The sequence below is a fragment of the Phragmites australis genome, chromosome 5 (genome assembly GCF_958298935.1).
Source record: "Phragmites australis chromosome 5, lpPhrAust1.1, whole genome shotgun sequence".
NCBI lineage: Eukaryota > Viridiplantae > Streptophyta > Magnoliopsida > Poales > Poaceae > Phragmites > Phragmites australis.
The window spans coordinates 10,072,518-10,213,766 of NC_084925.1; the positions used below are offsets into that span (position 1 = coordinate 10,072,518).

The 141,249-nt window shown below is 44.7% G+C and overlaps 4 protein-coding genes, 1 long non-coding RNA gene and 1 pseudogene across 5 annotated transcripts; 5 read left to right on the plus strand and 1 right to left on the minus strand.

The window, feature by feature from the left end:
* Nucleotides 1-19,677: 19,677 nt before the first annotated feature.
* LOC133918728 (prefoldin subunit 6-like) lies at nt 19,678-23,836 on the plus strand. The gene is made up of 5 exons (XM_062362750.1): nt 19,678-19,854; nt 19,942-20,012; nt 20,126-20,250; nt 20,352-20,412; nt 23,426-23,836. Exons 1-5 carry the CDS (start codon nt 19,767-19,769, stop codon nt 23,480-23,482), a joined length of 402 nt encoding a protein of 133 aa, XP_062218734.1. The 5' UTR covers nt 19,678-19,766; the 3' UTR covers nt 23,483-23,836.
* A 153-nt stretch (nt 23,837-23,989) lies between these two features.
* On the plus strand, nt 23,990-25,330 carry LOC133917429 (uncharacterized). The gene is made up of 2 exons (XR_009909672.1): nt 23,990-24,646; nt 24,728-25,330. It is a non-coding gene; the product is annotated as an uncharacterized LOC133917429 (long non-coding RNA).
* A 42,439-nt stretch (nt 25,331-67,769) lies between these two features.
* LOC133918729 (putative callose synthase 8) lies at nt 67,770-99,843 on the plus strand. Its single transcript, XM_062362751.1, has 42 exons — nt 67,770-68,317; nt 74,034-74,134; nt 74,347-74,417; nt 74,539-74,620; nt 74,699-74,806; nt 79,432-79,548; nt 79,652-79,744; nt 79,816-79,907; nt 80,028-80,154; nt 81,608-81,745; nt 81,834-81,910; nt 81,979-82,063; nt 85,438-85,617; nt 86,028-86,153; nt 86,257-86,374; nt 86,520-86,848; nt 87,075-87,127; nt 87,208-87,268; nt 87,441-87,522; nt 87,641-87,690; nt 87,780-87,866; nt 87,949-88,083; nt 88,192-88,289; nt 88,356-88,440; nt 88,917-89,077; nt 89,192-89,315; nt 92,075-92,169; nt 92,238-92,385; nt 92,467-92,618; nt 93,231-93,337; nt 93,483-93,581; nt 93,680-93,748; nt 93,932-94,118; nt 94,202-94,313; nt 94,541-94,660; nt 94,737-94,852; nt 94,933-95,016; nt 97,467-97,579; nt 97,664-97,893; nt 98,068-98,916; nt 99,032-99,217; nt 99,302-99,843. The coding sequence occupies exons 1-42, from the start codon at nt 68,062-68,064 to the stop codon at nt 99,530-99,532; spliced, it is 5,934 nt and encodes a 1,977-aa protein (XP_062218735.1). The 5' UTR covers nt 67,770-68,061; the 3' UTR covers nt 99,533-99,843.
* A 5,213-nt stretch (nt 99,844-105,056) lies between these two features.
* Nucleotides 105,057-107,483, plus strand: LOC133917430 (basic leucine zipper 19-like). The gene is made up of 4 exons (XM_062361332.1): nt 105,057-105,610; nt 106,182-106,272; nt 106,553-106,679; nt 107,017-107,483. Exons 1-4 carry the CDS (start codon nt 105,228-105,230, stop codon nt 107,172-107,174), a joined length of 759 nt encoding a protein of 252 aa, XP_062217316.1. The 5' UTR covers nt 105,057-105,227; the 3' UTR covers nt 107,175-107,483.
* A 1,409-nt stretch (nt 107,484-108,892) lies between these two features.
* Nucleotides 108,893-114,245, plus strand: LOC133918730 (sodium/calcium exchanger NCL2-like). The gene is made up of 7 exons (XM_062362752.1): nt 108,893-109,383; nt 110,158-110,346; nt 111,206-111,387; nt 111,772-111,917; nt 111,996-112,263; nt 112,349-112,651; nt 113,705-114,245. Exons 1-7 carry the CDS (start codon nt 109,023-109,025, stop codon nt 113,951-113,953), a joined length of 1,698 nt encoding a protein of 565 aa, XP_062218736.1. The 5' UTR covers nt 108,893-109,022; the 3' UTR covers nt 113,954-114,245.
* A 730-nt stretch (nt 114,246-114,975) lies between these two features.
* Nucleotides 114,976-116,136, minus strand: LOC133917809 (uncharacterized; annotated as a pseudogene).
* Between the last annotated feature and the right edge of the window lie 25,113 nt (nt 116,137-141,249).

The window sequence follows — 141,249 nt, forward strand, 5'->3', positions numbered from 1 at the left end:
CCTGCTCGGGCTCCTCCTCGGGCCTCTGTGCCCGCGAGGGCCTCGACACCGGCTAGGGCGTCAGCTCCAGCAAGAGCCCCGGCCCCTGGCCGAGCTCCTATTCCAGCGAGGGTCCCCGCTCCCGCGGGGCCCGAGCCAGGTAAATGGTGTCCCATACACCTGACCAGATGGCACGACCTCACGGAGTGTCGTACGGTCAAAGGACTCGTGGAGCAGCGCCAGAGGGAGCGCGACGAGTCCCACGGAGGAGGCGATGCCGAGGTCGTCCCCAACAACACCGAGCTCGGCTTCCAGGAGCCGGAGCATGCGGTTGCCTTCATCAACGGGGGCGCTTACACACCCTGCTCGCGCCGTGGCATCAAGGTCATGCGGCGCGAAGTGTGCTCGGCAACCCCGAGCGAGGAGGCCACAAGACCCCTGAGGTGGTCGGATGCTCCGATCACGTTCAGCATGGCAGATCACCCCGTCAGTACTGCAGCCGTGGGACGGCTACCTCTGGTTGTGTCTCCCACTATCTGCAATGTTAAGGTCGGCAGAGTGCTGATCGACGGTGGTGCCGGCCTCAACCTCCTCTCCAAGGAGGCTTTTGAGAAGCTGCAAGTATCTTCCCGACGCCTAAAGCCGTCACTCCCTTTCTGTGGAGTAACTCCCGGGCACTCCCTACCCCTCGGGCAGGTTGAGTTGCCTGTCACATTTGGGAGCCGGGACAACTTCCGCACGGAGTGCGTCCTCTTCGATGTTGCGGAGCTCCCTCTCCCCTACAACGCCATCCTCGGGCGTCCGGCGCTTGCCAAGTTCATGATGGCCGTGCATTATGCATACCTTACGGTTAAGATGCCCGGCCCCGCAGGCTCTATCTCCGTGGTCGCCGACTCCCGCGGCGCCGTCTCCTGCGCCGAACAATCATACATGGCTCTGGTCTCAGCACAGGCCGAGGTTGATGGCTCTTCAGGGGGCCCGGGACCCTCTTCATCCAGACCCCGACTCGCCGCCGACACCTCTGTTCCAACGAAGGAGGTCGAGGTGGGCGAAGGTGCTACCCAGGTTGTCCGAATCGGCAGCGACCTGGGCAGCAAATAGGAAAGCGCGCTCGTCGCCTTCCTCCGGGCTAACGTGGACGTGTTTGCCTGGCAACCGTCCGACATGCCCGGGATCCCTAGGGAGGTGATCGAGCATCACTTGGCTGTGCGTCCGGACGCCCGCCCGGTGAAGCAGAAGGTCCGGCGGCAGGCGCCAGAGCGCCAGGAGTTTATCCGCGAGCAGGTCCGCAAGCTCCTCGACGCCGGATTCATCCGAGAAGTCCTCCACCCCGACTGGCTAGCAAATCCGGTCATCGTCCCGAAGGCCAACGGCAAGCTTCGCATGTGCGTGGACTACACCGACCTTAACAAGGCTTGTCCTAAAGATCCCTTCCCCTTACCTCGCATTGATCAAATCGTAGATTCAACTGCGGGATGTGATCTTTTGTGCTTCCTAGATGCAAACTCTGGGTATCACCAGATTCGCATGGCCGTAGGGGACGAGGAAAAAACTGCTTTTACTACCCCGGTGGGGACTTATTGCTACATGTCAATGCCTTTCGGCCTGCGCAACGCTGGATCATCCTTCCAGCGCGCCATTCGTATCACTCTTAACTCGCAGGTTGGCCGCAACGTCGAGGCCTACATCGACGATCTCGTGGTCAAAACCCGAGACCGCGCCACCCTGCTCGAGGACCTTGCCGAGACTTTCAATAGTCTCCGCTCTACCCACCTCAAGCTCAACCCGGAGAAATGTGTCTTCGGGGTCCCGGCGGGCAAGCTCCTTGGTTTCTTGGTCTCTGGCCGAGGAATCGAGGTCAATCCGGAGAAGATCCGGGCCATCGAGCAGATGCGACCCCCGGTTCGACTCAAGGAGGTCCAGCGCCTCGCCGGCTGCATGGCCGCCCTCGGGCGCTTCATCTCCAAGCTCGGGGAGCGAGGGCTCCCCCTTTTCAAGCTTCTGAAAAAATCCGGTCATTTTGACTGGACGCCGGAGGCCGAGCAGGCCTTCCGCAACTTAAAGAAGTACCTTACTTCGCCACCCGTGTTGGTGGCTCCTTCTCAAGGTGAGCCCCTGCTGCTTTACGTTTCAGCCACTCCTCAGGTTGTGAGCGTAGTATTGGTGGTGGAGCGAGACGAGTGTTCAGGGCCGGGTGCTGGGTCCCAGCTCCCAGAGGCCCCTGACCACTCACCTGTCCTCATGGCTCCCCCGGAGCGAGGGGTCGAGCCCGAGCACACTGCTCTTCCCAGCCAAGGAATCGAGCTCGAATGCCCGGCCAACCCCGACCATACCGCCGACCCTGGGGGCTGTGGCAGCCCCCCGGGTGGGGCCACCATCCGGGCCCGCCGGGTACAGCGACCGGTGTACTTCGTCAGCGAGGTCCTCCGGGAGGCCAAGACAAGGTATCCCCAAGCTCAGAAGCTGCTCTATGCCGTGCTCATCGCCTCCCGGAAGCTGCGCCACTACTTCCAGGCGCACAAAGTCTCGGTGATTACCACTTATCCACTGGGACCCATTCTCCGGAACCGGGAAGGCACCGGGCGCGTTGTCAAATGGGCAGTAGAGCTGGCGGAGTTCGACCTACACTTCGTCAGTCGCCAGGCGATTAAAAGCCAGGCACTCTCCGACTTCTTGGCAGAGTGGACGCCCGTCCCCGGCGTCGTCCCAGAAGAGGTTTCTGCCTATCCCGGGCACGACGCGCCCGGGTACTGGGTCATGCACTTCGACGGCTCCCTCTCGCTGAAAGGCGCAGGGGCCGGAGTGGTTCTCACCTCCCCAACGGGTGAAGAGCTCTGGTACGTCGTACAGTTGCAATTCCGCGCATCCAACAACATGGCGGAGTATGAAGGTCTCATCGCCGGCCTCCGGGCTGCGGGGGGGCTCGGGATTCGTCGCCTCCTGGTCAAAGGGGACTCCCAACTGGTCGTCAACCAGGTGTCCAAGGAGTACCAGTGCACGGATCCTCAAATGGCGGCGTACGTGGCTGCAGTCAGAAAGCTCGAGAGACGCTTCGACGGCCTCGAATTGCGGCATATCTCTTGCCGCGACAATGCTCCGACCGACGAGCTCTCTCGCCTGGCCTCATCACGTGCGCGCGTCCCTGCCGGAGTCTTCGAAGAAAGACTCGCACGGCCTTCCGTCCTGCCTGCCGAACAGGATGAAGGGGAAACCTCGAACTCAATTCAGGAGACCCCGGCGGTGCCCTCAGTGGGAAGCCCCGTCAGGGCGCCGCCGTCCGACGAGTGCGCTGTGCTCGCCGAATGTTCTCAAGATGCCTCATGGATGTCTGACATCCGAGGGTACTTGAAAGAAAAGTTCCTACCCGAGGATGAGGCGTCTGCCGAAAGGGTTGCTCGGCAGTCCAAACGCTATGCCATTGTGGATGGGGATCTCTACCGACGTAGCGCAGGAGGTATCCTCCTGAAATGCATCTCTCGGGCAGAAGGCGGCGATCTTCTCGCTGAGGTCCACGAGGGCGAGTGCGGTGGCCATTCATCGTTCTGCACGCTGGTCGGGAAAGCCTTCCGGCAAGGTTTCTACTGGCCTACAGCTCTCCAGGATGCTTCCGAGCTGGTTCGGCGCTGCAGGGCATGCCAGTTCCATGCAAAGCAGATTCACCAGCCAGCTCAGGCTCTCCATACCATTCCCCTGTCATGGCCTTTCGCGGTCTGGGGTTTGGACATTCTGGGTCCATTCCCCCGAGCAGTCGGGGGCTATGCATACCTATATGTCGCTATCGACAAATTCACTAAGTGGCCGGAGGCGGTCCCAGTCATCAAGGTGACCAAAAACACGGCGCTCCAGTTTATCCGCGGCATCACTAGCCGCTTTGGTGTCCCCAATCGGATCATCACCGACAACGGCACCCAGTTCACAAGTGCCTTGTTCGGGGACTATTGCGAAGATCTCGGCATCAAGCTCTGCTTCGCTTCCGTCGCTCATCCTCGGAGTAACGGGCAGGTCGAGCGCGCCAACGCGGAGATACTAAAGGGCCTCAAAACCCGGACCTATAACGTGCTCGCTAAGCACGGGAAGGGATGGGTGGACGAGCTGCCAGCCGTGCTATGGGCCAATCGGACTACGCCAAGCCGCGCTACCGGGGAGACTCCTTTCTTCCTCGTCTACGGCGCCGAAGCAGTCCTCCCCTCCGAGCTCACTCTGGGCTCCCCTCGAGTGCATGCATACTCTGAGGGTGAGCAGGAGCATCAAAGGCGCGACGACGTAGACTACCTGGAGGAGCGCCGGCGGCGTGCTGCTGTCCGGGCGGCTCGGTACCAGCAGAGTCTGCGGTGTTATCATCTGCGCCATGTCCGGGCCCGGTCTCTCGAGGTGGGGGACCTAGTTCTCCGACGCATCCAGTCGCGCGAAGGAATGAATAAGTTGTCCCCTGTGTGGGAAGGTCCCTTCACCGTGATCGCGGTCCCCCAGGCAGGTTCTTTCAGGTTGGCGACGGAGGAAGGACAGCCACTCCCGAATCCGTGGAACATCGAGCATCTTCGACGCTTCTACCCGTAGATGGTCGTGCTCGCGGTTCAGGTTAGTAAGGCCGGGGGCTTCTCCCCGCCCGAGCAGTCTGAAGGCTTCGCCCCGTGGGGTAAGTCGATGTCACCCAACCTTGTAAATATTGCACATTAAGTTTTTCAATAAGCAATCGCTATATCAAAATACTTTTTCTGGATTCCGTATGTTTAATATGTCTGGTGAGGAGCTCGGTTGTGCGAGAAAAAGTTCGCTCTCTCTTTTTTCCCGCTGACAAAAGAATCCCGATCGGTATGCATGCGAGCAGTCGCCGCTGACCTACGTCCGGCATGGTAGGCTGTGGTGTTCGGTGTCATGGCAGGCTCCCGGGCACTACCAAGTTTCGGGGTGCTCTGGGTAATCCAATCGCTCGAGCTGCTCGAGTAGTCCGGAGCTCGGGCCCTCGGAGCGGGCTGTCGGTGCTCGGTCTGGTCTGTCATACCCGGACGCCACCGAACCATAGGACCTCTAGGTTATGCCTCTGTCCGCTCTTGTTCGCCGGTTTGGGTATTCGAGAGGTCTCGGGTCAAAAACGAGAACAGTCTATAGCAAGTACCGCACTAACAGAGCGCACCAGACAAAGAAATTCTATATTCTCTCTCAAGTCACAGGCTGGCAATCACAAGCAGTTCGGCCGCAAGGGCTTCAATGCCCCGGTCTCTGGTCGGCCCCAAGGGTCTTCGGGTGGTCCTACCACTTAGGCTTGGGTGGTCGAGGCCACCCGACCCTAGGAGCCTCGTATGCCTCTGGGCCCTCGGGCGCTCCGTTGAAAGAATCAAGTCCCCGGGCCCCCGAGCTCGGAAGCACACCCCTCCTGGATCGGTTGGCCGGAAGGCCGACAGCTGTCCGGTGAGTGGTTATATTCAGACAAGTCTGCTTTTAGTAAATTTATGTTCCCGAGTTATTCTCGGGGGCTCTCGCGCTTTAATCTGTTCGGCGAGGTGGTCTCCTTGCACGCAAAAACCCTGCCGCGTGTCTACTTTTTTCCAGAACGACATAGCGGTTTGTAGAAAGGAGTACTGTGCTTGCGATAATGTCTGACCGAAGCCCTTCGTGGTCGTCGTGGTGGTCGGTCTGCTTTTATGGACCCCGAGCACTACCGAGTCCTCGGGTACCCTGGGTAATCCTATCGCTCGAGCTACTCGGGTAGTCCGGAGCTCAGGTCTCGGGGGCAGGCTGTCAGTGCTCGGTCCGGCCCGTTTCAAGCCCGGGCACCACCGGACCGCGAGGACTCTTGGTCGCATTCTCGCCCGCACACGTCTCCCTTCTACTAACTGAGTGGTCGCAAAGTGAAAAAGTGTTCATTAGGCACGGCGTGTTCCGAGCAGGATCGATCTATCTCCCGGGCAAGGGAGTCTGTGTCTTCGTTTCTTAACCTAGGCAGTGCGGACTCGCGAGAGCTTGAGGGCTGGCTGCGCCAACGCCAGCGACCGGAACAACTTCATTTCTCGGGGATGGGAAGGTCGGGAACGGCCCGACTAAGTACTCCCCGGGACTTCCAGGCAGAGCACCAGAAGAAACATCAAACACACAGAGAAATTGGAGTTGCGAGCCCAAGGAAAAGCTGCCATTATATTCACAAGACATATACAAGGCGTTTTCTAAGGGTTCACTCCTAATATTCACTCCTACATCTACAACAAAAGAAAAGAGGGCACAGAAGGCCTAGTCGGCGGCAGAGGCGTCGGCTGAATCCTCCGAGTCGTCCCCGGGGGCGGGCGGGCGGCGGTACCTCTCGCCTGAAGCCGGCCGCCACCACGGAGGCGGTACTCCTAACCGCTGCCCGGGCGGCCTCCTCCTCAGCCTCGACTACTCCCTCCCGCGCCGGCTCCAATGGGAAGTTCGGGTCCCTGCTTCGGTAGCAGGCCAGGACGTGCTCGGCCACGGCACGTGCCAAGCCACGTCCCTCCCGGGCGGCAAGTTCCTGAACTGCCCAGGACAGGGTCTCGAGGCGCTCGCAGACCTGCTGCAGCCCCAACACTTGTCGTGCGGGGCCGTCGCCCTTCTTGTCATCGACAAGCCGTCCGAGACCACCCTTCTCCACGGCCCGTCGCATCCGCCGGAGGATGTCCTCCAGCATATGCTCAAGGTTGACCCGCGAGACAAAGGCGGTCTCGAGCTTCTCCTTGGCGGCCCGCAGCTGTGCCTCGAGTCCCTGGTCCCTGGCCGGACCAGAAGAACCGCCGGCTGCGGCGGGGACGGCATCCTGCTTCGCCTTGGCCACCATCTCGGACAAGGCGCGCTCACGGGCGGCCAGTTCCGCCTCGTGCTTCGCATTCTCTTCCGCCCTGGTAGCCGCGGCGGCCACCGCAGCAGCAGCTTCGCCCTCTCGGTGACTCAGTTCGCCTTCTCGGCGACTCAGTTCGCCTTCTCGGCGACTCAGCTCATTCTCCCGCCGGGCCAGCACATCCTCCTGCTGGACCACCGAATCCTCCCGGGCTCCGAGATCCGACGCTGATAGCTCGTTGTCTACTTCCCGGACGGAGACGTCCTCTTCCCAGCGCTTGATTTCTTCCCTGATCTTCCGGAGGTCGTCTTCCTAGCGCTGGAGGTCGGCGCGCGTCTTCTCGTCCGCGCCCTCCCGGCGGGCCATCTCGGCTTGCCGCTCCTCCGCAGCCTCCTCCCGGGCTGCGACTGCCGCCTCCCTCTCCTGCGCCTGCCCCATCCTGGCAAGGGCCTCGGCAGCTTGTTGCCTCGACGCCTCAGCCAAGCGAGCGGCGTCTTCTCGTTCCCGCGCGGCCTCTGCCCGCGCGGTCTTCAAAGTTTCTCGTTCCCGCGCGGCTTCCGCGCGGATGTCTTCTAGGAGTTTCTGCTCCCGCGCGGCTGCCGCACGGGCCTCCTCCTGGGCGCCCGCCAGCTGCGCCTTCTCCAGTGCCAGGCGGGCGCACTCGGCTTCGAGCTCCCCCTCCTTGGCCTTCACCACTGCGCCCAGTTGCCCGACTGCTGCTTGGACGCCTTTAATGGCGGCCAGGAAGGGATCGGCAGGCCGGCCGGGCACTGCGGGCGCCCAGGCTTCTCCGCACGATGCCTCCAGGGTGGCCGAGCTCTCCGCCGGGCCTTGCGCCGCCATCCGCCCCGGGCTCTGCCTGCCCGGGGTAGGCTCCGCCGGAGCCAAGGTCTCGGACGGCGACCGCGTTCCCGCATCGGCCGCCCTGTCCACCGGCCCCGGCAGAACATCCGCCTCCACCGTTATCCGCCCCGGGCTCTCCGCGCCCGGGGTAGGTTCCGCCGGCACCCTTCTTTCGGCTGCCACCTCCGCCTCTCTCCCAGGGGCCGCCACGTCGATTGGCACCTCCGCCGATCCTATGCCGGCCTCCGCCGTCGCAGCGGGCAGGCTCGGCTCTGGCTCCGGCGCCTGCTCTCTCTCCGTCACAGCAGCGCCTGCAGCTGGCCTGCGGGAGACAAGTGAAAGTTGTCAAAACTTAGTTCGGGCCGAAAATGCCCATGGAAAAGCAAGAAAGAAGACTCACCGATACCGCCATTTGGCCGCTGGGAGTCTGATGTCCGGGTCCGGTGCCGTCGGTCCGGACTCCTCCCGCCGCCTCTTCCGCTGGGGGCTCGGCTGAGCCACTACGCAGGCCACGGGCACCATCGTGCGAACCTCGGGTGCCGCCGGACGGGTCTCGGTCTCCGCCGTACAGGTCGCAGGCGTCGATGCAGGCCCCATCCGCACCAGGCGCGGCTCCAGCACCGGAAATGCCGCCGCTGCCGTCGGCGACGGCGGAGAATCCGGCACTAGGATCAAGGCCCGGGGTCGTTTTCCCCGGTCTCCCGGCGCCAACTCTTCAACAACTTCAGTGGCGCCCTCCTCTCCGGCACGGCGGCTGCTGCTTGCGGCGGCCCCGTCGCCAGCCCGCGCCGAACTACCAGCGACCTCCTCGCCAAGAAGTTCCTCCAGGCCGGGGAGGTCGGAGGCCTCGGGACTCCGGCTTCGTGGCCGGTCCACGGGCCCCTGGGCATCGAACTCCGGCAGCCCCGCCATGATGGCCACCCGGTTGAGATTGGCGCAGAGCGCCATCTCCGGCCACGGGAGCTCCGCCCGGCTCATGTCCTCCGTCCCGGTGATCACTCGGGTCATCCCTCGCAGCTCCGCCTGCCCCAGATCCCAGCTCGCGCCAATCTGGGTCCTGGTGATGTCCTCCGGCCCGGTGTAGAACCAGCTTGGTCGGGCCCGCTCTCGCAAGGGTGCCAACCGACGACGCAGAAAGTCCACAACCACCATGACTGAGGTCAGCCCGGACTCGCGCAGCTCCAAGATGCGCTCTAGCACCGGCTTCAGCCTCGCGTCTTCTGGCGGCGGCGCCTCCCACGTCGATCGCCGAGGTTCCGCCGCCCTCTCTGGCAATTCGAGGCGCTCGTGGGGGTCGATGTCGACGAAGAACCAGTCCCGCCGCCACTCCTCCCACTTGCTGCGCAGAACCTGGGGAATATAATGATCCCCCAGGCCTTCCCGGAGCCGAAGGTTGCAGCACCCCGCGACGTCCGCCGTGGAGTGCCCCCTCTTCTTCCCCACCGGCCGGAGAACGAAGAAATGGCGAAGCAGCGACGCCGACGGCATCACCCCCACGAACATTTCGCAGAGATGCGCGAAGACCGCCAACGCCACGACGGAATTGGGGCTTAGGTGCGCCATTTGTATGCCGTACGTCTCCAAAACTTGCAGAAAGAAGGCGGAGAACGGCGGCACTAGCCCCGCCGCCACGAAAGAGGTGAAGAGAATGGTCCGCCCAGGGACGGTCGTCGCCGGCGTCAGAGTCGCCGGCCTCACCACCACGGCACCTTCCTGACCCACCGGTACCAACAGCTTCCTAATCTTCTCCGCCGCCTCCTCGTTCCTCAGACGAGACTCCGGCAAGATGCTGTCCGAAGTCCTATCCCGGCGTCCTCCTCCAACCCTCGTCATCTCAACAGGGTGGAAGGTGTTTTTTGGTGGAGAAGTGGGAGAAGAGAGAATGCTCCGGTCGCCTGGGATTTTCCAGAGGGCTTCGGAGCACCAAGAAGGCAGGAGCGCAAGTGCAAGAGAGCGTAAAAAGGGGAAACGGACCGATCCGTTCCCCCTTTTATATCTCAAAATTCGAAAACTGCCGCCCCAGACGGTTCGCTCGGCGAAGCGTCGCCTCGATCGACGCAACTGTCAGACGAATCTCCCGACGATCGCACGATGTCAGCGGTTGCCAGGCGTATTTTCCTCGATCTGCGCGGCGACCGCGCGTGCCGCCCGTATGGTTATCATACCCTTCGGAAGTTGTGTGGACACGCGTCCACTCATTTTCCCGTTGGAACGTACTTGAGGTCTAGGTCCGCAAGGGCCACCTCTCGAAAGCTTGCCATATGGCGTCCGCGCTAGCCTTGGCCTCGGTCGCGATGAAGGGCCCATTCGCAGTCTCCGTCCCATCGCCTACCAACGGGCCCGGGGGCTACTGTCGGTGTATTCAGAACCAGGGGTCCCTAAGTCCCGAGGCCAGGCCGGCTATCCACCACATGTCACCGCCCTGCGAGGTAAGAAAAAGCTAAAGTCCCGGGAGAAGGTGCTCGGGGCCGCCGCCTCTGGTTCCCGAGCACCCTAGTTCCCCGATGATCTGCAGGGTCCAAATACTAAGACCGAAGTGCTCGGGAGAGAGTGCTCGGGGCTGCACGTGGCAGCCCCCGAGGACTCGGTGCCCCGAAGGTCCCACCGAAGTGCTCGGGGGAGAGTGCTCGGGGCTGCACGTGGCAGCCCCCGAGGACTCGGTGCCCCGAAGGTCCCACCGAAGTGCTCGGGAGAGAGTGCTCGGGGCTGCACGTGGCAGCCCCCGAGGACTCGGTGCCCCGAAGGTCCCACCGAAGTGCTCGGGGGAGAGTGCTCGGGGCTGCACGTGGCAGCCCCCGAGGACTCGGTGCCCCGAAGGTCCCACCGAAGTGCTCGGGAGAGAGTGCTCGGGGCTGCACGTGGCAGCCCCCGAGGACTCGGTGCCCCGAAGGTCCCACCGCAGTACTCGGGAGAGAGTGTTCGGGGCTGCACGTGGCAGCCCCCGAGGACTCGGTGACCCGGAGGTTCGCGCAAGATCATTCAACAACCCGAAGGGTCCCGTCGTCAGGGTGTCATCCAGTCAAAGGCCCAATGCCGCATTTAATAGGCACGCGCGGTCTGACATCCTGACATCCTGACATTCTCAAGCTGCCCACGCCCCAGTGTCAGACCCTGCCATGCACTAGCAGGGGGCCGTGGGTCCATTAAATGCACGGGTCCCATCCCGTTTCATCCAGGTGCCTCGGGATAACGTTGCCAGAATCGAAGCACTCCGCCTGCCACCCTGCCCTGGCAGAAGAACAAGACAGGGTGGGCACACTGGGCACCTCTGAGGCTGACCGGTGGGCCCCTTTTAGGGCGCCCCGAGGCTTCCGCAGCGGCTGGTGGTCGAATGCGCGCCGCATTTCTCCACCGCCCCTGTCACTTCGCCAAAATGAAATGATTACGCCTTTCTCCGTGGCACCTTGGCATTCGCGTCCCCTCTTTCCCATTCAGGATATGTTGAGGTCGGCGCGCCTATAAAAGGAAAGGATGGAGAACACTAAAAAAGAAGAAAAAAAAAGGCCTTCGACCACCAGACGACCAACAATCTCCGACGAACCAGGCCAAAGATAGATCGACAGACACTCGAACCAGCTCAAGTTAAGCTAGAACATAAGAGCCTCAAGCTCTTTGTAAACAGCTCTCCCCTTAGAACCAGATACCTCCTTGAAGAATTCCCTTCAAGGATAAATATAGTGTTCATACAGGAGTAGGGTGTTACGCCTCCGTGCGGCCTGAACCTGTCTAAAACCCGGCGTACCCACTTTTTCTTGCATTAGGGTGATCGTCTCCCGCCAGCCATCGCATTTATTTCCGTTCCCGCTTATTTCCCAAACAAGCTTTTCCAGGATCATCCCCCCGGCCGAATCTCTAAAAAGGGGTCTCTCGGGATCCCTGCGACAGGAGTTCACTCTCCGACAGCAGCCCCCGGCCAACTTAGGCGGGGGGACCCCCGGTCTGGTTGGCCCGAGCACAAACATGTCTGCCTAGGGATAGAATTTGCACAGATGCTCGATGTTCCACGTGTTTGGGAGCGGCTTCCCATCCTCCGCAGCCAGCCGAAATGAGCCTTGTCGCGGGACACCAACCACGGTGAATGGGCCTTCCCACATAGGGGACAGTTTATTCTTTCCTTCGCGCGATTGAGCGCGTTGGAGAACTAGATCCCCCACCTCGAGTGACCGGGCCTGGATGTGACGCTGATGATAACGCCGCAGGCTCTGCTGGTATCTGGCTGCTCGGACGGTGGCTCATCGCCGGCACTCCTCCAAGTGGTCGACGTCGTCGCGTCTTCGCTATTCCTGTTCGCCTTCTGAGTAGGCATTCACCCGAGGGGAGCCAAGAGTGAGCTCGGAGGGGAGGACCGCCTCGGTGCCGTACACAAGGAAGAAATGAGTGTTCCTGGTGGCGCGGCTTGGCGTGGTCCGGTTGGCCCATAACACAGCAGACAGCTCGTCGATCCACCCTTTCTTGTGCTTTGCGTGTACGTCGTAGGTCCGGGTTTTGAGAATTCAATATCTCAAAATTTGCACGCTCGACCTGCCCATTGCTCCAAGGATGAGCGACAGAGGCAAAGCAGAGCTTGATGTCGAGGTCTTCACAGTAGTCCCCAAACAGGACACTTGTGAACTGGATGCCATTGTCGGTGATGATCCTGTTCGGGACGCCGAAGCGACTTGTGATACCGTGGATGAATTGAAGCGCCGTGTTCTTGGTAACCTTGATAACTGGGACCGCCTCAGGCTAATTGGTGAACTTGTCGATGGCGACGTAGAGGTACTCATAGCCCCCGATTGCTCGGGGGAATGGACCCAGGATATCTAGCCCCCAGACCGCGAAGGGCCATGACAGGGGGATGGTATGGAGAGCCTGAGCTGGCTGGTGAAACTGCTTTGCGTGGAACTGGCACACCCTACAGCGCCGAACCAGCTCGAAAGCGTCCTGGAGAGCTGTAGGCCAGTAGAAACCTTACCGAAAGGCCTTCCCGACCAACGTGCGGAACGATGCATGGCCACCGCACTCACCCTCGTGGATCTCAGTGAGGAGCTCACCGCCTTCTACCCGGGTGATGCATTTCAGGAGGACACCGTCCGTGCCACACCGATAGAGATCCCCATCTACTATGGCATAGCGTTTGGACTGCCGTGCAATCCTCTCGGCAGAGGCATCATCCCCAAGAAGGATATTTTCTTTAAAGTACCCTCGGATCTCATCGATCCACGAGGCATCTTGAGAACCACTGTCAAGCGCAGCGCACTCACTGGGCGGCGGCACCCTGATGGGACTTCCCACTGAGGGCGCCACCTGGGTTCCCTCAACAAGGCTCGAGGGTTCCCCTTCGCCCTGGTCGGCAGGTAGGACGGATGGCCGTGTGAGCTTTTCTTCAAAGGCTCCGGCTGGGACGAGCACCCGGGAAGAGGCCAAGCGAGAGATGTCATCGGCCAGAGCGTTATCGCGGTGAGATATGTACCGCAGCTCCAGGCCGTCGAAGTGCCTCTCCAGCCTCCTGACTTTCGCCATGTACGTCGCCATTTGAGGATCCGTGCACTGGTATTCTTTGGACACCTGGTTGACCACCAGTTGGGAGTCTCCTTTGACTAGCAAGCGACGAATCCCAAGGCCCACTGTGGCTTGAAGGCCAGTGATGAGGCACTCATACTTCGCCATGTTGTTGGTTGCTCAGAAATGTAGCTGCACGACGTACCGGAGTACTTCACCCATTGGGGAGGTGAGAACCACTCCAACCCCAGCGCCTTTCAGCTTGAGGGAGCCGTCGAAGTGTATAACCCAGTACCCGGGCCCATCTTGCCCAGGGTACGCGGAGATCTCTTCATGGTCGATCTCGGGGACCGGCGTCCACTCCGCCACAAAGTTAGACAGGGCCTAGCTCTTGATTGCCTGGCGACTCACGAAGTGCAGATTGAACTCCGCCAGCTCCACTGCCCACTTGACGATGCGCCCAGTGCCTTCTCGGTTCCGGAGGATCAGCCCCAATGGATATGTAGTTACCACCGAGACCCTTTGCGCCTAGAAGTAGTGGCGCAGCTTCCGGGAAGCAACGAGCACGGCATAAAGCATTTTCTGGCCTTGGGGATACCTTGTTTTGGCGTCTCGGAGGACTTCACTGACGTATTACACCGGTTGTTGTACACGGCGGGCCCAGACAATGGCTTCACCCGAGGGCTTGTCACAGCCCCCGAGCTCGGCACAGTGGTCGGGGCCGGCCGAGTGCTCGAGCTCGACTGCCTGGTCGGGAGGAGCCATGGTCTCGGGCTCGACCCAGCACCTTGCCCCAAGCACTCGCCACGCTCCACCACCAGCACCATGCTCATGACCTGAGGAGTGGCCTAGACGTAGAGCAATAAAGGTTCACCCTCGGAGGGGGCCACTAGTACGGGTGGTGAGGTAAGGTACGTCTTCAAGTCTTGGAAGGCCTGCTCGGCCTCTGGTGTCCAGTCAAAGTGACCGGTCTTCTTCAGGAGTTTGAAGAGAGGGAGCCCTTGCTCCCCAAGCTTGGAGATAAAGCGCCCCAGGGCCGCCATGCAGCCAGCGAGACACTGAACCTCCTTAAGTCGAGCCGGGGGACGCATCTGTTCGATGGTCCGGATCTTCTCTAGATTGGCCTCGATTCCTCGGCTGGAGACCAAGAAACCGAGGAGCTTGCCCGCAGGCACCCCGAAGACGCACTTCTCGGGGTTGAGCTTCAAGCGGGTAGTGCGGAGACTGTTGAAAGTTTCGGCTAAGTTCTCCAGCAGGGTGGCGCGGTCTCGGGAATTGACCACGAGATTGTCGATATAAGCCTCGACATTGCGACCAACCTGCAAATCAAGGGTAATGCGCACGACCCGCTGGAAAGATGACCCAGCATTGCACAAACCAAAAGGCATTGAGACATAACAATAGGTCCCCACTGGGGTAGTAAAAGAAGTTTTTTCCTCGTCCTGTTTGGCCATGCGGATTTGGTGATAACCCGAATTTGCATCCAAAAAATACAAAAGATCGCACCCCGCAATGGCATCTACGATTTGATCTATGCGGGGTAAAGGAAAAGGATCTTTTGGACAAGCCTTGTTTAAGTTGGTGTAGTCGACACACATGCGAAGCTTTCCATTGGCCTTCGGGATGATGACTGAGTTTGCCAGCCACTCTGGGTGGAGGACCTCTCGGATGAAGCCGGTGTCAAGGAGCTTGCTGACTTGCTCCCGGATGAATTCCTGGCGCTCGGGCGCCTGCCGTCGGACCTTCTGCCTCACCGGCCGTGCGTCGGAGCGCATAGCAAGGTGGTGCTCGATCACCTCCCTAGGGATCCCGGGCATATCGGACGTTTGCCATGCAAACACATCGACGTTAGCCCGAAGGAAGGCGACGAGCGCGCTTTCCTATTTGCCGCCCAGGTCACCGCCGATCCAGATGACCTAGGAGGAGTCTTCACCCACCACGACCTTCTTCGTGGGAACGGAGGCATCGGCGACGAGTCGGGGTTTGGATGAAGAGGGTCCCGGGCCCCCTGGGTGACCTTCAACCTCGGCCCGAGTAGAGACCAAGGCCGAGTAGAGCTGCTCGACGCAGGAGACGGCGCTGTCGGTCTCGGCGGGCACGGAGATGGGGCCTACGGGGCCCGGCATCTTGACCGTGAGATAGGCATAGTGCGTGACCACCATGAACCGAGCGAGCGCCGGGCGCCCGAGTATGGTGTTGTAGGGGAGAGGGACTTCCGCGACATTGAAGATGACGTTCTCCGTCTGGAAATTGTCCCAACTCCCGAATGTTACGGGCAGCTCGACCTGCCCGAGGGGCAGAGTGTGCCCCGGCGTCACCCCGTAGAAGGGGAGCGACGGCTTTAGGCGTCTGGAAGGCACCTGCAGCTTCTCGAAGGCCTCCTGGGAGAGGAGGTTTACGCCGGCACCCCCATCGATCAGCACTCTGCTGACCTTTACATTGCAAATGGTGGGGGATACTACTAGGGGTAGTCGCCCCACTCCTGCAGTACTCGCGGGATGGTCTGCCAGGCTGAACGTGATCAGAGTGTCAGACCACTTCAGGGGCCTCGCGGCCTCAGTGCTCGGGGTCACCGAGCACACCTCGCGCCGCATGGTTTTGACATAGCGGTGGGAGGAGGGCATGTACGCACCTCCATCGATGAAGGCGACGGTGTGCTCGGGCTCCTAGAACTCGAGCTCTTGGTTCTCGGGGGTGGCTCTGTCGTCACCGCCCCTGCGGCTCTCCTCGCGCTCCTTCTGGCACCGCTCGATGAGGCCTTTGATCGACCGGCACTATGTGAGGTCGTGCCACTCAGTCTGGTGGATCTCGCACCACTTTCCCGGCTTGAGCTTCGCGGGAGCGGGAGCCCTTGGGGGAGCAGGAGCCCTCGCGGGAGCGGGTCTTCTGTCGGCAGCCGCCCGGCGTGCTGGCCTGCGGTCAGGGCCCTCTGCCGACCTAGGGGTAGGGCCCTCTGCCGGTACAACCGGGGCAGCATCGCGCCTTTTTCTCTTTTTCTTTTCCCGCCTATCGAAGTGGTAAGAACCTGGTTGGTCGGCAATGGGTTGCTCAGGGCGCGGGACATGCCACGCCCGAGCCTCCGCCGCCTTCGCGCACTTGTCGGCCAACGCGAAGAGCTCCGCAGTGGTTTCGACCTCGTGCGTACCTAGCTTCTCGAGCATCCACTTGTCGCGGACACCCTACCGGAATGCGACGATGATGGCGTGGGGGGTTATCCGCGGGATGGTATTGCGGACCTGATTGAAGCGCTGTATGAAGCGCCGCAGCGTCTCCCCCTCCTGCTGCTTCACGGCGTGGAGGTCGCACTCCAAACCGGGGCACGCGAAGGTGCCCTAAAAGTTGGCCACGAACTGGTGACAGAGATCATCCCAGGAACTAATAGATCCCAAGGGTAAGTTCATAAGTTAGGAACGGGCGGAGCCCCTCAAGGCTACATGGAAGTAATTGGCCATAACCTTTTCACAACCGCCCGCTGTTTGGATGGTGGTGGTGTAGATCTGGAGGAACTCGATGGGGTCGATGGACCCATCGTACTTCTCCGGTAGTTCTGGCCTGAACTTCATGGGCCAGTTGACCCGACGGAGCTTGCTGGTGAAGGCGCGGCAGCCTGTGCCGTATCCCGCAGCGCGGGTAGCGCCCTTGGGTGGTGAACGCCGGCGAGCCAGGGAACCCCAACGGTCATAGGCCGGCATAGAGGAGGCCTGGTCCTCTGCCTCGGCCTCATGCCGGGATTCTCGATGGCGCTCGAGGGTGACACGCACATCTTTGGCAGCCCTGCGCTCGTTTAGGTAGAAGCGGAGGTCCTGAGCTCCGGTTGTGGCCAGGGGGGCGGCACTCCTCCTAGAGGCCTCCCGGCCAGTTCGGCCGCCACCTAAGGATGGACCGGCCTTGGTTGCGCCGCGGTGGGAGGTGGCACGGGAGCTTTCGGCCAGCACCTGCCGATGAGCTATGCCCACCAGGGCGGCCACCTCCTGAAGCCAACGGCCTTCTGGGGTTTCCCCTGCTGCCTGGACAGGCGGGTGCCTGAGGAGTGCTTGCACCGCAAGCAACGCACTCCCAGGGCTGGCATCACCGAAGGTGAGCCTGCGCCGTAACAGTGCCCGGCGCTATCCGGACGTAGATCTCATGGCAGGAGTCTCTGCCGCTTGCTGAGGGTTAGGCGGCCCGCCTGCAACGGCGGTGGCGGCCCTGCTGGGCCCAGCGCCATTGTCCCCATGAGAGGGGAGCGCCGTACGGGCGGACTGTTGCTGCTGCTGCTGAGGAGCAGTAGAAACTGGGGCCTCCTGAGCGATGGGTTCCACTTCTTCGCTGGAGCTGGAGCCGGTGCGTTGGAGGCGATGTCCACCTGCCATCTTTTTTGCAGAGAACAAAATGGATTCAGGGATGCAACCCCCCTACCTGGCGCGCCAGCTGTCAGAGGGTGAACTCCTCAAGCGGGGATCCGGAGGGACCCCCTTTGAGATTCGGCCGGGGGGATGATTCTGAATCCGCCTCGTACATGAAATAAATGGGAGTAAATGAGATGCAGGTGGGGTGGAATGATCGGATGCAGGAGGAAGTAAATGCTCAGGGGATTTTTAGACAGGTTTGGGCCGCTCTGAGCGTACCACCCTACTCCTGTGTGTATGCTATAAATGCTCTGAAAATGTCTCTCTGAGGATCTGCTGTGTTACAAGAATATTTGTCTAAGTCTAGAACTTCGTGCTTCTATCGTCATCGATCGGAGTTCGTCCGACGTGTTCTTGTGTCTTCGGTCGATCCAAGTCTCGGTCCGCCCCTTCTACAGGGAGCCCGCCCTGCTTATATACCTATCGGGGCGGTTGCGTGCCCAGAAACGATGGCACAAGTTCCAAGGCGCCATAAATGGAAAGCAATCATCATGGGCTGCAGCTCGAGGTGACAAGGAGGGTTGAAAACGCACCCCCGTTCGGTCTTGTTCGTCATCATTCTGCTTTTCGACGAGTACTGCGGGGAGGGCCCACCGGGCAGCCACCGAGCAACCCCGCGTGCCCGCCCGGTCAGAGCAGGCCTGACACAACAAGACGACAGGTGGTGCGCCTCGAGCCCTGCGACGTTATCCCGAGGCGCGCCGAATGACGTGCGATGGGACCCGCGCATTAAATATCCCCACGCCTCCCTACCAGACCGTGGCAGGGATTGACAGCAAGCATGGGGGGAGGGGCTGGAAGTGACAGGCCACACGCTCTCTTAAATGCAGCATCGGGCCTCTCAACAGTTGAAAACTCACCGCTGAGCCCCTGTGGGGACCACCAGCGAAGGACTTCTCAGGCCCTCGGGGAATTGTGGGTGCTCGGGGATTACTGTTCACAGCGCTGAGCACTCTCTCCCAGATATGCCCTCTCTTGGTCCTCGGGGAACCAGGTGCTCGGCGGCCACTTTTCACGGCCCCGAGCACGCTCTCTCGGAACTTGATTGCTCAGGTCCTCGGGGAACTCGAGTGCTCAGGGGCCACTGTTCACGGCCCCGAGCACTCTATCCCGAAACTGACTTTTCTTGTCATCGGGGAACTCGGGTGCTCGGGGGGGCACTGTTCACGGCCCTGAGCACCCTCTCCCGGAACTTGGTCTTCTTGGATCATCGGAGAACTCGGATACTCGGGGATCACTGTTCATGACCCCGAGCACCCTCTCCCGGAACTTGGTATTCTCGGACCTCGGGGAGATAACCCCTGAGGGAGGGCGTCATGTGGCACTCTGCTGTTCTGGCCTCGGGACTTGGGGACCCCTGGTTCCCATATCACCGACAGAAGCCTTATGTAAACACACATCAATCTCTCTTAATAGTACATCATTTATCATATAAATCCTGTTAATTTTCTTCTCTAAACTCCTTTGACCAGCAAAATATAACGCCCTATAATATATCTTTGCCTTGAGATAGGCTTTTTCATGCTTTCCACTCATACATTTTCTAGCTTCATAACATCTTTGTAACTAATCTTTTTATAACTCAACGAAACAAGTTAGTCCATAAAGATATATTGTCATTAATTAACAAAACACGAATTAGGGACCTAGATGCTTTCACTTCCTGTCCTCTCTTTCTTTCTCTTTCTCTTTCTTCCTCTCTCTCACATTTTGTGGCGCTTGGGAACAAATGACCAGTGCATTGAGTGGGAGGCTACACGCTTCCTTATATAGGAAAAGTTATCACCCACCCAACAGACGACAGCTTTCCAATGGATCTCAGGTGGCGCAGAGGTGGTTGTCGCCATTCAGAAGGGTGACAGATGGGTGGCATCCAACGTGAATGCCACCGTGGCCGATTCCCTCAAGCGGAGGGCTCGAACGCATATATGTGGCCTGTTCAACGAGCCAACGGGCGACAAGAGTACACATTTGCAACACTTATGCAAATTTTAAAAACGGAAGCATATATTTGCAAATTTCAGATTTAAAAAAAAAATCCAGGGAGTGACAAAAGTTCATGGGCCGAAAAATCCAATCCACATGGCCCCATCTTCTCTTTGGGGGGAGAGAGAGAACCCAAAACAACAAGCTCTTTCTCGACCCATTAGGTTAGTATCCCGACCCAACTAAAGAAGTTTGGAAAGCGAGCCAATAGACGGACGTAGAAGGAAAGCCCAAACCCGCATCCACGTCCCACTCCCACTACCCGAAGCCGGCGGCGGCGGCGGAGGCAGCAGCGTCAGGCCATGGCGTCGTCGTCAACTCCGGCGGCCATCCGCGATATGCAGAAGGACCTCGAGGTCCAGGCCAACGCCCTCAGCAAGATCCAGAAAGGCATGCCGGCTCTCCCCACTCCCAAACCCCTCCCTCGCCGCTTCCAAACCCTATCTCTCCTCTGACTTCCGCTGCTCCTTTTCGCAGACATCTCCAAGAACCACCAGGTCCGCAAGCAGTACACCATCCAGGTCGGCGAGAACGAGCTCGTCCTCAAGGCACGGACCCGACCTGCCCTTCCTCCCTCGCTTCAGCTCCGATGAAACGGTTGGTGATTTTTTGGCGTCAGTGTCTGATTCGATCTGGCCTGGGTTGCGCGGCGTGTGCGCAGGAGCTGGAGCTGCTGAGTGACGGGGCGAACGTGTACAAGCTGATCGGGCCGGTGCTGGTCAAGCAGGACCTCGCGGAGGCCAAGGCCAACGTCAAGAAACGCATCGAGTACATCTCGGCCGAGCTGTGAGTCGCATTGAGGATTTAGCTGATCTGGTTTGTGCTCTTGTCGGTCTGCGTTGCCGTCATGTTGTTGTGTTGAGGGTGCGCGATTGACTATTTTGCAGGAAGCGGATGGATCGGGCGCTCAAGGACTTGGAGGAAAAGCAGAACAGCAAGAAGGAATCGGTGTGTTTTTTTACTTCCTCATTGCTATTGTTTAACTATTAGTACGCTATGCGATATTTTGGAAGTTGGTTGGAGTCCAGGAGTAGAAAAGCAAGTTATGCTGTGCCATCTTTGTGATTCTATGATCAGTATAGCTAAAATGCGTTCTTGAACTTTTAGAATTAGCTAGGTTTGTATTCCAGTCTTGAGCCAAATAACATGACTAAACTCTTCGCTTCAGAGTAAAATTGCACTGATTATCATTAAAATTTTATCCTGTCTCCTGCCCACAAACTTTTGTTTGGAAGATCTGTTTATTCAGAATGTTCCAGATGTGCACACTAGAAGAATCATAGTTATCAGTACCATTCCCATTTACCCCGTTGGTGCGGGAAGTTTCAGTACTATGCTACACCATTGTGCTATCAGGTGGAATAAAAATGCACATTAAATTTAGACAAATGTTTATTATGTACACAAACAAGTCTAGCAAGTGAATAGTTCAACGTGGTAGATTTAGGTATAGTGCATCATTAGTATAAAGTACTAGAGTTAATTGAATCTCCATTTTCTACACAATACTGGTAAGTCCCACTCGCAGGCCATATATGGCCCCTGAGTTGAAACAAGGGGAGTAGCGTTTATCTCCAATTAGACTAGTTGCTTGATAGCTTACTTATTCATTTAGTTTGAAATTCCACCTTATGTCCAATTTGGTTTTAGATTCCATTTTATCTCTAGTACATTTTATTAGGGCCAAATTTAGTTATTTACTTAAGAGAGATCTGAATGGGATTTTACGACTTTGTGTCCGTGTGGTAATGCTGGATATGGGGAGATGAAGAGCACACGAAGTGGAGAGGCGTATGTTAGGGAGTGAATGAGAGAGGGAGCTAGGAAGGATAGTTCTTATTCTTTCTCAGTTCAAGCGAAGACTGCCATCTTTCTTAAATTGATATTTGCTCGCTTACAAATTGGACCGGAGATAAAAGAATCTAAACCATGCTAGAGATAAGATAGAATCTGAACTGCCCCCTCAATTTTCTGATCTAAGTCCACTTTCTTGCAAATGACTGGCATTCATCAGTGAGGGAGTGGGAGAGGGAGGTAGGGAGCATAGTTCTTATTCTATACTCAAATAACATCTTTCGTAACTTGAGGTTTATCCAATTACGAATTGGACAAGAGATAAAAGTGTCTAAACCATAGTCACAGGGAACAGGGTTTCGCTTTCCCCGACCCTGGGACGTCGTCTCGAATCGAGGGTCGGGGACGTACACGGTCGACTGCCCCATTCTAACAGTTTCATCGCCTTGTTGCCACCGGGACATTGAGAAGACTGCACCCCGACGATTCGTGGCGGAGAGGGTGTCGGCAGAGGTGACGGCAGCGGATCCTGCTTCAATACTCTTCCAAAGGGTTACCTGTCACCTCGGAGCTGAACTGTGGCTCGGGCTTGCCCTCGAGGATGTTCTTGAGCTTGGTGATTCCCTTCTGCAGCGCGGCGTCGAGGCTGAGAGGCGAGAGTAGAGAACGGGGAGAGGCGGGGAGATGGAGGAGGGCAGGGGATGTGGCTGCACAGAGATCTGCTCGATCTAGATCTGGGCTTCACGTGTCAGAGGCACACATGAGACATGACAAGGCTCCCTAGCGGCAGCTCTGACATGTGAGAGAACTAGAGAAGAGAGAAGCAATGAGAGGGAAACAGAGCAGCGTTGCCTTGCTGTGTACTGAGAAGTGGAGTCGGGGGCTAGGGCTGACTGACTGACTGGGCTAGCAAATGGCATACTAACTGACTGGGCTAGCAAATGGCAGACTAACTGACTGGGCTAGCAAATGGCAGACCAATAGCATATCCCTTTCTTTATTATTTCCCCTTTTATTTATTTTTACTTTTTTTCCTTTTAAACCTGTGATGCACCTGGTCGTGGATTGGTCACATATGATCATATAGATCAGTCTAAATAATGTGATACAATAATAAATTGTTGCACATATATTTTTTACTCTGAATTTCTATTCTATAATCTATAAAATTTATATTTCTATTCTATATTTTATATCCATAGTGTCGTGACCCTCGACCTCAAGCTTTGTCCTGGGGTCATCGACTCGGAATCCTTGGGGTAACGTACCATGTCGCGAATTGTCGCCCCGAAGAAGTATACCCCCTTCGTACCACACTTTTGACAGGTGTCGACCCGCGTCTTGCGACCCTGTTTCTCGACCCGGTCGACCCGAATTTTTAGTGACTATGATCTAAACTATACTAGAGATAAGGTACAATCAGAACCAATCCCTCTGTTTCCCAGTCCAAGTCCAAGTCCATTTCCTTGCGACGAAGAGGCAGCAGCAACATGACAGAACACACAATGGCCTCAGTTCAGGATGCAGCTTGAAGTACCACTAAGCACAATGGCCAGATCTATTTCCATGAAAGCAGATAATCTGGCTCTGGAGAACACCAGCAGCAATAAGCCGAGCAATGATAGGCTAGCAATTGGCTAAGTAGCATGCAATTGGCCACACAGTTCCAGTAGCACTATGACAGCACAACACAATTGGGCAGCATTACCGAGGCACTAAGTTCAATTGCCCCCAGTACTGTTCTACCTCAGCAACCAGCAAATATGTCCTCAAGCCCAATACGAATAAGCAGCTCCTTGTTAGTTCGCGACTTTGTATATTTGGCATCTCTAGCACCCACGAAAGAATATTGGGCTGATTTCTTTGATGTTGAGCCCTGGAAAACTGCACAAATGAATTTTGATTAATGCCTATAGGTTCCTGCATTTTGACTACGTCGTGCTAGTGAAGTTTAGATATTGGAGCGATTCACACTTATGTTCAATTTTCTTGGTGCATATTTGGTAGTAGGACCAATTCACTCTTCACAACACTAGGCACGAGACTATGCATTTACGTACAGCAGTTGAATGTAGATCCAGTTAAGCCATATTGAGCAGTATTATTTGTTATATATTTATGAGATTTCTCTGATCTCTCTTTTTAAATTTTTTTGTTTGCTATGCAGATATTCAAGTTGCAACAGAGGATGCAGGTTGTACAAGCTGGACAAGCAAAGGCGTAGCCATCTGTTTGCTTGTTTGTTTGTTGCAACTAGTCCCAAGGGCATCCGGGATTCAATTCAAATACCCTCCTGTTTTTCATGTAGAATTAGGTACCTGGCATTCTCTTCTCTAAATATGAAAGAAATGTTTGTGTTCTGAGATTGAGAGGTTCTTAAGGTCCGCCTCGTGATGGATCATGGATGTACTTCTGGTCGCTCTGATGTAAAAGTCTGGCACTCGATAGAAGACGTAGGACAAGCTTTGTATTGGCATCCTTGGGTGTCTTACTGTGTATCATTCCATTTGTGCTATCGTTCCAGCCTCAACTTGATGCTTCTGAAAGGGGAACGTTGCACAATTTTGTTTCAAATTAAGTTCAGCTGGCACAGCATGTTGATTTATGACCGAGTTCATCTAACAATCTAAACACCGTCGCATTCGTGTGTTCTGGGCATGTCCACATTGATCTTTTTATGCGAGCTGTCTAATTGTGATACCAGCTGCTCACGGTCGGTCGATCTGGGCTGTTTGCCATGCACCATCTCGCACTCCTTCCCGATTCTTCTCCGTCTCTCCCAACGCAATCCCCTCCACCTTCTTCATGTGGCTGCCCCACTCCCCGCCACCGTCACGCATTAGATAGCGTCCTGGGCGCTGTCGCTCCCACGTCCTTGCTCAACACCCCCCCGCCAGCGCGGACACCCGCGAGCTCGGCGTGCCCCTCCTCCTGAGCACGACGGCCGCTGCCTCCACCACACGCACCACCTCTCTCGCCCAAGTCAGCTGGCTTCGACGGCGCCGTCACCTTCTCCTCGCACGTCTCAGCCCTCTTCCCTTCTTCCCTGCACGCGGTTGCTGCCTGGCGACCGACCCATCCAAACCCTCGCACGCGGCGTGCGACCTGCAGACAGTAGATGGAGGAGGAGGAAGAGTCCCCGCCCTCGCCTCTGCCACAGCAACCCGCTCGAGCGGGGGTGTCCTCCGCGAGGGAGCTCGCGGCGCAGACGATCCAAGCACACTTCCGTCGGTTCCTGGCGCGGCGCTCCCGGACGCTGCGCTAACTCAAAGAGCTTGTTGTGCTCCGGTCCAAGGCCCCGGCGATCCAGGGTTCCCTCTCCGGCCGACGTGGGGGCGTCGACCCCGCGGCCGCCATGGGCCTTCTACTCCGGCTCAACGCTATCTAGGTGATGCAAATTGTGCCATGATCTTGATCAATTTGATCCATTTTCCATTAGTGCTGGGTTTTGAGGTGGGTTTTGGATCAGGGAGGGGACCCGATGATTCGTGAGGGGAAGCGTGCGGTGAGCCGAGAACTCACCCGGATCTTGGAGTTCGTTGACAAGGTGCTACTCAAAGAGCACGAGCAGATGGATGAGTGATGCATTGGACACTAACGAGCACCATGAAGGTTGCAATGCTTCATTCATGGCAGATCGACCAGCTGTGATCAAGAAGGTGAGTTTCTCTAGTAATGGTCAGGTTCACGAGCTTAATGGAGAGAGAGAATGGAAATGAGGTTGATGAGGGCTCTGAAAGCTCGAACTCTGCTGACTCTGATGAGATGAAGGGTATGCCCTCCAAGAAGAGCACGAATGGAAAGCCCGGGCTTACGACACCAATGCCTGTGCACATGGAGACGAGGAAGATTGTTAGGGAAAGGAGATAACTTGTGTTATGCACCTTGTAATGCAACCTCAGGTTTCGAGTCCTGTTGTTTCTACATTACTACTGTTATTTTTCCAATGATGTTTTATGAGGAAAGATTGAACTCATAAGATGGTAGAGTTTGCACAACAGTGAACTTTAGAACTAGGGCTGTTGTATGCTCAGATTACCTCTTTGTTAATTGCAATTTTTTGCTGGATTGTTCTACTGTACTACTATCAGTTTTAGTCATGGGGATTTCTAGCTTGGATTGTTTCGTTGCATGTTTACCTTCATAGAGTAGTTTCTTAGGATTGGCTATAGATTACAAACCTTTGAACGGTAGATTAGACATACTAGATGAGAGCACATTAGGTAGAAATTGGTATATGTTTATCTTGTGAAGTTTTTGGAGCCAATTAATTTTAAGTGTCTTAATCCACCCCCTCCCTTCTTAGGAAGTCATTGATCTTTTCAAATAGATTTAAAGAAATGTATTTTTGAATATCAATATATATGGTAAGCTCCCGCTAAAAGTGTGCATTGCTAAAAATTTGTTTTTGAGAAACAAATGTACATTTTAAAGAGATTTTCATGAGAGCTCCCCCTATATCTTGGAATTCATGGGGTGCATAACAAATATGAATCATGAATAAGATATGATTGCGAAAATGACATGGCATAGCATGGGGCACACATTAAGCATAACATTAAGCATAAGCACTAAGCACTCATACAAAGAGTTGATAATTAAAGGTAGCACACACCACAATATTAAACTTACAAGAATTTGATTTGACAAGTTAAGGTTCACACACAAATTAAAATAAAAGATAGACGGACGGAGGACTAAGATTTTGAAACAGGACAACTTAGCTTTTCTCTCCACCTTTAGCATCAAGACACCAAAAATAAAGAGAAAGAAGCTTAGTATTAAACTAGTCGCTCTCCTCCTCGCTTTCTTCTTCTTCTTCTAAAGAACATGGAGGTTGGATGTTTTAGGTGTCTGTGAATCTCCTTTACTCTAGAAGTCAGCTTTTTCCTTACAGCCCTCTCTTTTTTAACACGCTGAGAGGTGTTCTTGCACATGCAAAAGATAGCTTTGAGAACATTCCAAGTAGATGAGGAATGACCTGACTAAGGAGGACTATCCCAGTTTACTGGAGGAGTAGCACTTGCTTTATACCTTCTTTCCTTAAAGAGGTGAATCTGCAAGCCGGTGTGCCTCATTTCCTTATAAAAGTTCCACTTGGTCACTTTCTCAATCATACACAAAATATAAGGAGCATATCCACATCCTCTATTTGGATCTTCATATATGAGCCTTATCTCCTCCCAAATGAAATCAAACACATCAAAAGTCCTTTGATTCTCCATCATCTGATGCAAAAGATTTCTTGTATAATAGTTGATGTTGTAGAATCTCCATCCTTGGGAGAAAGAGACTTTCTAAATAGCCTGTTGAAGTAGAAGTACAAAGGAAGGAGTTCGGTGGTTTTACCTAGCTTATAAGGCTTGTTTAGATCATACATGTACTCCATATCAACAGTAGCGATAACTGGCTCATCATGGATCCTTAATTTGTTGTGCAGATCACCACTTGTGAAACCCAAGCATGCAGCAAAACATTTTTACTTCACCTTGTACTAATTGCCATTTGTCATCCAATGCTTGGTCCTTGCCGCATTTGTATCCACATACAAAGTAGCATAGGACAGATAATGTCATTGCACCACGGATACTCAAATGACATGATTCTCTTAATGTTTTGGTGCATACAAGAAGTAATGACTTCATTGAAAATAGGATTGTCAAGACTCTCTATGTAATCACAATCAATCCACTGCATCAGAGAAACAGGTGACTTCCTAGGAAGGATAACACTCATAGAAATCATGTTGAAAAAGAGACCAGAAGCGAGGATATGTAGCCATCCTGTCATAATCATGAGTATTTTCTTTTCTTTCTTTCCTAACTGCACTTGTTCTCTCTTTGTAGCTGATAACACGCCTATGATGATTGGCCACTCTCAAGGGCCTAGATAGGTAGAAGGGTCCAAGTTCATTTGGTTCACCTTGATCATTATCAGCTTGAGCACCACCTTGTGCACTTGAGCCTGCAGTAGCATCTCTAGATCTCCTAGGTGGTAGCTGACCACCCTAAGAAACATGGCGGTCAGAGCGCCTTTGCTAGAGTCACTTTGAGGTATTGGATTTGGATTCCTAGTTCTCCCAGCTAGCCTCTTTCCCTTTCTGATTGCTTGTTTGTCAACTTCAGTATTTGGATATATCATTTGCTTTGTCCTTCTCTCATTGTGTTGCATGATTGGTTCATCATCTGAGCTTTCAAATGGATGATCATACCAATATCCATCTAGATGCAAATAGCAATGAGCATCATCACCACCTCTAGACATACTAATGGATCCTGGACAGATAGATATATATGTTACGATTGATCGATGAAAAAAGGAAACAAAATTGTGCACAAAGCAAGGCTTACTGGCTGAAACTAGTGAACATTAGTTGTTCTGATCCATATCGAATGTTCCGAACCACCAGATCGGATGTTCCGATTTTCATAATTTTAGCCCTAAAAACTCACTTTTCTTGCGGATCGATCGGTGAACTTCTAGGAAAAGATGTCTGATGAAGAACAACACTATGATCGTAGGGATTTGAGATTCTTCCATGAAAAGATGAAGGGGACAAGACGGATCTTGAGGATACCTTGATCCCATAAAGGGGCGTGGTTCGAGGAAGATTGGAGGTCTCGATGCGATGCTCTCCCAACCTCCGATGTGGATCAGAGGTTTCAAGTCTTCAAAGGATCCGGTCGCTAAAGAGGGGGCGAGAACATGAGAGGGAGAGGCATTGGGTGGAGAAAAAAGGTGAATGGGTAAGATGAAATTGTCCATGGGGGTTAAAAGATTGTTGAAAACTGAACATTGGATGTTCCGATAAGTGGAAATTGAAAGAAAGATTTTGGTAGGAGTGAAAACTGAACATTGGATGTTCTGATAAGGGAATCGGATGTTCCGATATGCGTAGAATACTAGAACTTTGGATGTTCTGATCAGTTAAAACTTCCAGATTTTCATAGAGACTTAAGAGATGAAATTTGAATTTTGAACAAGATTTTGACAAACGATATTGAGGAGATACTTGAGATGTTCTCTCCACTTATGATTAGCAACCACTCAACCACATATAATAATGATCATAAGTGAATTAACATGATCCGAAGATCAAAATAAAAGAATTGGCGAGAAAATTGCCAATAAATCTGAACAATAAGTATAAGAGACCAAATGAACCAAAGATGGTGATTTATCCAAGATTTCAGACTTGTATGAATTCATTTATTGTACTAGGATCAAAATTCACTTAGAATGAGATCCTTAAGCACTTGAATTCACTTTTAGCGCATAATTCATTCGAAGAGTTTCTTAATTGCTAAAATATCAATTTATTCACACCTTGTGGTTTGTGAGTGCTCATTGAGAGAGCAGCACTTTACTAAGATATGTTCCCCATCTTTAGCTCAAAACATCTAGCCAAAATTAAACAAGGTATGCAAGGAGTTAAGCCACGTTCCGAGAATCTAAGATATTAAGCTCATTCCTTAACTCGCAAAACCTATGCTCATCTAGGGGTTTGGTGAAGATATCCGCTAACTGTTTTTCAATCTTTACGTGGCATGATCTGTAAGAAAATAATGTCAGATATCTATGTGCTTGGTTCGAGAGTGTTGGATGGGGTTGTTGGCTATTTTGATGGTGCTCTCATTATCACATAAAAGAGACACATGATTCATATGTAGTCCATAATCTTTTAAGGTTTTCCTCATCCAAAGTAATTGAGCGCAACAACTACTCGTCAAGTCATATTTTTCTTTGGGGGTGGATAGGGCTACGAAGTTCTGTTTCTTGGATGACCACGAGACTAATGACCTACCCAAGAATTTACATATACCTGATGTACTCTTCCTATTTACTTTACAACCCGCATAATTGGCATCCAAATAACCTATATGATCAAAGCTCGAACCATTAGGATACCAAAGCCCTAAGTTTGGGGTATGAAGAAGATATTTAAGAATCCTCTTAACGGCCACTAAGTGGCACTCCTTAGAACTGGCTTGAAATATTGCATACATGCACACATTTAATATGATATCTGGCCTAGATGCAAAAAGATAAAGCAATGAGCTAATCATGGAATGGTATACCTTTTGGTCAACGGCTTTACCATCATCATTGTGGTCGAGGTGGCCATTTGATTGAATTGGGGTGCGGATGGGTTTGGCGTTCTTCATATCAAACCTCTTGAGCATGTCCTTAATGTACTTTGTTTGACATATAAAAGTCTCATCCTTGAGTTGCTTTATTTGAAATCCTAAGAAGAATTGCAACTCTCCCATCATAGGCATCTCGAATCTCTTAGTCATCATCCTACTAAACTCTTCACTAGAAGTTTTGTTAGTAGAGCCAAATATAATATCATTAACATATATTTGACACACAAATAAATCATTATCAAGCTTTTTAGTGAAGAGAGTAGTATTGACTTTCCTAATTTTGAAACCATTCTTGACTAGAAAATCCTTAAGACACACATACCATGCTTAGAAGCTTGTTTAAGCTGATAGAGTGTCTTATGGAGTTTATAGACATGAGATGGGAATTTAGAATCTTCAAAACCTAGGGGTTGTTCAACATATACCAATCCCGAGATAGGTCCATTTAGGAATGCGCTCTTCACGTCCATTTTATATAGCTTGAAGTCATGGTGAGTAGCGAAAGCAAGTAATATTTGAATTGACTCTAATCTAGCAGTAGGAGCATAAGTCTCACCAAAATCCAAACCTTCGATTTGAGAGAAACATTGCGCCACCAATCTTGCCTTGTTCCTCGTGACTATTTCATTTTCATCTTGCTTGTTCTGAAACACCAACTTGTGCCAATTACATTTTGGTCGGGTCTTTTCACCAAAGAACATACCTCATTGCGGGTGAAGTTATTTAACTCTTCTTGCATTGCTATTACCAAGTCCGGATCTTTGAGTGCTTCTTCTACCTTTAAAGGTTCCAAGGAAGATACAAAGGAGTAATGTTCACAAAAATTAGCAACTCGAGATCTAGTAGAGACTCTCCTATTTATGTCACCAAGTATGTCGTCGGAAGGCTGATCTCTTTCTACACTTTGTACTCTTGGGTGTGGCACTTGAGATTTAGGTTCAACTTTCTCTTCTTCATCTTTATCTAGAAATATGTTGGAGATATCTCGATTTTGAGTAGAAGTGGGTAGCTCCACTTGTATTGATGAAGAGGAGGGAGTGGGAGCTATTTCGAGTTCTTGTGGCCTAACTTCTCCAATTGTCATTTTTTTAATTGCTTCACTTGGAATTTCCTCATCACCTAACATATTAGGATCAACTTGTTCTACTTGAGAGCCATTAGTTTCATCAAATGTTACATCACGTGCAATTTCAACAATACCGGAGGTCTTGTTGAAAACACGGTATGCGTATGCATTTGATCCATGTCCAAGCAAAAATCCTTCAACAACTTTAGAAGCAAATTTAGAGGTTTTAGGCTTTTTATTTAGAATGAAACACTTACTCCTAAATACCCGAAAGTATGACACTTTTGGCTTGTTACCAGTGAGGAGTTCATATGGATTCTTCTTCAAGAGTCGATGAAGATATAACCGGTTCACCGTGTGACAAGCGGTGTTGACAGCTTCCACCCAAAAACAGACAAAGGTCTTGTAGTCATCTAGCATTGTTCTTGCCATCTCAATAAGTGTCCGGTTCTTCCTTTTCGGCCACGCCATTTTGTTGAGTAGAAGGTGCAGAGAATTCATGCTTGATCCCCTCCTCATGAAGAAATTCTTCAATTTACGTGTTCTTGATCTCACTCCTATGATCACTCCTAATATTCTTGATCTTTAACTTGAACTCATTTTGGGCTCTTCTTAAAAATTTCTTGAATGTTCTTTAAGTTTCTCCTTTATCATGCAAAACAAATACCCATGTGAAACCAAAAAATCATCAACAATTACAAAACCATATTTATTACTGCCAATGCTTATATAAGCAATAGGATCAAATAAATCTATGTGAAGTAATTCCAAAGGTCATATCATCGTCATGATGTTCTTAGTGGGATGTGGCACTCCAACTTGTTTGCTCACTTGACAAGCGCTACAAACTCTATCCTTGTCAAAGTAACGCCCGTTAGTCCCAAAATGTGATCGTCTTTTAGAAGTTTATTAAGATTCCTCATACCAACGTGGGTTAGTCTACGGTGCCATAATCAACCCAAGCCAGACTTAGCCATCAAGCAAGTATCAAGGTTAGCTTTATCTGATAAACAATCAACAAGATAAAGTTTTCATTTCATATGACCTTTGAAGATTAAGGAGGAATCATCCCTTCTAAAGATTGTCACATCAACATTTGTAAATAAACAATTATATTCTATTTCACAAAGTTGAGAGACTCATAAAACATTATAATTCAAGGATTTAACAAGTAAAACATTTTATATGGAAAGATCATTTGAGATAGCCACTTTACCTAATCTCATTACCTTTCTTTTGCTATTGTCTCCAAAAACAATGGACTCATGTGGCAATCCACTTGGGTCAAAATATGAAAACATGGACTTTTCTCTGGTCTTGTGATTTGTGCAACCGCTATCGATCACCCACCTTCTTCCACCAGAGGTATATTCCTATAAAAGAAATTATGCCCTATTCTTTGGTACCCATATTTTCTTGGGTCCTTTTATGTTAGTCACAAGAACTTTAGGCACCCAAATGGATTTCTCAACATGAATGTTTCTATTCCTAATGCGAACATATTTAGCAAAGATTCTACCAAAGCAATCTTTTCTAAAAACATATGATGAATGAAAAATACCATGAGAAACATTATTAAGCTTTTGGATACTTTGTGCTTTCACAAACTTGGTGTGATGTTGACTCCGTTGCACCCAAGTCTTCCCCTTCTCCCTTTTGGGTGGGGTGTATCCAATGGCATTTTAGAAAGCCATTTTGAAGAAGTCCCTTGAGCCTCTCATTTTTACTTGATAATGCTTGCAAAGACTTAGAGTTAGTAGCACAAGCATCAATATCAATATCTTTACATCTAGAACAATCAATTTTATTTGAGATATTAGGGGGGAAATTTGCATCATTTGAGAGGGTGATACTACTCTTGAGAGTTTCAACTTCCACTTCAAGAGACTTCTTTGCTTTGTTCAAGCAGTCAAAATTTTCTTGAAGTGACTTGTTTGATCTCTCAAGTTTAGTATTTGAAACTTTAGCTAACTCAAATAATTTGAACAAATTATCGTATTTCACCTTCTCTTTAGCTAGGGCACTCTAATTCAAGGTTCCTCTCTTTTTCAAAGATGAGCAATTCTTCTTGTTTTTCGAGAGTGTCCTCTTGCCCCTCTTCATGTCTCAAGTAAATCACACATGCTAGGTAAAGATGATTTATCTAGATGATCTAGCAAGTCATCATCACTATTACTATCATGCTCGCTAGTTAGATCAACATTTGAAAGCTTGATTGGTAGTAATACCTTACACCCTTTTGCCAAGAGGCAAATGGGTGACTCGTCATCGCTTGAATCTTGATTTGTGGTGAAGTGGCAAGAGTAATTGTAGCGACACCTTCTTCTTCGTCAAAGTTGGTGTCACAAGTGTTTGAGTCTCACTTTTGACCAAGATGAGCTTGACCCTTGTAGCTCTTCTTGTGGTGTTTGCTTTTGTATTTCTTGTGGTACTTGTCCTTGTTGTACCCTTTCTTCTCACCTTAGTCCTTGCTCTTCTTGTTGGAGCAATCGGTGATAAAATGACTCAGTTCGCCGCACTCATACCATGTTCTTGTTGAGTGTCTTGCTCTTAACTTGCTTATACTACATTCGTTCTTTTTTACTTATCGTTTAAGATAATAATATGGTATCTAATATATGTCTTTATGTCTTTAACTATTACTTTTTTCTAAGTATTTATTATTCCAAGTTTATTGAAAATATAATTATATGAAAGTATTTTTCATTAAAAAATCTACTAATATCAGTTGTAGCATGTGACAAATCTTAATACATTTTGTGTATATTAATAATCAAAGTTTCTGTAGACTCATTGCATGTATACCTAAATGTCATCTATCTTGAAACCAAGCGAGTAACTAAATCCGATGGGAACAGGATCACCGGACGGCAAGTAAGGTACATAATTCGGTGCTCACGTAGCCTGAAACGTTTATACGAGCATAAAATAGCAATAATGCTGGTCATGCCGGATCTTGTCCACCGTTTGCTGCTCCCTTTGCTTTTGCCCCACCGATCACCATCAGTTTCTCCTACGAGACCTGCCAGGGCCGCCCGTTTTGCTTATCTGGAAAACCAGTACGGCCGCCTCCTCTTGGCTACCCAAAACCAACAATGACATTGTTAAGCATCCAATTATTAGTCTAATCACCCAATGGCTGTGCTGCACAAGTATACAGCCCCTTTTGGGAATGATTGGACAAAAAAGTGTAAAATAGTTTTCCTTTTGTTTTGAGAGAGAGAAAAGTGTATATGTGGTTTTTAGAAGAGACACGAGAAGCCAAAAATCCAAGATGATGTATTTTCCTTGAAGAAGTTGCATATAGTTAATCGTTTCAAAAAGAAAACAACGATCGGTTTCCTTCACTTAAGCTTATTGTCATGATTTAAATTTCTTAAGTTGGTTAGTTTTTCCTCAGTTTGAAATATTGAATACTCCCTTCCTTCTCAAAAAGATGATGTTTAGGGATGCAAGTAGTCAAACTTTAGAAGCTTTAACCATTAATATACACAAAAGTATTTGATTTATTATATGCAAATGATATTAGTGGATTTGTAATGGAAATTACTTTCAAATGATTATATTTACAATAACCTAGGATAACAAATACTTAGAAAAAGCAACGAGCAAAGACATGCATTGGAGACTGTTGGGGGAAATAGATCAGCATGTGGATAATGGTTAAGGATTGCTATCAAAGGTCCCTTCGGAGCCTTCAGTCTCTGGAGTCTCAGCAAAAGGTCTAGCCTCCGGAGGCTGTGGACCCCTTCGGGCCCACCCCTCCAGCGCCTATGTGGCCTTCTCGAAGCTCGAAGATGCAGCAGGTCTCCACAGAGATAATATCAGGGAAGAAATGACACCCCCTCTAACCGACCTGACATAAAGTGATGGGCAATTAATGCCGGTGCAAGTGATACTTATCCTAACACACCAGTGCAATGGAGGTCATCCTGACACCCCTGGTAGTGTGGCGTCAGGCCACAATTGGCGACCAGCTTACCCCCTAGGGTTCCTTGTACCGCAATAGTTGCTATAATAGATATTTATCTTCTATGTAGGGTTAAAAATAGTTATCCAGGATAAGACCATATAATTCGGCTAGATCCTAGATATTTGTACATGGTGATAACTTATACACCAAGCTACATAAATAGGGGCCATGGTCCCCTGGGGGAAGGAGACAGATACACACAAACACAAAGACACATACTGATACTCCCCCTAGACTAATCTTTCTACTATCAATACATTTCCGGGTGTCCCTTTCTCTCAAACTTCATCTCCAAGCTCGAGTCTCCTCCTTAGAAGAAACTATCGCCGTACTTATTAGCGCAAGACAATCTCTTGCTCCAACAACACGTCGTTTGTGGGGATCTCGAATATAGAAGTGCTAGAAGAGGTTAGGACACCACCAGAAAAACCACCAAAGCGCTAGCTCCAGCAGCCATATTCACCGTTGCAACCACGCAACCACATGCATGGTTGCCACAACCAGGCACACCGTGTGCACCCGCCAGCCCCGCAACTATGTGGGACGGTGTTCCTCGGGCCTCAAGATGGTAAGGAGGCTCAACCCAGAACCTTGGGTCGGTAAGGAGGCTCAAGACGGCGCGGAGGCCTTCCAGCATCTACACGGTGAAGACCTCATCATGCTAGGAGAGGTCGCAGCCAAGGCCGTAGCAAGCAGGCTGCCTTCCAGTGGTTCTGGGTGGTCGAACAAATGGGTGTTCCCACCTGGGCTTGGTCCTAAAGTATCTCTTTTGACAGCACCCGGGATGCCCCGGGTGAGCCAACATCTTCAGAGGGTCTGTCCGCCCAACGTCCTCCTCGGGCCCCTCAGGCGAAAGAGGGTTCCGAGGAGGCGTAGGGCTCTGGAGTGCGCAGAACCCACCAGCACCCCCGACGCAGCCCTCATGATGCCAACCGAGTATAGGGAACTCCAAGTCCACCCGTCCAGGGAGGCATAGTCGAAGTCACTCCGGCTCCGAGAGTCGGTTCACCGGACGGCCTCTTCGTTCTCCCCAAGGGGAAAGAGGCCCCGGGGAAACCACGGGCTCCGGGGCACACAACCCTTGGCAACGACCTCGACGATAACTGCAAGCTACGGTACCGCCCAAGGCATATAGGTGCATCCTTCACAAGCCAGGGCGTGGCCACAATACCGACGACTGCTTAACCCTCACAATCTTCCTGGAGGAATACCTCGAAAGACAAGCAGGATACCTGTCCTTAGAGGGAGCCAGCGAAAGATGGCACCAGGGTTGTAAACCTAAGGCAAGCTCCCGGGCAAATCTCTAGCCCTCTGACCCCGCTTCGTCGCCACCAACTCCGCCACCGATGGTACAATATCCCAACAACAAGGACTCTGTCAGAGAATGTCGTTGCCAGGCTCCGGACTGTGAGATCATGTGATGAAAAATTGGTTTGATTGATGAAATTGGCATAGCAAAGTGATTTAGCATAATGACATTTGGTTGATGTCCATGAGTTGCTAATATATGCTTGGATAGCATAGTTGGTTTGATGCATTATTATTAGTTGGATATGCTTATGTTAGCGTGGTCATTTTGCTTGGAGTTTGCGTGGTGTTGCGTGAACTGATTTTGAGTCAAGTCGGGAAGGACTTGTTCTCATACTCGATTGTTGTTTGATTAATTTGTATGTGTTTCTCGAAGGCGAATGTGGTCGATGACAGATCGACGAACTAAGTTCAGGGAGGAACTGAGGTTCGGTAACTAGGTTCAGGAGGAATTAAGGTTGTGGTGATCGAGGATGTCATGCGGGACGTTCGAGCTGACAAAATAATGCATATGGAGACAATGCTTCGTGACGGACGTAGGAGGCGATCTGATCGTGAGAGGACGTGAAGACTAATTCGTGTTCAAATTGGAGCAGGCACGAGGGAGTCATGTGGTGGCTGGACTTGAGACAAGAGTTAGTGTCGGAGACGGACTCTGAGTTGGTTATGTATATGCATGTGTGCATGGGAGATGTGCATGCATGATTATGTAAGAGTAGTTAGCTAATTAGATTAATTAGCGGAAGTTGTTTGTCCTCTTGTGATTAGAGGAGGATAGAGACCAGATTGAATACGACAGGGAGTTGTAGTTCGATTCAATCATGTTTGTGCATGTGGCTACCCTATAAATAGAGAGGTCTGTTGTATTGGGGAAGTGCGCGCATAGCGCAGCAGAGAGATAGAAAAACTTGAGAGAGAGTGGTTTTGGGATTTCGTGAAAATCCTTGTTGGATGCTTTGGAGAGGCATCTCGTAAACTCATCTATACAATAAAAATCAAGTTTCATAAGTTGATGAGTTGCTCATTCAGAATTTTCTATCTGTTTTATATTCTTCATGCTCGGTTTTGGTTTTCAGTTAATTTCATGTGTCTATGAAGTTTCATCTTGGTTTAATTCATCAAAAACCTTACTAGAATATCTAGTATTTGATCTGAGAAAATTTTGAGTGGATTTGGTTTGTTCTCAAGTAACTTTTTGTCAACTCGACTAAGTTATGATCTACTCGATAATGGTCGACACAGTCTGCTTCGACCAAAATTAACTTCTGATCCACATATCCAATTTACTCGATAAATATTGGGTTAGTTTCGTATTTGCATCTACTTTCTTCTGACCAAATTTGAGAGCAATCTGACCAGCGGATCTTTCTCTACATCATTTTTACTAGAGCTTGTGCATTCTATTTCGAGTGGAATACCGAGTTTAATTGTGTTTTGATTTGGGTGAGTTAATCTTTGAATTTGGTTTCCGCAATCATTCACCCCCCCCCTCTGATTCGGTATTTTGTGCATATTCAATCCTACAATTAGTATTAGAGCCTTAATCCTTTCTCATTGATCTTAATCGGTAATTAGAAACATAGGTTGAAAAGGCTACAATGGATGTGTATGGTGCTTGGATGAAACAGGGGGGCTATGGCTGAAGAATTGCAAGAAAATGGTCTACATGGGCCACCGTGGGTTTCTGCACCCAGATCACCCGTACCATAGGAATAAAAGAGATTTTGACAGGACAGTGGAGACTCATCGAGCTCCGAAGGTTCACACTTGGGAGCATCTATATAAGATGGTAAAGATTCTTAGAGTTATCCTTGGAAAGGGGAAATGCAGTACAAAATTTCTATCTGGAAAACTCGCTCCTATGTTTATAAGAGATCAATTTTTTCGAACCTACCTTATTGGAAGCACTTGATGGTCCGATACACAATCGATGCCATGCATGTGGAGAAGAACATGTCTGATAGCTTGATTGGTACCCTACTAGACATACCTAGCAAAACAAAATATACACTCAATGCACGGTTGGCCCTCAAAGATATGAAGCTAAGAAAAATTCTGCATCCTAAAATCCTAGGCAATAGGGCAAATGAGCTTCCCACGGCTTGCTACACCCTGAGCAAGGAAAAGAAGATCAGCCTGTGTAGTTGCTTGCATGGAATAAAAGTTCTGACCAGTTACTCCTCCAACATAAAGAGATTAGTGAACATAAAAATTTTGAGGTTAGTTGGCATGAGGTCTCATGATTGTCACATGATAATGATACAGTTGCTTTCTGTTGCAATTAGAGGTATTTTGCAGGATATGGTTCGAGACCTAATCATAAAGTTGTGTTCGTTTTCCAACACAATTTCATAGAAGGTCATCAATCCGAGCAAACTAATAAAGTTGCAGAAAGACATGGTCCATGCTATATGCCAAGTTGAGAGTATTTTTCCTCCATTATTTTTTGACATAATCCACCATCTCATTGTTCACATCATGCATGAAATAAAGTATCTTGGCCCCATATTTCTGCATCAGTTGTATCCTTTCAAAAGGTTCATGACAGTTCTAAAGAAATATGTTCTTCTTCTGTTTATGAAAAACTACATATCAAAAGCAAGTAGTGTACCCTTAGTGCCGTAGATAACCGAGGTCAGCCGGAAGTTTGTATGGCCCAAGGCTGCGGAACGGAGGAGGACGTTGAGTTTGCCGTCAACTGCATGGATCTAAAAGCAATTGGTAAGACTGTATCTCACCATGAGGGAATGCTTAAGGGGAAAGGGACACTAGGTCATAATACAGTCTGTTCCAACAATTATGTTTCATTCACCCAAGTATTTCCTAGTTTTGCAACAATCAATTGTAGTGGACCCGTATGTCAATAAGCATGTGCAAATGCTATGGTCCATAAATCCAACAAAGTCAGAGGATTGGATTGCAAGAGAGCACATAAATAATTTTAGCAGTTGTTTACGTAGACACATGATGGATAAAGATACATATGATGCACTATTGGAAATGCTGGCTAATGGGCTGTCAACTACGATTTATACATACGAAGTATATGGCATTAATGGCTATACATTTTATACGAGAGCACAAGACAACAAGAGCACTAACCAAAATAGTAGTGTCTATATTGATGCCTACGATCACGATGGCAACAAGGAGACCTACATAGTGGAGATTTGGGACCTTCAATATGAGAACAGTTGAAGATCACCCTATTCTGGTGCCAATGGGTCAGACTCCCGGGTGGAGTTAATACCGTCAAGTATGGTATCACTACCGTCAACCTCAAACTCATCAGATATAGAGAACAACCATTTGTGCTTGCCAAAGATGTTACTCAAGTCTTCTATGTAAAGGACATGGACCTAGTTAACAAGGAGGAACGCCATGTGGTTCTTCAAGGAAAAAGAAAGATTGTCGGTGTTGAGGATGTCGTTGATGAGGAAGACTATAATCAATTCAATGACCTACCTCCTTTCAGAGAGAATGTCGACCTGCCTCTCATTGACGACACTGAGGAACCTACCTACATACGTCGCGATTATAACAAAGCTATAATTGTTAAATGAAAGCAGCTTTGATGTAATAATTAATTCGGGATTCGCTGTAATTTGTATGTATCAAGGACATGTATTAATTAAGAATATTCTTTATTTTGTATTAAGTAAAAGTTTATAGCTATCATTTATGCTTTAATTAGTACAAATAAAGCTATAGTATGACAGTTATAGATCTAATTCATATCTACTAAGAATACACCTTAATTTCTATTCAGTAAAAAGATTTTGTTGTGCTTTAATTACATATAATGAAGATGTACTACATAAATTATAAATCTAATATAAAATAAATTGCCTAATATACAATAAATTACAGACCTAGATATACAACAAAATGTTTTGTCAGACAAAAGGAAAACAATGTCAGTGCTGATTATAAGAAAAAACTAGAACTAATAGCCCTAGCATTAGTGTCAGTTGTAGACCACAGCCCTCACTAATACTCTACACGCCAGATGGTCCGGCGTGTAGATCGGATGCTCCAAGGTGACTATACACACTGGATGGTCCAGCGTCTAAAATTTTCTACACAGTAGATGCTTTGCTGATTACAGTGGCTATGGATGACACACTGGATGGTCTGACATTTGGAGTATGTGTATGCTAGATCATCTAGCGTTCACTGCCTCCCTGACGCTGTATCAATGCCGACTTGATTTTACAACCGGCATAATAGTCCAAGCATCAGTGTCGGTTGGGTTATACAGCTGGCATTGATGCTTGTATCAGTGCCAGTTGTAGACCAGAGCAGGCACTAATATTCTATCTCTATATAAGCCAAACTTAGCCGCAGCCTCTCCATTCCTCCTTTGCACGCCCTCCGATTCCCGTTGTCTCCCTAACGTGGCTATTCCTGGAGCCCCGTCGTCCCCGTCCTCATCCTCATCACCGATGCTGCCTCTCTACCATCTTAATCCCCATCACCGACGCCGCCCCCCCACCATCCTTGTCCCCGTCCCGATGTTGTCTCCCCGCCGTCCCTGTCCCTGTCCCCGATGCCACCATCTGTGGAGAACCGATGCCTCCCCAACGCTGTCGTCCTCAGAGCTAATGTCGTCCTCGCCCTCGTCCTCGTCACCGACACCATCTCCCCATTGTACCCATCCCCATCCCCAACTTTGCCTCCCCGCCTTCCCCATCCCCATCCCCGATGCCGCCATCTACGGAGGTCCACTGCCTCCCCAACATCGCTATCCCTGAAGACGTCCACGGAGCCGACGTCGTCCCTATCACTGTCCCCGGAGTCAACATCGTCCATGAAGCTGACGCCATCCTTGTCGCCCACGGAGCCAACGCCATCCTAGGGTTTGGTAATTAGCTTATGTTAGTGTTGTGGGTCAACTAGTTGATTCCATTTTAGAATTTTTCATCTAACCTAATAAAATGGTAACTATCTTCAAGTTCAGTTGCTAGATGCCTTCGGGTCCTCACCTTATGTGGGAATGTGTACACATATTTAGGTTGCAATGTTGTTGTTTTATGTTGCAAATTGGGCCTTTCTATCGAAGAAAATGCTTGTAGACTAATATTGTCGAAGGATTAACTCCTGTCGCAGGGATCCCGAGAGACCCCTTTTTAGAGATTTGGCCGGGGGGATGATCCTGAATAAGTTCATCGGAGAAATAAATGGAAGTGGATGTAAATGCAACGGCCGGTGGTGGGGGATGATCGACCTAGTGCAAAGAGAAATAAATGCACCGGAGTTTAGACAGGTTCGGGCCGCACGGGGGCGCAATACCCTACTCCTGTATGGATGCAATAACGGTCCCGAGGGAGATCCCTCGAGGATCTATCTGGTTACAAGAATATCGTGTCTAACTAAGAGCTTGAGATTCCTTATTCTTGGGTAGGGACTGCGGTTTGGTTCTTGGTGCTTCTGTTGATTGCTCGATGCCTGCGGTCTCTTGCTTGAGTGATCCTTTTTCCTCCTTTTCTCTTTTTTGTGTGCCGACCCTTTTATGCACTCGCCGGCGGCGATATGCTTCGAACGGGAAGGAGGGGGCACAAGTTCCAAGACACCGCGGCTGAGAAAGGCGTCATCATTTTCTCTGGGCGAAGTGACTGGGGCGGTGGAAAAACGCGGCGCGCGTCCGGTCACTCGTCACTGTGGACGTCCTGGCAACGGGCGCCGTTGAGAGGGCCCACCGGGCAGCCACAGAGCCACCCGGCGTGCCCGCCTTGTCTTGCTCCTCTGCCACGGCAGGGCGGCAGGCGAAACGCCTTGATCCTGGCAATGTTATCCCGAGACACACCAGATGATACGGGACGGGACCCGTGCAATTAATAGCCCCACGCCCCTCTGCCAAAGCATGCCAGGAACTGACGCTGCGGCGGGAGCAGTTGGATATGTCAAGCCACGCGCGCTCATTTAATGCGGCCTTGGACCTCTGACGGGCGGACACCTCATCGGTGGGCCCCTTGGGGGCCTCTCTGGGTCGTCAGGGAGCCGAGTGCTCGGGGGTTCCGTTCACCTCCCCGAGCACTCTCTCCCGGGAATGCCTATCCTCGTCTTTGGGGTACCGGGTGCTCGGGGGTACTGTTTACCTCCCCGAGCACTCTCTCCCGGGAATGCTTATCCCTGTATGAACCTTCGGGGAACCGAGAGCCCGGGGGGCTGCCACGAGCAACCCCGAGCACTCTCTCCTGAGCACTTTTCGCACAGGTCTTTCGGGGAACTGAGAGCCCGGGGGGCTGCCACGTGCAGCCCCGAGCACTCTCTCCCGAGCACTTTCGCACTGCCCTTCGGGGAACCGTGCACTCGGGGACTGCTGCGCGTAGTCCCCGAGCGCTCTCTCGGAACTTAGCCCTTCTGATCATCGGGGGACTAGGGTGCTCGGGGGTGACCGGGCACCTCCCCGAGTACTTTCTTCCCGGTACTTAGATTCTACGGGTCATCGGGGAATTGGGGTGCTCGGGGACCAGAGACTGTGGCCCCGAACACCTTTCTCCCGTAACTTGGACTTTCCTCATCCCGCAGGAGGGACCTCGCGGGATGGTGACACGTGGCGGACGGCTGGCCTAGCCTCGGGACTCAGGGACCCCCAGTTCCTGATACACCGACAAATATGCTTATGAGTTTTACAAAGTTGCTTATGGGTTTTGATTTTTGTTGTAGAATAAAGCTTTATTTGCATCACTGCATCTTGTTAATTTGGGGCATTTGGAGAAAAAAAATATAACTAGATATGTGTCTTACTTGGTTTGTTACGTTGTAGCAGAAAAGGAGTACCTTTCTTGCTTAACTAAGGTAAATACCTGATAAGTGATGGGTTGTTAGAGGATGAGTTTTATTTGCCTCTGTGCATTTCTTTCTGGGTGGTCATTTTATTTGTACAATTAGCTTCTCCTCAAGTCACTAAGATATTGTTCAGTAGCAACTGGGCTATGTGCACTCTTGCAATTTTTGTTAGGCTTGGATGATATGGTTCTGGATCAGTATCCATTATCTAAATTTGTTAGCTATTGTTTGTCCGTTGTTGTATGATTTATCCTGGTCAATGAAACACAATGCTATGTTGAATAAAATGGTAATTTTGGATAAAAGTGTCTTGATATACTATTATTTTATTTACTTTATAAAGTTATTTATGTTGTTTTCCTATAAGATTCGGACAAAACATGCTTCTTTTGGATGGTCCAGTATTCCCTGGTCCAGTGTTCCTAGGGCTCTTTCCCGGCAGACAGAGAGAACGATGAGCTAACTGTGTCACTGGGAAATAAGGAGTACACTGGTCGCACACGCGACAAGGGTTTGAGGCCTTGGAAAGTCAGGTTCAAACAAAACGCTAACACTTACAAGAAATGAAAAAAAGAAAATATGTCAGAAATGTTAGCCTTTCTAAAAGAACGTACAGAGGAGAGCCGGATGCCATACACCAAAATAGAAGCAGCTATGCAGCAAGCCAGGCAGCAAGCAAGGTAGGAGCTGTTAGTCGTCGCAAATAATGCTTTGATGCTGAGCCCTGGTGGTCCCCAGAGCAGTTGCGCATCCATGGGCTTTCCAGAAGAACCCTTAATCCACACCCCATGGACGACATCACAGAAAGCACACTATGCAAGCTTGTCGTGCCAGTCTTGGTTGTTCCCACCACGGTGGCTAGGGGTCTAGCTGAGCAATGGGTGGAAGGGACCCTCTTCAATGGTCGTCTAATACCACAATGATATGTCACGGTACATGTGGAAAGTGTAATACATAAGTACCATAAAAGCAAGCTGGATTACCCTAGAGAGGCGGGGGAAACGAGGCTCTCAAAAAATGTAGGTCATTATGTCCTGTGGCACAAGCACAACATATTATTTGGCAAAGACATAGATGTGTCTAGGTCTAGTTCAAAGTCATCGGTTGTCATGTGGCGCAAGCACAACATATTGTTTGGTGCAAGCACAACATATTCTTCAGACTTTGAAAAGACTTGTGAACCCACCACTAAAATCTATCTATGCGTGCATCATGAGTAAGAAACTATTAAGGAAGGTGTCAATCGATAAGGTAAAAACAAAGAGTGCTAGAACAACAGGAACAATTAGAAAGAAATTTTATAATTGATGCCACAATGACAAAAGAAGCACTTTATGATGAATCTAAGGTTGAAAAGGCACAAACTACATGACAATTTAAGCTTGGCGAACCACTAGTCCAGTCTATGTCAGAGCTAACAACCCAAATGCAGAGATTCTATACCTGATACTTGGAACAGTCGAAGGCCAGTAGAGAAATGTTCGCGCTCTAATACAGACATTGTGATTTCCTCCACGAAGATGGTGAAGTATGGATTCATTTCAACAAAATGTATCAACTTTACCACCAATATGCCCTCGATGTTCAACTCATAAGTTTGTGGACTCTGTAAGTGTCTTACAGTATAATTCACTTTATAAATTCTTGTATCATTTGATTAAATGTCTTAACTTCTTATGTATGTAGAATGGATATACATACATGCGGTCAAAAGGGCATCACCGAAGTAGGATTCCTCAACCCAATGAAAATAAACCAGACGATGGTCGCCACCCTGCCACAGGCAATGAGGATTATGCACTTGAATTTATTCAAATGTAACAATTAAGAAATACATACTTTTACCTTACAACTTTAGGTATGTGCTTCCCTCCGTGTTTGTACTAGTCTTTTTAAGCATCACGACGTTAGGACTTAGGACTAATAACCTACGGTGACATATGTGCAGATTTTACTGGGCCCTCTTTGTCATCCAGAATGACTATAGCAGTATCATTGTCCTCGACGGGGAAAGAAATCCAATAGCTGAATACCAACCCATCATAGACTTGCTACAAAGGAAACTAATCATTTCATTAATGCTTTAGTAAACTTTGAATTGATTGAATCTAAGTCTAGTTACAGTCAATAATCATACACGTACATGGTGTACGTTCGCTACATCAAGAGAAAACGACGTCACTATTCGTTCTAGAAGGAATGGAAAATCGTAATAGACTTTCCTTGTAGGCTTCAAGATTAGGACAATAATTTATGTGGCTACTATGTATTTGACTTCATGCATGGATGGATAGAAACAATTATAGTATCATTACCATAGCTGAGGTAAGTGGTATACATATTGATGATTAATTTTTAGTTCCTACTCGTGTTCAAGTAGATTGATTTCTTCAATTCTGGTAATTACAGAACCTCAAGCTGGAAACAGGTATCCTCATACCGTAGAGAATCAATGCAATTTAGGAACAACTCTGTGGGTTCATCAATGACCAAGTCATTCCAGAGTCTAGGTGATACCATATTTTCAAATGGTGTTGTTCACATGCCGTAACTTTAATTAGCCTATGGAGTTTGTTACCTGATTCTTCTCAAGGAAAAATGTGTTGTTCAGGGTTTTTGGTCAACAAGAACAATTGAATGGCATCACTTCTTACCCTTTTGTTGCATACTTATGTTAATTACGAACTTTTGTTGCAAACTTTTATTAGTTATGATCTCTAGTAAATGACATATGAAATAACATGGTTGCGTATGCATGGATGAGATGAGATGTGAATGAATTATGTATGTGTGTGATATTGTATGTGCTGAGATAATTATATGTGCATATAAAACTTGAATGCATGTTTATCTTGCTGTTTGTGACATTATTTATGTTGTTGTCAGCAACAGCTAGATTCTGTACAGGAGGGGAGGGGCCATCAGTGCTGGCTCATGATAAAAAAACAGCACTGATACGAAGACTATCAATGCCAGCTTGTAAAAAAACCATCACTGATAGTTGAGTATCAATACTGGTTACTTGTTATGAACCGGTACTGATAGTCTCAGTATCAGGACCGGTGTTTTTTCATGAGCCGAAAATGATACTTATTATCAGTGTTAGTTAATAAACTGGTACTAATAGTGCTGAGTAATCAATACCGGTTTAAAAACCATCGCTGATGGCGTTTTGAGCCGCCACTTATGACCATTTCTGTAATAGTGAGTTGTGCCAATAAAACAAGTCAACTGGCAACCAAAGGTGAAAAACAAGCATGACGTGTTGATTTTTTTTCACACTTCCCAAATCTTGGTCAGTTGAGAAGAAATTGTAGATCATATCACAAGACCTTGTTTGAAAGCGTTGAAATTTCCTGATTCCTGGAAAAAAAATGAAATGTTTCACTTAAATTTTCAATGTTCAAATAGGCCAAAAAATAATCATGCTGTCGTTGGTCTCTCAAAGCTGCCTAACTTTGAGTGTGGTAAAGTTTCGCTCGGAACCAAACATGCCCTTAGCCCATTTGTTGACCTCCCAATTTTGAGCCAAGATTTGCCACTTAGTGAACGTTAGGGAAACTTATTGCCATTGAAATACATGATGGAATTTGAAGAGTAGCTTAAACGATTGATAGTAAGTAAAATATGAAATGCTAGTCAAATTCGCACGATCATAACTTATATAATTTATAAGGCAATACAATTTTTTAAAAGGAGACCATCTAGGATGAACTAAGTGATTTGATTTAAGAGGACTCAAACCTAATGAGGACTCAAACCTAGGTAATGGACTTGACGGGTTTCGGCATGTACCTCCGATTGCTTGGCAGAGCTGGATATGGGTGTGCTGGGGAGTTGTCTGAGGAAGTGGGCGTGACAAGTTGCCAACGAGGCAAACCATGAGATTTGATTGCTCTTAAATACAGAGAGCATCCTCTAAAAATGGAGTTGCATCAGATCGATCGATTGAAGAACAAAATCTGGTGGGAACACGATCACCGGACAGCAGGTACATAATCCGGTGCGCATGCAGCATGAAACGTTGATAGGAGCATAGAATAGCAATAATGCCGGTCCTGCCCGATCTTGTCCACCGCTGGCCGTTCCATTCACCCCACCAGTCACCATTCTTTCTCTCTCTTAAGAAACCTACCAGTCCGGCTATCCCTTTTGCTTATCTGGAAAACTGGTACAGCCGCCTCCACTAGCCACCCATAACCAATAACCACACCGTCTTAAGCAACCATTAGTATCCTAATCATCCAATCAAGTTGCACATTGGAAGGCACCTGGTGCCTGATTAATTAATCATCAATGCCAGGCCTCTCACTATATGTAAGCACTCAAACCCATCTTGCTTTTGCAGTCAGCTCCATCTTCCTTCTTAAAAAAAACACTTTCAATTGTGTGCATTGCTCCATTTTGCTATCTTGGCTGGCCTGGCTAAGTTGCACACATGTATGGCTCAGATGTGGAACCCGAGAGAGGGTGGTGCCTATGCCATGGAAAAGTGCTACCACGTCGACCTCAATCGGTCAATGGACCCTTCCAAGGTCGACAGGGAGCTCCTGATGGAGTTGATGGAGAGGACTTGCCGCCCTCTAACATGGTAGACGGCGACCAGAGGTGAATCTAGAGCATAGTCCACACTGATGCATCACTCAACATACATTGAATGGAACATGCACTTGCGGGAGCAAAAGGATGGTGCCTGATGAAGGCAAGGGATGCACAAAGGCAAGTAAAAAAATTAGGTCCTGGTGCCAGTGCACCAGGTCACCAGGTAGCCCCATTAGGCTTCGCCCCTTACGGTGACGTTAACCGGCTAAGCCAAGTCATCCGGTCACTTGAGGCTGAGATCATCGATGGTGGCGGCGTGACGATGGCGATGGTTGACAGCAAGGGCATGATTGGAGTGCCGAATGCCGACGCTGGGAAGCTTGAGGACATGTTGTCGGACCTCGACGACTATGAAGGTGAATCGTTTGGGTACTGGCCCGAGGTGCCCTTGGTGGCGAATGAGGCAGAGGGTTGGTATTTGTACTTACACGGACGGGTGTTAGGGTAGCGTGGTTGGGTATCAGGTGATAGATCACCAGTATTATAGCACCGGGGGCTCTGTTGAGCAAGTGTACAGCCCCTTGTGGGAATGATGGAAAAAAGAGAAGTGTAGATGAAAGAAAAAGGTGTCGAAATAGTTAGTAGAAGAAATGCGAGAAGCCACGAATCCAAGATGAAATATATATTTCCTTAAGCAGTTGCATATAGCTGCATTTGTTTCAAAAAGGAGACCGCAAATGGTTCGCTTCTCTTAGGAAACCGCAAATGGTGTGGCTGCCGCTCAGTCCGTAGGGGCTTCTGCGTCTCGATCTGTGGGGGGAGCGGCCTGCTTGATCTGCCCATCATCTTCAACCGACGAGGCCCAGGTTTCACCGCCGACGGCAGTTGCTTCACCGGCTGTCTCTGCAGCACCTTCTCCTCGGCCGAGATCATGGTCGACGGGCCACTTGGGGGCTGCGGCCGGTCAGAAAACGTGGGCAGTCAGCTTGCCTTTGGTCGGCGGTTCGGCAAATGATGATGTTGCTGAGCAACCAGCAGTTTGTGATGATGTTGCTGCTTGCACCTTGGATGTTGGTGCTGCAGTCGGCCACAAGCAACCAGCAGCTGTGACTCCACCCACGTCGACCAAGCCGTCCACACCATCTAGGAAAAATACCTTCCTGCAGATTCCTCTGGTCTCGCCACCGACTGCAGACAATATTCCATGGACTAACCAAGACCGTCGCCGAAGCACTCGTCTCCAAGAGCTCCCGACTGAAGATGGTACAGCGGCAACAGACGTCGACTCCATGTCTAAAGCAATAAAGCGTGTGGCGACAAAGAACCTAGCTACACCAGCAAAAGCGCCCACAATAACCGTTACATCCATACCAGGTACACCTCACAATTCATCCCCTTCTATTTCCTCTAAAATTAGCTCTATTGGTATATCTTTAGGCACAAATGAGAAAGAGATTGATCTTTCAATAAAAACGTTAAAACATATGGTGGTTGATAGGGTGAAGGTTCAACATAAAAACCCAACACATATCAATAAAAATGAAACAGTTGTTGATTATCTTGTCTCAAGCGAAGATGAGATGGAGGATGTGTGGGACGATCCTCTTTTATCTCACCTAGTGAATGAGATCATGGAGGTAGACACGAATGCAACTTTAAAGCTACCCTCGAAAATCCAGGTCAAACTCCTCCAAGAAAAAAGGTCGCACGAACAGGCCTAAAGCTAAGAGCTATAAATCCAAAAAAGTAACAAGTGTCAAATGAAAAGGATATTCTGGAACAGGAAAGATCTTAATGACTTGACTAAATTCCTGATCATCAATGAAACTGCTACGGACCATGCATTATACTTCATTGCCCTGCTAGAAACATGGAATAAAGAGGCAAAAGTCGGGCATGTAAACCGCTTATCTTGCGGTTTAGACCTGTATTGACTTCGCCTTACCCCACGAGGAAGACTGGGTGGCATCTTGCTTGGGATAAATAAATCTACATTCCACATTGATGAAATTCCGGTTGGGGAATTTTTAGTGAAATGCCATCTCCAAAATAAGTTAGATGCATTTGTATGGACTCTTGTAATAATATACGGTCCAGCCCAAACGGAACACAAATCCAGTTTCCTTGAAGAACTGGTTAACCTATGTCGTGATAATCCACACATGGTATTGATAGGCGGGGACTTTAACATCTTAAGGTTTAGTCAGGAGAAAAATAATGATAGGTCTAATCGGTGGCCTTTCTTGTCAATGCTATCATTGATAGCTTGGACTTAAGAGAGATCGAACTTTCGGGGCGAAGGTACACCTGGTCAAACAACCTTGATACCCCACCTTTGAAAAACTCGATAAGGTCTTAATGACAGTAGAGTGGGAATTAAAATACCCATTGGTTACTATCTAGGCCCTCGAGCGGATGTCATTGTCAGACCATACTTCGATTATGGTAGATACTAGTTACTCGACTCCAAATGGAGGACAAAGACCTTTCAAGTTCGAGCTAGGTTGGCTGGCTCACGAGGGGTTTGCAAACCGAGTTATGGAATAAGCCATTAGGAGGACGAACCTCCACACAAAGGTGGACAAATAAACTTAGCTCACTAAGGCGGCACCATAAAGGATGGGCCACGCACACTAGTAGGACATACAAACAAGAAAAGAAAGACCTCCTGGCGATAATCAACGAGCTGGACAAAAAGTCTGAGTTGCATTGTCTGACAAAAAGTAAAATCAACAGAAAGAACCAATCGAATGAAAAGTTGGTTAAACTACTCTGAGAAGAGGAGACTAAATAGTACCAACATACCAAAATCAATGATATCCTCCAAGGAGACAACAATAGTCGCTATTTCCAAATGATTGCAAATGGCAAACATAGAAAACAACACAATTTCTTCCTAGAGCAAGAAGAAGGAAAAATTGAAGGACAAGATCAGTTAAAAACATAGATAACCAAATATTAAAAAGATTTATTTGGGTCAACTATGAACAGTCATTTCTCCATTACCGAGTCATGGACAGATGACATCACTCAGGTGATGAACGTCAAAAATGACATTCTTAAATCTCCTTTCTTGGAAAAGGAAGTAAAAGACGCCATATTCCAAATGGAACGTAATAAAGCATCGGGTCCGGATGGTTATCGGGCCGAATTCTACCAGACTTTCTAGGATATCATCAAAGTTGACATGATGGAAATGTTTAATGATATGCATGTCAGGAACCTCTCGATACATAGCCTAAATTTTTGAGCGATTACCCTCCTATCAAAAAATAAAAGAAGCTTGTCGCATTTAGTAGTATAGAGCAATCTGCTTGCTAAATGTCAGCTTCAAGATTTTCACCTAGGTGGTCACCAACCGAATCAATAGTGTCGCGAATCGTATAATCCGTCCAACATAAACGGCATTCATGGGTGGAAGAAATATCCTAGAAGAAGTGGTAATTTTACATGAGACTTTACACAAACTCCTTCGAAAAAACATGAGTAGTGTAATCCTCAAAATTGACGTTGAGAAGGCCTACGACAAAGTAAAACGGTCTTTCTTATTACAGTCTCTTTGGATGAAATGTTTTTTTTCCTAAATGGTGCAAATGGATCAAAAGCTTCATTTTTTGGGGTAGCGTAGATATAAAAGTCAATTAAAAAACTGGCCATTACTTCCAAACAAAAAAGGATCTACGTCAAGGTGATCTGCTCTCTCCAATTCTATTTAATATTATCACAGATATGTTAGCAATACTAATAGAGAGTGATAAAAATGTTGGCCAAGTCAAAAGAGTTGTACCCCACTTGGTAGAAAGTGGGTTATCAATCCTCTAATATGCCGACGCCACGATCATATTCATGGATGATGAATTAGAAAAGGTAAAGAACATAAAACTTTTGCTTTGTGCATTCGAGCATCTTTCAGGGTGTAACACCCTAAATTTCCAAGTTTTTGAATAGTAATAAATTTTCTTTTTCTTACATTTAGGGTGTTAACCTTTGTTTGAAAACCCCAAGAGAAAATTTTAATTTCTAAATTAAATAATTAATTAGGTTTTTTAATGTGTTGCATTCATGCTAAGTAGCAGGCGTACTGTTTAAATTTTGAAAAAAAAGCTTGAAAATGCTTCCATAAAAAAAATTCCATTTTTCCTCCTTAGGCCAAATCTCCCTTCCTTTTCCCTTTTTCTTCCTTATCACTGCGGCTCATATCTCCTTCCTCTTCTTGGGCTGAGCATGTTTCTTCCTCTTCTCACCGTCACCTCCCCACCTAGGCTGGACCAACAGCCGCCCGGCTACCTCCTTCGTCGCCTCAGCCCTCACCCAGCCGCCATGCCAAAACCGCCTCGTCCTCACCGATTGGACCTCCAGCTTCGTAAGCATGAAAGAAAGCTTGCTGGCTTGATCTTGACGCCCATCAGTCGTCGGAAGGTCTCCTTCGCCGCTCACTGATCTTCTTTGCTGTTGTGCATCGTGGTCAAGCCCGGGTGGGCATATGTAATGTCCATATCTCCCTCAAATGGGTTTGTTAGTGCCTTGGCATCATCCTCGGTCGCTCACTGTCATTTGTCGTGTCCAATGACGAGCTCTGTTCATGCACCAATGAGACCGCCGCCGCGCGTTTCCCCTCCTGCCACCGCCACAATCAGCCGACCAGCTCCCGAGCGTTGTAGTCATTAGATCTGAGATGAACAACCTAGATTAGATATAGCGAACACCTTTGGTAACATTAAATATCCGCCATCCATTCGAAATCCGAAGGTCCATATTAGATCTGGAGCCTCCCGGTTGGTATCCACGTCAGCAGCCGGCAGCAACGCTAGCGGCCATGTCAGCTAATGTCATGACATGCCAAACCTCATCAGCCGTCACATCAGCAACTACACTAATGTGTCAAGCCTAATCAGCCAGATTAATTTTTTTAATTTGGGAAAATAGGCAAATGTGCACTTAAGTCCCTAAACATTTTTGTATTTACAAAAAGGTCCCTCTACTTTTACAAATAGGCCTAGCTCCTTTCCATTTTATTAAAAATAAGTCCTTTTCTTTTTCAGATTTAACCCTAAACTTGTTTTTAGTGTAACTTTCTCGTTCTAGCTCTGATTTAGGCAATTTTTGCGCTCTCGCATTTGTAGTGACGTGTACTATCTTTTAGTATATTTTTTCTAGATGTTAGCCATTATTTTGTGTACTGTTCTTAGTTAGCATTGTTGTGTGTTTTTCTAGTGTATTTTGAGAGCAGACAAGGAGCGGTTCAAGAATCTCCAGAACCAAGTATTTGAAGAGTCTGAGCAACAAGTTGGTAGAGGCAAGTGACCTTGAACATTCTAATCCTAGATTTTAAAATGTGATCTTTATTTCAATTATACATGATGTAAATTCTTAATCTCATTTACTTTAGTACCATGTTCCATATTTTTCTTGTGACCCTAGTTGCCAGTAGTGGTTATGTTGGCTAGTTTATACTTAGCTTCACGTAAGGGTATGGTTAGGATGTTGTTAAACATGACTAATGGTCTATGCAACTATGAGTTGGGAATTCTAGTAATTGTTGTAGCAACATGAAATATAGGGATGTCGAGCAGAAGGTTGATTGATGATGGTGCAGGAATGCACAGGTGCGCGGAAGCACTACGGTTGGTGGTAGTGTCGACTCGATATCCTAAGGACTGGTTCATAGAACAGGTAACCTCGATTAATAGTTCAACCATGAGGCATATATGGGTATGATCTGACCAATTAATTAACATATCTTAACATAGTATAAGTCAATGGTCGTGTAGTAAGAAAAGAGTGATTCTTTCTGGAGCTATATGGCATAAGAGGGGGCTTCTGGGTGGTGCAATACCATTTTGATGGTGGTGAAACCTCAATAGTCTTATTCTCAATGGGAGGATGCTTTGTAACGGCCTTGTAGTGAAAGCTAGCCACACACCTCGGGAGTGTGTAAGTGTTGTGATGGCACGGGCATACAGAAATCATGACTCGTGGATAAAGTTGGACGATCTCTGTAGAGTCAAAACTGATATATCAGTCATGCTCACAGTTAAGAGCGGTGTAGTACGTTCACATGATTATTTTGGTTTGGTTGGTAGGTTGTTACCTATGATGGGTAGCAATTTGATGGTTGGTTACCTGTGATGGGTAATAGTAATGGATGGTTCTTGGTTACCTGTGATGGATATCAGGTCGGTTAGTTTGGGAACCTGATGCGGGTTTTAGGTAGTTAGGGAGACATGTGGAGATATTTCTAAAAATTATAAGTTTAATGATGATTCACATAGTTAAATAGGATGCTTTTATAACTCATATGTTAGCATAGTTGGTATTTATGCAAATTAAACTTGTTATAGCATGTTCCTTTATTTAAGCTTGCGTGCCATTTATTTTCCACACTTGTGGAGTATGACATGTACTGACACTTGCTATTTTCATACAAATATACATCAAAATGCTGCTCAGACAATGAAGGAGAATCATACTACTTCTCAGACGAAGATAAGACTGCTAGGCTGGTTGGCCCCCAGTTGATTGTCTATAGAAGATGGAAGCTTCACTGTGTTTTGCTAGTGTGTTTTGGTTAAGACCTTGAGTTCCTTTCTATTTATTAAAGTTAAACATTGTAATATTGGCACTGTGTGTGATGCACTAATGAAGTCGTTGTATGTATGAAACTTGATCTTGGTATACATATAGTTTACATCTGATTTTATTCCTTTATAAAACCAGGTGTGACACAGGGTTAAAGATAAACTTTCATAAAAGTGAATTGTTTTGCTTTGGGGTGGCTCAAGACAACGCCAATCAAGATGCGAAAATGTTTGGATCTGCAATGGGTGAGTTACCTATTTGTTACCTAGGTACCCCAATTCACTATCGAAAACTCAAAAACTCGGATTGGACAGGAGTAGAGGAAAGAATTGAAAAGAGACTAAGTAGTTGGAGGGCCAAGTACTTAACTACGAGCGGCAAATTGGTACTTCTAGACTTAGTTCTTAGTATCCTACCCACTTATATGATGTTCTTTTTCCAAATCTCACACGGGGTTTAAAAAAGATTGATTATTTTTTATCAAGGTTTATTGGCAAAACGACAACCACAAAAAGAAGTATCGCCTAGCAAAATAGAAAGTCCTATGTAAACCTAGAGACCTGGATGGATTAGGGACCAAGGACATGGATATCCAAAATGCCTCTCTTCTATGTAAGTGGCTTTACAAATTATTAATGGAAGAGGGGACTTTGCATGATCTGCTTCGAAACAAATACATTGGGACAAAAACAATTTCACAAGTTGAAGGAAAACCAGGTGACTCACATTTCTGGGCTGGTCTAATGAAAGTGAAAAGTATCCTATTTCGATATGGTACTTTTAACATAAAGCACGGCTCTTAAATTAGATTCTGGGAGTATATTTGGTTAGGCAACTCACTGATGTGAGTCCAATTTCCTTCATTATATAACATCATGCGAAATAAACAAGTCTCGGTAGCTAAGGACCGATTGATCCGATTAGACTTCCCGCGGGGTAGCACGGGGAACTTGCTGAATCAACTCCTTGGAATCGGAGGCCTGACTGAGGGTCAATCCTATGGTAACCTCAACCTAAGAATGCCTGTTTCACTTCCTTGACAGAGCCAACTGAGATGCTCTGTCTTGATGTTGACCTAACATGGATTGATTAGAAATTCTGAAGGGTCTCATCCTAATCTCAATGGAATAATTCCCCACAAATATCTCTTTCAGGCGGGACCTGACTGGCTCTAAATTGGTGGCGTGAAATATATTGACGGCACATCTTACCAAAATCACTTTGACAGGAACCGAGATGAGTTTAAATGGAGTTTAAACTAATCTGGAAGGTTCACGGTTAGTTCCTTGTATAGGGCCCTAGTGCAAGGAGATGAACCAATCCAGAATAGTCAAATATGGAAAATAAAAATACATTTGAAAATTAAGATCTTCCTTCGGTATATGAACAAGGGTGTGATATTAACAAAGGATAACCTAAGCAAAAGACAATGTCATGGTAATCAGTGTTTCCTTTACCACAAACCCAAGACAATTAAGCACCTCTTATTTGATTGCCGTTCCGCACACTCTATATGGCTAATAGTCTAGATAGCATCAAACCTTTACCAACCGCAAAGTGTTCAAAACATGTTTGTGAATTGGCTTCAGGGTCTTAGTAAAATTTTGAAAGGCTACTTACGGGTGGCGGCGGTGGCCATATTTTGTTGGTCTCTATGGCTATGTAGGAACGAAATTGTCTTTAACAAGATGAACTTTTTTTCTCCTTTACAGATTATTTTTACTTGTACATACTTGCTCCGTACGTGGTCTGTACTGCATCAGCATGAGCATCGCGAGATGGTTACTACGGCATGTACTCGACTAGAGCGGGCAGACAGGGAGCTCTTTACCCGGTTTGGATGGCAGTCTAGACTCCGCATCTAAACGTAAGCAGAATAACCTCAGTTGAGGATATGTAATTCTATCTTGTTAGACATTTGCTTTGTGTGGACCTTATGCATTGGGTTGATATTTGTTAGATTATGATTGTGTGCATCATAGTGATATAGAGGCTAGGAGTAAACTCTATTGCAGTTGTATCAGCATGATGTGATGATGAGAGTTAATAAAGCTCCCTATTAAAAAATGCACATGGTTTCTCTTATCGTGCTTTAAGTGTCTTATGTTTGTCCATTTTCCTCAGTGAAAAATATTGAACAGTCACCAATGAAGAACCATATGGGCGACCTACTTAGTTAATTTAGTGATAAAACATAAGGCTATGATGACTGAATTTCCAGTTGCGCAAGCACAATAAGTAGGTCATACTGCATATCCAACATTAATATTGAGTTTTATACACTAATCAGTTTATCTAGAGTTGAGGAAAGATAAATAGCATACTCATACTGCTCCAATACCCCCCTTCCTCCTCCTCAGTCTAGATTTTATCATAGGTATGCCATAGACCAAGGTGGGTTGCTAATTTCTTCTAAAAGCGTGGCAGCTCGGTCTCAAAGAATAAAATTCTGACTCTGATGCTATATGGTGGAGTTTCATGCACTAACAAACTCAGTTGAAAGCTTAAGTTGTTGAGCAAATAATCAAAGCACATGAGGAATTTGTATTGATATACGGACAGCTCGGTAACAAAAGTATACTTCAATTCCCAGTTCCCTTCGAAAAAACAGAGTATTAGACATTAGCCAATGGCCATGATAGAAAGCTGGGGCCCATCTCGACGCTCACTACAATAGGGCCGAAGATGGGATATAAGTTGTTCCGTAACAAAAGTTGCACGAGCAAAATCAGTAGAGAAAATTAGCAACGATGGAACATTCGGTTTCCTCAATGTTCAAAGAGCAAACTTGCACTACCAGAAACACATCTGTACTAATCGATGTTTATGTGATTTTCTTACAAGAAACACAATCTAAATAAAATCATACACATGCATGATGCTAACAGAACTAATCACTTTCAGGAAACCAACCTAACTGCATGCCTTGGTCTTATCGGATTTCGCCTTCTGAGAAGATTAGGACACTATTTGTAAATTAGGCTGACGTGTTTAGGCCAAAGAAAGGCAAGAAGCTATCGGCAACATTGTTTTTAAATTAGGCTAAAGCTGAGCTGACATTTTTTCAAATATATTTATTTTAATTAATATTACAAAATTATACCTGCATTTGTAAATTTGACACATATAGACTTGTTTCGCCCAACCATAGGGCAACAAGGAAAAAAATCAGAAAAAAATCACATTCTTTTGCTCAGACTTTCAAAATACCATAAAAATAGTCACGAACAATTCTGAAAAGGCAGGGTAGAGCATACTATCTTCAAATGCTCCACAAAATTTCAGCTCAAGCAATAAATTGTACAACGAGAAACAAAAAAAAGGACATTTTTTGTTTCTCGTTGTACAAGCCGTTGGTTGTGCTGAAATTTTGTGGCGAACTTTAACATAGAATCCTCTACACTTCCTAAATGTTTCAGATTTTTTGTGACTTTTTGGATGGTGTTTTGAAGATTGAGAGCAAAAGAACATAATATTTTGTGAATTTTGCAAATGATGCCTAAAAAAGGGCAATTTTTGCAAAATTCTCCCATTGGTGAGGCAATTAGGCCTTGTCAATTGTTGGTTGGGTGATAAGGGTATATTTCTAATAAATTTATAAATGAAGGCCTAATTTTATAATATTAATAAAAAATAAATATAATGTAGAAAAAATCTTCTAGTTTATGTATATTGGGACGTACCGGATAAGCCCACAATGGGATCTGTGTGAATTGGTTACATTTCTTCATTTCATTACCTCCTATAAGAAATAACAAACAATCACTCCATTTCCTTCCAAGCTCAGCATGGATGTCTCCATTTCCTTCCAAGCTCAGCATATGGGATAGAGTACATGGACTTACATAAACTCTCCACTTCTAATCTCTAAATTATTTGTATCAATTATTATTAACTCATTTAGACAATTCAAGGTGTACGTATTTTATTCAAGGTGTACGTATTTTATCTTTTTTAACAAATAGGTAGAAGTTCTAACTATTATATTAAAAAGGAGAAGTTAAACCTAAACGGGTAGTAAATCACCCTCGAAGGGTGAAAAGGACCACACACAACACCACCCTAAGAAACACCTCTGGGGAAGAACACCGAATAATAACTAGACCGCTGAAAGGACCGGATACACGAAACTACAACAAGCTACAGCCACTAGGCAACACAAACCTCCTGAAAGAATCAGAGGCCTAAGAAACCGCCAAAGAAAAAAATTTAGCAACATGATCCCAAAAGACGCAACCATCCAAACCCGCAAGGGGTCTAAGGACATTTTGTTGAAGCAACTCCTTAAGGAGATCCGTATAGCCCTCTAATGCATCTTCATTCAGTTCTCCATCCTTCCCTATGATGCCTAAACTCTTCAGCACCTTTAAATCAGACTTCCTCATCCTAGATCTGGCTAGACGAGCAATTTTGCACGGGATGATCTTCTTGGATGATGGATTGATTCATGGGGACTCTAGCTCAAGAGAGTGATAGCCCACCACAATGGTACCATCAGCCTTGCTGATCTTGTCCAAACAGAGTCCATGATCAACCAATAATGTAGAAGGCATCTGGGAAGCATCCTTAAGGACTTCTAGTCCGCCTGCACAAAGATTTTTAGGGAAGGTCCCAGATTGCATATTTGGTGGTTGCTCGGAAGAAAGCTCCATTTGCTGAAGGTCTCCAGCTAGCTCCTCTAATATATGTGCATCAACGGCCACAAGAGCCTCATCTATATCAGCCTCAATGGGAGCCTCCAGCGATAGAGCATCTACCTAGAGATTATGATGACTAGAGGTGAAACTGGCTCTGAAAGTTGGTTGGATGAAGAAACTATCAAGTGACCCTCTTAAGGCGACGGTGTAACATTGTTCATATTGATAATGGCATGTGGTGACTCCTTGATCCACTCAGTAGTCTCCACTAAGGACAAGGACCTCAGTACAGAGGGATCAACAACACTTTCCTTTAAGGTTTGGCTTGCAAATACCTCCACCATAAGATCGCCTGGTGGGATATGAAGCTTGTAACAAATTGCATGAGTGACTACATCCATAGGGATTGATGAGCTAAGTCTATCAAAGAACAGAAGCACCAAGAATCACTTGAGAGAGGATACCATTGTCCTTGAGAGAGCACCATTCCAACAGTTCAAAGCAAGAACATACATGTCTTGCTTTAGGGGGAGGAAAAGAAGTTTCGTTTGGAGACGATGGTGGTAAAGTGCAAGGTAATGCTGATGGAGAAGCACTTGGAGATAGGGCATTGCACTGGGAGCATGGGGAAGCACAATGATAATCACCCCGAGGACAGCCACGGGCATAGTGACCAAATCCTCAACAGTGAAGACAATGAAGTGGATTTCGACAAGTTTCCACTTTGTGTGCTATGGAGAAGAAATTGAAGCACTTACATAGGAGCGGCGAAGGAGGCCTTTAGGAAGGTGTCAAAGGGACTGTCAAGTGCTTCATCGCCCCTTCCTACAAACTTGAATCCACCCACTATCATCCTCATACAACATTCCTCCCTTGTTGCGCATGAGTCTAGGACAACTCTTTGGTGGCGGTTGGACTGATGTGGAGGAGGTGGTGCAGCGACGGTGAGAAAGCCCATCGGTGACTCCTCTAGCTGTTCGGGCCACTTCTTCCTAGACTATAAGAGGAGGTGGGTGCTTGGGTGTCGACGAACCATGATGAAGGCGGCGGGGAGACTCTAGTCGCCCTAGTGGTCGTCTATGCACTCAACGCTCTATATCGGAACCAACTTTCATGCAGACAAGGCGTGAGCACAGACTAGCAGATCTGTGTTTTGGTGGTTGTGTTCGGCTAAATCGTGTTGCCTGGATCAGATCACATTGGTGAGGCCACAGTCAGGGAGGACCATACAAATTAGGGTGGCATAGGTCAGATCTAAACATCCATGGCCAAAGGCGTGTGGGGCAGCGGGAGGGCGAACAGTGGATGGCTCCCGGCAACTACTCCAGGGGCAATGGCGACCTCCTCTTGTAGATCTACATCGGCCCAGGGTAGGGAGAACCTTGGGGATAAGGTAAGGGCGCATGGCGGCACAGCTCCAGAGGAGCAGCAACCCACCGACATGGAGAAGCCAACGGTGGCTCCTCAAGCAGATCTGCAACCGTAGAGAGTGAATGTGGAGATGAACCCATGAAGAAGAGCAAATCTGCAACCACTGGGAGTGAAAGTGGCACTGGATCTGCAGCTCAGGGAAGAATGGCAGCACCAAAGAGAAGCTCTGGGCAACAGCATCTCGAGGGACGGCATGGTCTCAAGGGGCGGCGACGTCTCAAGCAGATCCAATGGCACCCTAGATCCAGACGTCCCGAGTAAATCCGGTAGCGCTAGTAGCAGAGGATCTTATGGATCTTGTTGTGGAGTTGATTTAAGATAATGACCTTGCTGCGGCGGCAACGAAGGCCGTCGACGGATGGCCGGTCTACTGCAGGGATTGTTACTACCGGGTGCTCGGCGGCAGGAAGTACTGAGGTACATGTTTTATCAATTTAATACATGCTAGGATTTTATTGAAAATGAGATAGTGTCGAGAAAGTTAAAAAGTTTTTCAGGGAAAGAGCAGAAGGCTAGCTAATTTTAATTTCATTAGAGGAGGACATTGTACATGAAATGAAAAACTCAAAATCCAACAAATCGCCCAAATCTTTTCACTACTCTGGTCGGTGAACAAAACCAAACAGATTACAATTTATCATGAAAAATTATACGAACATCAAATGGTCATCGTTTCCCTGATGAGCTTGCTAGCTTCTTCCTTTTTTTATTTGAGATGAAGCTAGCTTCGTCCCTCCTTTTATGTTCTTAAGGGGGCTATGGGCTTTTCGCGCAAGTCGTGTGCATAGCCGTTGGGCCTCCATCTTCATTTTTATTCTTCTTTATTTTCTTCTCTATATTGGGCCCCTGCCAGGTACACCCACAGTTGATTCTATGTTCAACAATTTCAAGGCCACATTTCTTGATCTTTATCACCTCATCATTTCATTACTTCCAGTATAAAAACACAAAACCATTCCATTTACATCTAAGTTCGGTTTTGGAATCAATGTCTGAGTTACTGTCTAGCACAAACCTACCAAAGTTTAGTGATCCAGACCATGGGTCTACTACATCTACAAGTGCAGTGGTCATTTTACATAGTAGCAAACTAGCAGTCAACCAAGAAGCTCACATTGCAGACCAGTGGTCATCTGAAAAGGCTCGTTGCAGTAGCAGTACAAGTGGCGCGCATGGCTCATCTTCATCTCCCGGTCAGGCAGCTTTTCGCCTTTTGCTAGTGGATCGTCAGGTATGCATGCACGGACGTGACAGGAATCTGCGTGCATTGTATTGCTGCTGTTATTTTATCTGTAAAAACGAAGATGCATCCTGTATATGCAGATGGATCTGTGCAATCTTAAAGCAGGCCTAGGGGCAGCCAGTGACAGTGAGGCATGTGCGCAGACACAGAGACTGCACATCTTCTTTTTTGCTCGTGACCTGTGGCGTGCTAATCTAGTTATGTTTCACTCTGTAGTACACGTGCCAAGATCTAATGTTTGTTTTTAGTTTCCATTCTCTTTTGTGAAGCCATTAGATCAACAAATTACACATTTGTTAATGTAACTTTAGGCTAATTAAACAATAATATGCAATTTCAGGCGACTGAGGGATAAGAAATCTTCAGACGACTGAGGAATAGTGTTTTCTTTTTCTTTTCTTTTCTTTTTTAAAGAAATATGGTGGTCATGTACTGAGTCAACTTAGTCTCATAGAATAACCTAGTGTTATTTATTGTCCCTATGATGTTGCATACCGGTATATTTGTAGGTCCCTTGCAAAATAAATTTCACAATTCCAACTAGTCGCAGCCTACTAACACCTTTTATGACCCAGTTGTATACCTCAACAAAGTTTGTGGTCATAATTTTATACCTTCCTCCCTTGGTATCATAGAGTAGAGCTCAGTTCTCATTTGACTCATTCTCGATCCACTTGGAGAATATCCTTATAGATGATTTGGTCATCATCGTTATTTCTAAGGATCCAAAGAGGTGCTACTAGGATCAACAGGGTTGACCCCTATCCCCTCACTGGCCTCTGTGCAACACCAGCTTTGCAAATCTTGCTAGATAGGTCACATTCTACATTCAGCTGAACCATTCTACAGGACCATGATCACCTTCAAAATCCTACATGACGGTCATGAATAAGGCAAACATCCGGTCAACCCCCCACAACAAACATCCTAACACGATGCATGAACAAATACCAGTTGTCTACGTTCTTACTCTTGACAAAAGGCGAAGACCACTGGAAGTACTTAGTTGTTTCCATCAACACCAAGTGCAGTTAGTATCTGACCCTTGTACTTGCTAGTAAGAAATGTCCCATTGATGCAAAAAAATAGGGTGACAATGCTGGAAAGCAACATAGGTGGATAACCTCTCTTCGTTGATCGTTCCAGGTACCTCCTTCAAACCTAGGTATCAGTAAGCTGGGACACATTCCAGTAAACACCTTCAGGTTCATGGTCAACTACAACACTAATGGTCAGCTCTTGTTGCTCAGGATCTGTTCTATAACACCACATTAACGAGTCATGAAATCCCACAAAAGTCTTCTCCATTGGTCTAAGTATACCCTTCTCCACTAAGTCAAAATCCGACAGATCTACCCTTGCCAACCATTAACAATGCCCCCTTCCTCATAAAAAATCTTGAATTGCCACTTATCCGACATATCTATGCACAATCGACACAAAACTATACTTGTATACCCTGCTCCACTAAGTCAAAAATCCGATGGATCTACCCTTGCGGACCATAAACAATGCCCCTACCTCATAAAAAATCTTGAACTACTACTTATCCGACATATCTGTCCATAATCGACACAAAACTATACTTTTATTTCAACTAACAGTAAGTATATGTGCCTACAAAAAATATAACATATTATAATAAAACTTATAGGGTTCCTAAAAAATATTAGATCTTATATCTAACCTATATCGAAAACTAGATCTGATGGCTAGCCTAACTGGTTTGTAAAAAAATAACTAAGTTAAGAGTCTTTACCTTTACCAAAGGTGGATTATAGCAGGGCTTCACCACTCTCCTCTCCTCTCCTCTCTATTTGTGCTGGTGGAAAACCACTAAAATGAGCATTATGCTTGGTGGAAGGGCTGATGCGCCCCTTAAATACGAACACATGTTGCCCATTGGAAGGACGACTACATATCGCCATTCCAATGGGCAACAAGTAGGTGGCATCCGACGTGGATCCCACCATGGACTTGCCGGCCGTTTTAAGGGCGCTAACATCACCCCCTTCCAATGAGCATTGTGAGCCTATACTTATAATTTTTTTAAACGGACGCATGTATTCACAAATATTTGATTTAAAAAATAAAAAATAGTTGATTCTATGTTCAACAATTTCAAGGCCACGTTTCTTGCTCCATATCACCTCATCATTTCGTTACTTCTAGTACAAAAACACAAAACCATTCCATTTACTTCTAAGTTCATTTTTAGAATCAGTGTCTTACTGTCTAGCAAAAACCTACCAAAGTTTAGTGATCCAGACCTTGGGTCTACTACATCTATGAGTGCAGTTCTATGAAACACCAATGCTCCATATTGGTGCCATATCCGATACAAATACAGCTAAGATACAACACCGATATGTATTTGTGAAGTATAAAAAAATCACAAAAATTGGGATACATCCATGATACTTATCTAATACTTCTTCCATATGGCGTGTGTAAGGAACCGTTCAAATAATATTCTAATTAATTATCAGGAGGATCATTATTTATAATCACAACCTCGATGATAAACCAGAATATCATTCCGGTAGTCCTGGCACGTGTTTTGTGCCCAAGATCGGAATACATGCCCTTCCAACATGTACATTACAACAAAGCTTAAGAAAGAGCGAGTAATTAACATTATATTACAAGTTCTTAAGCATGCAACAAGTTATCACAATTTACAGCAAAAGAGAATTAGGATGAGACTAAAACCTACTCAACTCCTAACCAGTAAAAGAACTAAGCAGCGGAAGACTAAAAGCTATACAATAAAAAGATATGGAGCCACATGCCCTTGGGCTCCAAACCAAGAGCACTGAGTTCGGAGTAGAGTATGCTACTCCTGCCCGCCACCCTGATCGGCAGGCACAAAGTAGCCAAACACCGCCTCTTCCTCAACAACAGGAGTACCTGAAAGCGCAGGCATGAGTACGAAGGTACTCGCAAGACTTAAACCATATAGAGCACATATACATAGCTTGACTCCAAGGATTATGCATTGATCATTAGCAAGGATGAACCACAGGTTAAGTAAAACATATGCACTAAGCATCCTAGACATATGTGTGAGCGATGTCTATGTGTGAGCGACTGAAACTTTACCAAGCATATGAAAACTACCCTGCACCTAACAACTGAAACATGTAACTGTAACAACATGTATATCAATAAGTAACAAGTGCCACATCACCATCTCCCACATACCAAACCACAAACCATACTCGAAACCCTACAACCGGGTGCAAATGAAACAATAGCATGCTCATGACCGAGAGCGCGGCAGTTCAAACTGTTTATACACCCTGCAGGAGATACTCCTGGACCCACACGACAAGAGGACCATACGGCTTGTGCTACCCGCTAAAGTGCACACAAGGGGGTACCCGTGACAACCTTTCCCAACTAGACCCAACCGTGTGTGACATGCAACGCTCGGCGTGGCAGTACCAGAACTACTCTCAGAGCAAACTAGTACCGCTTACAAGCCCGCCCGCTCACACCGTCATTGTTCAGGCCCCACAAAGCCACAGCTGCGAAGGTACTCGGCTCACCTTACCATTAGATTGGCATATGGTGAGTAAGGTAAGTGCTAAAGCCAACTACCCTGACGATCGGCCTTAAACGATGCAAGCGGTTTACGGTGTCTGGTCTTCCTCTACCGGCCTACCCAGGGGAACTCCACATCCGGGCAGGACAAAACACCATCCTGGCACCGGCCACATCTCGTCTCATACTCACCACTCATACAACCATCCCAACCTCAAACAAGTGTGCGTAACCATAAGAAGGTCCTATGCTCGCAAACAACGGGATGAGCCATCGTTCGACTTCTACCGAATGACCTAAGCATGGCCAAACATATAAGTCAAACTTGTGTCTAAACATTGACAACACCTCACGGCTACAAGGAATGTAAATACACAAGTATTCGAAGTAGAAGAATGCAATTGGCATAGGTTCTACCCATTGGTACCCGATGAGTATTTTTAAATTTTAGACTTATCCAATTACACAAGAGGGATCAATATGCTTAGTTGCTTGCCTTGCTGTTCAGGTGGATCTCCTTCGCTCTCCAGGAAAATCGGCTCGACGTTCTCTAAAAAGAATAACGCGTGCAATGCCATGAGTATGGATGAAATGCAACAATGCATGCCAAATGATGCGTAAAACATGTTAAAAGTGCAAACATGCGAATTAGAACAAAATCAGAACTCAAACCCATTTGAAAAGTTACTAAAAGTGCGGAACCTCCGGAGAAATCTCTGGAACCTCCAGACATATGCGGACTATCCGCAAAATCTTGCGGAACATCCGGACATTTGCGCAACTCAGGTGAACTCCGGATTATCCGGAGAATTCTCCGGATACTCCGGACATGTGCGGACCCTCCGGACTTTGTCCGGACACTCCGGACATTGACAGGAAATGTGTTTCCGTCGATTCGTTGATCGATTCAATTTGAACACTAGACACACTTTACCTAAACATGGTCATACACTATATAAGGGGTTTAGATCTAATTAATTATGCAATGTTAAAGATTGAAACCATTTCAATGACTCATTAAACCTTAGCACGTATTTCATTAACCAATGGAATTCAAACACTCATCTCATGGCTCATAGTATTTTTAATGTGTATAGCATGTTAACACAAGGCTAACAAAAGTGGTTTCATAAATTTAGGACATGGCAACAACTAACCGTGACCTAAACAAGCCGAAACACATTTAATTAACTTACTAATTCTCAGACAAACGTCTGTGGAGATGATGCGGTAATTCATAAGTAGATGAATGCATCTGTTCTAAATATTATCGTATAGGTTCCCAATAGTTTTTCGCTTATGCTTGATGCTCCGAAGGATCACAATAATTAGTAATCCTAGGAGCAGATTGTGTCCGAGGTCCCTCAAAAATGCTTACGGGACGATTTGTGATCACAAAGGTCTCACTAACAGGAGAACCAACTGCACCTGAGAGAGTTCTAGGGCCATACAAGTCAGTCTATATGATTGCTGTTAAGTATCATGTGCCCATCAACTACAGATTGTGGATTGGCGAACGAGGTGATCCGCACGTGGTTCCTGATTCGATCAAGAACGACATCTTGTGGCCTAAGATATTAGAGAAGTTCGACTTCCCTGAACGGATAGATATAAAGTAGTTAAGCGTCAGATGCTAATGATCATGGACCTTTCATTTAAGAATTGGAAGGGCACACTAAACAGAACGTATGTGCGGAACGTCAGATTTACACAAGTGGCCACAACTAAAAGATCATTAACAAGCCTTTGCAAAGATACTGGACTAGCTCAATTCGATCGACTTTTCGGAGGTGATATGTGAGAACTATTATGTATATATATGTGACATGAATTATTATGTATTAATGAATGTGCCTTTATTATTAATTTACATTAAATACGTCTCATCGTATGCATGTATTGAATGAGAGAGAGACGGAGAGATCGAGGAGAGGGGGAGGACAGAGAGGATAGAGAGGGAGGACATAGTCGGAGTAGAGGGGGGAGGCACAACACTGCCGGTTGAAACCACCAGCCGGCAGTGATACCCAGGGCATCATTGTCAGTCCACAGAGTCGACAATGATAGTCCCTGACTATCACTGCCTGTGACCCACTGCCAACTCTAAAACTGACAATGAAGAAGGTTTTGGAGCCGACAGTGATATACTGTTCTGTAGTAGTGAGAGCTTCCACCAACATGTATGTAGTAGAAAATTTGCGTGAACCATATAAATTTGCGCAACATTCGAAGCACTCCGATACAAATTTGATATTTGAAATAAACTGCAATTCAAACTGATAAACCCTTCTCAAATTTGGTATTCTAATTGACCAATCCTCAAACCAGCTAACCAAAAGTTGGAAGTACTTTGAGTGTAGAACGAGCTTAGCACATTTGTGTCGATTCAACCACGTAAGAGTTTTTAACCACGAGCTTAAAGTAGATCGAGCAAGAGCCACTAAGCTAGACAAAGTTACCACCCCTCCACTCTCCTCTCTTATATCATGTTTTGCATGTGTTTCATTTCTATTGTTACTCCCATTCTCTCAACCAGCCCAAGCAAAATAAAGCGACGTTTTTTCGTTGCTCGCTCACCTTTGAAAGGAAAAAAATCCATTGATCTCGACGAAGATTAACAGCTCATAAGCACTAGCCCGTTGGCTGCTGTTCGTCAGTTTACCACCTCTATGGAGCGACTAGTCCAACAAACAATACAATTGATAAAAGAAAGCTTAAACTTAAGCATCACCATGCACTGTTTCTCCAAAGTGATCACTTAGTTTACAAAGCGGATCACTGAGCCCAATGCAGCATTGCTTAGTGCTCTCTAAAGCACTCTACCCACCAAAAGACATACACAGTCATCGGTCATGCCTCGTCACACCACCAGCAAGCATAGATAAAGAAAGAAGAAAAGATGGCCATCTAAATAGCCAGTTTAGTAAAGCTCTAACTGAATTTTTAGAACTAGATATTCCTACTTTTAGAAATTTGTAGAGCTAAAACTGTATACACTGATAGTGTTTAGATAAGATATCTTATAAATTAAAAATATGAACTTAAACTATTTTATTGTAGCATACCATATCAACATCTGAAGTGGAACTGAAAATAATAAAAAAAAGCCTAATCTCAATCGTACACTGTAGAGTCTAGAACAGTAAAGCAAAGAAAAGAGGGAAACCCCCACCCCGATCCAAACGTTCAAAAAGCCCCCACTTTTCCCTCCCGCACTCGCCTTGCGTCTCCTCGCCTTCCTCTCCAGTCTCCACCAATCCTCCTCACACCCCGAACGCAAAAGAAGCCGCGCGGATCGAAAAGCAGGCAGCACCCCAGCAGCGATCGCCAAAAAGCAAAAGCCACCTCAATCCGCGCCCGCAGCGGAAAAAGCAGCAAAGCTTAGCGGCGAAGGCGAAAGCGAAAGCGATAAAAGCCGCGGGCGCGCGAGATCGCGATGGCGCAGTTGTGGCCGCCACCACCGCCACCACCTCCTCCTCCTCCTCGGCTCCCTCCTCACCCCGCCACGGGAGCGCGCGCCGTGCCCGCGCGAAGGAGGAATGGAGCTGGAGATCGTGGAGGTGGGCCCGTCGAGCAGGCCGCTGCGGTACGTCCCGCGGCCGCTGCCATGGCGGCAGCCCCCTCCGCCCCCGCCCCCGCCTCCAACGCCGCAGCAGCAGCAGGGGGCCGCGGCAGCGCCGGTGGCGCAGCAGTTTGACAGCGAGAAGCTCCCGCAGACGCTGGTGTCGGAGATCCGCCCCTTCCTGCGCGCCGCCAACCAGGTCGAGGCCGAGAACCCGCGCGTCGCCTACCTATGTAAGTGCGCGAGATCACGCTCTCTGCTTCCTCTAGTGCTTTTTTTTGTTCTCTTGCTTTCATATGGCACCGATGTGCGCCGATGCCGTGTTTGTGGAAATGCCCGGCAAGGAAGCTGCTGCTTGGTGCCAGAAAAAAATTCGAACAGCTATGAGTGTCTGTGATGCTTTGGATGCTTGGGTTGGTATCACGTCGGAATGAGATTATGTGCATATTCTTCTGATTCTGATTCTGTTGGATGTGGTGGTGTTTCAGCCAAGGGACCAGCAAGGAGATTTCCATGTGGTTTTGGTGTCATCGGTTTCCATTTCAGAATATTCTGTCCTGTCATACATCCTCCAACGCTGGAAGATGCATGGTAGTTGGTGACAGAGATGCTATTTCAGTTACGAGTGGTACTTTGGAGATTCCACAAAGGGAAAGAAAGTGGGCGTTTGGCAGTTTGAGAGTACATCATTGTTGTAGACGCATTCATCGGCAAGCATCAGATTTGGATTGGTTAAATCGTTTGTTAGCAGGTTAGTTGGTTTGTTAGATAAACAAAGATTGTATTAGTTAGATACGATTTGGTAGTTAGCTTCTCTTGTTAGGGCCGGCTATAAAACAGCACAGGCATCACCAAAACAGGGCAAGCAAAGAATAAAACAATTCCATCCTAAATCGCTGCTCAGAGCCTCCAATCGGAGGGCGAGTACGCCTCCCCCTTTGCTCATCGATTCATACCACAACATCTAGTATCAGAGACGCGATCTTGCGACCTGTGCCATCACTTGCCGCTCCCTCCACCATATCATGGCAGTCACTAACGCCGATCTCAAGTCCGCGCTCGATAGTCTGCTCGCCGAGATCACTTCAGTGAAGAATGATCTGTCCACCGTCAAGGGCGACCAGAGCCGGCTCGCCGTGGCTGTCAACCACCTGCAGTCCAAACAATTGGAAACGGGTGACCACACGGGCTCCTCGCTGGCGGACATCAACACCAGTGACTCTCACCTTACGATCTCCACGCATCCGGCAGCGCGCATCCACAAGCTCCATTTTCCGGAATACGACTGCAAGGATGACCCCATCACGTGGTTCCACCGTTGCGAGCAATTCTTCCGCTCCCAACAGACGAATGAAGAAGAGAAGGTGTGGATGGCCTCCTACTACATGACGGGCGCGGCTCAGCAATGGTACTACCACCTCGAACGCAATCGAGGGGTACCGACGTGGCCACAATTCGTCGAGTTCGTTAATCGCAGATTCGACCCTGCCATCCGCAGCAACCCATTCGGCGAGCTCACCCATCTTCGCCGCATCGGCTCTGTGGCGAGTACCAGGAGAAATTTCTCAATCTCCTGGCCCGTTGCGATGAAGTGTCCGGGCACCATCAAATCACCATCTTCACGGCCGGTCTGTGGAATCCCATGAAGACGGACGTCGAGCTGCAAAACCCAGAAACATTGGAGGACGCCATGGGCCTGGCCCGAGCCTTTGAGCGTCGCCTGGAGGTCGAGGACGACGGGTGGCTGGGTGGGCATCTCGTACCCGCAGGCTGTGCGGCTCCAGCAGCACGGATGACACATCCAGCGGTGACCGCGCCAGCATCAAAAGGAGCAGGCTCATCCGCAACTCAAGCGCTGGGTCCGCATGTCCCAGCAGCTGCTGCACGCACGGCGCCAACACTAGGACCGGGTACTCGCTTCCATCGTCTCACGCCAGCTGAGATGGGGAACGCCGCCTCAACGGGCTCTGCTTCAATTGCCTGGAAAAGTTCTCCAAGGAGCATATGAAGCATTGCACCATGAAGGGCATTTATTTGTTGGAATTCGATGCACCTCCGGCAATCGACGACGACGCGGGCTCCAATGGTGAGACGAACGTCGCTATTTCCTTGAACGCACTCACCGGCGTATCGACTAGCAGCACCATGCACTTGGAGGTCTTGGTGGGTGCGCAGCGACTACGCGCCTTGGTGGACTCCAGATCAACGCACTCCTTCCTCTCGGCCAGTGTGGTGCAGACTCTCGGCTTGGACACCACACCGCAGCCAGGTTTGAGTGTGGGCATGGCAAACGGAGACCGCATTCCGTGCATGTGCATCTACATGGCCACCACGATCCTCATCGACAAGAAGCAGTTCGTGATCGATTTCTACGTCATACCCCTGGAGGGTGTGGGCATGGTGCTTGGCGTTCAATGGATCCGCACACTAGGCCCGATATTGTGGGACTTTGAGTGGCTCTCCATGTCGTTCTGGCGCGTCAACCATCGCATGCAATGGGCCGACGGGGAGGCCGCCAGTTCTCAGGTGCACGCGCTAATGGCGGAGAAGGTCCTCGCCTTGCTATTGGAGGAGTTCGTGGACGTCTTCACCACACTCCAGGCCTTGCCACCACCTCAGGCCTTTGATCATCACATTCATCTGTTGCCCAGCACAACACTAGTGGCCGTCAGACCATATAGGTATCCGTAATTGCTCAAAGATGAGATCGAGGGCCAGTGCGACGAAATGCTGAAGCAGGGGATCATTCGGCCAACCACGTCGGCCTTCTCTTCCTCGGTGCTACTGGTGCGAAAGAAGGACGGCACGGGGCGTTTCTGTGTCGACTACCGTGCCCTCAACGCCAAGACAGTGAAAGACAAATTCCCAATTCCGGTTGTCGACGAGATGCTTGATGAATTGAAGGGCGCCTGCATCTTCACCAAGCTGGACCTCTGCAGCGGCTATGACCAAGTTCGGATGTATAGCCCGGACATTGACAAGACGACGTTTCGAACACACCACGGCCATTTCGAGTTCATGGTGATGCCGTTCGGCCTCACCAACGCTCCATCAACGTTTCAAGCATTGATGAACGATGTCCTCAAGCCCTTCATCCGTTGATTCGTGCTGGTCTTTTTCGATGACATATTGATTTATAGTCTTTGGGCGGAGCATCTCCAACATGCTCGGACCGTTTTACAACTCATGCGCGACCATCACCTCTTCCTCAAGCAATCCAAATGTATCTTCGGGGTACACTTGGTGGGATACCTCGGCCACATCATATCCAGCCAAGGCGTCACCATGGACCCTGCCGAGGTGGAGGCAGTGCACACATGGCTGAAACCACGGACAGTGAAGGCGGTGCGCGGATTCCTCAGCCTCACGGGCTACTACCGGAAATTCATACGATCTTACGGCGAGTTAGCAGCACCACTAACCCAATTGCTCAAGCGAGAGGCCCTGCTCTGGACGGATGCAGCTGACATGGCCTTCAACAATCTCAAGGCAGCTCTCACATCAGGCCCAGTGCTGCAGCTCCCAAACTTCGACAAGCCATTCGTGGTCGACTGTGACACTTCGGGGACCGGCTTCAGCGCGGTGTTACACAAGGCAGTGGTCTGATTGACTTCTTCAGTCGGGCCATTGCTCCTCATCACGCGAAGCTGGCGGCATACGAACGAGAGTTGATCGGATTGGTCAAGGCAGTGAGACATTGGAGGCCTTATCTGTGGACGCACCAATTTGTGGTTCAAACGGACCACTACAGCCTCAAGTACCTGTTAGACCAGCGCATCTCCACTATCCCTCAACACACATGGGTTAGCAAGCTATTTGGGTACAACTTCACAGTGGAGTTCCGTCCGGGTTACCAAAACGCAGCTGTAGATGCTCTCTCTCGCCGCGAGGAAGATCAGTGCGTGGCCTGCACGCTGTCCACACCGGACTTTGAGTTGTACGCTGAGTTCAAGCAGGAGGCTGAACACTTGCTGGGACTTCTGGCGAAACGCGCTGAAATCCAAGAGGGCAAGGCTGCAGAGAAGTGGACAATGGTCGATGGCCTAGTGCTCTATGACGGACACATCTTTGTGCTAGAATCGTCGGCGCTCTGGCCTCAGCTCTTGGCAACGGTTCACGGCATGGGACATGAGGGTGTGCAGAAAACGTTGCATCGCTTGCACATGTCCTTCTACACACCGCGCGCCACTCGACTAGTCCGCGACTACATCAAATGTTGCTCCACCTGCCAGCGAAACAAAACAGAACATCTGCACCCGGCCGGCCTTCTTCAGCCTGGACGTACCCCAGGTGGTGTGGGAAGACATTGCGATGGATTTCTCGAAGGCTTCCCTAAGGTCAGCGGCAAATCAGTTGTCTTGATGGTCGTCGACCGTTTCTCCAAGTATGTCCACTTCATCGCACTGGGGCATCTCTACATCGCCATGACAATCGCCCAAGCTTTCTTCGACCAGATCGTGCGCCTACACGGATTTCCTTGCTCCATCGTCAGCGATCGGGACCCTATCTTCACCAGCACATTCTGGTCTGAGTTGTTCCGATTGGCCGGCATGCAGCTCGGCCTCAGCTCGGCTTTTCACCCCCAAACGGACGGCCAATCGGAAGTGGCCAATCGAGTGCTTGGCGTTTACCTGCGCTGCCTGGCCGGTGATCGACCCCGGAGCTGGCTGCGGTGGTTACCATGGGCTAAGTTTTGCTTCAACTCATCTTATCAAACCGCGCTCAAGGCCACGCCATTTCAAGTAGTCTATGGCAGGGAACCTTCGACGTTAATTCCCTACCAACCAGGAGGCACTCGTGTGGCAGCATTGGACAAGCAATTGAAGGAACGTGACCTGTTCCTAGCAGATGTCCGAGAGTGTCTCCTACAGGCACAAGACCACATGAAGCTGGACTATGATGCGCACCATCGTGACATTGAGTTTGCGGTGGGTGACTGGGTATGGCTGCGTCTCCATCAGCGCTCGGCTGCCACCATCAAACCAGCATCCACGGCGAAATTAGCCCCTCGTTTCTATGGACCGTTTAGGGTGGAAGAACGTATCGGCACCGTGGCGTACAGGCTCCGACTCCCTTCCTCAGCAAAGATTCACAACGTGTTCCATGTCATGTTTCTTAAATGGCATCACGGGACGCCTCCAACAACTGAAGTTTCATTGCCACCCATCGTTCATGGGCACGCAGTTCCAGCACCAGAGGCAGTGGTTCGCGCACAGCTGAATCGGGGCGTCTGGGAACTGCTTGTCCGCTGGGTGGGTCGCAATGTGATGGACACTACATGGGAGCGCTTTATCCCGACTTCCAGTTTGAGGACGAGCTGTTTCGCCAGGAGGGAGGAAGTGTTGTAGACGCATTCATCGGCAAGGCTTACAAGCGTCGGACGACATCAGATTAGGATTGGTTAAATCGTTTGTTAGCAGGTTAGTTGGTTTGTTAGATAAAGACAAAGATTGTATTAGTTAGATAAGATTTGGTAGTTATCTTCTCTTGTTAGGGCCATCTATAAAACAGCACAGGCATCGCCAATATAGGGCAAGCAAAGAATAAAACAATTCCATCCTAAATCGCTGCTCAGAGCCTCCAATCGGAGGGCGAGTACGCCTCCCCCTTTGCTCATTAATTCATACCACAACAATCATCGTCCAGAATATTCTGGAATTCCCTTCTTGTGGGGAAGAACTTGGGTTTCAGCTGCTTATATTCAGAAGGCTGGATATTCTCTGCAAAGAATCATGTCAATTATCTACTGTCGATGACTCAACCAAAGTTTCTCCTGCAGAGAACATTCTTCTGTTGTCTCTATTCCATGTAATTTCCCTTGCTTAGCGGAGCAGTTTGTTGGAAGCCTTGAGAGTAGAGTTTCTTAGATCACCATGCAACTCAAAAGCTTTGGCTAGAAAACTTACCTCATAGTACTATGAATCCTTAAAAAAGGTTCTCTTTTGCCAGGTCGGTTTCATGCTTTTGAAAAGGCTCATAAGATGGATCCACGTTCAACAGGAAGGGGTGTTCGGCAATTTAAAACTGCACTTCTTCAGAGACTTGAACAGGTGCATACCCTATGGGGATGAATTGCTTATAATGTTATTACATTCTGTTCGGTTTTGGATGATGAAAACTGAAAACGTCTCGGATGTAAATATCATCTTCGAAAACTTGTCTAGGCACATTTTTTGTGCACTCAGAATCTCAGATATATGTCATTAGTCAATACCTTAGTTGATGAAGGATGCCCCTCATATTGGATGTAATTGTAAAACAGGATGAGAGGAGCACCAAATCGAAGATGACGCAAAATGGTGATGCTCGAGAGATGAAATCATTCTACGAGCAGTAAGATTATTTCTCAAATACAAATCAGTACTGTAGAGCACATTCTTACGCAACATTGTCGAATCCCTATCCCTAATACTGAAATGTAATTCTCACTCTATTTTCTTCATTTTTTTAATAGGAAAAAGCAAGCCAATGCACATGAACTCTTGCCTGTCCTAGCAGAAGTGCTGAAGGCTCTTCTCACCGGCACTGGCTTGGAGGTTGTGAGATTTTTGACAAAATGAGATTTATAATCTATGACGTTATCCTCTATATTTAACATTTTCATAAAACTGCAGAGCCTTGCTGCTACTGAAGATTTTGCTGACATGTCAGACTTATTCCGATATAATATTCTTCCACTCCATCCTAGATCAAGTCAAAAACCAATTATGCTTCTCCCAGAGGTTTGCCACTTTTTTCAACTCAATCTCAAATGTATTTTTTTATGATCTGCAGTCCTCTATATGCTTTCTTTGGTCGTCTTTTTGTTTTTGTGGCTTGTCTGTTTTCAGTTTTTCCGTGGGTGATTCAGTGTTGTATTTTTGATTCTTTTCTCCTATAAATGAAATGACACGTAACTCTATTGTGTTTGAGAAATTTTTTTAAGTAAAGTATATTCTAATAATTTGGCCATCTTCACTTTTTGCTTGACATAATAGCGCTGGATCCTTCTTCACACGGGGGAGGACCTGTACTGGCAATAACAGTAGCAACAGGCTAATGTTCTAAAGAAAGTATTTCTCGTCTAAAAATAAATAACCCCTCACCCCGCACCCACCCCAGCCCCCCAAATAAGGTTTTCTTTAATTCTAACATCTCATGTTATACTTGTAAAAAAAGAGTAAACCCTCCTTTTAAATGAATTCCCTTTAATTTGTTAGATAGTGAGATTGCATACTGTGTAGCAAGCAATAGCTTGCATAAAGTTATTCATGGTTAGAAATATCAACTTGTATTCAATAATAACCCATGGAGGTAATATATAGAGTACATGAGGAGTATATGATAAGTACTCTAGTAACCTAACCTATATGTAATGGATAAGAACTCTATATTCCTAACACCCCCCTCAAGTGCAAGGCATATGTGTGAGGAACCGTCTAAATAATATTTTAATTAATCACCAGGAGGATCATTATTCATAATCACAACCTTGATAATTAACCAGAATATCATTCCGGTAGTCCCAGCATGTGTTTTGTGCTCAAGATCGGAACACATGCCTTTCCAACATGTACATCACAATAAAATTTGAGAATGAGCGAGTAATTAACATTATATTACAAGTTCTTAAACATGCAACAAGTTATCACAATTTACAGCAAAAGAGAGTTAGAAGGAGACTAAAACCTGCTCAACTCCCAATCAGCAAAAGAACTAAGCAGCGGAAGACTAAAAGCTATACAACAAAAGGGGGATGGAGCCGTATGCCTTTAGACTCCATCACAAAAGCACGACAACCCAGAGTAGAATGCACTACTCTTGCCCACCACCTGCATCGGTGGGCATAAAGTAGCCAAACACCGTCTCTCCCTCAGCAATAGGAGTACTGAAAGCGCAGGCATGAGTACGAAGGTACTCGCAAGACTTAAACCATATAGAGCACATATACATAGCTCAACTCCAAGGATTATGCATTGATCATTAGCAATGATGAACCACAGGTTAAGTAAAACATAAGCACTAAGCATCCTAGACATATGTGTTAGCGATTGAAATTTTACCAAAACATATGAAAACTACCATGTATCTAACAACTGAACAAGTGTAACTGTAACAACATGTATATCAATAAGTAACAAGTGCCCACAGCACCATCTCCCACATACCGAACCACAAACCATACTCGAAACTCTACGACCGGGTGCAAATGAAACAATAGCATGCTCATGACCGAGAGCGCGGCAATTCGAACTGTTTATACACCCTGCAGGGGATACTCCTGGACCTACACGATACGAGGACCATATGGCTTGTGCCACCCGCTAAAGTGCACACAAGGGGTACCTGTGACAACCTTTCCCAACCAGCCCCAACCGTGTGCGACATGCAACACTCGGCGTGGCGGTACAAACTAGTACTGCTTACAAGCTCGCCCGCTCACACTGTCGTTGTTTAAGCCCCACAAAGCCACAACTGCGAAGGTATTCGGCTCGCCTTACCATTAGATCGACATGTGGTGAGTAAGGTAAGTGCTAAAGCCAACTACCCCGATGATCGGCCTTAAACGATGTAAGTGGTCTACGGTGTACGGTCTTCCTCTACCGGCCTACCCAAGGGAACTCCACATCCGGGCAAGACAAAACACCATCCTAGCACCGCCCATATCTCATCTCATACTCACCACTCATACAACCACCTCAACCTCAACAAGTGTGTATAACCATAAGAAGGTTCTATGCTCGCGAACAACGGAACACGCAGTCGTTCGACTTCTACCGAATGACCTAAGCATGGCTAAGTATATAAGTCGAACTCATACCTAGATGGGTTCTTAAAGCAATTGATAAGTTGCGACAGAGTTTTCTTTGGCAAGGTCAAGATCATGCTAATGGTGGAAATTGTTTAGTTTCTTGGAAACGTGTTTGTCGACCTCTCATGTATGGTGGCCTTCGCATTCAGGACCTTTCGACGCTTGGTTGGGCTCTTCACATGCATTGTCTCTGGCTTCAGAAAGTGGAACCCTTTAGACCTTAGGCTGGTCTGCAACTTCAGATTTATCCAAATTCTAGCGCTTTATTCTCGGTTGCCACGGTGACCTTAATTGGAGATGGCTAACACCTGTTTTTGGCTGGACCATTGGCTTCATGGTATGCCCCTTGGTGAGATTACTCCACATCTTCTTGTTTTAATACCACACAGAATTGTTAAGCAAAGGACTGTGCTGAGGCCCATGTTGGATTCACTTAGGTCTCGGATATCAAAGGCTTTCTCTCGGTCCAAGCTATTTTGGAGTATCTCTAATTCTAGGACTTGTTGGATGGTGTTTTGCTACAGCAATATGTGCGAGATCAACATGTGTGGTGGCTTCTAGTTCTAGAATTTACCCTAGTAAGTTAGCTTGTAATGCCTTCTTCGTAGGCTCTATAAGGTTTTCTCCCTAGAAGCGTCTTTGGAGGTTGTGGGCACCCTGTTGCGGTGCAAAGTTTTCCTTTGGCTCGCTATTCTCAACCGATGTTGGACTGTGGATAGATTAGCCAAGCGTGGCTTCCCCCATCCTACTTCTTGTCCTCTTTGTGATCAGAGTGATGAGACTATTCAACACCTCCTGATCTCTTGTGTGTTCTCTAGGCAAGTTTGGTTCGGTGTTCTCTCTCGGGTCGGTTTGCTAGCTCTTGCTCTTCAACCAGGCTGGTCAGCGTTTGCTAGCTGGTGGTGTTTTGCACTGAGGCAGGTCGATAAGCATCAAAGGAAGGGTCTAAATTCCCTAATCATTCTTGTGGCTTGGGAAATTTGAACGCTACGAAATGACTGTATATTCAATGGGGCATCTCCGACTATTGCTTTGGTAGAACAAGCTGTGGCTGTGCAAGGGCCGCTTTGGTGCGCTGCCAGTGCTAAGGAGCTCCAAGTTGTCTTGGTTGGTTCTTAAGTTGTGTTGGGTGTGTTTTTTTTTTTGCCTCTTTTTTGAGCCCTTTTCTTTGTGTTTGTTCTTGTTCTTTGTTTTTTATTTTGTCCCTGTTCTCAGGGTGTTGTTTGTTTCTTTTTGTGTGTGTGTTTTATGTGTTGTACTTGATCTTTTTCTTTTACTGATGAAATGACACGTAGCTCTCCTGCACGTTCGAGAAAAAATAATGTCGTAGAGTGGAGTCTTGTAATCCTGTCGAATCAATGCAGAAGAAGTACATAGCGAAGCACAAGAGTAGAGTCATGATGATGACAACAAAGAATGCCCTTGATCAAGAATCACAACAAAGCGACGATGAGTAGCAAGACAACAAACAAAATTGTAACTAGAGCTACAGAAATATTAGATGACACAAAAACGCTCTAGATCAAGAATTGTGAACAAAGCAATGACGAGTAGTAAGACAACAAAAGATCTACACTACAAAAAGATCTAGATGATTAAGTTGCATCAATAACGACAGGAAAGAAGTTGACTAATGGATGAAGGACTATGTGGACTCCCACAACATAGACTAACTCAAATAGAGATTGAAACTTGGATGGACGCAGTGGAAAAGCAAATACTAAAGCTAGGCACAAAAGAAGCTAGCGGCATAGCACCAAAACACAGCCTAATACAACAGCACCACCACATAGCAAAGCAAAAAAAAAAAAAAAAAAAAAACCAGCAGCATATCAGATCGCAACAAAATCCATATAGCAACCAACAGAGCATGATGCGACAAGTGATGACATAGAGCTCCCGGCAACGACGCGAAGATCCGTGCCAAAGTAAGACCACAAGATTCAAAGAAGCTTGAAGACCAGCGGGAAGAGAGAACCCTCCGATGGATCCAAACGGGAGCAACAACAGCAAATCCATTGAAAAAACAGAGCATAGTAGCATTGTGCCATGTCGAGCAGTTACTAGGAGGATGAATAGTGACAAGCAAACAGTAACATGGTTGATAAACAATACCGGGCTGAACAGTGTAGACCCGATCGGAGAACAATGCTGATCCAACCGCGCCAGGCTGGACGGACAGTACCCATGCGGATGAACAATGCATGTGACCAGTACCGTAGAGTACTGTAGATCAGGTAGGAGGAAAACGCAGGACCAAGCGAGACGATGAACAATACCAGGTGAATGAACAATATTGCGGACTATTGTAGAACTGATGGGGGGGGGGGGGGAGAGGTAGCCAGCTGACCAAAGAGAGAAAGTCGGCAGAGGCGATGGGTGGCTGAAACCCTTGCTGTAATACCATATTAGGAGTAGCAATTTGTATTCAATAGTAGCTCATGGGGCAATATATAGAGTACATGAGAAGTACAGGATAAAGATTCTAGTAACCTAACCTATAAGTAATGGATAAAGGCTATATATTCCTAACACTCATGACATTCTCGTGTACAGATCAAAGTTGCAGTTGCTGCGGTGTTTAATGTTCGCAGTCTTCCATCAGCTAACATCAAGGACGAAAAAGCTCATAGAGATATTCTTCGATGGCTGCAAAGTTGGTTTGGATTTCAGGTAGATTAGTTATTTAGCTTCATGCGTAATGCTCTGATTAGTATGGATGATATTTTCTGTTATACCACAGCTAGATAATTTGGCTTGCTTTTTTTTTTATTAGAAAGGAAATGTTGCCAACCAAAGGGAGCATCTAATTCTTTTGCTTGCAAATGTGCATGCTCGATTTAATCCCAAGCCATCCTCTGCTCCAATGGTACCCATACGTGAGTTGTTTTCTTTATCTATCTTCAATGAGAATGTCAATTTCATATATCTCCCCTTTAGCTTGATGACAGAGCAGTAGATGAATTATTGGCAAAAACATTTGAGAACTATCTGACCTGGTGCAAATTTTTGGGGCGAAAAAGCAACATATGGTAACATTATGCAATGCTTCAATTTCTTAGACTTGGCTACAAATAATTTTAAAACATTTTGAGTTAGTTTTGATAAGTACTGTCTTTCTTGCACTGCAACTCTTTTTGTTGCACCTTCAGGTTGCCCTCTGTGAAGCAGGAAATTCAGCAACATAAACTTCTATACATAGCTCTTTATCTTCTTATATGGGGAGAAGCATCAAATTTACGACTGATGCCAGAATGCTTATGCTACATTTTTCATCATGTAAGTTGAATCTGATGCCTTTGATATTTTCATCATGCTTCTGCTGTGTTAATGATTTAAACCATTTATGTTGCTCTATATATCTTGAGATCATTTCGGGAATTCGTTATTTTATTTTAGTTCTTTTTTGGTCATATAAATTTGCATTGCCGAGTACTAAAAGGCATCGTGTAAATGCTTGTGCCAGAATAATCTATTTATACAGAATTACTTTTATGACCAGTATCCTTTGACATTAATAGTTGACTGGGAATGGCATCAGTAGAAACTCTTTTTGTTAAGAAGCAACCCCTTGATACTTCATGAAAGCAGTTTGCTGTTAGGTCTACATAAATTGTCAATTCTTTCACCAAATCCTTACTATCGTTAAACTATTTAAACTGTTATAAAGCCTTGGCAATACAATATAGGAAGGTACAGTTACAACTCATCTGGATGATATGTGAAGTTGTAACGTGTGCTTGCTCTGTTTTCAGCATTGCAATACAATCGATATTTCAGGTGCATTTCCTCTTTTTTCTTTTGCCCTTTCTTTAAATAAATGAGATGGGAGGTTCTTTAGTATTATAATTCATTCTGAAACAACAACAGACATTCAAGTTGTCCACAATTTTCATTTATTCATAAATTGCCCAAAGCTAGCAGCTTTAGTTAGCAGGGAACAAAAAGATTCTGAAGTGATGTGACATAATGGCTAAACCAAGACAAAAGAATAGGAGATATCGGAAGGAATTAGTTGAAATATGTATATAGTCACGGAAGAGAAAACTGCCACAGTCAGCCACAAACTGTCAGTTTATAGATTACCATTAATCTCGCAAGTTGAATTGCATCACGTTATTCTTCCGACCCATAATAATTTTGGAATTAATTTTGTTGAGTGAAACTATTAGATAACTAGGTTTCCCTGGCTTCCAGGCTCTGACCAAACTTTAGATTAATTTCTACTTGCCGATTACACCATAAGACTCTGTTTATATAGAGACCCAATCTAAACCTATACCGAATCCAACTCTAAACCTATTCCGAATCCAACTCTAAACCTACTCTGAATTATATCGACTTACAGGTAGAATAGGACTCTAATAGTCCTGAAATCAATTATCCCAAATCCTACAAGGAAACTAATTACGCCGAAACCTAATAGGAAACTAATTCTTTTCTTCCCTTAATGCTTTTCTGCGCCTTTGGTAGGTGATCCCAAATCTAGAATCCCTATCATTTTGCAGTAAAATCTGAATGTTCGATAAAACTTTTGCCTTTCTAGGTGAGGTTCTGGAAACAGGAAGTTGTTATTTATATACGTTTAACTAGTTTAGGCAGCAAATTTACCTGAAAGTAATCTTAGCTTCCAAATAGCTTATCTGGATACTGCATTTTTTTTCTTTGCTAAAGACTTAGTTCCTAAGTGGAACTCACTTTGAGCAAATGATAATGACACTTCTTGTTTCAGATGTCATATGAGCTATATGGAGTGCTCTCTGGAGCTGTAAGCTTAATTACTGGGGAAAAAGTCCGACCTGCATATGGAGGAGATGATGAATCATTTCTTAACAATGTAGTGAGGCCGATATACATTGTCATACTTGAGGTCCACATCTTTTTCTTTTCAACCCTAAATTCCACAGAACTTCAAAGTTTGTAGTTTGCAAATGATTGCCTTTCCTTTTCTAATGAAGGAGGCTCAAAAGAACAAAAATGGAGCATCTGATCACTCAACATGGAGAAACTATGATGATATCAATGAATTCTTTTGGTTAGACACTATGCTTTCTTGCTGTATAGTTTTTGCTACAATGATGTACTAAATATTTTACCATGCAGGTCTGCTGATTGCTTTAAGCTTGGTTGGCCCATGCGCCTTAACAATGATTTCTTTTTCACGTCGAGTGCAACTAAGAACTCTCAGGTTTCCTTTGACAAACAATTGCCTTATTTGTGCCCTCATGCATGTTCTTGCTCTCTATTTTACTTTTTTTTTATTGACAGCTTAAATCTTCTACTTCTTTCTCCAAGCATTACTTCATTTGTGCAAATTGTGCATAAATGTTCTGGTCAAAATAGAAGCCAGCTTTAAATATTTTTCCAAAGCTACCACTGACTGAATAAATGGAATTTAGTGGCATAACAGTAGCATGTTTCTTAAGGCGGTAAGGTGAGGCACAGCGACCCACCCCCTTCCAGCCACCTAGGCACGCGGCGAGGTGACCCCATACACCCATCCTAACCTATAATTACTCCAGATTTTAGTAGCAGTGTAGCATATATACTGATCTTGGTGCTGCCAATGATATGACCTCTCTTCTCTTATCAACAGTTAGCACTTATCAACAAAACGGCACACAACAATTAATACATCAAGACAGAAATTGCATATACAGTGTATGGGATCAATTTCAGCATAATCTATGCATAGACATGTTGGATAGAGACAGAAATTGCATATACAGAACTACAGAGTAACAGATTACAGACACGCATACTTCATACTTGCATAGCCTAGTGCTACAGACATGCGTATTGCCTGAGCACCGAGCATACATGCATACAGAGCACAGAACTACAAATAATCAGCAATTCATTCAGGTGATAACTGAGCAGTGAGCACAGAACTACAGATAATCATAGCCTAGTACTACAGACATGCATATTGCATACAGATTGAGAGTACAGAGCAGAGCACAGAACTACAGCATTAATCAGCATTCAGAACACAACAGAAGACAGAGTACAGATTGAGGGCAGAACGCAGAACACATGCATACAGATTGAGATACCAGAGTACAGAGCTTGTGATAAACTGAGCATACCAGAGCACAGAGCAGACAAGCAGAGGACTTAACTCCTGAGGAGGACCTGAGAAGACAACCAGAGCCGCCGAGCATGGCAGGGAGGGGACCGCCGGGCGCCGCCGGGCCGAGCATGAAGGGATGGGGCCGCCGGGCGCCGCTGGGCCGAGCAGGGAGGGAGGGGAGCACCGAGCAGAGCAGGGAGGATGGGATCCTGCCGGGCGCAGCAGGGGCCAAGGAGGGACGGCAACACGCTGGGCGCTGCCGAGCAGAGCAGGGAGAGAGGGGAGTCAGGGGATCCCACCGGGCGCCGCCGAGCAAAGCAGACCAAGGAGCGGAGCAGATCACGTGCCGCCGCCGCCCTCTCTGTTTCCCTCCTTCCCTCTATTTCCTACTTAGTCCTTTCCTCTATTTCCCTCCTTAGTCCTTTCCTCTATTTCCTTCCCTAGTCCCTAATCCGTGCGCTCGCCTGTCTTCCCGCTCGCTGCTCGCTTGGTTGAATGGAGTCTGCCTCAGGCCGCTTGGCGCCAAACCGTCGCCAAATCGCGCCTAGGCGACAACTTAAAAAGCTTGAGTTACAGTAGTTACTTTTGGTAGGATCAATTCAGTTACTGCATGATTGGTTTTGCACCACTATCTACTTTATAACATCTTCTTGCACTTCTCTCCATTCACTAGGCTTCAAGCTCAATTATAACACCCTAGCCCAACACTGAGCCTTGAATGCTACAGCTATCCATGTTCACTCCAAACTGAAACTACCATTACAGAGTTTCAGCAACACTTCAGTTAGTTATACTAGCACTTAGAGACATCATCTCTCCATGAACGCTTGGGGCCTCTCGCTCGAGAAAGCCTGGAATCATGCGGTTGGGAGCATGCTGTGTACCACAAATTGCTAGCAGCAATGCTATCAAGATTAACAACCGTATTAGTTCATCCATGATCATAAGAAAGGTAACCAACCATATTCCACACAGGGTACTAACTGAAGTTCCCAAAGGAGAAATGTATTGAGTTGCATTTTGACGTATTTGAGTGGTCAGAGTTTTAAAAGTTCGTTTGCACGTATTCTAACACGGCATCTATTTTGGCCAGAGGCAGTAGAATCTGTCAAGATGAATTGAGAAATGTACTGAGTAGCATTGAAGGTACTTCATGTACTGACAAGGAGCAATTGTAAAAAGAGTCATAGTGAGAACTGAGCAATAGCTCGGTTGATAGAGCCTCCAGTTGAGAGGCCGCCCACCAGGGCTCGAACCCGGGTGCTTGTAGTACCCAAACTTGGCTTTGTACCATATCTACTTAGTTTCTCATATCGAATTACAGTTTCATATCGGTGCAGAATAAATTCCATTCTTATCCGTGGCCAGCTTTGAGCTGTTGCACTTACATTTCATAGCATGTTATGGGCTGAACCCAGCTGTAAGCCTGTAACCCAGCTGGTGCAGCCACATCCATCTCTCAAGTCCCAGCCGAAAGTTATATTTATCTCTAAGTTAGGCTTTGTTAAGCTAGCCTTTCCCTTATCTCCAAGTTAGCATTGAGTTTGTTAGCTAATAGATTAGATTGATTAGTTCAAGTTTATTAGGGGCGGCTATAAAACCAGCCGATCATTTCTTTGGGAATAAAGCAAAGTTAAACCCAAATACTCCATACCTCTCACATACTCCCTCTCTCTATGTTCTCTACCGACTACTGAAACCTCCTTTTCTCCGTCTTTCTACGATTCCATCTGCTGCTCCTTTTCTCTGTCTTTCTACTTCGGATTCGGGTGTCTGATTTGGCAAAGAAAATTTGGACACACGAAATACAACTTGGAATCCGACTCGGATTCCAAGTGTCCAATTCGGCAAAAAAATTTAGACACGGGTGTCCAGGTAACACTGGCTACTTCTTAAAATCAATCCACAACTGCAGAAATATAAACACATTTTTCAGTGTAAATCAAGCCTCATGAAAATCCACGGTTGATCGATCATAAGGAAGATTTGCAAATATATAAGCGAATGTAAGCTGAAATTCTTAAAATATTTTTCAGATAAGTGATGCTTAGCTTAGCTGGCTATTCAGCTAAAATCATTAGTGCATAGGTTATTTCTCAGGGCTTATTAAAACATGGTCCATGTTGTGGATGCTCGAGTGAGCCATTTGTGCAGGTGGTCTATATTGTGATTTAAGTTGAGCTGAGTAGAATATAAACCTAAGGGAGCTAAGTAGAAACTTCTGATTAATCCTTTCACATGAAACATGGATTGAAAGCACAAGCTACTTGCTACGTATGTATAGTTTATTTCATGCAGGGATAGGCTGTAGCATGCTTGCATGCTGGGGTATTATCTACAACATGAACCTGATTGAAATTTACAACTCAGATATTTAGCTATAACCATGCATGGATTTTAGACATATTGCGATCAATAATTTCCCTTTGTGGTCGAGTTTTTTCTCTTATATAAAGTCCTTACTATTGTTAGCTTCTCGTACTGTTTAGGTTCTTTGCAGATCAAGATTATCAAGGGTGCCACATGGCTTTGAAAATTGTGCTAGCTGTGTTCCACTAGTGTCTGGAGACATATCTCAGCAAACTGAGCAGCAAAATCCCCAAGTGCTTCATGAGTCCTCACCAGCAGAAAACAATCTTAATTCAGAAGGAACGGAGCAACGACAACAGGTATTTCTTATTTCAACAATGTCCACCCCTAAAAAATATGTAATGATTGAAGCATATAGCCAAGCTTATGTACTTATGTCTGCACAAAGCAATTTTATTCACTGAAATTGAGATCACAAGGCTCAATAGTTATATATTCACCAATACTCTGTGATGCCGGTTGTTTGCACGTCCACTGCATTTATATTAGCATTTTTGTATTCAGCACTCATCTGAACTCTCAAGATTCCAAGAGTCTGAACAACTAGTTTCTCACGTGTTTTGGCATAACTTGCTGTGTTGTAATCTCTATAATGCATGTTTTTTCATGTATATTCATGACTCACAGGAACACTCAGGTTCGAGTACATTTGTTTGAGTTGATTGTTTACTTGTTGCTCTTCATTCCTTTTTTGTGGTATTGCATATAGCAAAGTACAAGTCAGACTTCTCAACAAAGGTGGTTGGGAAAGACAAATTTTGTTGAGGTCCGTTCCTTTTGGCATCTGTTCAGAAGCTTTGATAGGATGTGGACAGTCCTTGTGCTTGGGCTTCAGGTTTAGTTCTTCTAACATTAATGATTGAGTGGATGCATTTGGATTTACTTTCACAATTCTGTCAGACATTTTGACACATTTCCTTATCTTATGTTGTTTTCAGGTTCTGATAATAATGGCATGGCATGGATTAGAAAGCCCTCTTCAGTTACTTGATCCAATAATTTTTGAGGATGTTCTGAGTATTTTCATTACCAATGCAGTACTTCGAGTTATTCAAGGTTGATGTGAATCTTGTATCATGTGAATATACATTATCGATTGTTTATGTTACGACAAATTAATCTTTAATGAACTGAAATACCTACTTTTGTTTAGTTACTTTTTTCTAACTTCATTCCTTGTTGACCTATCTACTACTTGCAGTGATCCTTGACATTGCTTTCTCATGGAGAACCAAGCCAACAATGAGATTCGATCAGATACTGAGATTTACTGTAAAATTTTCTCTTTCGGTGGCATGGGCAATCATTCTTCCTACATTTTATGCCAGTTCTAAAAATTACAAGACTTGTTCAGCTCAACGATATAAAACCTTTCTGGGGATGTTCTGCTTGTCAAATTATATGGTGGCTGTTGCATTGTACCTTGTAAGCAATGTGATCGGGATGGCGTTATTTTTTGTTCCAGCTGTCACCAGCTACATAGAGACATCTACTTGGCGAATCTGCAATATGTTGTCCTGGTGGTGTCAGGTATATTCTTTCCCTGCTCTATATATATTTTTAGGCTTGAAAGTTAATATCACAAATTATATTTTGTCACAAAACTAATTTAAATGTGCCATCGTGGTATTTTATATCCAAATACTTCAGTACATTTAAAGTTCTAAAAGATTCTAACATAGTGACTACCTCTTTGCACTTGACCTGATGGCTTGCATATCTTGTTATTATGCCCTAATGATAATTATTTATGCAGCCACAATCATATGTTGGACGAGGAATGCAAGAAGGACAAGTACCTTTACTGAAGTAAAATATTTGTATATAATTGCTTTACTTTGTTTTTGGCCATTTGGTATGAGCTAAATCATTCTTTCTATACCTCACAGGTACACAGCATTTTGGATGGTTCTCTTGTCAAGTAAATTTTTATTCAGCTACTACTTTGAGGCAAGATTCTCTCACACATGCACCGCACGAGATCATAGTTACAACTAAAGAAGTTCTGTTTGATCTTCTTAGTTTCTTACACACACACACACAAACACACACACACACACACACACACACACACACACACACTGCCTCCTGATCCATTGTTTCTTGACCAAAACATATACAGGTTAAGCCTCTTGTGGGACCTACAAAAGAAATTATGAAGATCAATGTGAACAAATATGAGTGGCATGAATTCTTCCCACAAGGTCCTCCATATGCTATCTTGCTTTTTGTGCTTGTCCTTTTTTATCTTGATATTATATTTGCACTATCAATTTGCTGTCAAACCAAAATAATGATTCCATACATTTGGTTTTGCAACAGTCAAGAGTAATGCTGGTGCTATTCTTGCTGTATGGGCCCCTATAATTCTTGTGAGGACTCTATATACTTAGTTTTTTAATTGTGCATATGCCTCAGGAGCCAGGATTATCTAATTATTTTTTCTTTTAATTCCCAACAGGTCTATTTCATGGACACACAGATATGGTATTCTGTATTTTGTACTATTTTCGGTGGTATGTGTGGTATTATTCATCATCTTGGTGAGGTGAGATGAGGCACAACTGAACATGGGAATTCATTTCAGATCTCTATACCCTACCAGATTCTTACTTCTGATACCCATCTAGATTCGCACAATGGGAATGGTCAGAAGTCGGTTTTGTACCTTACCAGAAGCCTTCAACATGTCTCTTGTTCCTCATTCAATGCCGAAAGAGAAGAAGGGAATGTTGCCTAGTTTCTTGGAGAAGAAAATATTCAAGGTGAAAGATGTTCCTGACATTTTATTTAACTACCTGAAGGCTGAAGGTGCCTTTTCTCCTTATGTGCTTGTTGCTTTTTTTTTTTTCAAACGATACCCTTTTTTTCAGAAATTAGGTAAAGCTGAAATACATGATCCGACGAAGTTTGCTCTGGTTTGGAACCAGATAATAAATAGCTTCCATTCAGAGGACTTAATAAGCAATAGGTACACTTTGATTAGTCTGCTGCAACTTAAGTGTCACCAGATTTGTGAAAGTTTTTGATTTTCCAGAGAGATGGATTTGATGATGATGCCCATGTCACTACAGTATAGTTCTGGTTCTATTCGGTGGCCATTGTTTTTACTTGCCAAAAAGGTATGCTGATCTATTCTACCATACATGACATCTTGTGGCTTGGGTAAAATGTACTCACCATTTTTTTGGGGCACCTTCACACTGTTGAAGTTGACATAATCAATTTGTTTTGATAGATTAATTTTCTTGTTTTGACAGACCTTTGAATAGTAAGTTTTGTCTTCTGCTTTTCACACATTCCTTCAAGTTATACTTTGTTAACAAATGTTTTGTTTATCCAAGACAAATATGATTTTAAGTTGAAATTTTAAATGGATATTTGCTAAATTGAGTTTTTTTTTTTGTTGATTTTGTGCTCAAACCAATATGATTCCAAGCTTGCATGCAGATGATGGTTTGCACTAGATATGTCCCCTATTCCGAAAGAATGACTTGCAGTCTTTGGCCACTTATGCATTCTGGCATATATCATTACTCTGTCTGTCTCTGTCAACAAATCTCTATGCCATCTTATATTTATTTTAATTACATTCTAGTTTTCAGAAGCAGTGGATATGGCAGCAAATTTTACCGGAAAAAGTGCGCAACTCTTTTGGAAAATTAAGAAGGACAATTACATGTTTTGTGCTATCAACGATTTCTACGAATTGACAAAAAATATTTTCATAATTCTCGTTATTGGCGAGCCAGAGAAGAGGTAATCCAATTTACTCCAAGATTATCTCCATCACTAGTTTTTTTTGCTTATGCTTGCAGTTTAGTAGTATATGTTCCTGTGAATATTATTATGATGTCTACAGATTGTGTTCAGGTTGATAGCTGCCATCTTTGATGAAATTGAAAAGAGTATTCAGAACTCGAGTCTGCTGATCAATTTTAGGATGGATCATTTGCCTTCACTACTTAACAAATTTGACCGGTTGGCCGAGCTTTTGGTAATCACTGCACTAGAACTATCCTCGATTTATTTTGGTCTACTTCATTGTTTCGTATTTGAAGAACATGTAACTGGATAACTAAATCGCCTTGCTTAGCAGGCTCTGATCTTTACTTTGTTTATTTCTTGCTTGTCCTAATACATAGCTATTGCCAACTATATATAGCCAGCCAATTAAAGAGTCACAATCCTAATCCAACTCTATCTCCTAGCTGATTCTATCTCTAAACAAATCAAATCCTAAATTACCAAACTTATCTCCTAATTAAAAAGGTAACCTATCTCCTAACTTGATCTCATGCTCTATTGCGCCTATAGCATTTCCCTCCTTGCCATAAAATAGCTCGTCCTTGAGCTACGGTAGTGGCCATGGTTGCAACCCGTGGAAACCCCATGCTGATGAAAGTCTGATGTTCTTGTAAGGTTCATTGTAGTTCTTTAACATGCCCACATTGTGAAGGATGGAGACGATATTATCCTTATTTCTCAGCATAGGCACCGTTGGAGCAGCTAAGGACAACTGAATTGAGAGTGACAATGCTCGAGGCTCTAGGAATATCATGCATATGATGGCATGAGTTGGTAGCACTATGGAAGGCTCCGGGTGTGTGGCCACGAGAGCAGATGGTAGCGCTTCAGCCGTCACTGGTAACGCCGAAGCGACTTGTGCTAATGTGACCATTGGGGCAGGTGGTGGCAGCATGTCCAATGCATTGGAACACAACGCCTCTTGCTTCTTCAGTTTGATCAACAAAGCATCGATGTTGGCGCAGATCTCATACAAGCTGGGGGAGGCTTGTTTTGAAAGCTTGGGTTTTCATGGGATCATAACCTCTGCTGTGTACCATTGATTTGCCCAAAGCATTGTTGTGGATGGAAGTACCAAAACACATGTTGACGTAGTGCTCAAACACATCCCAACTGACCAATCCATGATTACCCTCAAATTGCATGTACCATTGTTCTGCATTGCTAATCATATAATATGAAGCATAACAGACTTTTTCTTCTTCCAATATTTTCTCCCCACGGAAAAATTGTTCACACAAGTTGAGCCAGGGCTGTGGATCTTCTTTACTATCGTAAGTAAGAAAAGAGAGCCTAAGAAAGGGTGGAGCCCCTGTCTTGAGATGAATCATGATGCACATGGTTGATGTGTGCTTTGGGGCTAATAGATGGGGATAATTGGTGATAGCAGCAGAAAACAAGGGCTATGAAAATTGGGTTCTGTAGGGTGGGATTGGTTGGAGGGTTGCCGCATGGGAAAGGGGGGGTGTTGTGAATTGGTTCCAATTTGAGGATCTAGCGGTTGAAAACAGAGCAGCGGTGGCGGTGGTGGCACAAGGACAAGGAGACGACGGTGGGTGCAGGAACAGGGTGTGGAAGCAACAGCGGCGGTGTGGTGCAGCAAGAGGGCAACGATGGCGTTGTGCAGCAGGAGAGCGGTGATGGTGTGGTGCAACAGGAGGGTAACAACGACGTAGTGCAGTAGTGTGGTGGCGGCGTAGTGCAACAGTGTGGTAGCGATGTGAAGGGCGTACGAGGACTGGTGGAGCAGCGGTGTGGAAGACAAGCGAAGGAACAAGACTCATGATACCAAATATTTGAAGAACGGGTAACTGGGATAACTAGATCGCCCTGCCTAGCAGGATCTAATATTTACTTTGTTTATTTCTTACTTGCCCTAATATACATCTATTGCTAACTATATATAGCGGGCAACTAAAGAGTCCCAAACCTAATCCAACTAACTATTAAATTGAATCCAACTCTATCTTCTAACTAATTCTATCTCTAAACAAATCTAATCCTAAATTACCAAACTTATCTCCTAATTAAAAAGGTAACCTATCTCCTAACTTGACCTTATGCTCTATTGCGCCTATTTCGTCACTGTGTCCATGTTATATCCATGGTGATTCTAGACTACTTTGACAATCTACTTGCCCAACTATTTATTTATTTTGGAAGCAGCCTCTACATTAGCTCTCAAGTAGATTCATGCTTGTGAGTTTGGCTTCATTATTTGTTTATTTATGTTTTTCTTCCTATCCTTTTTTTGTTTCCGGGTTTTGGAATTAGTAGGTGTTTTGGTGGGGCTCTAATATCGAAGAAGGCATGCCAGGCAACTCAGCATGTCATGCAGAAGCACACGGCAGCCAAAGACAGCCACACCCACTGCTCACCTTGGCCAGCCCAAATTAGTTGAGTTGTTGAGGGACTTGATAAAATAATCCCCCCCCCCCTCTCCCCTCTTCTCCCGGCACCACCAAAACCCAGACCTTAGCAGTATGGTTGTTGCTTACCCTCACACCGGTCACCAGCCAGGACTAAAGCAAAAATGTGCAGCATAAGGTGTATCAAGGATCTGTATTATTAGTTAAGTCCTGGAGTTAAGGAAGTAGATTGCTATGGTTGAATTATGGAGGATGACTAGGTCTTGGAGTGTAAAGCTACACATAGACAGGTCAAACATGGAAATACTTTTTTGGTTTTTAATTTAGTTTCATGTACTCATGTGCCTTGTATTTCCTTTTTGCTAGATGTAATAAGGATTATATCATCACATTTGGAAAATTTCAAAGAGAAGACATAATATTTCCTTTTCTAGAGCCGCTTATATTGATGGACAGCGGATTGAGCCTTTTCTTTTATCTTGAACTCTGTTAATATCAGTACAGACAGCCCTTTCCTTTCTTTTGAATCCTCTTTATATGCCAGCTCATATAATGAAATTTTCTGGCATGTGTTACCTAGTATATAAACAAACAAGAACTTCGATATGAGGTGACGATTCTACTCCAAGATATTGTTGATATTCTAATCCAAGATATGATTGTGGATGCTCAAAGGTAAGAATATGTTTGATGATATTTTTGACTTTTTTCTGTGATATCACTAAATAATCTCCTATGAACAGTATATTGGATGTGATTAATTCTTCTGAGAGACTGATCTCCAATGATGACGGCACATTCGGGTACTATGAACCAGAGCTCTTTGCATCAGTCAGCTCAATATCAAACATCCAATTTCCATTTTCTGATAATGATCCAGTAAAAGAACAGGTCTGAGCTTACCTTTGATTACCTAAGGACAATGGAACAGATTATAACTCTTCGAATGATGAAATACTCTTGCATATTCAGGTTAAACGTCTCTCCCTTTTGCTTAATACAAAAGACAAGGTTGTGGAAATACCATCAAATTTAGAGGCTCAGCGACGCATTTCATTCTTCGCCACATCTCTGTTTATGGATATGCCTGCTGCTCCCAAAGTTCGCAGTATGTTGTCATTTAGGTAATACTTCAGCTTTTCAAAACCCACTTCACAACTTATTTCAAGTTACCTTGAATAATCCAAATTGTTAATCGAGGGATTTATTTATTTTTTGTTCTGATTTATGGTCAACAAAGTGGTTCTTTGTCGAATTGCTTCCAGAACGACCTCTTGGTTATCTGAATATGGATAAGTCATACACTGCCAAATAAAAGTAACATCATATGCACAAGGGATTTATCTGAGCTGCATCAAATCTAGATTATATTTTGTCTAAAACAAAGATCTAGACTATCTGATGATACTGCTAAAAGTCTACATGATTCACACTGTAGCTATCCTTTTGTAACATACTAATGTCTCCTGATAAGTTCATGGCATAGTTCAGTTATAGGAGTCACTTAGTAAAAGGCTATCAGAACTCTGAAATGCAACCATAAGCAACCAGTTTTTATGATCTTCCGACAAGTTACTTCAATAAGATAGTTTCCAATAAGAGTTGCCATAAATATAAGCAAGCCGTACTGTCAATTGTAGTTCTTTGTTTGATAATTCTGATATCTACATCCATCTCAATGGAAAGCAATTGTAATTTACATGCCATGGTATCCTGACATTACATATGGTATCCAGCATAATAACTCCATATTTCATGGAAGAAGTGAAGTTTTCGGAGGATGAGCTTCATTCAAATCAAGACGAAGCATCTGTCCTTTCCTACATGCAAAAGATATATCCAGGTCACTTTTATAGAAAAACTTACTTTTTGACTTGCATCAATTTAGTCGAAGAAATTTGATACTGGACTTCCATATGTTACTAATATATATCAAGCTGAGGTATCCATCTTTATGTTACTAAGATTCTGTATTCTCGTGATTTTAGATGAGTGGAAAAATTTTTTGGAACGCCTTGGTCCAAAGGTAACAAATGATGAAATTAGATACTGGGCTTCCTTCCGTGGTCAAACACTGAGCCGAACTGGTAATCCAGAGAGTATCATTATCATTTGTTGTACATTTATCATTTAAGCCTATGGCTCCAACATGTCTCACTCTCTGTTATTATTGTAAATTATCTAGTGCGGGGAATGATGTACTACAGAAAGGCACTGAGATTACAGGCTTTCTTAGACAGGACAAATGATCAAGGTGCGTATAGAAATTCTTGTCCTCGTAACTTCCCATTTCTGAAATGGTGGAAAATTATAACCAACTAGACCAATTAGACATATGAAGTTCTGGTAACACTTCTGGTGATTTCATAACCTTCACCTTCATGTTTCTTTGGAAACTGTTATATTCCCACTAATTCAATTTTGTGTACTTATGCAGAATTAGATAAAGGACCTATGGCAGCTCAGCAAGGACAAAACAAAAGAAACATCCACCAATCATTATCAACTGAACTAGACGCACTTGCAGATATGAAATTTTCATATGTCATTTCATGTCAAAAGTTTGGGGAACAAAAAATTAAAGGTGACCCCCTTGCTCAAGACATCATAGATCTGATGACAAGGTATGCATTGGAAAACATATAACTGTAGAGAAATGATGGCCACTAGAGTCATCCTGATTTCTTTCCACTTGTGTCCAATGAAGGTATCCTGCTCTGCGGGTCGCCTATATTGAAGAGAAGGAAGTCATAGTAAATAACTTTCCTCATCAGGTTTATTCCTCTGTTTTAATAAAAGCAGAAAATAATTTTGACCAGGTAATGATCTCAGATTAAGACCAAAAAGTAGAAAGTCTTGTATTCCTTATATCTAAGATTTGCTGAAACCACTGCTCTCCTTTATGTTATCATCATGACTATATCTGATTAGTCATTAAGCATGATTACCATCCCCATTAACAATCTTGCTTGTAAACTTATTGATTTTTTTTTTAAAAATTCCTCTAATCCTTTGGCCTCTGCTGAATTGTTGGTTATGTCCATAGGAGATTTACCGTATAAAGCTGCCCGGTCCACCCATCATTGGAGAAGGGAAGCCTGAAAATCAGAACCATGCTATTATCTTCACTCGGGGAGAAGCACTACAAACAATTGATATGAATCAAGTAATGAATTGTACATGCTTCTATAATTATTTTCGTTTTGTAAGATTGTATGTTCATGTATATAAGTTGCTATTAGGACAACTATCTGGAAGAAGCTTACAAAATGAGGAATGTCCTTCAAGAGTTTGTAAGGCATCCTAGGGACAAAGCTCCAACTATCCTTGGGCTTAGAGAGCATATCTTCACTGGAAGGTCTGTAATTTTACAACATATGTCTTTTAAACTAATTCTGTTTCTATAGTTGGATAATTATGCTATTATTATTTGTGCAGTGTTTCATCTCTTGCTGGCTTCATGTCATATCAAGAGACAAGCTTTGTTACAATTGGACAAAGATTTCTTGCTGATCCCCTTAGGTGAAAACATACTTCTTATTTGATCTTACAGTATAGGCAATAATGGCACGAATTAATTTCTTTTGTTCTAAGTTCTAATTTATGATGGAATTTTGCTTCGTGTTAGAGAAAACTCTGAAGATGTAATTGCAGAACCCTATATTGAAGATAATGGCACTGAAAAACAGCTAAAGATATTATCCACTGTTTTCAGATTTTCTTCTAAAAAAATGCCACTTTGACAAAATTGAAGAGGGATGACATGTTCAGAATGTTACTTTTTCCCTTCAATTTTTTTAAGCTTATCGAGCGATTTAACTAATAGTTCATGGACAGTAACCAATACATTGGTTGAGGAATGGTGAGATATTGCTGTGTTCACTGGCGGAGCTTACTTAAGGCCAAACAGGGCTATGCCCCCCTCCCCTCCCTCACTTCTTTTATTGTGTACCCTTTGGAGTTTAAATATTAGATATAGTTGTGGTGATTGCTTTAAATTCAGAATGTCCGCCTCTTTTAATGGAATTGATTCTCCTTTAGAGTGCTAGCCCCTTCATGATTTGTGGCCAACCTTCGCCACTGGTTGCTTTGGGTGGCGACACATGGGTTTGGCCACCAAAGTAGCAAGACCTGACTTGTTTGTGCAAGGTCCTGTCTACGTGGTTTAGCAGTGGTCCAAGTGAGGCAGCTGCAGTAACATAGGTGTGCCATTATACAATACACTGGTGGATAGGACAAAGGCTACAATTGCTGCAAGAAGGGAGCATTATACAACACACCGGTGGATACAACACATGTGCTTGGGTTGTTAGTTTGAATCAGGTTCGGTTTAGGAGATAAGATAGAGTTTGGTTAGTGTAAATCATGAGAGAATAGAGGTAAGATTAAGAGATATAGTTGGATTTAAATTAGAGATAAGATTAGAGATAGAGTTGGTTTGAATGGAGTCTTTGTAGGCCGGCTGTATACACAGCGCTAGCCGTGATTAATCAATGAAGCAAGAGAAATCAATCTAGCTCCTAGTACCCTTCTCCTTTGTCTCCCCCAATCTAAGTCTCCTCAATATATAGTCAAATCCCTCCCCTAGGAACCGACACCGTCTGGCTATCCTCTCGGAGATGTTTATCCTAATATTTGGTATTAGAGATGCCAGGTTCCGAATTCAGTGTTCTTCGTGTCATAGTGAGCTACTTGCTATACCTGGTGACCGAGGAGGTGCTTCACCAGATCTTCAACCCATATGGTGCTGAGGAGGTGCAATTGTTCGTGGTGGCAACACATGTGAAGGCGTTTGTCAGGTTTTAGTCAGCACACAACGCAGGTCGAGATCATAGCTCACTCCACAGGCGTTGCATCTACGACAGTTGTTGCTGGTTGGACATCCAGCACCAACAACCAACACCAGCACCTTCGCCAACAACAACCTTGCCAGGTTCTGATTCCTGCGAGGGTGCTAGCTCTATTACTCAGGCTGTGGATGCCTTGGCCAAGGTGATGGCCAATCTGCAGAAAAGCATGCAACAACAGATGGGCGAATTAGCATAACAAATGGGCAAATTAGCGCAACAGATGGCCACCATGTCTTCGCAGATGACCGCCATGTCTTCACAGCTGGCCGTGGTCGACAAGCGATCGCAAGAGGCCTTATCTAAGGCGTCGGTTGTGCAGCAACCATGCCTGCCGATAATAGTGCAACCTTGCTGGTAAGTACAACAGTGCCATCACCCGCATCAAATTTGCTAGTAGCCGCGCATTCGACGCCGTCTTCCTTGATGTCGCAGGCCACAGCCGTCGCTTGCCTCCAACCACCAGTCCTGTCGCGCGTCGTCGCCTGGTGCACAAATCTGGCACAGCTCGGCCACAAGACCGTTGCTAGGTCTTGGAATTTCTATTCACGCGCACTGTAACTTCAGTGCTATAGCGTGTGATTGGGTTGTTAGTTTGAACTAGGTTCTGTTTAGGAGATAAGATAGAATTTGGTTAGTTTAAATCAAGAGAGAATTAGAGATAAGATTAAGAGATAGAGTCGGATTTAAACTAGAGATAAAATTAGAGATGGAGTTGGTTTGAATGGAGTCTTTGTAGGCCAGCCATACATACACAACGCCAGCTGTGATTAATCAATGAAGCAAGAGAAATCAATCTAGCTCCCTATCCCCTTCTCCTATGTCTCCCCCAATGTTCTAAGTCTCCCCAATCTATAGTCCAATCCCTCCTTTAGCAGCCGATGCTACCTAACTATCCTCCCGACGGTGTTTACCCTATCAGGAGCACTATACGAGGAGGGAGGATGAAGGGGTAGGGACAATTTGTTGATTCAGAAAAGAAACTACTTGGTTAATATTGTTATAGTGGCATTTTGAGAAGAAAGTTTTAAAATTGGCCCTAAATGTCTATATATAGTTTGTGTATGTAAGTGAAGCCTATTCTGAAATCAATTTTATTATTCAAACTCTTATTACTAACTGCAGGGTACGGTTTCACTATGGTCATCCAGACATTTTTGATCGGATATTTCATTTAACAAGAGGTGGCATAAGTAAAGCATCTAAAACTATAAACTTAAGTGAGGATGTGTTTGCTGGTAAGTTGAATTTTTCCTTCTATTGAAATTGAAATTATCATGTCATTTTCTAAAGCAATTGCTGCTTTAAAATTAACTTTGCAGGCTATAATTCCATATTGCGTCGTGGGCATATAACTTACAACGAGTACATTCAAGTTGGCAAAGGGCGTGATGTTGGTCTTAATCAGATATCAAAATTCGAAGCTAAAGTGGCAAATGGCAATAGTGAACAAACACTTAGCCGTGATATTTACCGGCTAGGACGGCGATTTGATTTCTTCAGGATGCTTTCTTGCTATTTCACGACTGTGGGATTTTACTTCAATAGCTTAGTATGCTCTCTCTCTCTCTCTCTCTCTCTCTCTCTCTCTCTCTCTCTCTCTCTCTCTCTCTCTCTCTCACACACACACACACACACACACACACACAAGTAAGCTCCTCTTATGCTTATCTCTAAGCCTCTAACTATCAGTCTAACTGTTTCAGTTGATCCATATATTGTGCAGATATCAATTGTTGGTCTTTATGTTTTCCTATATGGGCAGTTATACTTGGTTCTCAGTGGCCTACAGATGTCTCTGTTACTTGAAGCTCAGACTCAGAATATAAAGTCCTTAGAGACAGCCCTTGCATCTCAGTCTTTTCTCCAGCTGGGACTGCTTACAGGATTGCCTATGGTGATGGAACTAGGTCTGGAAAAGGGTTTCCTTGCAGCTCTGAGTGATTTTATCCTCATGCAACTGCAGTTGGCTTCAGTTTTCTTCACGTTCTCTCTTGGAACAAAAGCACACTACTATGGCCGTACTATTCTCCATGGGGGTGCTAAATACCGGCCAACAGGGCGTAAATTTGTAGTTTTCCATGCAAGCTTTACAGAAAACTATCAGTTATATTCCAGAAGTCATTTCGTCAAAGGATTTGAGTTGATCTTCCTTTTGATAGTTTACCACATTTTTAGGAGATCTTATGCGAGCAGTGTGGTACATGTGATGATCACTTACTCAACGTGGTTTATGGCAGTGACTTGGTTGTTTGCACCTTTTCTTTTTAATCCAGCTGGTTTTGCTTGGCAAAAAATTGTTGAGGACTGGGCTGACTGGAATCGGTGGATGAGGAACCAAGGGGGTATAGGAGTGCAACCAGAAAAGAGCTGGGAGTCGTGGTGGAATGCTGAGAATGCACATCTACGTCACTCGGTGTTGAGTTCTAGGGTTCTTGAAGTATTGCTCTCTCTACGCTTCTTCATATATCAGTATGGACTTGTCTATCACCTCAATATATCTCAAGACAACAAAAATTTCCTTGTCTACTTGCTTTCGTGGGTTGTAATAATTGCCATTATTGGCTTGGTCAAGGTATGTAGTTCATCTCCTGAATTACATCTTGCTTCATGCAATTGCCCTTCTCTATTCTTATGTTGATTTCCTTTCCCAATTTGAAAATTCTTATGTTTCTGTAAATTTGCTGCAGCTTGTTAACTGTGCTAGCCGTCGGTTGAGCTCAAAACACCAACTCATCTTCAGGCTCATAAAACTTTTGATATTCCTGGCAGTGGTTACTTCAATAATTCTTCTCTATTCTCTCTGCCAATTATCCATCATGGATTTGATCGTCTGCTGTCTTGCATTCATACCAACTGGGTGGGGTCTCCTCCTTGTAAGTATTAACTGGCAGCTCATCTTTTATGCTAAGATTATTTGTCTTCGCTGTAGTCCACCCTAATTCCTCCTTGTCTTACAGATTATTCAAGTTTTGAGACCAAAAATCGAGTACTATGCGATATGGGAGCCTATTCAGGTCATAGCTCATGCGTACGACTATGGAATGGGATCTCTGCTCTTTTTCCCAATCGCTGTACTTGCATGGATGCCTGTTATCTCAGCCATCCAAACTCGGGTTCTTTTCAACAGAGCATTTTCCCAGCAACTACAGATCCAACCTTTTATTGTAGGCAAAACTAAACGGAGATAAGCTCTTATGTGGATTCATATTGGGGATGTGAATATAACCTGATTGGTTGGTCAGGGCAACAAGTGTCTGTACTCTGGTGTAAATATTATATTATGCGGTGTGATCCATCATTCTTTGGTCTATGCCTTGTGCAGATCTAACAGAGTAACAGCTCAGTTTTGATTTTTATTTTGGTATAACTTTGCATACCATTTCTGTAACACGAAACAGTTGTAGTATTTAGAGATTGGACGAGTCATGAATCTCATGATACATATACAGTTACACAGATACTAATCTTCTTTCCAGTTGAAATGCGACCATTCATTGTACTTGCCCATTGTGCTTAAATCTTAATGTGTGTTTGTGTTTGTAATACCAATTGTTCGCCACCTTTTGTACCCATGAATAAGGTTCTTGGAGGAACAAGAAGGGGTGTTTATGTAGTACCGTCCTCAAAATCTATTAGTTATTCCCATTGCCTTTTGTTGTTTGCATGTTCTTCTATGATGTGGCCTATAAGTTAGTTCGAGTCCAGAGTATCCCTTGGGCTCTATGGAACTACCTGAAGAGCCTTCACACAAGATTTTCTCTTATTTGCAATATCTTTTAAAATTTAGAATTGTTTTCTGGCCTTGCACATATATTTAAATGAACTGATCGGTGACACTTCAACTATGACTTGACAGAGAATTTGTATGGCTGACCTACGATGGCTCTGGAAATGCATCTTTGGATGTGCTTACGAACAGGATCTAATTAGATCCTGTTCTTTTTTTTTTTTGTAGTGATCTTGCTTCTTCGATACATTAGTATGGCCATGGTTAATTACACAATGATTGGAGTTGGTCCTAGTAGGATTTAGGGGCCACAGGATCATCCAGCTGGTTTTGTATCTGAGGCCTCTAGATTTTCTTTGCACCTTGAGGCCCCGTTTGGAATACATGACATTTTCCCTCAATTCTCGCGGACTTGAATTGTTTCATGTGAAACTCTGATGTTGCAATAGGCCGACAATGTTGTATTGATACGTATTACGTTGGCCATCTCGTAATGTACTACAGCACAGGTACAGTTGACATTGTTTATGTCAAATCAAGGGACTAACTAGCTAGAGCATTTGTTGAGATCAATTGGTTCCTTCTTAACCTGGATACAATGCATGAGGAGCAGAGGGATCTGATTCGTCTCCTTTTCTGGCAAACACGGCAGGTGCTAAAGATGATCAAATGGGCCAATCGGACTGGCTCAGTATGAGCCCAGCTCAGCACGGTCCGAAATCGGCACGGCTCGATTGGCCCATTTACTGTAACGAGCCGTGCCGTGCCGGCCCGCGTGCCGAGTCGGCGGCCCCCAGCTGTCACCGTGCCGTGCCGGACCGGCCCACAGCACGATCGGCACGATGGGCCCGGGCGGCACGACGGGCCCAATCGGCACGGTGGAGGCACGACGAGCCAGATTGGCACGGGAAGGCACGACGGGTCCGGCCGGCACGGTGGAGGCACGCTGGGCCCGTCAGCACTCTGAAAAAAGGAAAAAATAATAGCTAAAAAAATCCAAAAAAACAACAAAAATATAGAAAATAAATACATAAGAGCTTTATTGATTTGTTGCCTCGTTAAAAACCTTTCTACTAGAAGGAAAAAAGAGTACAACCTATGATTATGTTCCAAAAATTTCATGATTTCATTAGAAACTCCAGAATTTTACTTGCAATATTTAATATGCTTCCTCAAGTATCCCGTTCTATTTGGAGATCTGGCACCTAATTGTTTGCTGCATGTATTACACTTAGCAAATCTTACCTGTTCTCCGTTAATTTCTCTAAAGACCTTTTCAAAATGTTGCCACACCCATGACCATGCACGTGAGTTCTCGGCGTCTTGATCTATGAATTGAAATATGGAATTGGTTTCTTGATGTGAAGTGGCTACTGGCTACTTGGCTAGCAACTAGTAAAAGAGATGGGTGGTCGATGAAAACACATGGAGTTTGAGATGGTATTTATAGGTCAAGATGAGAGGAGAGGTGGGTAGGGGTGGGGCCGTGGGGGTTATTTAAAAAAAATAAACAAAAAACATGAATAAAATAAAAAAAAACTTAGAAATAATAGGGGCACATGATTAATTCTAAAAATGAGCTTTATTGATAGGTTGCCTCATTAAAAAACTTTCTAGCAAAGGAAAAAAGAGTACAACCTAGCTGCGTGCCGCCGCGTGCCCGGGCCGTGCCATACTGGCCCGGCTCTGCAGTGCCTCCTGGGCCGCATTGTGCTGGGTTGTGCCCGTGCCGGCCCGCCGTGCCGTGCGCTCAGCCCAGGCACGACCCGTGGCGGGCCGTGCCTACAGTGCCGTGCCTTGGGCCGGTCCAGTAGACATGACCCATTTAGACATCTTTAGCAGGTGCACAACAACATCGCTCATCAGTCAGAAAGCTGGGCGGTTTCAGAGTCAGTGGTCTTATTTGCATAGAGAATTTTTGTTTCGGTGCGCTAATCGGGCTGAAGCCGAAATTAAGGCTTGTATCGAAGGAATTCGACTGACGACACAATGGGTGCATGGTCCAATCATTCTACAATCAGATTGCAGCCGGGTGGTTGATGTCCTCAAGAAACATGGAGATGATCGATTGGAGATTAGGTTCAATGTCCTAGAGGCGAAGGACTGATGGGGTTACTGTAAAGAGTCGAGATCAAACAAGTCAAGCAAGAGCAGAATACTGGCTAGGAGAATGGTTCATACTGGTTTGGTTGAGGCAGGTGCCTAGTTGTATTGCTCAACTGAACGATCTTGATCGTAGAATGTCTCCTACTTAATTAGTAAAGCTCTTGCTTTTTCTTGCCCAAAAAAATCAAGGGACAAAACCAGATGAGAACTTGTATTTCATAAATGAAAGAGACAGGAGCTACCCCTACATAGAGAACTGGACGGTCAGGTGATGGCCATGCCTTGCGTCACCCTTATCCCCAACATAATCTCAAGACGCTGGGTGATTTAACATCACAAGCAAGCAGGGGCAGCGGGCCGCCATGCATGTGCTGCTGGCAGGCAAAAAGAAACATGTTTCTTGAGTTTTTTTTTTTTAAAAAAACTTCAAGGACAGCCGTAGGACAGCAAGAGATCGACGAGCAGCACAAGGGATAAGCAACGGTAGAAGAACATATATTTTTATATGGTTATGTGTGTGCAATGCAAGGAAGGCACCATGCATATATGCAAAGCAAAGGCCTGCCATGATAACTACCTAGTGAACGAACACACGTTGGGGTAGGAGGAGCAAGCAAAGCAGAAGCCGGTGCATGTGACGCGCATGTGGAACGATCGGGCCCTCTTCTTCGTGAGAATGTCCTACGGCCAGCGGGCACATGGCTGTGGGGCGCAACACGCATTCTTATTTATTTTCTTCGAGCCTTTGAGCCTAGAGCACTTGCCTTATCTCGCTCGTCTGTTAACCCTCGCCGGCGGCCGCTGTTCTTTTTTACATCTTGATAGACGTAAGAACAAAGGTATTATCATGAGCACGATATATAATTTCACATGAAACAGTCCAATTGTAGGAACCAGTAGAATTTCCGTGTTCCGAACGGATCTGGAGAAGACGTGGAGGAGGGACTTCGGTGGAGTCAGAATAAGCTACATGTTCTCTCAAGTCTTTAACCGTTTCACAAGCAGGCCGGCAACTATACCTAAATGCATCCATCTTTTCAGCCACGTTGAGTTCCACCGTACGTACCGCATGCATCTTCTCATGTGCCCGGCTACTACAAATGCTTTATTTTCTTTAGATCCTGGTAGCAGACAGCGCATGACAGAATAGAAGAATATAAAGCATTCTCCGCGTCATATATATATATATATATATATATATATATATATATATATATATATATATATTACGTATATATATATACGTACGTATATATACACATATATATGTATATATATATACCCACACATATATATATGTGTATATATATACATACATACGGCGAGGCTATTCTGCGTCTATGTGCAGTTGTTATTCGCTCTATGCACATTCTTAGTTACAACCCGAAACACTGTGAGTTACAATTTTATGTCCAGAAATACATAATTGCAACATAAAAAGTTAACACTGTGAGTTATAACTTGTTATTCGCACTGTGCACACCCCCTAATTACAACCCGAAATAATATGAGTTACAATTTGTTAGGTAGACCAGTTATAACTTCACGTCCAAAAATGCATAATTGCAACACGAGAAGCTAACACTGTGAGTTACAACTTGTTATTCACACTGCGCATATTCCCCAGTTACAACTCGAAACACTGTGAGTTACAACTTGTTAGGTAGACCAATTACAACTTCATGTCCATAAATGCATAATTACAACACGAGAAGCTAACACTGTGAGTTACAATTTGTTATTTGCACTGCGCACATCCCCCGGTTACAACCCGAAACACTGTGAGTTACAACTTGTGAGGTGTACGCAGATATGAACTACAGTGAGCATACCTGCAGAATATATATACAATATATATATATATATATATATATATATATTTATGTCCCGTAAATATTTGTAAGAAACCAACACCATGTAGATATATAATACTGTCTACATCCATCTTTTGGCATCGTCGTTCGTTCATGCAACAACATGGGCACATGAAGAAACTGAGCACCTAGCTAGCAATGCTTCATGCATCCTTATCTACATGCTAGAATCTGGATCTGGAATGTAAATTGATACCGAATTTGAGCTCTCTCTCTCTCTCTGTGCGTGGTCCAGCACGTGGTTGCTGCCTGAGACCAGTTGAACTCTGCAGCTGCCAGCTGATGAGGTCAAGTCTGAAATCCAGCAGTCCCTCCAATCCATACAACCACTAGGAGGAAAACACTACTACAAGTAGTCTATCTATCTATCCATCTAATCTACTCATAACTCCACAGTCTCTCACTTAGCTGTTGCCAGCTGTCTCCTCTCCTTCCCTCATCATGCGACTTCCATCCTTGTTCCTGCTACTACTCACAGCCTTGTCCATAAAACAAACAAATGGATCCTAACTACCTAACAGTGGGTAACTAATGGCCCTACTGTCTTAACATACAAGCAGCAAAACAATGCTGCTTGGTTGAGCTAGCTAGTAATTAGTAACTTCATTAATTTGGCTTGTTACAAAAAAAAATTGAAACCATTGCCCTAGCTAGTATATACTAACCACCTTATTAACTAACCTAGCATATCTCTAAAAAAATCTTGATGCATAACCCTTAAAAGATGCATGATGCTGCAAAAAATGGCCTCTAAAGACCACCCACCACCTTTTGGCATGCATTCACACTAATGCATTGCCCCCACACATGTGCACTCACACACCATCAGGAGCATATCCATATTATGACTATAGGTGCATAAGGATATGAGTTAAAATTTTATTTTCTAACGGTCCATCATATATAACAGTTCATATAACCTTTCTAGTCTAACAAGTAGATCTCTAACTCAATAAATAGGATATTTAATCATTTTTATTCTTAATCTCACACTGCAATATATAACATACAACCATATTCCACCCTCCCACCTACACTTGCAACCAATAAACCATACATACACACTATACATCGTAAGTTCTCAACACAGGGAAGCCCGTACTCTAGGACTCTAGCTAGCTAGCTAGCCGGGCTGTAGCGGTGGTGGTGGTGCCAAGAAGAGCAGGGCTCCAAGAAATGGCGCAGCTGCCGCCGAGGGCGCCGAGCGCGGGGGCGTCACATGGCCACTGGTCGGCGGCGGGGGAGTTCCTCGGGTTCGCGGCGTCGAAGCGCGGCGCGCACCGCCGCTCGGCCAGCGACTCGGTGGCGTTCCTCGAGGCCGTGCCCATGGACGACGTCATCGGCGGCGGCGACGCGTTCGACCGGCTTGACGATGAGCAGCTCATGTCCATGTTCTCCGACGTCGACGCACCGGCGGTCTCCGACGGCGCCGGGGACGCGCCGCTGATGGACATGGGGGACGGGGAGGACGGAATGGCTGCCACGTCGCCGGTCGGCGCGCGGGCGGCGGCGGCGCAGGCGGCCGCGGACGGCGTCGCTGACCCCAGGAGGGTCAAAAGGTTAGTTGCATAGTACACAATTATTAAAGTATACGCGTAGTATTACTCCTTTTCATCTGCCAATCTACCATGGTAAAAGTCCTAACAAAATCTACCATGGTAAAACAGTATTTTTCAATGGGAGATTGATTTGTGATTATGGTCTCACCGTCTGTCATTTTGGTGTTCATCTCTTAGACTAAGATTTCAAATTAACAACAGATAGTTACATGGAAGCAGTAATAATTAAGCTCTCGAAAAAAGGTTAATTTTGCTTATGTGTGGAGAGGGAAAAAAGGAAGAGAAAAGCTTCAAAATTCTGGCACATAAATTTGTATTTATTTACCAACCTTGCACATCTTATTCCTCAACAACACAACATTATACCTTTTATTTTTTACGGAAAATTCTGGTACTAAATTTTTAAGCAGGAACAAACATATTTGCATTCTTCCTTGTCAATTTTGTTTACTGAAAGAAAGAAGTGTACACTATTATTACTCCATATGCATACTCATAATTTCTCAACCATAATAAAGTTAATTAAAAATAGGAATAATTTTCTTTTGTTCTTTGGGTCATTTTGTTTCAGGGTACTGGCAAACAGGCAGTCAGCTCAGAGGTCAAGAGTTAGGAAGCTGCAGTACATCTCCGAGCTTGAACGCAGTGTCACCGGTCTGCAGGTGATCATTTCTCTCTCAGACTCATGGGCACACACCACACCACAAACAACAGAGAAATCGAAAGCAAAAATTAGGCCATACATTGAATACTTTCCATCTGGTGCTTTAATCTAGTTATTGCCAAAGTCAGTAGTTATCCAATTCAATTGTACCATTAGTCACTCATCAGCTAAAGTTTTTACTATTGCTTGAGGCATTTCAGAATTCAGACACATCCGGAAAGAAACATAACTGCTCACATTTGAGATACTTTTGTTTGATCAATTGGTCTTTACTGCAGATGGAGGTGTCAGCATTGTCCCCTCGCGTGGCCTTCCTTGATCACCATCGGTCACTACTCACTGTAGGCAACAGCCATCTCAAGCAAAGAATTGCTGCCCTCGCCCAAGACAAGATCTTCAAAGATGGTATAAAATCTTCTCTTTTTCATCCTGGCTAGAATTTACTTGGTGTCCTATGCACTATCACTTGATAGGCACAAAACTCCGGCAGCAGGCTCATATGCCATGCTTAGTTTCGTGCACCAACCCACCTAAACAATTCAAGCGTCGTAGAAAAGCAGGAAGTGTTCTACACATACTTGAGCATTTCCAATGCTCTGTTAATGCAAACCAGCAATAAACACTGAATTTTACAACGAATGCCACTGATGCTAGCAGCATATATAATTTTGCATCAAAGTAAACCTAGCCATGAGGATGAGATTTATATTTAAACTCATCCGAAGTATGCAATGCAATGCAGCACACCAGGATGCACTCAAGAAGGAGATTGAGCGGCTACGCCAACTGTACCACCAGCAGCAGATCAAGGCCACCACCGGTGGTGCCGACATTGCCACAGCCGCTTCGATGCAGGCCAGGCAAGAGCTTCTCGCGTGCGAGGGCGCTGCCATTCGATAGAAGGAAGCAACAATCAGGCGGATCAACTTCTGGTGGATTTTTGGGCAATTCATGGAGTGGAAGATACGCTCCTGTTAGTAATTTTGTGCAGTCTGATGATATGTTTGTTCGTTTCTTGCTGCTAAATCTGTATGTGATGTTTGCTCACCCTGGTGAAAAAATTGTTCCGGGATGGGGCATTTGTTGTGGATGTATTGTTTGGACGGCCTTACATTTGTGTTGGTAAAGATTTTTCAAGGTGGTTTGCTTTCTTCAGTTCTTTGAGTTTGTTGCAAACAGCACATATCGAGTTTGTTACTAGATGAAACATGTGTCAAACACCATTTCTAATGTCTCCTAAGACATTCTTACAATCTCGTTTCAAAAGAAGAAGAACTCTTAAAATCCACTGATTTTTTGCACAAATTTAACATCACTGTATGATGATTTAGATTATCCCCCCCCCCCCCCACAAAAAAAACAGTACTATGAATGAGGTTGACAAGGTGCTTATGCAAAATTAGAAAACTCCAAACACGATTAATTGCTGCCTGCATGAGAGCAGCTCCAGTGTATCGTCGAATCGAAGGGGTAACGTTCGGTTCATTTCTACACGGTTCGTTTCCTCCAGTGTGAGCGGGTCCTACAGGCAAGTAAAAAATATTTTCTCCTCTCTCTTTCCTCCTTCGCGCGGCTACGCTGAAGACTCCGCCTGTTCCTTCCATCCGTCCGGTCCTACATGCCATGTGCAGGAAATATTTTTTTATTCGGCAAGAGTCGAACCATATTTGGAATTCGACTTTGCTTTCTGACACCCACAGTTCGACTGTTCCAATGTGTTTGGTTCGCTTTCCCTGAGCCACGGGTCGTTTTTCCTATGCACTGGAGCTGCTCTGATGAGCAAGCCCAGCAGTACAAGCTTGCGCCGTAGATTTAAAGCAAACATGCATCATCAGAATTCTGAACAGAGAATAATTGCCGCCCCGAGAGCCCTAGCACCGAGGACTAGGGCGGGGAACGCGGGCAGGAAGTTACCGGGCACGACCACCGAGGCCGAGGCTTGCAGTGCCACGGAGGCCTCGCGGAATGCGCGCGGCGCGGAGGCGGCGGCGGCGGTGATCGGTGAGAGGAAGCAGAGACGGCTGCTGCGCTGCGTCGATGATTTTGCCTGGTGCGGATCCGTGCTGGGGCGGGCGGGAAAGCATGGGCTTCGTGGATCTGGTATTGGGCTGGACCCCTTTTGAAAGGCCACAGGTGAGAGATACCACGGCCGGCCTTTTCGCAGCGAGCAGCCGGCGGGACAGGAAGAGAAGAAGGTAGGCAGCCGACGGAGAACCGATGCTATTGTCGTGTCATTTTCCAACCGTTTATAGAGTTGTCACACAACAATCCATGCTTCATCGACATGTGTCAGTTCCCGAATCTGCTGCCTCTAAACAGCCGTGCTGCTGTCATCCTCTTTTACCTGACTTTGACTTCTTTCTTTTTTTGTGCGATGTATGCATTTGTTTTTGTTACAGAAAACATATTAGTAATTAAATTAAATTAAATTAAACTTTTTTTTAGAGGTAGCTGCCTTTGAGTTCGATACGTCTCTTTGCATCCTCCTCGTGTCACGGACGGCCCAGACGTGGCAAGAGACCGATGGCGCACGCAGTGCATGCGGACACGTGGCAAGCCGAGCCCAACGTGGTGCGATCCAGATAGCGCTGCCGGCCGTGCCCCGGCATCCGATCCGCCGTCCTACCCGGCCCCGCCACCGCATCCCGCGTCCTTCGATTACCACCCCTCCTCTAATCAATCCCCGTCGCCTTGTCGCCTCCCCAACCCACTCGACTCGACTCGACTCGCTGCCTCGCTCTCCTCCACATGCCGCCGCGTCTTCTCCCTCTCCTCCTCCTCGCCATCGCCGGCGCGGCCGCGCTCGCGCATGGCCGCATCATCTCCGACGACGGAACCCTCCCGGGGACCGCCCTGCGTCTCCCTTCGGAGTCCGCGGCGGCGGCGGCGGCGGATGAGGAGTGCGAGATGACGTACGGGTTCCTGCCGTGCACGAGTAAGGCGGGCGGGAACCTGTTCCTCGCCCTGGCCTACGGGTTCCTCATGTTCAAGGCCGCCACCTACCTCTCCGCCGGCAGCGAGCTGCTGCTCGAGATCCTCGGCCCCGGCATCGTCGGCGGGCTCTTCCTACCTATCCTCGGCGCGCTACCCGACGCAATGCTCATCCTCGGTGCGTCTCGTGGCCTTCATCTCCTCCTCCTCCCTTCTGACCGTGGTGATGGTGCTCCGTCTCTCACCTTGCTTCCGTACGATGAGGTCCGGGCCGGTGGCGATCGCTTTCATTGGTCGTGTGATCGTTTGACCTTTCAGTCCTTGGATTTCTTGCTGACTTCATAATTGATGCTGATCTGGTCTGGGAGTAGAGTGGGCTCTGGTCTGGGAGTAGAGTAGGCTTCATAATTCGGTTTCTTTTTTGATAGAGAGACGGAATCATGGAATTTTCACATTCTTTATTGATGTTACACGCGTGACCGAGACCGATCAGTTAAGCGTTTGAGAGTTGCAAGTTATTCCGAAAAGGAGAAAAGGCCACGCTTGTCCTTTTCAAAAATAAAAAAATGGTCAGATTTGGACCGGTTCGAAGGGACAAAGGCTAAACCTTGCATGTGCTTGAATATGTTATGAGCGTGAAATAGTTTTTGTGGTTCAGTTGAGAGGATAAGGTTTGTCAGTGTTCAACAGAGAGCTCTGTTTTTCCTGGGAAATGTTGTCATATCGTGTAATGGGATGAGCAGAACATTGGCAATTTGAGCATTGTCATGGCATGTATATGTTATAGAATTCCAAAATGGCCCCAAGGTGCTACTCAACTAACAACTGATTTAGCCATTGTCATGTTATCCATCTGATTTGGGCTTTCTATAGTGCCTATAAATAGTTCATAAGTTTTTATCACACTTGTCAATCAACTTGAGTTTCTTAACGTTTTGTTTCTCCATTTCAGTTTCTGGGCTCTCTGGCACTAAAGAGGTTGCTCAAAGTCAGGTTTTGATTGGAATGGGCCTGCTGGCAGGGTCGACAGTCATGCTTTTGACCCTACTCTGGGGATCTTGTGTTGTTGTTGGCAAATGTGATTTGTCGGAGAATTCAACTGCAATTGATTCCCGAGATACGAAACGCTTCAGTCTTTTTGGTATGTTGGATACTCACTGTTTTCTTTCTGATTTTCGTTCTGTTGTTGATATTGTTACATCATAGATCTGTATTTAAGGAACATCCATTTAGCTGAACATGGGAAGCTATTTTCATTCTTGGTGTATCTTACCAGTAAACATAACCTTTAGGCAATACAAATTGTTATTACGACTTATCTGCTTTTAGTTTGATGCCCTTAACTTTCTGAAATGATCTTTTTCTTAAAATGTATAAGTTTCTGGAATGTGAGCCCACATCATTAGATCAGATATATAGTTATTTGTTGCGTATTGTCCTTCAATTTACATGCAAGGGTTTGGGAGAATAATGTGCTTCATAGCATTTACGGCATGTTTGTTTGGAGGGAATTGCTGTGAGGGAATAATAATTTAGGTTTTGAGGATTTAAAATCCTTTTATCTTGTTAGTAAAATAGGAATTTTGATGGCATGAGATATGGGGATTTGAAGTTTGACTCCTGCCATTTTGACCCATGGAGGGGGTGTGAATTGTAAGGTAGTTGATGTCTAGGGAAATATTGTTACATCTCAGCCCTTAATCATAACTTGAGAATTTCTTACAAGCTACAAATCTGCTCCTCACATTTTCCTGTCCATCTTGCCAAATAAGCCATTTGGACTAAAAGGCAAATTCTCCTGCACAGTCCCACCGTTAAGGCATTTCTTAAGTCAAGCAGGCTATAAAAAAAGCTGCTTTTCTCAGTCTGTTCTGTCTGTACTTGAAGCTTTGAGTTTCATTATGGCTGATGGACACTGTGTATTTTTTTAGAAATGGTTTAAATTGATAGATATGGTGCAGTATGTCCTTTTAAATATTTTGGTAAATAATTTTTTGTAGGCTCTGGTGTTTCTACTGATTTGCCAACCAGCTATGCAGCAAGAATCATGGCGATATCTGTTCTTCCCTTTATCATTGTTCAGATACCCAAAATTTTTAAGCTCCATTCAGGTCATCGTTTCACACTCCTGCTTGGACTTATTGCTGCAGCTCTACTTGTGCTTGCCTATTGCCTATATCAGGTATTGGAGTGACCTCGGTAGAAATCAAAATCGAAATTGAACTCTACATCTTTGACCTGCTTTAATTCAGCATTTCCCTATATAAGTATTATCTATGAAATATTATTGGAACCTCAAAAATCGTCAACTTGAACCAGAAGAAATGTGGCTCTGTAACGCCCACATTCATCTAACTTTTCTTTAGGCTCTTCATTTTGGCTGGGAACTGAACTCTGGTAGCAAGTATCTGTAGTATCCTTTTACAGCTAGTTTTTGTGCTTGTTATGGTAGAAATGATGGGCGCTTTATCTTCAGGGTAGCATGTGGAGATTACTTTTAGTTGATTAAAACAATATTGTGATATTTCTTGCTTCATTAAACAACATTTGTATCTTTCACAAACAGATCTTTCAGCCATGGATCCAGAGGAGAAGATTAGAGTATGCAAGACTAAAGCATGTAATGTCTGGATTTCTAAGACATGCTCAGATGCATGCTTTTGGTCACCTTCTTTATGATGATGGAACACCAAATGTTCCTCTGATAGAAAAGTATGCCTCTGGACCTTAACACATCTTTTATCTGTTCTCATGGTAGCTACTCTTTTAAATGGGGCTGAAAAATTGCAGGTTATTCCATAAGATTGATCTGGACAATGATGGAAGGATAGAACGTGGAGAACTACAAGCTTTCATTATTGGTGTTAAGTTTGAAGATGTTGACTTGGATAGTAACCTAGCCATAGACCAAGTTATGGCAGACTTTGATACATCACAAAACTCTATCATTGAAAAGGGGGAGTTTGTTAATGGAATCTTGAGATGGCTGGAAGAAGCTAAACATGCTGTTGTTGCTTCTGGTGCCTACTCGAAAAAGTTTTTGCATGATTTTCATAAGGTATTTTTGTTTTCAATCACAAGTTTGTGAGTTTTTTTTTATATCTTGCCAGGATAAGTTGCATTAGCATCCTGCACTTTTGCAGAAAACAGGGGATGAACATAATTTGCTACTTGATAAGGATGATGAGGATGGTGAGGCTATTGAAAATCCAACCTGGACCTGCTTTAAGGCCATTTTGCTTTTGCTTCTGGGAACTGCAATGGCAGCAGCATTTGCAGATCCACTTGTTGATGCTGTGCACAATTTTTCAAATGCTACAAGTATTCCTTCCTTTTTCATTTCCTTCATTGCGATGCCCTTGGCTACTAATTCCAGCGAGGCTGTCTCAGCAATTATATTTGCTAGCCGAAAGAAGCAGCGCACTCTGTCACTAACATTCTCTGAGGTATGTCTGTTGGATATCTATTTAGAGCACCCAGAAAAATATCATCATTCTGATTGATATCCTAGTCTCAACATTGTTAACCTTATACAATGCAAGCTACATTGTGGAAGAATTTTGGTTAATTAAATGTTAAGGTGGTACTGGGTGCAAACTTAGTAGACTAGACTTGCATATTTTATTTAAGGTATCAAGACCAAATGACTGCATGTATGGTATTAACCATTTCACCTTCAAATAGGCCAAACCAAATTTACTATAATATAATCTTTGTTATTTTTAATTTGATATTTTAGTAGATCCTTTTTATTCGATGTTATAGGATTACAAGGACCTATATACCTACAATTCCCCAAAGTGCCCCTACATTAATTAACGTGTAATATTTTACAAGAGTTTATGTCCTTGTTCATTGGTCACAACTAGATATTTAGGAGAAAAATTTATGAGTAGGAAGAGTCAAAACTTTAGTAGCGGCATGTTCTTTTGTGTTTTATTAGTTCTCTTTGGTAATTGAATATAAATGCCGGCCTCTTCATCCAGGGATGCACACAGCGTAGTACCTATTACAATGTTTTAGTGCTGAGAATCACAAAGCTAAAGGAATTTAACAATCCAAAGGAAGTTTGAACACAATCAAGCGGCAGTTATCCTGTTAATAAATCTTTACCCATGACTGGTGTAAAACTCCATTATAGGTCCGAATCAAACATGTGCTTTTTCTTAATAGGTGTGCATGTCTAAAACATCAAATAAATAAATAACTGAGTGACTAATTGGAAATTATTATTCTAGTCAAATATTTGTATGTAAAAACCCAATAGATTATAGTATCATACCGAACACATTAGAAGTTTCAAGCAGATTCCAGGATTTCAAAATTTTGCCCTAGGACTGTAATGCCTTTTCTTTTTCCTTTTGTTCAAGTATGACCTCAAGTTCGTAAGAGTCGGAAAAGTGTTATACTTCACATGCACATCTGATTATGCACTACTTTTGGCAGTTATCATAAGTTTCAGATATTCCCCGTGTGATGTTGCCATTTTTTAACTGCAGATCTACGGTGCGGTGACTATGAACAACACGCTCTGCTTGGCCGTGTTCTTGGCGCTCATTTACATGAGAGGTTTAACGTGGGATTTCTCTGCAGAGGTCCTGGTCATCTTCCTTGTCTGCATCATAATGGGCCTCTTCACCAGCTTCCGGACCAAGTTCCCACTCTGGACATGTTTCGTGGCCTATTTATTGTATCCGTTGTCGCTGATCATCGTCTACGTTCTTGACTTCAAGCTTGGCTGGTCGTAGATTCGAATCCGGATATGCCAAGTAACCAACACGTATAATAGAGCTATTCCATAGCTGTGGACAACTCATCTGGTTCTTGTAAATCTCATCTGATAACAGATATACATATAATGCTACTCCATAATCTCCAATGTATAAAGTACAACCTGTTCTAATGTGGGGTCCACAATGATTTAATTTTACTTGCAAAAATTGCTACAATGTATAGAACCTACCTTGGTTCTAAACTGTATCCCACATTATTGCCATATGTGAGAGAGGAAGAGAGAAGAGAGAGTATACTATTTTCTTATTTCTTAGAATCAGGTCTTATGCAGACGATGCAGCCTCTGGGATCTAAGATGAACCCTATGCTTATTTTTCCAGTTCAAATCTCTATTTACATAGGAGTGTGACGTGACTTCGTTATTTTGTCGAATCGAGAGAAATGTTTTGTTAATGTCTCCTGGCAGGGCAAGCTGCCGGGTGGAATTGTCTCGATTAGAAGAAAAGCTCAATTACAATCAAACTCATCTAGCTCCAAGTTACATTGTCTCTCATTCTCTCTCACTCTCATATGTACTCACCAACCAAATTCCCCTGTCGGCGGCTAGGGTTCCTTCTGATTCCTCCGCCGGACTCCACCTCCGGCGTGAGTTGTACCCAATCTCGACTTCGTTTCCGAACCGATTCGGGAGGCCTTTCGCGTGCGCTCAACCAGCGGAACGCGCGAGGCCGCTGCGACTCTGAGCTGCAGAAGGCCTTTCTGTAGAAGTGGAGCTTTGGCGCTGCCTGTTGCTCGCGCGGGCCACGGCGGTTTCGGTGGAGGCGGGTGGCGTTGGTGCGGTGGAGCTACACGCAGGTGTGGCGAGGAGATCAGACCGGCGGCTACAAGTTCAGCGTGGGGTGGAGAAGCAAGCTTACGAAGGTTTTTTCGTGGGGGATTTGGTCTTTGTGCTGCTTTGGGAGGTTAGAGCACGGCTTTTAGCCTGCTCGTGGGTGTGTCCGGGAGCCTAGAGGTGCTGCTGCTGTGCTGTTTTCTAAGTAGTGCGCTTGGAGAAGAAAGAGAAAGGAGAGTTACAGGTTCTGGGTTGCTTCGTACCAGCAAGGGAGAAGATCGATTGCAGGCAAGATCTGCTCTCTTTGTTTTGGTTCGAGAATCAGCAATTTTGGGCTTTTGCTGTGTGGATTTCTTATCTGCTGTATTTTGGGAGCAAAGAGAGAGGTGCCTCTTTGCCTGCTTGCTGTGCTACTGTGTTTGTGGCTTCTGTGTTCTCGAATCTTGGTGAGGCGATGGAAGGCTCAGGAAGCCTCTCGCCTTCGCCCCTGCCGTGCACAAATGGTGACACGGTGCGTTCGCTGCTCCGCCCGAGCTAACAGCCGACTTTCCTGAGAAAAAAACGAAATAGGCCTCCCCAAACCTCGAATCTGCTTGAGAAACGCGTGAACATCAGCTAGAGAATCGGAGTAGATAAGAACAGATCCGTTTATAGAGCACAGATGCAAAGAGCAACAAACAAATCAACGACGGAGAGATGCGAGTTCATCGCCGACTTGACGCAGCGATTGCGCCACGGGAGATGCTGTTACGGCCCCGTGCACCCCCCACCGCCTTGCGTCCCCACGCCGCAAGCCGACCACCAGCACGTACACACCACCGCGGTCTGCGATGAGCCCAAGCTTAACAAGTACAGCGGCGCCATCTTGCGGAGGTGGGCCTCTAGATCCCGGTGCTCGCCCCCGAGCTCCACGGGGCATGGCCTCGCTGCCGCAAGAAGCGCCGATGGCGTCACGGGCAAGGGACGGCAGCGCACGCACTCCTCCCTCTCGAGCTGGATGTCGACCTCCACAGCCTTCTTCAGGCTCCTGCACCTCGGCTTTCGGCACTTGCGTGCGTGATGGCCTAGCAGCTCCCACGCGACCGTGGCCCCGAAGAAGCGGCCGAGAGACACAACGCGGTGGGGTGGAGTAGCACGTCCATCTTGAGGAAGCCGAGCGTTGCGAGGACGGCGAGGAGCACGACCATGAGTCCATGACGACCACGACCATCCGGGAGTTGTCGCAGAGGGAGCCGGTGGTGGGCCTGGGTGAGGAAGCCCGCTTGGATTGTACTAAATTGAACACATATGAAGATGTCCTCCAGCAGTGGCCTCTGCACTGAGTTCAGGGTCTCCGACCCCGTTGCGCTCCGCGTGTCCGGCCATCTGCGACCACGCCATCCATGAGCTGAGGTAAAGACTAGATCTTGAATTTGCATTCGGTTTGGCCGATCGAGTTGGTTTGGAGCAGCCGAAATTACATGGATTTAGGAATGGTCTACACCTTTTACTTGCTGCTGCTAGCATCATGTGAAATGGTTCAGTTGACATCAGTTTGGAAGATTATGGCAAACCGGCAGTAGTTAGTTGACACGAGATGCTTCGACGCAACAAAATGAGACAGAATTTTTTAACAAAAACTGGAGACTAATGGTGGATGATATGAAACATAAATTACAACAACGTTGTGATCTTATCCCATGTGCAATAAAAGATGATGAATTACAAGATATGTTACTTGACGAATTAGAGCATTTATTTTCAAGAAACAGAGTGCAACTAAATATGTATAATCTGCCCCGTAAACATGCAAAATACAAAACTTCAAATGGAAATCGTCTTATAGAGGAAGTGGATTATGATATAGACAAATTAGAAGAAGAATCTAACATTTTATATCAAAATTTGAATGTTGACCAAAAAATGTTTTTCATACTATTGTTAAAAATCTATTAGACAATAAACCTGTTTTCTATTTTGTATCAGGGTATGGTGGAACAGGGAAAACCTATCTATGAAACACTACAGTCTCATATTTACGAGCACGTAAATTGATCGTAATAACAATAGCATCATCAGGTGTAGCATCCCTGTTGTTACCAAACGGAAGAACAACGCATTCCAGATTTAAGATACCTCTAGATATAGATGAAACATCATTGTGTGATATAAAGCAGGAACAATTCTTGCTGAGTTGATAAACGAAATGTCCCTTATAATATGGGATGAAGCACTAATGACTAATAAACAATGTTTTGAAGCACTTGATAGATCGCTAAGAGACAGACTCAGTCAACCAAACCCATACACAAAAGAGATACCATTCGGGGGAAAAGTAGTTGTATTAGGAGGTGATATAAGACAAGTACTACTGGTCATTGAAAAAGGAACAAGATTGTAGATAATAAACACATCTATTATCAAATCCAACTTATGGAAACATGTTCACATATGCAAGCTAACAGAAAACATGAGATTAAAAATAAACAATACAAATAACAATGATTATAATGATTTCTACAACTTTAGTAAATGGATACTAGACCTAGGTGATGAATTACTACCAGCAAAAAAACATGGTGATGATACGAAAACCAACATGGATATTTATTCTGATTTCAATACAAAGTTTAAAAATGCTCATTACCCAAAGGAAAGAGCTATACTAACACCAACTAATGAAATAGTCGATGAGATAAACTCTTATATGTTAACACTGGTACCATGTGAGGAGAAAGAATATTTAAGCGTAGACAATATCTCAAAATAATTTGATTGTCCCAATGATGCAGACGTTTTATATCCTATTGAATACCTAAATACGTTAAACGCAAACAATTTTTCTCAACACAAACTGGTTTTAAAAACTGGAGTCCCAGTTATGTTACTACGTAATTTAAACCAGAGTATAGGCCTATGCAATGGCACACGATTGATTATCATTAACATAGGAGAAAACGTAATTGAAGCTATAATTATAACTGGTTTGAATATTGGAACAAAAGTTTATATACCACAAATAAATCTGACAACAAGATGTTATAAATGACCATTTTTACTAAACCGTCACCAATTTCCGGTTAAAGTATGCTATGCAATGACTATTAACAAAAGTCAAGGATATACATTATCTAATGCAGGTATATATTTGAAAAAACCAGTCTTTACACATGGGCAATTATATGTTGCAGTTAGCCGAGTCAATTCAAGAAACAGTTTAAAAATACTTATCGAAAATGACGATGGAACATGTGGAGATGAAACATGGAATATTGTATACAAAGAAGTTTTTAACTATATATAGATCCTTGAAAAAAAAGTAGCTATTGCTGGTGTACTCAAGACAATTGGTAATGATATAGCGATAAATTTCAGCCGCCTATTTTATTTTTTGCTTGCAATGAAGCTTGTGCTACACACCTGTTGATTCGAGAGACTGTATGTGCAGAGGCTTCTCATACATACATATGCATATATGTACATATACATATATATCTACATACATACATATACATACCTCAGCAATTCCAATGTATTCTGTACTTACTTCAACTCTCCTATTTTGCATATTTCACTCTGTTGCTGCATTCAGATTGGTTCCAAGGCAGACTTGCTTACACAAAAGTGTGACGGTAAGCTCAATGGTAATTTCTTTTAGTTCGTCAAAATGCAATTGAAACCTTTATCTGCGTCTATACTCACTACTGAGCATGCTGTATATTATTTTAGTGTAATTCAGTATGGCAAAACTTTTGGCGTACCAAACTTCTTATACTTGCCTGTACCTGTAATGCCTGTAGTCACTCTGGTTTTGTGAATTTTCTTATACAGAGATGTGGTTGCTAGTCTTATGCATTTGCATAACTTGGGAATTATACATCGCAATTTGAAGCATCAGAATGTCTTAATAAGCACAGAAGGACCTATTTGAGCAAAGCTTCCTGATATGGGTGTTAGTAAGCTCCTGCAAGATGACATGACTTCTGTTAGCCATCATAGCACAGGTAAGGAGGTTTCCCCTTGCAGAGTTGCAGTATTAGGAAATACTTTCTGCATGCTGTTTATCACGCTGCTTAAACACATTTTTAGTTAGCACTTAGCAGTTTAATCCATGGTAGTGTACTGCAGGAATTGGAAGCTCTGGTTGGCAAGCACGTGAACAACTTCGTCATGGTTGTCAAACTCGTGCAATGGATCTGTTTAGTTTGGACTGCCTTATTTTTTTTATTGTATCACTAAAGACAAGCATCCGTTTGGTGAGTACTATGAACGGGACATGAATATTGTAAACAATCACTTTGATCTCTTTGCGGTCGACTACATACCAGAAGCAGTACATCTTATTTCTCTGTTGTTACTACCAAATCCGAAGATGAGGTAAGAACTAGGTCATGTGCACCCTTACTTCCTTGATTTCATAGGTTATGTATGTCTTCTTGCTTTTACTGAACTGCACTTTTTAAAATGTTGAATAATATATAAAAGATTAATCATGTTCAAATACCTCATCTATCGTGTTGCAAGAACCGGAGTACAGATACAACACTGTTATTTTCCCCAGCAGTGTTCATAATGACGAACTAATCGGTGGCGTGGCTACATTATGCGCAGCTAAGAAGTCGACTCAGGTAGGATATATTGTAGGACTTGGGAATCATCGTTCCATGAATATCCTCATTGATCAAGACACGGCCGAGATTATACACATTGATCTTGGTGTTGAATTTGAATAGGGTCTCATGCTTAAAACACCTGAACGAGTATGTGATCAAGCATTCTATTTTTCTTGAACTTTTGGCGTCTGGTGAGCAGATCGTATTGTATACAGCTTCTATCATTTCCTTTTTACCAATAGCCTGAAATTAGTTTGTGCCTCTGTTTGTAGGTTCTATTTCAGTTGACATGGGACATTATAGATGGCATGGGTATTACAGGCGTTAGAGATGTGTTTCCATTGGTTTTTGCTGCATGCATATTAGTTCCAAGACAGATCACATTATATTTTCCCTGAACTTTTGGGCTCCGGTGAGCAGGCTGCATTGTATACAGCTTCTTTCAGTTCCTCTTTACCAACAGCCTAAATTTAGTTCATACCTCTGTTTGTAGGTTCCTAATATTACCGATGTACTACATCCTGTGAGGTACAAAATAGCCTCGTCTCTGTTCTACTAACCAGCACATTAGACTAAGAAGCGGAATATACTTCAAAGCAAAGGCCTACAGATTTTGGAACTATCTAAATGGTACATTTAGGATTTATGTCTTTTGGTAGAGGATTAGCTCAGTACAGACAACACGGGTCAACAGGCGCAGCTGCTTTTCTAGCTGAATCCTATGATGGATACACAACGCCTGAAGACATTGAACTGGATCAGGTCCCGGTCTAGGTGCAGATCACCAAACTGCCGCCGGGGTACAAGAAAGACCCGGTGATCATGTTATTTCTATTTCATTTGTAAGCTATACTAAAATGTGTACATGAGATAACTGAAAATGTATCTAGGTCTTTATATGAGTTTTGGCTAATTGATGACAAATAATTAAGGGACTAACATATTTATTAAGGTTATGAACATGTTTTAGCCCCGATGGAGAAGTTAAACGATGATGACGTCCCTTAAAATAAAAGAGAAGCGTCATGTAGTTACTTAATAGGTTTCAATTCGCTTTATTTTCGAATTTGAGTTTAGGAATGCCGTTCTATCAAGAGGGACGTTTATTGATAGTTTTGATGGTGTCTCGGTGCTCACTATTTTCTTTCATAACCAAAAATTGAGAGGCACAATAATCCGCGGACACCGGGGAAGTTCTGTTTTGTCTGAACCCGTAGTCTCCGGGTTGGACCGGATACTCCGGATTCTGGACAGCAGCTCGGAGTCTTTGGGTAGAGCTCCGAGCCAGGCTCTCGGGATAGGTTTAATGTTTTAACCCGGAGTTTCTGGGTTGGCCCGGATACTCCGGGTGACTGGAGTCTCTGGACTTTATTCCGACAGAGAGTCTCGGTTAGAGTCTAAGAGTTTAACCCGGAGTCTCCAGGGTTATCCGAATATTATGGGTTCTGTGTTCATCTGGACCCTTCGGATTGGGTTTTGGACATGCTAGTGGTTGTGCGATGTGTGCTAACCCAGAGTCTCCGGGTTGACCCAGATACTCCGGGTCAGTTCAAAAAGCACAGTAATGACTAGTTTTTAAGGGGGAGGGTATAAATACCCCCTCACCCCCTCCTTCATTCGCTGCTGAACAACTCATGGACAAACTCATTTATAGCCATTCAATAGCCCTCCTAACTCCTCTAAAGTCTTAAATCTTTGAAGATTTGGAGAGTAGGGTTGGGAGAGTGAGACTAAACAGTTAGTGAGGTTAAATCCAATCTTGAGCGTTTGAGTTCATCGCCAAGTCGTCGATCCGCGTTCTTTACTCTTGGAGCCTTGTTCATCTGAGAAATGTTTATCATTTTAAATCTTGTGCAATCCTTTTGAATCTCAACCGTTCTGTTCATATCTATCTCAGGGTATATCCAGATGGGTCGTGACAAGTTTGACTCTCAAACTTATCAAAGAAGGATGAAAGCTCGATTTGATCCGCATGCTCAAAGCGATTTTCCTCCGTAGCCAGCTGAATTTGGTGGCAATGAAAGTGGCAGTGGCAGTAGAAGTGGCAATGGTGGTAGATCGAGGCGAGTTTGCAAGGTTGTTAGGAAGGTGAGGGTAACCCAAGCTGGTGGTATACGGATTGATGAGGCGGTCCAAACTGCCAATGTACCTCGTGGTGATCTTTTGGCATCTCGAGGAAGAGGAAGAGGAAGGGGAATAATAGGAGATAGAGGCAAAAAAAAAAGCCGTGGTCTCCGGCTCTAGTACTTAAAGGCAAGAAGAGATTGAGGAAGAGGAAAATCCCATGATAGGTCCTTGGAAGCTTCACAGGCCTCTCAGGATATATACAACAATGGATACGTCCAAACAAGTTGTAAACTATATGAAAAAGGCAAGCAAGGTGAAAACAGAAAGATATGAGAATCCGTTTGAATATGTGAAAAATATGGCTAATCATCGCTTTTGGAGTGATTTTCAAGCGGACTTTTATGAAACAGTGATTCTCACCATGAAGAAGCCAATAAGCCAATAACCCCAATGCAATAGATTGATTGGGATTACATGAAAAGGAAGAATGATCCAATTTTTAATGAAGTTATTGCAGCTTGTGAAGAGAAAAGAATCAAAGACCTAATGTGTTTAAAATGTGATTGGAGTGAGAAGGTGATCACTCAATTCTATGCAACACTTTGGTATGACCATGACGAAAATCAAAACATGTTCTTGATGATCGAGGGAGAGCAATACAAGATTACATATCGGGCTTTTGCTCATGTATTTGGATTTGATGTCCGGGATACACAAAGGACCAAGATTCACAATGAGACCCAACTCTCCTCCAAAGACATGGACTTTATGTATGAGGATCATGGAAAGGTGACCCATGGCACGGTTACAGGCATGAGGCCTTTTTACAAATATATCAACTCCTTGTTCCGTCTCACGTTGGCTCCAAAAAGTGGAGATGACACAACGATACAAGGTATCTCAAGAAACCTTCTCTCTAGAATGTCTAATGAGGCCACTCCTTTTAGTGTGGTGGATTTCATATGGGAAGAGATTCATATTGCATCACACTCTCCTACCCGAAGTTATGCCTATGCGTCATACATCATGTACATGCTTGAGAAGGTCACCAAGAAAAACTTTTTCAAAGAAGTGAAGCATGAGACATACAGGATGAGGTTGGTGAGCACAAAATCCTATACACCTCCACCTTCTCCTCCATCCGAGGCTCCAAGTGCACAAAGGGCAGCTCCGAAGCATCGATCTTCCTCACGTGGCTCTCCTTACTTTATAAAAAAAATGCTCTTAAGGCTATATTTAGAATTTGCACTCATAATTCCACAAAGATCAAGGAATACAAAGACAATACTAATGTGAGGTTGAGGAAGAGAGAGGAGAGGCAAAATGCCATTCATGCTCATTTGGGGATTCAACCCCCTTGCTCTCCACTTACCTCCGAGGAAGAGGTTAGCGAGCCCGAGACATTTGACAATCCATGGGCTTGGTATGACGAGGCTCAAGCTGCTACAGGGATGTCACATGCTCAAGAGGTTGATGATGAGGAGACCGAGGAGGAGGACGTAGCAGGAGCCGATGTTAGTTATCCTGGTGATGATGATGATGGCAACAGAGACGATGGTGATGAAGATGAGGACTTTGAGGCAGGCAATGAGTAGTTCTTCATCTTTGCTTCTCTTTCCTTTTTGGTGCTTGATGCCAAAGGAGGAGAGAATGCCAAATATGTTCTGCTGTTCTGTTTTGCTCCAATCCAGAGTATCCAGGTTGACCCGGAGTCTCTGAGTTCTGGGAAATGTGTCTTTTCTCTTATGTATTCAAATCTTTATCGTTTCCGTTGGACATATAAGACCTATGTAATAATTTGTGTTGATCTATGTGGTGGTGTGCTAGTAGTTGAACTTTAATATTTGTAAGTCTTTATTTGTGTTAGTGTGATGCAATGAGATGCTTAATGTAATGTTTTTTTCTCTCTTTCTTTCATGATATATCCTGTCATATGCATCAAAGCTTATCATGTTCACTCTCGCATCCCACGAATGCTAAGATATAGGGGGAGCTCTCGTAAAAATTCCTTTAAATATATGCATTTGATCTAAAATTCAAATTTCAATCAATGCACACATTTAGGGGGATCTCACCATATATCTTAGAAATAAAAAATTCTTTAATTCAATTATCTTTTCTAAGCTTTAATCGTGTTATCATCAATCACCAAAAAGGGGAGATTGAAAATGCTTCTAGGCCCCCTATGTAGGTTTTGGCTAATTGATGATAAACGATTAATGGACTAATGTGTTTATTGAGGTTATGAACAGGTTTTAGTCCCGATGGAGAAGTTAAACGATGATGACATCCCTCAAAAGAAAAGAGAAGCGGCATGTAGTTACTCAATAGGTTTTAATTCGCTTTATTTTTGAATTTGAGTTTAGGAATGCCGTTCTATCATGAGGGACGCGTATTAATAATTTTGATGGTGTCTCAGTGCTCATGATATCCTTTTAGAACCAAAAATTGAGAGACACAATAATCCGCTGACACCGGGAAAGTTCTATTTTGTCTGAATCCGGAGTCTCCGGGTGGACCGGATACTCCGGATTTTGGACAGTAGCTTGGAGTCTCCGGGTAGAGCTCCGAGCCAGGCTCTCGGGATAGGTTTAATGTTTTAACCCAGAGTTTCCGGGTTAGCCCGGATATTCCAGGTGACCAGAGTCTCTGGACTTTACTCTGGTAGAGAGTCTCAGGAGCCTAAGAGTTTAACCCGGAGTCTCCGGGTTGACTTGAATACTCCGGGTTCTGTGTTCATCTGGACCCTTCGGGTTGGGTTCCGGACAGATTAGTGGCTGTGTGATGTGTGCCAACCCGGAGTTTCCGGGTTGACCCAGATACTCCTTGTCTATTCAAAAAACATAGTAACGTCTAGTTTTTGAGGGGGAGGGTATAAATACTACCCCCTCATCCCTTCCTTCACTTGCTGCTAAACAACTCAAGGGAAAACTCATTTATAGCCATTCAATAGCCCACCTAACTCCTCTAAAGCCTTAAATCTTTGAAGATTTGGAGAGTAGGGTTGGGAGAGTGAGACTAAAGAGCTAGTGAGCTTAAAAATCCAATCTTAAGCACTTGAGTTCATCGCCATGCCGTCAATCCGCATTCTTTACTCTTGGAGTCTTGAGCTCCTAGTAGGTTAGGCGTCGCCTGGAGAGCACCCAAGATTGTGGAGTACCCCGGGAAGTTGTGTTACCCCAACGATTTGAGTAAGAAACTCTATCTTGATCTTGGTGGTTGCTTAGGTGAGGAAAGGGTTGAAAGAGATCCGGCTCTTTGTGAGCTCCTCAACGGAGACATAGGCACTTCTTTGTGGAGTGGCCGAACTATGGGATACAAATTCTTGCCTCCTTTACTTTTTGCACACTTTCTAGTTTCAGTTGATTTTGGGCGATTTTCCCCGATCTACTTGCTTTTGAGTGTTTAGTTGCAAGTTGTTGATCAATAGGTCTTTAGACATCTATTAGTACATGTGGTAACTCATAGACGAAATTTAGGTTTGCTTAAAAGTTCTTAGTTTTTTGATTTCCTGATCAGGCTGGATTATCTGGTTTCACTCGGAGTATCTGGGTCTGTATAACCCGGAGTCTCCGGATTTATCCAGAGTATCCGGACGCTTTAATCCGCTGCGAAGTTTTAAATTTTAAGAAACGCCTATTTACCCCCTCTAGGCAACATCTCGTACATTCAATAACCCACGTTTTTGGAACCCTATTGAGTATAGCAAGGCATTTATTGGACCAAATGTGCACATTGGTCTTAGATCCGTTAAAAAGTTCTTCTAATTTTAGGTGGAAAACTCGAACAATAATATCAGCTCTGCCATTTGGTTGTTGGCGTTTAGCTAACATGATCATAATCTCTGGCCATTTTGGATTGCAATTGAAAGTAATGAAAAGATCATGAGGTCCATATACATGACATATGGCTATACCATAATGGTAATTTTGTAACATATGTTGTCAGCATCCTGTATGGCTAGATGGTAGGAATATTCTTTATCCAATTTGGTCTTCATGCGTTGTTCCTTTTTCTATTGTATCGGCTATACCTTGTAAGTATTCAACTCTTAGTTTAGCTTGATTTTGGGATATAAATATAATCTATCATCATCCTCACATGCACGAGAATTAACAACTATCTGTTTTGATAGTCTACCATAAGATAAATAAGGATTTTTTTCGTCCCTTTCTATAATGCACATGATATCTAAAAAACTCAAGCATTGTGACCCTACTTCTTTTATTGGGTGTAGATTTTGCACTATTATAATATTGAATACCTAATTGATAGCCTCTTTCGTCATATGGGAGTAATAGGGTATTGTAATATCATGAAAGCTGTGTGGACTATTGATATATTCTTAAGGTCTTCAAATTTACTTTGTATTATTATATCTCGTTTCTAATTTTCAGTTGGTAAATCTCCTAATATAAGTATTGCCAGGTCATCAATATTAGGTTGTCCATATTGAACATGATCATTTTTTTTTCTGCTCCAACTATACACAAATATCAATATATATGTCATATGTTCCTTAAGTATATCTCAGGCACAACAAAAATTTTCTATGTATATAACATTTCCATGAGACACCTTTAACAATCTCGGGATCTAAGCCATTATCTTCAGGTTCATACTGTTCAATCACATGTATTCTATTTGACATCTCATTCTCAGTATAAAAAATAAGGCTTGGCAAATTTTGGTGTATTTTTTGGCTTTTGTAATAAAGATCCTATCCGGTGGTGTATCTGACCATTGATACGGAAAATATAGGGGCCATCACCTTGATTTATAGCTTTATTTATATTAGCATCCATTGATGTGAAAGCAAATAAACTATTATATTGTCTTAATTTTTCAAGAAATGTTTTGCTCTACAATCACCATTATAAATTGATTAGATTTGAAAGGAATTCTGGTGGTTCTCTAAATGGAGGAATACAGATTTTACCTTCTTTACAACATGATGGATTAATAACCTTTTGATTTGTATCTTTGCTATGTCTAATTCCTTCCTCATACCAAAATATAGCATTGCAATATTGATACATATAATTTGCATCACCATAATATGGTTTCACATGATATAACTATTTTAGGTATTGTATATGCTCAGGTGAGAAATAGATAATACTCAGAAGAATTGTTAGATACGCATAATAAGAGTACAGACATAAACCTTTGATGAGCCTCTAAACTGCTTATCTATTGAGACCAAGTATGTCTTAGCCCACTCAAAATCAAAAATCACTCCCCTGTCCCAATAGTAATGGTGATCTTCATTATCATGAGGGACACACGATTAGAACTTTCCCATTTTTTAATTGCATCATAGATCCTCCTTTGCTTAGTGAGGTCCGCGGCATCAGAAGCAGGCTCAACAGGAGAGGTCTCTGGTAAAGCGTAATTAAAATCCATCAGTCAAAGAACAATCATGATTTGCTCCTTCCATGAGGGAAAATTAGTCCTGATTAGTTGCTCAATACCATTCAGATAACTAAAGATAGCTGAAGGGTTCATTGCTGGATTAGAATAATGTTATCTAATTGGTAATTATATATAAAACTAATGTCTGGCATGAAGTTAACTCTAGGTTAGTCTGATTAATAATATTCTAATGATAGTTCAAATTCGCATCATAATTGGGCAGAAACAAAAATAACCAAATTATTTAATTAGGCGGGAAATCAATTAATGTAGCATAATTATAATCAATGTTGGTGAGAATATAACTATAGTCATTACAAATTAAATTATAGAAATTGCCAAATTAATACTAAATCTCTAACCAAAACTTCCTATTGGTTCCATTTTAATCAAAGATAAATAATAGTAAAAAATTAAATAAATTTGTAAGCAGTAAATAAAAGCATAATTTATACATAACAACAAAGAAACTTAATAAGTAAAGAATTTGAACCTAAAGCTAAAAGAAGGCCCAGTCAATAAAGCCCGTAGACCCAAAATCCACAGGGCATCCTCATAACTGAAACACGGCATGTCACACATCTTCAAAAATGGGGCCAATTAAATGCGTGCGACACCAAAAAGTAGTTCACTAGCCTAGTAACAATGCACGCGTAACATAAGCCATCAAATCAAATTGGATGGCCAGCATTGCTTAGAGCCATTAGTCAAAACCCTAAACAACAAGGTTTGGTTCGGCCATCCACCACGACTGCAAACCCTAATAGCCTACTCACACACCACACGATATTCTTGTGAGCTCTAACCACTGCCCTACTCAGGCACTGACGATAGCAGCTTTGCATGTGAAGGTGGCATAGGCTTAGACGAGGAGGCACGTGAAGCAATGACTATGTGGAGTTGTGGTGTGCATAGATCAGCAGGCATGCCACGAAGAGATGATGCTTGCGGACCCAAGGTGGCACCAATGGCGGTGACAACCCATGTAGAGAGGGCAGTGGGGCTTGAGTAGAGGTGGCTGTGAAGGTGATGCGTGTTTGCCTGATCTTCCGAAGGTAATATGATAAGTCGATTGGTGGAGTTTTGACGTTGATGATCAAAGGCTCTGACCAAGATATGTAAAGACCATATGGATTTAAGCGAGACTTAGCTTTATTGCAAGAGGTGCAATGTGACACATAGCGCTCGACGTCACGTCTCATCTTTGGCTAAAAAAATGAGCGGCCAACACATCTTTAGTCTTCTTTGCTACAAAATGTACCATCAATCCTCCTCCATGCGCCTCCTGCAATAACAAAAGTCGAACGGAGCTAGCTGGAATGCATAGCTTGTTTGCATGATAGAGCAATCCGTCATTCAACACATATTTATTCCATATTTTCCCTTCTTTACAATGTTCAAACACTTCTTTAAAGTCTAAATCAGTAGCATACAAGTCCTTAATGGTCTCTAAACCAAAAATCTTATGATCAAGTTGAGATAACATGGTATAACGCCTAGAAAGTGCATCAGCAATCACATTGTCCTTTCGTTTCTTATGTTTTATGACATATGGAAAAGACTCAATAAATTCTACCCATTTAGCATGCCATTTATTTAGTTTAGCTTGACTTCTAATATATTTCAGCGATTTATGATTAGAATGTATAACAAATTCTTTGGGCCTAACCACTCATGCAAACCAAACTTAGTTTTAAATGTAGTCTTCTATTTATCTCCAAGTTTCATTCTAATCTGGTGGTATCCACTTCGCAAGTCAAGTTTAGTGAAAATTATAGAACCACTCAACTCATGAAGCATATCATCTAACATAGGGATATGGTGACGATATCTTATAGTAATATTATTGATGTCTCTACAATCAACACACATATGCCAACTACCGTCTTTCTTAGGAACAAAAAAATGGGAACAACACAAGAGCTAAGACTTCCTCATACATACCCGCAGTCCAAAAGGTCTTGGACTTGTCGCTAAATTTCCTTAGTCTCTTCTGGGTTTGTCCTATATGCAGCACGGTTTGACAAAGTTGCTCTCAGAATCAAATCAATTTGATGTTCAATCCCTCGAATAGGTGGTAATCCCGGAGTACCTTAGCTGGAAATACATTCATAAACTCCTGCAAAAGGTTGGCAACAGCAGGAGACAAAGAGCTAGATATATTCTCGAGTGAAACTAAAGCATCTTTGCATATCAAAGTATAGCATGGTAGCTCATTATCATAAATTTCAGAAAGGTCAGATTTAGTAGCAAGCATAACACACCCTTTTAGTCTAATTCCATCATACTAAGAAGTTGTTGTTGCTTTCTCCTTTTTGAGTGGAAAAACTTTTTTCGCTACTTCCTGATTTTCAAATTCATTCTCAAACTCTTTTCTCTTATTTTCAGCTATCTCTTGTTCACATTTCACAATTTCAGCAGAGGTTAAAGGTAGAAAAGTTATTTTCTTTCCTTTATGTATAAGGGTGTACTTATTACTTCTACCATGATATGTTACATTAGTATCAAACTCCCATGGTCATCCTAACAAAAGTGAACATGCTTGCATCGGTACTACATCGAAATCAGCACAATCTAGGTATGAACCAATAGAAAAATACACTCTAGCTGTTTGCATACCTTCACCTAACCACTGTTGTTGAACCATTAAATATGATAAGAGTGAGGATAGTTTCTTATCAGCAAGGTAAGCTTCTTGATCATATCTGAACTTACCAAGTTGTTGCAGCTTCTTCCATCAATAATATCTCGAACACGATAATCCTTGAATATGAGAAACATCTGAAATAAATTGTGGTGTTGTAGCTGTTCTGCTTGCTCTATTTGAGTGCTTAACACTTGCTGCACAATGAGGGTCCGATAATCCTCTGTGGCAGTGGCATCAAATACTTACTCATGGTCAATATCCGTCTTACAACCATCTTCATCACCTATATGGTTAGCTGCAAGAGCATATTCATCCTCAATGTCACTAGCACTTACATATCCACCGTCCTCTGTTACAATGTACGCTCGCTGACTTGGGCAATCCTTAATGACGTGGCCCATTCCCTTGCATCGATGGCATACAATCCCGGTCAATCGGCTTGTAGAAGCAACCGAAGAAGAGCTCTTAGCTAGACCCTGCACAGTTAAAGATTTGCTTATCTCGAGAGCGTGCGACAGTGTTGAAGGTACTGTTGAACGCGCCCTACTTGAGAAGGGGGCAGCAGACCGTGTAGCTGAACGTGGGTCTATTTTGACTTATCCAGGTGTTGATTTTGAAGTGGTCGTGCTTCTAAAATTGCTCCTTGGCCTCTGTTGTCGTCCCTACAATTCTTTTTTTTTTGTCAAACATGCAAGTTGGAACAATCTAGGAACACTATTGTATTCTTTGTAATCAACTATGTTCTGAATTTCACGCCTTAACCCATCATAAAAGTGTGCCATTGCAGCCTCTTTATCCTCAATAATTGTCACACCCGGTTTTAACGGCCAAAACCAGATGCGGCTTATGTGTGCCCAGGATGTTCAACACACATAAGGACGTCACAGGTGAAGTAACAAAAGCAATACTTTTATTAAATAATGTTAAACTCTTACAGCAATTGACATATATTGTCTTCTATGAAGATATCTGCAACGGAACAGAAACACTAGTGCCCAACAACACCGCAGGCAACCGACCGGGAGACACGCGCCTAGAACATTGCAACCTCGTCTTGGTAGTCTTCAATATCTTCATTCACTGAGCAGCAGCATACATGTCGCATGGTGTAGGAAAAATAGCAAGTGTGAGCACATGATGCGCTCAGCAAGTGTGGGAAAGTAATGATATGCATGCTTATATCAAGAATAGGCTATCACATGGTATATTTGCGTAAACGTGAGTAATGAAAAGATATTTGGACTCAAAAGCATTAAACAATTATTAAGTGAATGTAACCCCACACAGTCCAACATGCAGCATACAAGGCTCCCCATCTTGCATACCATAACCGTCTAGTACTCCCTATACTATAACCATAACCACAACCATCTAGTACTCCCTGTACCAGAACCATAACCACAACCATCTAGTACTCCATGTACCAGAACCATAACTACAACCACAACCAAACTCATAACCACAATCCACTAATCATGTGAGGATCCAAGTCTCTCATATCCGTGAGCACGGCTGTTATAATAGTTTTACACTCTGCAAAGGTTGTCCAGCTTTTCCCACGAGTCAGTGAATTCCATGTTGCCGTGTTCGCGAAACACTTAACACACGCCAGTGGTGTGCCGCCAAGAATCACTGTATGACACTTTCCACTAACCAGAGACTAATCCAGTATGTGTCTGCCCACTAGGTTTCACCGCCAGGCTTTACGCAAGCAAAGCTCCTACCCAGAAGCCCTCTTGATAGACTCTAATCAGTATGTCACGCCTTACCCATATCAGCATCGTGGTTGGTACGTTACTTCTTGGATTGTCACTCCACGAACCGGTCCTTACTTAGATTACTTGAGCAAACACTAAACCAACATCATAACCATGACAACCATCAAAACCACTTTGCTCAAGGCCTAAGGTTTCATGTTGCTAGACCATTAACATATTAATGACCATTGTTGCATATGTTCATTAGTCAAGATTATGACACTTCTCAACATCCCACAAGCATGGCTAAGCAATCTACCCACAAAGGACACCTAACCATAAACCATCTAGGTTCCAAGGGATGATATATGAAAATCTAGGGAAAACCCTAACATAGGTGACTACCCATCATATTGACAGACATTGCATGCAATTTTGTAAAACAAAATATTTAAAAACATAGATTCAATATGATCAAGGACACTTGCCTTTTTCCCAATGCTGCTCAGTATTGTCGAAATCTTGGTCTTGAAGTCCCTCGAACTGCTCCAGAACGTTATCGACTAATCGCGAGAACTACTGACAAACAACACAAAGGAAACACTAAGAACAACAAACCAAACATCATCAAAACACTTTAAAAACTCTATGGTTGGATAGGGATGATTTTAGAAACGTTTAGACACAAGAATCGTCTAAATCAGAGTTAAGATGAAAAGAGAATAGCTTTTGAGGGATGTATTAGACTGAAAAGGAAATGCTGATTTACCGGAACTATCTTCCTATGGGAAAGGCTTTATTGCGCAATCACTGTGTCAGGCTTGACAACATACTTATGCAAGATTCAAGAAGTGTAGGGCAGACTAGACTTCACTGACTAGGCTAAGGAGAATGATGTGGCATTGACTTAGCATGCTATGCAAGTACCATCTGGGATTAAAGAAGGGATACACTGAGATCTAGTATCGACCACCTATGATGGATCAAAAAGGCCGAATGTTATGCTTCTAGGTTAAGGATAGTGCTGGTGACTCTATGTAGCGGTGGTGGTTCAGGTTTCGTCGGAGATGGCGATCAGGCATGTGGCCACAGACATCGATGTCGGCTTCAGTGGTGTTTTAGTGAAACGAGGGAAGCATAGCGTAGAACGTAGAAATACTAACTCAGCGGTATGATTAGTTTTGGAAGGGGTCATTCAAGGTAGCGGTAAAACAGCGATGACTGCTTCTAGGTTTGGTGGTGACTGCGAACAGATGCAAGAACGAAGACGCTAGCGTTCCCAGAGATTGGCTATGAAATTTGAGAAACCATTTGAACAAAGATGTTCATATAACCCGGGAACACAATGCTATGGTATGGGTTTTGGAAGATCATCCACTGAGAGGAAGAACGATTAACGGAGATGAGATGGGTGATGGCTGCGATATGCTGTGGTTGGCAATGACGTCCTGGTCGTGTCGTTGCACAAACGGGGATAGGCTCCTAGGATAACGTAGAAGACTTCATGGGACACGCCGTGACGCGGTTGGTGCATCCATACGGCTTTCGGATTGACGGGGAATGCGAATGCAAATCCGGTGCGCGTGTAGAACACGTCCAGAAACCGGACAGCGGGTATGTCGACTTTGATTTCGATAGTTTGGCTGCTCTAATGGCCGACCTGGTTGGTGAGGGCGTGGAGAACATCATGGGACATGCACCGGTGAAAGGGTTTGGTTATTTGACCTCTGGTCGGTCGGGAACATCGATGCCAATCAGCTACAGCGCGGCTGTCTCACGGCTGTCCGCGACGGCGACGACTGTGGCGGCATAGATTGGGCTTTGGTCGGGGCTAGGGCTTAGCTAGGGACTTAGTATGATGCTAAAATAGTAGTAAGGGAGGAGAATAAGGGGTCCTCACCTTGTTTTGCTGGTCCAAGAAGGAGGATTCGCGGAGAAGATGATGTAGCGCATCACGGGCGGCGGTGGTGGCGGCTCCGGCGAACGGCGGCGCTCCGGCGACTCACGGACAGGGCAACAGCGACTTCTAGGGCTTAGGGGCGTGGAATAGGGGTGGAAGAGGGCGTGCAACTCATATATATAGGGCTAGGGACGGCTGGATGAGGTGGAGTCCAAACCGAACATGAATCGGATTCGAGTTCGAGTCGGTTACGATTTACTTTTTCGCAGCTCTGTATTCCAAGGATGATATCTCTATCGTCCGGACTTCAAATTGGACGTTTCTTGATTCTAAATTGTATTACTCGAAAATATATATAACTTTGGTAGTCATTGGAACTTCTGAAAACATCATCTAGATTTCGAAAAATGCACCACAAGATAAACTGTCTGAACTCGGACTTCTCTGCGCAGCACTGATTTCGGGGGCCATAACTTCTATCTCTATTATCCAAAAGAGGACTTCCATAGGTTCAAATCGAAGCTCTTGACGAGACCTACAACTTTGGTATTGTCAAGATTTGCATTTGAGGCCGTTTTAAACTCCAAAACGTCATGGAAAGATGAGGCTGTCCAGGACTCCGCGAAAATTTGCAGATTTTATAGATCCTTTGTTGGGCCATCTAGAAGACTTGGCTAAGGGTTTGAACTTGAGTAAGATTGAGCCCAAAGACATTTTAGATATATCAAGGATTTAGAAAAGAAACTTTTGCAGAGAAATTTGAATATGATTTGAATTTGAATTGAGCTTGGAGTGAATTTAGAGAAACGAAAAAGATGAGGTTGAACAGGAATAGGAGGAGATGAGGAATTTGAATTTGGATTTGGGGTAGAATTTGAGAAAGAGCAGAGATTGACTTTAAACAAGAATTTGGATAAGATTTGAATTGACCTGGAGAAGTATCTGGTATAATCAAGGATTGAATAGATGATGAATTCAAAGATTTTGAATTCCAACCATTAAGATCCTTAACTTATTCACTACTGAGTTTTGTAAAAACCTTTTCAAAATCTTTTTCACTCAAAACACGAAAGAGAAAGAAAAGAAAAAAAAACTCTAATGCATTTACCTATCTCCTAACAAAACTCAGCATGCAATGTATAGAAAATAATAACCTATATTGATTGATTGATTAAGAAAATAGGTTTTAAACCTATACTACTGTTGAAGCTATTCAATACTCTTGGAAAATTTTAGAAATTTGAGAAATCTGAAAATCAGGGTGTTACAATAATATCACAATGCAATATACTAATTTGTAGCTCTTGATAATATTCTTCTATGAATCTATCACCTTGGTTTAAGCACTGCAATTTCTTATGCAAATCACATTGAAAAGAGAGTGGAACAAATCTGTTACGCATAACAACCTTGAAAGCATTCCATGTGGTTGGCGCTAATCCATCGATGCATACTCTATTCCACCAGATAATTACAAATTCTTTAAATTCACTAGTGGCTTTCCTAACTCTATGCACTTCAGGAACTAAATGAGCATTAAATTTTTGTTCAACCGTCATCTCCCGATCTAAATACTTTTTAGCATTATAAACACAAAAAAAGATAATATGGTAAACATAACCTTAGCAAATGGATTATCATTAACATGTAGGTTATGTTACTGAAAATTATTACCTCTCTTACCTTGACGGTTGAAATTTAATTGGTCCCTTTGTCGTGCATCAAAGGTGTCTTGTTCTTGCCTCAAAATTTCATCATCTACGACAGACTCCTTTTGCTCATGGTCTGCGCCACAAGGATCCACACGCCCATGGTTTGGTGGTTGATTAACCATTCGATCAAAGCGTGTATTGAGCATGAAAAATACTATCATTAAGTTGTTGTAATGTAGTGTTTGTCTTCGCAAGCTTCTTATCGAAGTCGTCAGTAATAGCTTGTCGATGATCATTCAATACCATTGTGAGTTCTTCCCTCAAAACACACTCCTGTGCATTCGATGCTTCTCCTGCCATGGTTAGTCAAAGATAGAAAATAACGTAAGATAAATTATCCCTATCGACTACTAGGTGGTGGAGGTGGAGGCACACACACTCAAGCGTCTTACCATGCTCTTGCAAGTGTTCTTACCAATCACCGCAATTGGCACAACTGGTGGCTGGTTCGTGATACCTTATCGGGTGCGAGTGAGGTAGTTGTAAGGGGAGAAACCATTCTGATCGAGAGAAGGTGTAGCTTGGACATGCAATATTTAGTAACAAGGAATAACAATAATTGAAATCAGATTAGCAAAACTAAATAAAAGTCCACAATATTCATCACAGTTGCTAACCCGAACACGTTCTTAGAACTAGCTCAAACAAGCCGAAAACTATACAGACACAAGCACAATGGAACAAAATTGACAATACAAACTGATTCTCTCTTTTTTTTTATTCTTTCTCTTTTTTGCACTCTTTGCTTCTTCTTTTTTTGCACTCTTTGCTTCTTGCTTGCTTTTCTTTTTTCCTTTTTTTTGCGAATGTGACACAAACTCAAAACTCTTCTACTGCCTTTACTAAGACCAATGAGGTACGTGGGTCACAAACTTTTTCCGAAGAGTAGGGGGTATAAATGTAATAAAAAGATTCTCTCTCTCTCTGAACTTTGGCTACCTCTGTTTGTGCTATCGAGTGATACTCGAACTTTGTCAGACAATGCACGATATGATGAGTATGTAGGGTGTCTGAGAGCAGTCAGAAATAGATAGACTCCGACTAGGTTGTGGAAGCGATAACGAGTGGATAGTTGAATCCGACTAGGTGGTCGAACCCGAAAGGATGGTCGAATTCAACTAGGTGGCTGAATCCAAGGAGATGGTCAAATTACTAGTGATCGAACCTGAGTAGATGGTCGAAACGACTAGTGATCAAACTCGAGTACATGGTCAAAACAACTAGTGGTCGAACCCGAGTAGATGGTCGACTCGACTAGCGATCAAGCTCGAGTAGATGGTTGAAGCGACTAATGGTCGAACCTGAGTAGATGGTCGACTCGACTAGAGACACAATCTCGGCTATTACAGACAAGGGCAGGCCGAGATACACGACAACTAAACAGCAAGAATCGACACTAGAAACTAGATCACGATGACTCGATCAACAAAAAAGACATCGACGATGGACTCAAACTCAACAACGCGAATACTGAAACAAAATTGCGAAGGCACAAAGTGGTTTGGACAGCGAAAAATCTAAGATCTAAATATTTTTGAGGGGCACTTTTCTGGACTCTAGGTAATGGAAAACGATGAAACAAAGAGGATAACTGAGATTACCTAATGGGTTATCGTGGCTCTAATACCACTTGATGTGCGTTGGCCCGATTTTTTGAAGGTAATATGATAAGTCGATTGGTAGAGTTTTAACGTTGATGATCCAAAGGCTCTGACCAAAACAGATCGAGAACCCTCGCAACCACTACAACACTACTCTGTGGTTACAAACCGTGCTAAGACGCAGTTGTCCTCACCAGGAAAGCTTTTCCTGCAAGCAAATTGAGAACACAAGTAAGAACAGGTAGATGCAATCTGAATACTGCTAATTACCACTGAAGTGCTTGAGTTAGGGTTTCACAAACCGAACAAGCGGTGAAACTGTATATAACAAAATAATCTAAGCTACGACCTAGGTTTGTGCAACCATGGAAAGAGGTGTGCAGAACCTGGACTCCGATCCCGACATGATTACAAGACCCAACTAGGTCCAAAATGGTAGTGCAGCATCTTATTTCTTTGACTCTGATTAAAATATAAGGAATATTTGGTCGAGCTCATATTTATTGGAAAGGGCTCGTCTAAGCTTTCCAGAATGTCCAAGATTTCCTAAAACGAACTTCGTATGAGAGAGTTATGCCCGTTTTACTGACATACTGTCCTGCAACTCAACCACGACTTCGACCACGACCATGACTAGAGCTCAGCCTCGAGTACGAGTAGACTTGGCCTTCGAGGGGTGATGTTTGGGTAAGGTTGTGGTGCTTCTCCCATGTTTCTAAGCAATAAAACATCACAAGAATTTAGTAGGAATCCATCCAAGGAAGAATGAATAACGAGAAACAAGTTCACCTGGTAGTCTAATTGTCGTGCACGTGCTCTTGTAATTGGACATTGTATGATTTGAGAATTATTGGCGGTATGGATCGTATCCGAAGGAGCCTTAGGCTCGTTAGAAGGCCACAGCTGTTGGAAAAGGTAGAACCGCGACGATTTGAATCAAAATCGTGGGATGGAGTTTCGACAATTGAGGAATTCGTATTATGTAATATCAACAGATAAAGGAGACACAATTTAGTAATGGATCATTATACAACTTGTATGTAGCCTTAGGTTGGATCAGACATTGACCCATCACTTATAACAGGTTATCAGTGACAGGTTATAATATTATCCGTTACTTATAACATTGATGATGAGTCATGTTATGACCCATCACTTATTATTTGGTTATAAGTGACGAGTCTCCCTGCACCAGTCATAAGTTATGGATCATATCACGACCCGTCACTTATGATTAGGTAATAAGTGACGGGTCCAACCCATCACTTATTACCTAACCCATCACTTATTACCTAATCATAAGTGACAGGTCATGTCGTGACCTGTTACTTATTATCTGGTCATAAGCGATGGGTCACCCTTCACTAGTCATAAGTGACGGGTCTTCGTGCAGCAGTCATAAGTGATAGGTCATGTTATGACCTGCCACTTATGACTGATGTAGGTGACGAGTTATATTCCGACCCATTATCGACGACTTAGCTCTGTTATAGGAGCTGGCCAGATACTGTGCGTGTAGAACAGACTAAACAGTACTGTGCATAGTAAATCTGGCAATTTTGTTCTGTTTCACCAAAGACTTCCCAATATCTTGTCGATTTGAAGTTTGAATTGTTGCTAGATCTTTGAAGGTTTGCATCCCCCTCTTTCCTCCTCTAAGCTCTATTTAATCTTGATTTTTTTGTACTTTCACTTATAATCGACCATTTTACATCTTTATCCAAAATATTGGTACAAGTGAGTTATATTTATGTTAGATTTGATACTAGGTTGGCCCAATCTACCGCTTCATGCCACAGATCTAGTGCAATTGTGTAGAATTTTTAATTGCATGTTTAATCACCCAATTAAGATAATTTTAATGAATAATGAATATTTTACATTGTAGATGGCGGGCAGAAGTTGGATGTACCTTGAGACCCGAACTTGTCTGGAGTACATGAGCGGGGTGAAGTGTTTCACGAGTGCTGCTTTGGCAGATATGAAAGATCATGGTAAAACGACAATGTATTGTCTATGTCACGATTGCAGGAATGATAAGAAGTTCTCGAAGCCAAACAATGTCCATGCACACTTGATCATGCATGGATTTAAAGAGAATTATACATGTTGAAACAAATATAGCGAGGAAGACCTTAATGAAAGAGAGATGGATCAGGGCCTTCATGCTGACATTGTGTATCAAGGACTTACACTCGATGATATGGATCATGATCTCAGAGACAAGGACATATTAGGTTTCAATGATAATGATCTCGAGGATTTTGTGAAAAATGTGGACCAGATGGTGTGGGATGTCGAGCGGCACGACGAGTATAATAGTGGTGAGTTTGCTAAATTTAAGAATTTGTGCGAGATTCCAAGACGTCCCTTTATGCTAACTGTAAGGATAAGTACACACGACTATTTTGGGACCTAAAGTTTATAAAGTTGAAGGCAACCCATGATTGGACTAACAAGAATTTTGAAGCATTGCTAGATCTGCTAAGGACATGCTACCAAAGGGAAACTTAGTGCCCAAGGACGTCTATGACATGAAGAAGATAATATGTCCTTTAGGACTAGAAATAGAAAAATACATGCATGTAAGTAGGATTGTATCTTGTTTCTTGGAGAGTATGAAGAGCCAAATCAATTCTCCGCTTGTGGAACCCATCGATATAAGCGTAGAAATGACAGTGGGATGGGGATGGAGCCAAGAAAGTAAAGGGCCTCCTAGTAAGGTAGTGTGGTATTTTTCTGTAATTCCTTATCTGAAACGTTTGTTTATCAATAGAAAAGAGGCCCAAAATTGGTGCGTTGGCATAAGGAGGGTCATAAGAACGACGCAATGATACAACACCCGGTGGATTTCACTCAGTGGCGAATCATTAATTCCACATTTGGTTGGTTCGCTGAAGAATTGAGAAATATTATGTTTTCTATAGCATAGATGATATGAAACCATTCGGTAACACGAGTACATCACATAGCACTTGGCATGTTGTATTGTCGATCTACATTTTTCCACCCTAACTTTGTAACAAGTGAAAATATATTATGTTGTCGATCTTTATATCAAGACCGAAACAACCTAACAAAACATAAGGGTTTTGAACACCCTTATGTTGGAATCTCTTTAAGTGGGGTAATGTTTTTAGCAAACCCTACGACCCTGGAAAGAAATGACAAGTTATAATCTTGGAATTAAGTGTTAGACCACCATTAAGGCAATATAGCCTATGAAAATTTGAAGTTTACCTCGGTAACCCTAGGAAAGATTGAAGAAAAATCTTGATATCAATTGTCTAAAACTCTAACTCACAGAAGTTTCAAAACTTGTCCCAAAAGAAAGTACATATAGTATGGAAATGACCGTGACCAGAAGTACTCCTGGGTGAATGACCAGATAGCCAGAAGACCCTATGAGATGATAGTAAAGGATCTACCTATAGAGTATCATAGAGGAACTTCTACGGACAAGACTTAGGACAAAGTTAAGATGAGGACCGAACTATATGGAACACCCAGGTACTCATGGAAAATGATAAGAGTGGTCAATCAGTAATCTTGGACTAAGAAATTGAATGGTTTACACTGTGTTTTGGAGCAACATCAGACTAGTAAGAGAACTGAAACTGAATCTTAGCGGATGACAAAGTGTTAACCCATGAATGGATAAATGACTATAGTGTCACATGCTCTATGAGACATCCGTAGTCAGAACCACTTTAAGTGGGGTAGCCCCACGTGACTTAAAAAAGTTTATTGTGGGAAGATTTTGGATAAATGGAACTATCAAGCATAATCATAGCCCGTAAGACGATGTATACTGCCTGGCAGTGAAGTACATGAGATAAGTTCAGGAAATTCGATGGAAATGGATAACTCAAGAAGGAAAATTCATAGTTCTGCGTCAAGGTAGCTAAAGCTACATGGACGAGTTACCTAGCTTATATTGGAAGATAACATCGGTAGTACATGCACTCGAAATATGGAACACTATCTAAGTTGAAATAAGTGTGAGAACTATATGGATAAGAGAGCCTATCTTTTATGGAACTTCCCCCAAGACGCAAGTAATCACAAGATACAAAAGGATAATGACTACGATCGGAAGGAATCCTAAAGTGGTTAGCTTTTAAAAAAACAATAAGAAGAACCAAAGGAAATGATACCATGTGTTGTCAAAGAATAAAAGCACCTAGAAAGAGGAAGATCCAATTGAAGATAGTTTTTAATTTAAATTATTTCTTATTCGAATCAAATCAATTATGGTTTTTATATATTCACTTGTGATAGTTGATTTGGTAAAGAATATCTTTAAAGCATGATATTTAATTTCTAATATCCTTCTTCCGATGCGGGGAGATGAGATGGAGAGCAGGATGCGGTTGGCCGAGGGCGCAGTTCCGTATCCACTCGAGCTAGCCAAAAGGATAGACGAGTGAAAATAGAGGAGGGAATTTTGACGCACTGCGCGCACCCAACGAAAATTTTCTAGGTCACACGTCCCCTGCTGCCTCAGACTACTCACTCAGGCAGACAACTTTCAGGCTGTCTCAATTAAATATCCGAGGCCAACGTATCTGGCTTAGAGCGGCATTTCGAGGCAAACAACTCTAAACAGGCTTAATCTGTGGCCTCAAATTCTTCCCTGTGTTGTAGTGTGATATGAATTATAATTTTAACAGGGCAACCCTCTCTTTATATAGAGCTAATCTGATCGGATCTAACCAATTAACGTTTAGGCCCAATCAAATGTGTAATTACTAATTAGACTTTAATTATAGCTTAATTACAGGATTAACTCATGTTGTATATTAAATAATGAGCTAACTTTAGTCATCGATCACAATATGGGTTAA

What these genes read in the sequence shown, in the direction of transcription:
- LOC133918730 (XM_062362752.1), top strand. Translation starts at nt 109,023, where the DNA reads ATGCCGCCGCGTCTTCTCCCTCTCCTCCTCCTCGCCATCGCCGGCGCG. An exon ending in AATGTTCCTCTGATAGAAAA is followed by an intron (nt 111,918 to 111,995) that starts GTATGCCTCTGG and finishes GAAAAATTGCAG; the next exon opens with GTTATTCCATAAGATTGATC. An exon ending in TGTCACTAACATTCTCTGAG is followed by an intron (nt 112,652 to 113,704) that starts GTATGTCTGTTG and finishes TTTTAACTGCAG; the next exon opens with ATCTACGGTGCGGTGACTAT.
- LOC133918728 (XM_062362750.1), top strand. Translation starts at nt 19,767, where the DNA reads ATGGCGTCGTCGTCAACTCCGGCGGCCATCCGCGATATGCAGAAGGAC. An exon ending in CCTCAGCAAGATCCAGAAAG is followed by an intron (nt 19,855 to 19,941) that starts GCATGCCGGCTC and finishes TCCTTTTCGCAG; the next exon opens with ACATCTCCAAGAACCACCAG. An exon ending in AGAACGAGCTCGTCCTCAAG is followed by an intron (nt 20,013 to 20,125) that starts GCACGGACCCGA and finishes GCGTGTGCGCAG; the next exon opens with GAGCTGGAGCTGCTGAGTGA.
- LOC133918729 (XM_062362751.1), top strand. Translation starts at nt 68,062, where the DNA reads ATGGAGCTGGAGATCGTGGAGGTGGGCCCGTCGAGCAGGCCGCTGCGG. An exon ending in ATGATCCAGTAAAAGAACAG is followed by an intron (nt 92,386 to 92,466) that starts GTCTGAGCTTAC and finishes TTGCATATTCAG; the next exon opens with GTTAAACGTCTCTCCCTTTT. An exon ending in ATCATAGATCTGATGACAAG is followed by an intron (nt 94,119 to 94,201) that starts GTATGCATTGGA and finishes TGTCCAATGAAG; the next exon opens with GTATCCTGCTCTGCGGGTCG.
- LOC133917430 (XM_062361332.1), top strand. Translation starts at nt 105,228, where the DNA reads ATGGCGCAGCTGCCGCCGAGGGCGCCGAGCGCGGGGGCGTCACATGGC. An exon ending in GACCCCAGGAGGGTCAAAAG is followed by an intron (nt 105,611 to 106,181) that starts GTTAGTTGCATA and finishes ATTTTGTTTCAG; the next exon opens with GGTACTGGCAAACAGGCAGT. An exon ending in AGACAAGATCTTCAAAGATG is followed by an intron (nt 106,680 to 107,016) that starts GTATAAAATCTT and finishes AATGCAATGCAG; the next exon opens with CACACCAGGATGCACTCAAG.